Source organism: Mustelus asterias, unplaced genomic scaffold (genome assembly GCF_964213995.1).
Source record: "Mustelus asterias unplaced genomic scaffold, sMusAst1.hap1.1 HAP1_SCAFFOLD_840, whole genome shotgun sequence".
In the NCBI taxonomy this organism is placed as follows: domain Eukaryota; kingdom Metazoa; phylum Chordata; class Chondrichthyes; order Carcharhiniformes; family Triakidae; genus Mustelus; species Mustelus asterias.
In genome coordinates, this window is record NW_027590786.1 from 26,952 (window position 1) to 171,130 (window position 144,179).

The window sequence follows — 144,179 nt, forward strand, 5'->3', positions numbered from 1 at the left end:
GCGTCTCTACACCCTTTATGGTTCTTCCATTTATCGTGTAGCTCCTCCCTACATTATTCCCACCAAAATGCATCACTTCGCATTTATCAGGATTGAACTCCATCTGCCATTTCCTTGCCCAAATTTCCAGCCTATCTATATCCTTCTGTAGCCTCTGACAATGTTCCTCACTATCTGCAAGTCCTGCCAGTTTTGTGTCGTCCGCAAACTTACTGATCACCCCAGTTACTCCTTCTTCCAGATCATTTATATAAATCACAAACAGCAGAGGTCCCAATACAGAGCCCTGCGGTACACCACTAGTCACAGGCCTCCAGCCGGAAAAAGACCCTTCCACTACCACCCTCTGTCTTCTATGACCAAGCCAGTTCTCCACCCATCTAGCCACCTCCCCCTTTATCCCATGGCATCCAACCTTTTTCACTAGCCTACCATGAGGGACTTTGTCAAACGCTTTACTAAAGTCCATATAGACAACATCCACGGCCCTTCCTTCGTCAACCATTTTGGTCACTTCTTCAAAAAACACCACCAGGTTCGTGAGGCATGACCTCCCTCTCACAAAACCATGTTGACTATCGTTAATGAGTTTATTCCTTTCTAAATGCGCATACATCCTATCTTTAAGAATCTTCTCCAACAACTTCCCCACCACGGACGTCAAGCTCACCGGCCTATAATTACCCGGGTTATCCTTCCTACCCTTCTTAAATAACGGGACCACATTGGCTATCCTCCAATCCTCTGGGACCTCACCTGTGTCCAGTGACGAGACAAAGATTTGCGTCAGAGGCCCAACGATTTCACCTCTCGTCTCCCTGAGCAGCCTTGGATAGATTCCATCAGGCCCTGGGGATTTGTCAGTCTTTATATTCTCTAACAAACCTAACACTTCCTCCTTTGTAATGGAGATTTTCTCCAACGGTTCAACACTCCCCTCCGAGACACTCCCAGTCAACACATCCCTCTCCTTAGTGAATACCGACGCAAAGTATTCATTTAGGATCTCCCCTACCTCTTTGGGCTCCAAGCATAAGTCCCCACTTTTGTCCCTGAGAGGTCCGATTTTTTCCCTTACAACCCTTTTGTTCCTAACGTATGAATAAAATGCCTTGGGATTCTCCTTAATCCTGTCTGCCAAGAACATTTCGTGACCCCTTTTTGCTCTTCTAATTCCCCGTTTGAGTATTTTCCTACTTTCATTATACTCCTCCAGAGCTCCCTCCATGCTCACTGCTTCCTGTCCTGGACACAGAGAGCTGGAAATCTCCATGCAGGCTGCCAGACAGATATATGTCTATCTGACTGGACTAACAATGTGTGGAACATACCAACTGGATTCACTTCCTTTCCCTTCAGTTGCTGCAAGTCCCCAATTTCCCCCAGAATGAGAAAAGAAATGGAAAGGGGGAGAAAAGAAAAAGTGTTTTACTCACAGATGTTGGCCTTTTTTAAGGTCAAACCAAAGAAACAAACTCAAGTTAAATCAGGACAAAGTAAAAGGGGCAGCTCCCCAAAAGGAGGGGGAGCAGCCCGAACAAAAATCAAAGTACAAAGGAAACTTAAAAACATCAAATCATAATGTGATTATTAGGGTCGATAATGCACCCCAACCCCTGCGGTGCCCAACGGGGGCGGAAGGCGTCAAGCGCACCCATGGACATCGCATGTTCCCTCTCCAGGGACACCTGGCTGCGAACATAGCCGCGGTAGAGGGGCAGACAGTCCGGGTGGACAGCCCCCTCGATCGCCTGCTGCCTGGAGCGATAAATGGCGCGCTTTGCCAGGCCCAGGAGCAGGTTCACAAGGAGGTCGCCATCCCGACCCGCCCCTCTCTGCGTGGGTTTCCTCCGGGTGCTCCGGTTTCCTCCCACAGTCCAAAGATATGTGGGTTAGGTTGATTGCTATGCTAAATAAATTGCCCCTTAGTGTCCTGGGATGCGTAGATTAGAGGGATTAGCGGGTAAAATATGTAGGGATATGGGGGTAGGGCCTGGGTGGGATTGTGGTCGGTGTAGACTCGATGGGCCGAATGGCCTCTTTCTGTGCTGTAGGGTTTCTATGATTCAGAACAGAGACTTCCCCGGGAATTATAGACCGGTGAGTCTCACTTCTGTTGTCGGCAAGATGTTGGAAAAAATTATAAGGGATAGGATTTATAGTTATTTGGAGAGTAATGAATTGATAGGTGATAGTCAGCATGGTTTTGTGGCAGGTAGGTCGTGCCTTACTAACCTTATTGAGTTTTTTGAGAAAGTGACCAAGGAGGTGGATGGGGGCAAGGCAGTGGACGTGGTATATATGGATTTTAGTAAGGCGTTTGATAAGGTTCACCATGGTAGGCTTCTGCAGAAAATGCAGATGTATGGGATTGGGGGTGATCTAGGAAATTGGATCAGGAATTGGCTAGCGGATAGGAAACAGAGGGTGGTGGTTGATAGTAAATATTCATCATGGAGTGCGGTTACAAGTGGTGTACCTCAGGGATCTGTTTTGGGGCCACTGCTGTTTGTAATATTTATTAATGATCTGGATGAGGGTATAGTTGGGTGGATTAGCAAATTTGCTGATGACACCAAAGTCGGTGGTGTGGTAGACAGTGAGGAAGGGTGTCGTAGTTTGCAGGAAGACTTAGACAGGTTGCAAAGTTGGGCCGAGAGGTGGCGGATGGAGTTTAATGCGGAGAAGTGTGAGGTAATTCACTTTGGTAGGAATAACAGATGTGTTGAGTATAGGGCTAACGGGAGGACTTTGAATAGTGTGGAGGAGCAGAGGGATCTAGGTGTATGTGTGCATAGATCCCTGAAAGTTGGGAATCAAGTAGATAAGGTTGTTAAGAAGGCATATGGTGTCTTGGCGTTTATTGGTAGGGGGATTGAGTTTAGGAGTCGTAGCGTTATGTTGCAACTGTACACAACTCTGGTGCGGCCGCACTTGGAGTACTGTGTGCAGTTCTGGTCCCCACATTACAGGAAGGATGTGGAGGCTTTGGAGAGGGTGCAGAGGAGGTTTACCAGGATGTTGCCTGGTATGGAGGGGAGATCCTATGAGGAGAGGCTGAGGGATTTGGGATTGTTTTCGCTGGAAAGGCGGCGGCTAAGAGGGGATCTTATTGAAACATATAAGATGATTAGAGGTTTAGATAGGGTGGATAGTGATAGCCTTTTTCCTCTGATGGAGAAATCCAGCACGAGGGGGCATGGCTTTAAATTGAGGGGGGGTAGTTATAGAACCGATGTCAGGGGTAGGTTCTTTACCCAGAGGGTGGTGAGGGATTGAAATGCCCTGCCAGCATCAGTAGTAAATGCGCCTAGTTTGGGGGCGTTTAAGAGATCCGTAGATAGGTTCATGGACGAAAAGAAATTGGTTTAGGTTGGAGGGTCACAGTTTTTTTTTTTAACTGGTCGGTGCAACATCGTGGGCCGAAGGGCCTGTTCTGCGCTGTAATGTTCTATGTTCTATGTTCTATTGTCCCTCTGAAGATAGAGGTTCTGAACCAGCCCCTGAAATCACGCCCATTGTGACCCGCCACCGACAGCAGCGCATGCGCTCCGTCTCCGCTGAAACAAGATGGCGGCCGATAACCGGGGCCTGTTCCCGGGATAAAAGCCTGGGAGCTGTAAACCCGGGACCTGCAGGGTCTTATTCGGGCCGTGCAGCCTACAGCGGGTGTTTGTGAAGCCATAGCTCCCTCCCTACCCCTACTCCCGGCTCCATTTCTCCCGCAGCCCCACCGACTCACCCGTTGAAAAAAGCCGCTCCCGCATTCATAGGGCTCTGGGCAAAGTGACACTGCGCACGCTCCAGATATAGCACCGCGCCTGCGCAATAGGCTCCTGTGGAATGAATAGGACACGTTCACACCCGCAGGGGCACCTGGGAATTAACGGCGTCATTGTCAATCAAAGACAATAATAGAAAATTATCTTGTGCAATTAAGATCAATTAATTTTTAAAAATGCATTCCTCGGAATTTGTGCGCTGCCATTCTCTATTTCTGAAATTGATTTAAACCAGTGCTCTCCTGTGGGAATACCCCGAGTTTTTAAAACTTTTCCCACTGGTTTCCCTCTCTCTCTTCTCTCCTGAAGGTGCTCATACTGGCTGGGTAAATCCCACAGAGACAGGTTTCTTTCACTTTCTTTCTCCTGATGCTGAATATTCTGTTTTATGGAACGATACATCACAGATGGAAACCATTTGGCTCATCCTGCCCAGTCGGGCTGTCTTTAAGATCTGTCCAATTAATCCCACAGCCCTGCTGGCAGAGTGAGAACAACATCTATTTATACTGCAGCAATGCAGGAGGTGAATGGAAAATGTTTTCCAGTTGCATACCTCTCAGACACACTCACCTCTAGAAAGATAAATTGGCCTGTGTACTAAGAACAAAGAAAATTACAGCACAGGAACATGCCCTTCGGCCCTCCAAGGCTGCACCGACCATACTGCCCGACTTAACTAAAACCCACTACCCTTCCAGGGACCATATCCCTCTATTCCCATCTCATTCATGTACTTGTCAAGACGCCGCTTAAAAGTCAAGACCGTATCTGCTTCCACTACCTCCCCTGGCAATGAATACCAGGCACCCACCACTCTCTGTGTAAAACATCTGCCTCGTACATCTCTTTTAAACTTTACCCCTCGCACCTTAAACCTATTCCCCCCAGTAATTGACTCTTCCACCCTGGGAAAAAGCTTCTGACTATCCACTCTTTCCATGCCTCTCATAATCTTGTAGACTTCTATCAGGTCTCCCCTCAACCTCCGTCGCTCAAGTGAGAACAAACCAAGTTTCCCAACCTCTCCTCATAGCTAATGCCCTCCATACCAGGCAACATCCTGGTAAATCTTTTCTGGACTCTCTCCAAAGCCTCCACATCCTTCTGGTAGTGTGGCGACCAGAATTGAACACTATATTCCACGTGCGGCCTAACTAAGGTTCTATAAAGCTGCAACATGACTTGCCAATTTTTAAACTCAATGCCCCAGCTGATGAAGGCAAGCATGCCGTATACCTTCTTGACGACCTTCTCCACCTGCATTGCCACTTTCAGTAATCTGTGTACCTGTACACCCAGGTCCTTTGCCTATCAATATTGTTAAAGGTTCTGCCATTTACTGTATATTTCCTATCTGTATTAGACCTTCCAAAATGCATTACCTCACATTTGTCCGGATTAAACTCCATCTGCCATCTCTCCACCCAAATCTCCAACTGGTCTATATCCTGCTGTATCCTCTGATGGTCCTCATCGCTATCCGCAAATCTACCAACCTTTGTGTCGTCCGCAAACTTACCTATCAATCCAGTTACATTTCCTCCAAATCATTTATATATATTATATATATCCTGTTTGAATTCGCTGTTGTGTCCAAAGACTGGATGGCCCAGCAAAATCCTTCCCACACAAGGAGCAGGTGAACAATCTCTCCCCAGTGTGAACTCGCTGATGTGCATTGAGGTTGGATGAACATGAGAACCCCTTTCCACAGGCGGAGCAGCTGAATGGCCTCTCCTCAGTGTGAATTTGCTGGTGTAACAGCAGGTGGGATGAGATAGTGAATCCTTTCCCACACACAGAACAGATGAATGGACTCTCTCCAGTGTGACTGTGTCTATGGTTTTACAGCAAGTATGGATAATTGAATCCTTTATCACAATAATCACATTTCCATGGTTTCTCCATTTTCCCAGCCCCAATGTGACCGTGTCGATGGGTTTCCTACCGGGATGGATAATTGAATCCTTTACCACAATCCTCACATTTCCACGGTTTGTCCATGGTGCTGGTGTCCTTCTGTCTCTCTAGGTTGGATGATTAGTTGAAGCCTCATCCACATACAGACCATGGTGTGATGTTTTTCAGGCTATGTAACTGGCTAAAGCTCTATCCACAGTCAGTTCACTGGAGCACTCTCACTTGGGTGTATGTGTGTGTCTCAGTTCTTTTTCTGTCACATTGAATTTTGAAATTTTCTCCCACTGACAAAACAGGGAACGATTTATCCCTCCACTGTCAAAAGCAATCATATTTAGGTCATGATGAATCGAATGGCTCTGTCAGACTTTGATGTGAAGTTTAGTTTGAGTTTCCTGTCTGTGACTCTTCCTCTTCTAGTTCCCTGCACAAAGAGTTTTAAAAAACTGCTTCAGAACAGACAATTTCAGTTTCCACGAAACATTTCTCTGTCTCATTTATCTTGAGCTGTAATCCCCATCCCACACACTCTCTCTTGTCCCTGAGCTGAAATCAAAATCATTGCCCCATCTCCACTCTGAGCCCAGCTCCCTCTCCCTCCAGCTGGATTCAGTCCTGCAGGCCATGTGCAGATTGAGAGTACAATCAAGGAGTCAATTATTTTACTTCCAAGTCAGGGGACGTGCAACCCCACTGACTCTGTTGTTACCACAATGGGCACATGTGCTCTGCTCACCAATGAAACACCACAGTGACCATTAACATGGGCCTGTTCCTGGGAAAGGCTCCATTTTATTTGTGCCACAACAGCAGGGGAATTACCTCCTGCACAGGCACAAAGGTATCATCAGTCACAGAAAATAATTGCAGCTGGTGTCTCAAACCTCATTTTACCATTTGCTCCCAGACATTCTCAATTCAATTTTGAAATGCAAACTGAAATCTGGCATTATGGGGTAAATTAAAACACATTTTAATGGTCATTTTCAGAATGACTATTCCCAAGAATTAATTCCTAAATCAGTAAATTAAAATTCTCATCAGCAATGTAGGCAGCACAGTGGTTAGCACTGCTGCCTCACAGCTTCAGGGACCTGGGTTCGATTCCCAACTTGGGTCACTGTCTGTGTGGAGTCTGCCCGTTCTCCCCATGTCTGCGTGGGTTTACTCCAGACGCTCCGGTTTCCTCCCATCGTCCAAAGGTATGCCAGTTAGGTGCATTGGCTATGCTAAATTGCCCCTTAGTGTCCTGGGATGAGTAGGTTCGAGGGATTAGCAGGTTACATATGTGGGGTTATGGGAATAGGGCTTAGGTGGGATTGTTGTCGGTGCAGACTCGATGGGCCGAATAACCTCCTTCAGCACTGTAGGGATTCTATGAGATACTTTGGGAGAATTGCTATTTCAATGGGCATTTTCACAAATGCTATAAAATGATTTTACAAAACAAATTAATATTTTAATGATTAATAAATAAAAAGTATTTCATAAAACTACCACCCAGTGTGGGTTCAGGATTCTAACTCAGGGTTTCTGAGCTTCAGGAACCGCTAACTGAACCAGCCGGGAATTGTCTCCACAAAACTTCCCCAACTCCCTCCCGGGAAAAAGCTGCAAACCTGGGAGCTGCAGCTTTTTACTGGGGGTGTTGGGGCCTCCAGCGGGTGTTTGTGAATCCTCCCCGCCCACCTCCCAGGGTTTCCTTCCTTCCCAGAGATCAGAGTCCTCATTGATTTGAGGCCAAAGTGTAACCTCTTATTTATTGTCCCCCTCCCCCATCCTCTGATGTGAACCATCCTCCAGTGGCTGAGCCAGGATGGGGCCGTTAACCTGGGCCTGTTCCCGGGAGGGAGGGAGGGAGAAGCCCCGCAGCTGCAAACCAGGGAGCTGACAATGATTCTGAAGGGTTTGCGGATCCACAAAGTGTTTCCAAATCCTCCCAGCCACCGCCAAACGCTGACTCCGCTTCTCCGGGACAAACAAGCGCCAAGGCCAGCAATGACACTGCGCATGCTCCACATCACAATGGGAGATAATGTTCACTCTTTTATATTCGGGTCTGGGGGATAATGTTCACTGTTTTGTATTCGGGTCTGGGGGATAATGTTCACTGTTTTATATTCGGGTCTGGGGGGATAATGTTCACTGTTTTATATTCGGGTCTGGGGGGGGGATAATGTTCACTGTTTTATATTCGGGTCTGGGGGGATAATGTTCACTGTTTTATATTCAGGTCTGGGGGGGATAATGTTCACTGTTTTATATTTGGGTCTGGGGAGATAACGTTCACTGTTTTATATTCGGGTCTGAGGGATAATGTTCACTGTTTTATATTCAGGTCTGGGGGGGATAATGTTCACTGTTTTATATTCGGGTCTGGGGGGGGATAATGTTCACTGTCTGGGGTTTGTTAGCCAGCGTTGATTCTGCCGACGGTGCATTCTCGGTTGTCAGAGCTCTCATTAAAAGCCCTAATTTCCAGTCAGTGACTGAGTTGTCTCTGATGGGATGGGGAATCAGAGTGGGGGTAATGTGCTTCATGGACAGCGATGGGTGGGAATGAGTATAAAATAAACCCGGACTCCACCAGGTAATTGTGAGAACATTAAAACCATCACAAAAATCATAGCATCATGTTGGAAAACAGAATACTTCGGCTCAATCTTTGATCAATTTTGTTTGATTCAATATTTTGAGTGGCTTGTTGAATTGCTGGTTATTTTCCAACGGCAGCTCAGCATCATCATTTTGACCATCAACTCAGCCCCGGTGACTGCTGCATTTTTCCAGCACCTTCTGTTTTAATTTTAAGTGGAACCTTAATATCTGCTTAGTACACAGGCCAGTTTATCTTTCCAGGGGTGAGTGTGTCTGAGAGGTATGCAATTGGAAAACATTTTCTATTCATCTCCTATATTGCTGCAGTATAGATAGATTGTTCTCACTCTGCCAGCATGTTTGTGGATTAATTGGATAGATCTTAAGACAGCCCGACTGGGCAGGATGAGCCAAATGGTTTCCATCTGTGATGTATCATTCCATAAAACAGAATATTCAGCATCAGGAGAAAGAAAGTGAAAGAAACCTGTCTCTGTGGGATTTACCCAACCAGTGTGAGCACCTTCAGGAGGGCAAAGAGAGGGGAGGAAACCAGTGGGAAAAGTTTTTTAAAACTCGGGGTATTCCCACAGGAGAACACTGGTTTAAATCAATTTTAGAAATAGAGAATGGCAGCGCACAACTTCCGAGGAATGCATTTTTAAAAATTAATTGATCTTAATTGCACAAGATAATTTTCTATTATTGTCTTTGACAATGACGCCGTTAATTCCCAGGTGCCCCTGCGGGTATGAAAGTGTCCTATTCATTCCACAGGAGCCCATTGCGCAGGCGCAGTGCTATATCTGGAGCGTGCGCAGTGTCACTTTGCTCGGAGTCCTGCGAGTGCGGGAGTTGGCACATTTTTCTGCGGGTGAGTCGGTTGGGCTGTGGGAGAAATGAGCCGGGAGTCGGGGTAGGGAGGGAGCTCTGGCTTCACCAACACCCGCTGTAGGCTGCAAGGCCCGAATAGGACCCTGCAGGTCCCGGGTTTACAGCTCCCAGGCTTTTATCCCGGGAACAGGCCCCGGTTATCGGCCGCCATCTTGTTTCAGCGGAGACGGAGGGCGCATGCGCTGCTGTCGGTGACGGGTCACAATGGGCGTGGTTTCAGGGGCTGGTTCAGAACCTCTGTCTTCAGAGGGACAATAGGTAGCAGGGCGCATGCGCAGCTATCCAAGACCATCGGAATAAGAATTCGGAACAGGAGCCCGTCATTCGGCCCATCGAGCCTGCTGCATCATTCAATAAGATCATGTCTACTTTGCTCCCCCACCCCGTCCATACCCTTGACTTTCTTGTGGATCAAAACCTCAGCTTTGAATATATTCAATGACCTGCCTCCAATCCTCACTGGTGAAAACAGAGTTCCAAAGATCAACAACCCGCTGAGAGAAAAGATCTCTCTTCATCTTAACTTTGAGATCCTTTATTTTTACTTGATTCCCACACCCGAGGAAACGTCCTCTCAGCATCGACCTTGTCAAGCACCTTATATCATATGAATCATAGAATCCCTACAGTGCAGAAGGAGGCCATTCGGCCCATCGAGTCTGTACAGACCACAATCCCACCCAGGCCCCATCCCCACAACCCCATGCATTTACCCTGCTCATCCCCCTGACACTAGGGTCAATTTAGCATGGCCAATCCACCTAACCCGCACATCTTTGGACGGTGAGAGGAAACCAGAGCACCCGGAGGAAACCCATGCAGACATGGGGAGAATGTGCAAACTCCATCCAGACAGTGACCCAAGGCCAGAATTGAACCTGGGACCCTGGCGCTGTGAGGCAGCAGTGCTAACCACCGTGCCGCCCTTAAATTCCCAGATGTTTCATTAAGATTACTTCTCAGTCTTCAAAACTCCAAAGAGGAGAGGCCCAAGCTGCTCAACCTGAAAGATAAAGCACCTCATTTCAGGAATCAACCAACTGGATCTTCTCTGAACTGCCTCCACTGCAATTTTGTCCCAGCTAAAGTAATTCTGTGCCAGGTTAAAGGAGGAGTGAATGTTTTGAATTTCTGTCCTGGACAGATGCTGATGGATTTTGGAAACTCCTTTTACAGGGGGTTAGAAGGGAAAGATTTACTCACAGCAAACTCAGACCAAAAGAAATGTTTGTCTGTCCTGAATTTCTAACCTTGAATTACACCGATAACTTTCCTCATTTACAGGGACATGATCTGAAGATTGCAACATTTTTCCCGGACACCAATCTCTCTGAGATCTTTTCAGCTGCAGTAGATTTTAAAATGTGAAAACAGTGAAATTGTTTTGGGGTGAGTGTGAGTGAGCATTAATTTAAATTCAGAGCATGCTCTGATTCCATGGATCTCGGGCTATTATGACTCCTTTACCATGGATGGGCAGGCAATGGTGCAGTGATAGTGTCATTGGATTAGTAATACAGGGATCCAGGGCAATGCACTGTGAACCCTGGGTTCGAATCCCACAGTGGCAAATGTTGAAATTTGAATTCAGTAAAAATCTAGAATTAGAAGTCCATTGATGACAATTGTCGTAAAAATCCATCCGATTTAATAATGTCCTTTAAAGAAGGAAATTACCACATCCCCCGGCAATGCAAGCCACTCAGTTCAAGGGCAATGAGATATGGGCAATAGATGCTGACACAGCCAGCACATAGAGTCATAGAGCAATACAGCACGGAAACAGGCCCTTGAGCCCAACTGATCCATGCCAACCATGGTGCCCTCCCAGCTAGTTCCAATTGCCCATGTTTGGCTCATATCCCTCTAACCCTTTCCAATTCATGTACTTATCTAAATGCTTTTTAAATGTTTAAACCTGCTGTTTAAACCTGTCTCAACCACTTTCTCTGGCAGCTCATTCCATGTACACACCACCCTCTGCATGAAGACGTTGCCCCTCAGGTCCCTTTTAATCTTTCCCCTCTCATCTTAAACCTATGCCCTCCAGTTTTCAATTCCCCTACCCTGGCAAAAAGACAATGTGGGTTCATCCTATCTATGCCCCTCATGATTTAATACACCTCAATATAGTCACCCCACATTCTCCTACGTTTGAAGGAATACAACCCTCGCCTGTCCAACCTCTCGCGATCACTCAGGCCCATTAGTCCCGGCAACATCCTCATAAATCTTCTTTGCACTTTTTCCAGTTTATGAATGTCTTTCCTATTACAGGGTTACAAAAACTGTACACAATACTCCAAGTGCAGCCTCACCAACAACTCATACAACTATAACATAATGTCCCAACTCCTATACTCAGTGCCCTGACTGATGAAGGCCAGTGTGCTAAATGCCTTCTTCACCACTCTGTCTACCTGTGACGCCACTTTCAACAAACTATGTACTTGTACTCCTGGGTTCCTCTGTTCCTCAACACTCCCCAGGGCCTTACCATTCACTGTACAAGTCCTACCCTGGTTTGACTTTCCAAAATGCAACACTCACACTTAAGACCATAAGACATAGGAGCAGAATTAGGCCACTTGTCCCATCGAGTCTGCTCCGCCATTCAATCATGGCTGATATTTTCCTCATCCCCATTCTCCTGCCTTTTTCCCATGACCCCAGATCCCCTTATTAATCAAGAACCTATATATCTCTGTCTTAAAGACAGTCAATGACCCGGCCTCCACAGCCTTCTGCGGCAAAGAGTTCCACAAATTCACCACTCTCTGGCTGAAGAAATTCCTCCTTATCTCTGTTTTAAAGGATTGTCCCTTTAGCCTGAGGTTGTGCCTCTGTACTCTGTATTATCTGCACTGAAATCCATTTGCCAATCAGCGGCCCACTTCCCTAACCGATCAACTGATCAAGATCCCCCTGTAATTTTTGATAACCTTCTTCACTATCAGCGATACCTCCTAATTTAGCATCGTCTGCAAACTTGCTAACCATGCTTTGTATGAATTTTTAAACGGCCATCCATTTCTCTGTTTCACCTCTGCCCTCCCTGATCAGCTCTCTGCCATTGTCTACCTTCCTCTGCCTCTAATAATGGGTGTGTTTTAACTACTATTTCCGCAAGCTATGTCTTGATGAGGTTTTTACCACTTTACAACTCTCTTCACTGCTGATTTACCAGCTTAGTCTTACAATGTTCAGGAATTGTTTCTCTTCCACTGGAGATCATTTCCCTTCCACTTCTGAGCTTATATTGACCAACAAAATCTGATACATTTTTATTCCCTGTAATTCATTCTGCCCACCCTGAAATGTTAATCTTCTTTCTGTCTAAAAGGATGGTCTCTTTCCTCATGTTCACAATTAAAGGGCAGGCGATGGCTGACATTTAAGGGGACAGTAAATTAATCTCGGACAGAGATATGTCTAGTGTTATTATATGGTACCCAGATTAGATAAATTATTTATGTTCCTGTAATAAAATATATTTATTATTATTTCTTGCATTGTAATATAATACTGTAGCGATGTTATACATTTCCAGTCATGAAGTCATTACAGCACAGAAGGAATCCATTCGGTAACTCGAGTCCATGCTGACTCTCTGTATAACATTCCAGTCCCATCCCCACTCGATATCCCCATTCTCCTGAAAGTTTATTTCCTTCAAGTGCCCATCTTTCATTTTTAAATAGAATCCATAGATATGGATGGAGATTTACAACTTTTAGGGAATGAAATAGGAAAGAATGTTCCACAGAAACTAGAATTGTCTGCTCTGAATTTCTATCCTATACTGACTGTGATGACTTTTGCAAACTCATTTCACAGGATTTTGAACAAGGAATCACAGGCAAAAATCTCAACCGTTACGTCCAGACAGTCATATTCCTTGGGATCTGAATATCTTGTAATATGGAACTGTAGCTACGTTATATATTTCCAGACATCTCTTCCCTCAGAGGGTTGTTAGTCTTTTGGATTTCTCTTCCACAGGGACCAGTGGAGGCTGAGGATCATTGAATATATTCCAGTTAGACAGATCCTTGACTGACAAGGGTGTCAAGAGTTATGGGGAACAGACAAGAAGATGGAGCAAAAGCTAAGATGTGGGGGGATTTCTTCACTCAAGGATCTGGTGAAGATTTGGAATTCTCAACCCCTGAGGACAGTGAAACCTCAGTCATCAACTATTTTCAAGAGAGAGATTGATTGGTTTCTAGATATTGAAGCTATCAAGGGATATGGGTTTAGTGTGGGGAGAATGATGCTGAGGTAGATGAACGAATTATCTCATTGAATAGTTTAAAAGGCTCGATGGGCCAAGTGGCCGACTGCAGCTCCTATTTGTTATGGTCTCTGTGTCCAGGACAGGGAGCAGTGAGCATGGATCTGTCAATCAGCCTCAATCAGCACCTTCAGGCGAATTGGGAGGGTGAATATTAGATACAGCAGAGTGAGAATGGAGGGAGAGTGTGTGGGATGGAGACTTACAGCTTTTTGGGACTGATATAGGAAAGAATGTTCCATAGAAACTGGAATTGTCTGTTCTGAATTTCTATCCTATACTGACTGTGATGACTTTTGTAAACTCATTTTCCAGGATATTGAAAGAGGAATCACAGGCCGAAATCTCAAACATCACGTCTAGATCTGACAGAGTCATATTCCTTGGGAGCTGAATATCATCGGCCTTTGAATCTGGAAGGAGAAATTATTGTCCAGTTTGTCGATTTGAAAAGATTTGAAATGTCAGTGTGACTGGAAAAGCACCAACACACTGCCACACTCGAGTGAGAGTGTTCCAGTGCACGGACTAAAGAGCTTTAACCAGTTACACAGCCTGAATAAATATCACACCATTCACAGCAGGGAGAGACTGTACTCATGATGTGAGTGTGGACGAGGCTTGAACTGATTGTCCACCCAAGAGAGAGGCAAGGACACCTGCACCATGGAGAAACCATGGAAATGTGTGGACTGTGGGAAGAGATACAGATCCCCATCTCAGCTGGAAGCTCATCGGCGCAGCCACACTGGGGAGAGACCATTCACCTGCTCTCAGTGTGGGGAGGGATTCACTCAGTCATTCAGCCTGCAGTCACACCAGCGAGTTCACACTGGGCAGAGACCATTCATCTGCTCTCAGTGTGGGGAGGGATTCAGTCATTTATGCAGCCTGCTGACACACCAGCGAGTTCACACTGGGGAGAGGCTGTTCACCTGCTCTCAGTGTGGGAAGGGATTCACTTGTTCATCCCACCTGCGGAGGCACCAGCGAGTTCACACGGCAGAGAGACCATTTACATGTCCTCAGTGTGGGAAGGGATTCACTTGTTCATCCCACCTGCAGACACACCAGCGAGTTCACACTGGGGAGAGGCCATTCAGCTGCTCTCATTGTGGGAAGGGATTCACTCAGTTATCCAACCTGCGGAAACACCAGCGAGTTCACACTGGGGAGACGCCATTCAGCTGCCCTCAGTGTGGGGAGGGATTCACTTGTTCATCCAGCCTGCGGAGGCACCAGCGAGTTCACACCGGGGAGAGACCATTCACCTGCTCTGATTGTGGCAAGGGATTCAGTCAATCATCCAACCTGGTAAAGCACCAGCGAATTCACACTGGGGACAGGCCATTCACCTGCTCCGTGTGTGGGAAGGGATTCACTCAGTCACCTCACCTGCTGAAACACCATCATGTTCACGAGTGACTGCAAGGACTGAATTTTGCTGTTAATCACATCGAGGTCCCAACCATTTTCATTGGTGTCTGTTTCTGCTGATGTTAATAAACCCTGGCCCAGTTGTAAGATTTGTATTGTGGATTGTCTTGTCTGCGTCCTGAACTCTTAAATAAAAACAAGAAGTGCTGTAAAAATTCAGCAGGTCTGACAGCATCTCTGGAGAGAGAAACAGAGCTAATGTTTTGACACTGAAGAAGAGTCACATTCAACTGGAAACATTAATTGTTCCTGTCTTTACAGATACTGTCAGACTTACTGAGATTTTGCAGCAACTTCTGCTTTTAGAATGACGGTGAATGCTGGATACATGAATCAGAGACTGGTGTAAAACTGGGATCTGCTCCTAAATGAAAGTGAAACAGCAGGTTAAAGTTTCCAGTCTGAAAAGTACTATGGTTGTTATACTATATATACCATTTTAAGGCTGGTTTTAACTCATTTAAAATAAACCTATTTAAAATATATTTGTTAAAGTCAGTATTAAAATACGAGTTGGATGAGTTCACAGGAGCCTGTTAACCGCTGGGACAATTATTCAACAAACATTGGATCTCCAGATAGAGAAGAAGCTGCAGTTTGTTTGCAGGAATTCCCTGTTTTATTGATGTGTGTGTGTTAGACATCAGGATAACTAAAAATACACAAACCTGGACATCAATGGCGATCTGATTGACAGTTACTCTGGGAATCACTCCCACTGTGAAACTTCAGCACTGACACTGCTGAATGTTGTCGGCTCAGGGAGTGGGGCCTCCAGGAGTGGACTGTAAAAAAGCTGGGTTTCAGTATCCTGACTAATATATGGTGAGGAACCAGAAAAACCCTTACTGAGGAACTGCCTGGGGTTTTACCAGTGTAGGTTCAGGGGCGAATGATTCCTGACTCCCTGAAATGTCTGATATTGAACCCAGTTTGGAACAAGATTCATTCAGTTTCCAGGAGAATAGGGACAAATATCACCCACAACTGAGAGAGAGAAAAACAGCCACCTTGATCAATGACTTGGATGAAGCCAGATTTGATGATACAAAGATAGGTAGAAAAGCAAGTTGTGAGGTTATTACAAAAAATCTGTAAGGGACACAGATAAGTTACCTGAATGGACAGAAAAATGGCAGATGGAGTATAGTGCGGGAAAGTGGGAGCTTTTCCACTTTGGCAGGAAGAATAGAGAAGCAAAATATTGTTTAAATATACAGAAACTGAAGAATACTGCCGTAGAGAGGAACCTGGGTTACCTTGTACATGAATCGTGAAAAAATAGGATGAAGGTACAGCAAGTAAAGAAGAAGGCAAATGGAGTGTTGGACTTTACTGCAAGGGGGTGGAGTTTGAAAAAGGGAACTTGCTGCACCTACACAGGACATTGCTGAGAGAGCAGCTGGAATACTGTGTACGGTTCTGGTCTCCCTACTGATGGAATGACATGCTTTCATTGGAATGAGTTCAGAGAAGGTCCATTCCTCAGATGAAAGTGTTGTCTTTTGAGGAAAGATTGTAAGGTGTCGGTGAGAATTCTCCCATCCCGCCCACCACAGGTATCGTCGCGGGCAGAGGGGCGGGACCACAAAGGCCCATTGACCTCGGGCAGGATTGTCCAGTTTTGGGGTGAGCGCGGCCGGAGAATCCAACTCATTGTCTTTTGAGGAAAGGTTGCACCTCTAATCATTAGGTTTAGAAGAATGAGCAGTGAACTTTCTGAAACCTATAAGATTCTCATGGGGGGTTGACAGGCTAGAGGCCAAGAGAATGATTCATGAAGGAGTCTTGAACTTGGTGCCACAGATCAACAAGAGTCAAGGGTATTGTTTCAGCCCTTACAGACACCAATACTTTATCCTCAGTTTTAGTCAGGTTAGCTGGTGTTGTCCACCCAATGGGACAGGCTCTGTTTCATGTGAGAGTTTTTGATTTGATTTGATTTACTATTGTTCACATGTATTGGGATACAGTGAAAGGTATTGTTTCTTGTGCGCTATACAGACAAAACATACATTCTAAAGTACATCGGGGAAAAGGAAAAAAGAGGGTGTAGAATATAGTGTTACAGTCATAGCGAGGGTGTAGAATAAGATCAATTTAATATACGTTGGTCCATTCAAAAGTCGGATAGCAGGGAAGAAGCTGCTCTTGAGTCAGTTGGTACATCATGTGGGTGGGTGGGTGGGTGGGTGGGTGGGAGGATGGGTGCGTGTGTTAGTTTTTGTGCATGAGGATGTGGGTATCTGAGTGAAGCTGCTTCTCATCAGCTGCAACACAACCTTCCTCCGAGCAATGACAGGTCTCTGAGTTTCCAACTGAGTGATTTGAGTGATTCAGAGATTTTCCATCCAGACTGACTGAGTGCTGCGTAAAACCTGACATCTACACAACCTGACCCCATTTCTCCTGGAACAATATGAAGTGTCAGCTGCTTTCCTGATCCCTTCCTTTCCCCTCACCATTATCCTCAGATAGTTCACAAATTCCATTGTACCTCATCCTCCAATGGTCTCCATTTTAAATATTTCCATCAGTCTTGCCAACAGATAGCAATGGGATTGCTGCTATCACAGTGATAAACTCTGAAATACTGCCTCTCTGATCTAGATCTCCCCACCAAATCTTCACCTGAGTTCCACTTTTTAGTCTGAAGAAATTAATATAATTTAACTTTCAACAGCACCTTCCAACACTGCGACCTTTACCTTCCAATCCTACAAACTCTACCACCGAGAGACAAGGGCAGCAGACAATTGGCAACATGGACAACTGACGTTATCAAAGAACGAAGAACAGTACAGCAGAGGAACAGACCCTTTCCCAAAAAACAATGGCACCCAAGACATAAACAATCCTGACTTGGAATCATGTTGCTGTCCTTTCACTGTTGCTGATCAAAAATCCTGGAAATCCCTTTCTAACAGCATCTTCGACTGCGGCAAACTTATAAATATAGGAGAGTAGATCATTCAGCCCCTTGACCCATTTAATTAGATCACGGCTGATCTGACAGTAACTTCAAATCTGCAGTTCAAGAAGGCAACCCCAATCACCTTCTCAAGAATAATTTGGGGTGGGCAATTGATGCTGGTCGAGCCAGCAATGCCCACATTGTATAAACAAATATAAAACCCCATTAAAACTGATTCAGCGCGCCCCCTCCCCACAGAATGAAAAAGATTGGCTTTAAGATCAGTTAGAACCACAGAACATTACAGCACAGGAACAGGCCATTTGGCCCTTCTTGGCTGTTCTGAGCCATTTTTCTGTCTAGTCCCACTGACCTGCACCTGGACCATATCCCTCCACACCCCTCTCATCCATGTACCTGTCCAAGTTTTTCTTAAATGTTAAAAGTGAGCCCGCATTCATCACCTCATCTGGCAGCTCATTCCAAACTCCCATCACTCTCTGTGTGAAGAAGCCCCCCGCTAATATTCCCTTTAAACTTTTCCCCCCTCACCCTTAACCCATGTCCTCTAGTTATTTTCTCCCCTAGCCTCAGTGGAAAAAGCCTGCTTGCATTCATTCTATCTATACCCATCATAATTTTACACACCTCTATCAAATCTCCCCTCATTCTTCTACGCTCCAGGGAATAAAGTCCTAACCTTTCTCTATAACTCAGTTTCTCAAGTCCCGGCAACATCCTTGTAAACCTTCTCTGCACTCTTTCAACCTTATTAATATCCCTCCTGTAATTAGGTGACCAAAACTGCACAAAATACTCTAAATTCGGCCTCACCAATGTCTTATACAACCTCACCATAACATTCCAACTCCACACACAGCCCTTCTATTTGTGATTTTGCATGAACTATTAACATCATTTATTTTCACCCCCGCTCCACTATCTGCTCTGGCACTCTGGTTCCCATCCCCCTGCAAATCTAGTTTAAACCCTTCCCAATAACACTAGCAAACCTTCCTGCAAGTATATTGGTCCCCTTGTAGTTCAGGTGTAACGTCTCTCTTGTACCGGTCCCACCTGCCCCAGAAGAGGTTCCAATGATCTAGAAATCTGAAACCCTGCCCCCTACACCAGTTCCTCAGCCACGTGTTCATCCGCCTGAGCATCCTACTCTTACCCTCACTGGCACGTGGCACAGGTAGCAATCCTGAGATTACTACCCTCGGGGTCCTGCTTTTTAACTTCCCACCAAGTTGTTCCTTTGTAGTCACTGATATTTAACTGATATTCCTTTATAGTCACCTGATGAAGGAGCAGCGCTCCGAAAGCTAGTGGCGTTTGCTACCAAATAAACCTGTTGGACTTTAACCTGGTGGTGTGAGATTTCTTACTCTATTCTCTCTCCACAGATGCTCAGTCCTGCTGAGATTTTCCAACATTTACTGTCTTTATCTCAGTGACAAATGTTGATGTGTTTGCTCCGAACCCACAGGGCTCCATCTGTTTGCTCCGCACCCACAGGGCTCCATCTGTTTGCTCCGCACCCACAGGGCTCCATCTGTTTGCTCCGCACCCACAGGGCTCCATCTGTTTGCTCCGCACCCACAGGGCTCCATCTGTTTGAAGCCACAAACAGAAAGGTCCAGTTTTCTCCTGGAGTTTCTCTTCCCCGGATTGAGGCGCGAGATGGCGGACAACCAGACTGAGAGAGCTTACCAAAAGCAGCCCACCATCTTCCAGAACAAGAAGAGGGTACTTGTGGGCAAAGGCAGCAAGGAAAAGCTTCCCCGCTACTATCGTAACGTAGGCCTGGGTTTCAAGACTCCACGCGAGGCCATTGATGGGACCTCCATTGACAAGAAGTGTCCATTCACAGGCAATGTGTCAATCCGGGGCCGGATCCTGACAGGTGTTGTGACTAAGATGAAGATGCAGCGGACCATTGTTATTCGCAGAGACTACCTGCACTACATCAGGAAGTACAACCGCTTTGAGAAACGACACAAGAACATGTCTGTTCACCTATCGCCCTGCTTCAGGGATGTACAGAATGGGGACAGTGTGACTGTGGGGGAGTGCCGGCCCCTCAGTAAGACTGTGCGTTTCAATGTCCTCAAAGTCACTAAAGCTGCAGGAGCCAAGAAACAGTTCCAGAAATTTTGAATATGATGTAAAGAAAATCAGCCGCAAAAAATCCTTTGTGAACAGACAAAACAAAAACAGCTTTCACAATGATGCAGTTTCAGCCAATGAGGGAGACCCGGGCTCAGCCCCGCCCCCATTCACTCTGATTGGTTGGAGGACCAGCTGCTCCTGCTCGGTCCTCCAGCCCCGCCCCCTTTTCCTTGGTCCGGAACCGCTGTCAATCACTGTCCGGTCATTGTGATGTGGAGCATGCGCAGTGCCGCTGGGAGCTCAGGATTGCGGCGGTGGGAATTTTCAGCTGATCCGACACCGCCGGGTGGGGAATGAGGGGGGATGGAGCCGGGGGGTGGGTTCGAGGCTTCATAAACACCCCGTGTCGGCCCCAAGCACCGAATACAAAGCTCGGGTGCGGGTTGTGAAGCGGGGAAATCAGCTCCCGCTTTTCCCCGGAACAGGCCCAGAATCCCCGCCGCCGTCTTTATCGGGAGCCTCTCCGGCTCGGCGCATGCGCACTGAGGAAGCCTCGAGCGAGGCTCCTCCCCTCATTCACTCCGATTGGTTGGAGGACCAGCCGCTCCCGCTCGGTCCTCCAGCCTCGCCGCCTCTTCCTATTGGTCCGGACCTGCTGTCAATCACTGCTTGGGCATTGTGAGGTGGGCGGGGAGGATTCACAAACGCCCGCTGGAGGCCCCAACACCCCCAATAAGACCCATTGGTTTTATTGTCAGTCTGCAGACAGGAGCTGGAGAACTGTTCACAATAAGAAGTCTCAACACCAGGTTAAAGACCAACAGGTTTATTTGGTAGCAAATGCCATAAGCTTTCAGAGTGCTGCTCCTTCGTCAGATGGAGTCTGACGAAGGAGCAGTGTTCACCCCAGTCCAACGCCGGCATCTCCACATCAGAACTGAACACAGGCAGAGGAGAGGGAGGGAGAAAACTGGGGGTGGAGGATAGAAATGGTGGAGATGGGTTTGGATTTCAGCCCAGGGAGGAGGGAGAGTGTGTGGGATGGGGATTTACAGATTTGGGGGAACAAGAGAGGAAAAAATGTTCCAGAGAAACTAGAATTGTCTGTTCAGAATTTCTATCCTGGACTGACGGTGATGACTTTTGTAAACTCTTTTTACGGGATCTTAGAAACGATGATTGCAGATGGGAAACTCAAACCAAACTTAAGTTTGACAGTCAGTTGGTTCATCATGACCTGAATATCATCACCTTTGAGGCTGAAAGGATAATTGTTCGTTTGTTCTGTCTGAGGGAAAATATTTTAAACATCAGTGTTACTGGAAAAGCACCAAGAGACACACGCACAGCTGAGTGAGAATGTTCCAGTGAACTGATTGCAGAAAGAGCTTTAACCAGTTCCACAGCCTGATAAAACATCACACCATTCACAGTGTGGACGAGCCTTCAACTAATCATCCAACCTGGAGAGACACAAGGACACCGGCACCATGGAACTGTGAGGACTGTGGGAAAGAATTCAGTTATAGATCCCAGCTGGAATACCATAGACACAGTCACAGTGGGGCCGATGCCTTGGAGAAACCGTGGAAATGTGAGGATTGTGGGAAAGGATTCAATTACCCATCCCTATTGGACAACCACTGGCGCACTCACACTGGGGAGCGGCCATTCACCTGTTCTGTGTGTGGAAAGGGATTTACTCAGCCAACTGGCCTCATGTTACACCAGCGCATTCACACTGAGGAGAGGCTGTTCAGCTGCACTCACTGTGGAAGAAGGTTCAGGTCTTCATCAGACCTCAGTCAACATCATCGCGTTCACACTGGGGAGAGGCCATTCACCTGCTCCATGTGTGGGAAGGGATTCACAAAGTCCTCCAACCTGGTGACACACCAGCAAATTCACTCTGAGGAGAAGCTGTTCAGCTGCACTTTCTGTGGAAAGAGGTTCAGGTATTCACACAGCCTCGAAGAACACCAGCGAATTCACACTGGGGAGAAGCCTTTCACCTGTTCAGTCTGTGGACAGGGATTCACTCAGTCATCCAGTCTGGTGAATCATCAGCGAGTTCACACTGGGGAGAGGCCATTCAGCTGCACCTCCTGTGGGAAGAGTTTCAAGCAGGCATATGCCCTCATTGAACACCAGTGAGTTCACACTGGGGAGAGACCATTCACCTGCTCGGTGTGTGGGAAGGGATTCACTGTGTCATCCAGCCTCAAGGCATACCAGCAAATTCACGCTGAGGACAAGCCATTCAGCTGCTCTGACTGTGGGAAGAGTTTCAGGACTTCATCTGCTCTCTTTGTACACCAGCGAGTTCACACTGGGGAGAGACCATTTGCCTGCTCTGTGTGTGGGAAGGGATTCACTCGGTCCTGCAACCTCGTGACACATGAGTGAATCCATATGTGACTGAGAGATTGGATTCAGCTGTTTCTGCTAATGTTCATTACATCCAGGATTGATAGTTGGACAATTTTAAGTTTGTTCCTGGTGATATTAACAACCCTATAACTGGCTGAAGTTTAATATTCTGTAGATGTCACTGACCTTCGAGGCTACAGTGTCCCTTTTTAAAGGCACCATCTGTGATCTTTCAGCTGAATTCAAGAACTCTCAACGGAAATTTGGTTGCAATAAGACTGAACTTTTTACTTCAATCCTAAATTGATCTTTGATGCAAAATCTACAATTCATTGTCTCCCAAGAATGTGGGTTCTCATCAAGTGGAGGTGACTTTGCCAGCTTGGGTACATTCACAGGATAGAGGATGGTCACTCCAGCGGCTCAGCAACAAGAGCCAACATCGAAAACAACAACTCACAACCAGACCTGAGAACCACTTCATATGTGGCACTTGAAGCAGAACCACCTCTCACAGATTGGTCTCTGCAGCCAACAGTATCAGTGAACCAGGGAGTGGGTGGGCCTTGAGGGTGCCAGTGACCAGGAGAGAAAACAATCTTCTTGATTTTGCACAGAGGGGCAAGAGAACTGAAGCCAGACAGACTGGAGGGAGGGAGGAAACAGGGAGTGGAGGACAGAAATGGTGGAGATGGTGAGATGGGTTTGGATTTCGGCCCAGGGAGGAGGGAGTGTGTGTGAGACGGGGATTTACAGATTTGGGGGAACAAGAGAGTAAAGAATGTTCCAGAGAAATTAGAATTGTCTGATATGAATTTCTATCCTGGACTGACCCGTGATTAATTTTGTCAACTCTTTTTACAGATCTTACAAGGGAAAGATTTTTAGATGCAAAACTCAAAACGAACATTTTGGTTTAACTCAATTATTCATCAACCTTTCAATGTGGAAGGAGAAATGTTTATCTGTGGAAAATATTTTAAACATCAGTGCAACTGGAGAAACACCGAGACACACACACCCGGGTGAGAGTGTTCCAGTGAACTGATTGCGGAAAGAGCTTTAACCAGTTACACATCCTGAAAAAAACATCATACCATTCACAGTGGGGAGCAAACACGTGTTCTGTATGTGGACGAGGCTTCAACTGATCTCTAGGCTGGAGAGACAGGAAGAGACCCAGACCATGGAGAAACCTTGGAAATGTGGGGACTGTGGGAAGGGATTCAAGTCTTCTTTCCGGCTGGAAATCCATCGACGCAGTCACACCGGGGAGAAGCCATTCGTCTGTTGTGTGTGTGGGAAGGGATTTACCAAGACAACCTACCTGATGTTACACCAGAGAATTCACACTGAGGAGAGGCCCTTCAGCTGCACTTACTGTGGGAAGAAGTTCAACAGCACATCCAGCCTCGCTACACACCAGCGGATTCACACTGGGGTGAAGCCGTTCACCTGCTCTGTGTGCGGTGAGAGATTCACTCGGTCATCCGGCCTTTGGACACATCAGCGAATTCACACCGAGGAGAAACCGTTCAGCTGCACATCCTGTGGAAAGAGTTTTGGACAGTCATCCACCCTGACTGCTCACCAACGCACTCACACCGGGGAGAGACCGTTCAGCTGCTCCATATGTGGGAAGAAATTCTCCCAGTCATTCGATCTGGTGAGACACCAGCGACTTCACACCGGGGAGAGACCGTTCACCTGCTCGGTGTGTGGGAAGGGATTCGCTCAGTTATTCACACTCCAGTCCCACCACCGCACTCACACGCAGGAGAATCCATTCAGCTGCAGTACCTGTGGAAAGAGTTTCAACCAGTCATCCAACCTTCTGACTCACCAATGCACTCACTCTGGGGAGAGGCCTTTCACCTGCTCCTTGTGTGGAAAGGCATTCACAAGGTCCACCAGCCTGCTGAGACACCAGCAAATTCATAATAGACTGAAAGGATTGGATTCTGCTTTTAATCACAGCGAGGATTGATAGTCTGACAATATTAGTTCGATTTTCCTGATTAACATCCCTATAACTGGCTGGAGTTTAATATTCTGGAGATGTCATAGAAACATAGAAACCCTACAGTGCAGAAGGAGGCCATTCGGCCCATCGAGTCTGCACCGACCACAATCCCACCCAGGCCCTACCCCCACATATTTTACCCGCTAATCCCTCTAACCTACGCATCCCAGGACTCTAAGGGACAATTTTTAACCTGGCCAATCAACCTAACCCGCACATCTTTGGACTGTGGGAGGAAACCGGAGCACCCGGAGGAAACCCACGCAGACACGAGGAGAATGTGCAAACTCCACACAGACAGTGACCCGAGCCGGGAATCGAACCCGGGACCCTGGAGCTGTGAAGCAGCAGTGCTAACCACTGTGCTACCGATGTCACTGATTTTCAGGACTGCAATGTCCCTTTTTAAAAACACCTTGTGTGATCTTCCACCTTAATTCTAGAATCCTCAACAGAACCTGTTTAAACTAAAATTATGAACTTTACCTCAATCCTAAATTAATCTTTGATGCAAATCAGTGTGTGAATCATTCCTGATTAACATCCCCTATTGGAAAGTGCTGATTAATCCTTGCTGACAATTCTGAGTGACGTCTTCTCAATGACACCTCCATTATGAAGGAACCTAAACAAAATTCCATGAATTCCAATGAAAGGTTATACAGACACAGTAAACATTTACATAAAAACTTTAACAATCAGCATTGATATTGATGAAACTTGGAAGTTGCTGAGTTCAATCATTTCTGACACAGCAGCAGCAACATTTGGTAAAGGTGGAACCCACAACAAAGACCGGTTTGAGACCCACTCAGCAGAGATGACACCTGTCATTGAAGCAAAAAAAAGCCAACCTGATGGACAACATAAACCCAACAGCTGGAACATTGCATCAGTTGAAAGAAGTGTTGAAACAGGGAGATACGCGGCTAATAAACACCGGACAATCCGACACCAATAATTCCAAACTGCCTGTGATAATGAATATCTCTGTTGTGTTTGATGGGATCAAGAAAGTGGTGCTACCAGCACCAAACTTGGCCCCCTGAAATTGGCAGATGGTGATGTTTTCATCGACAGAAGTCCCGCTGGTTTGAAGTTTAAAGTTTTAAAATTTATTTATTGTCACAAATAGGCTTACGTTAACACTGCAACGAAGTTACTGTGAAAATACCCAAGGCGCCACATTCCGGCACCTGTTCGGGTGCACTGAGCGAGAATTTCAAATTGTGGGAGGAAACCGGAGCACCCAGAGGAAATCCATGCAGACATAGGGCGAACATGCAGACTCCGCACAGCCAGTGATCCAAGCCGGGAATCAAACCTCAGTCCCTGCGCTGTGAGGCAGCAGTGTTAACCACTGTGCCACCGGGCCTGTGAACTATACTGAGACACAGACATCACACAGTCTCTGTTTGATTCTCCTGCAGTTTCCTGTCATGGTTGAGTTCTGATGTGGAGATGCCGGCGTTGGACTGGGGTAAACACAGTAAGAGTTTTAACAACACCAGGTTAAAGTCCAACAGGTTTATTTGATAGCTAATGGCATTTGCTAACAAATAAACCTGTTGGACTTTAACCTGGTGTTGTTAAAACTCTTACATGGTTGAGTTCAACAAGGAACCCTCAACATTTGAGCTGGAAAAGGCCATTGATTGCTGAGCAAGTAGAAAGGCTCCCAGCAAGGATGGAATTCCAGCTGAACTGCTCAAACACAAAGTCCCATCCACTGCCACATCTTCACAACCTCCTCCTCTTTTGGGGTGTGAGACTGGTTCACAGGAGATATGTGACATGAAAATTTTCACAATATACAGAAACAGCAGTGATAGAGATTGCAACAACTACAGGGACATCTCACTCCTTAGCATCACTGGGAAGGCCTTCGCAAGGGTCATGTTTAAAAGACTCCAGCTACTTGCAGACTGAGTGTATCCAGAAGCACAGTGCGGTTTCTGTGCTGACAGATCTGCAGCGAACATGATCTTCTCCACACACCAGTGACAAGAGAAGTGAACAATTGGTATTGAATCTAAAATGCTGCCAGCTCCTGTGCTGAGAAAAGTGAAATGTTCTAATTACTGAGTGAAAGTGAACCTGAAAGTGAATCACAATTTACTTGTACAATTGGAAAAGGTGCGAAAATGTTTGATTCCCTGAAAATCAACTTCAGCTTTGAAGTTTTGTCTCGAAACTCACAAGCTGTGAGAGGGTCCACCCTCTTTAACTCTTTCGTCTAAGAAGGTTGAAGAGGTACCTTTTTTGGTTTATTTTTTCTTGAGTTATACCAGTTATTTGGAAAGACACTTGAAGAAAAACAAAAAAAACATTTGGGCAAAATAAGATCGAAATGGTGATAGGTTCATTTTTGACCTGAGAATCAAATTGACACAATTGTGCATACTTGTGAGCATTTGCTTCACCCTTTTACGATCAGGCAGCACGGTGACAATTTAATCCAAAGATTCTGTTTTTGAAGATTTTATTTCATCTGATTTGTTGTCATTTAAGACAGAATTCCTGGGAACGGGAGATTTGAGTGTTCCCCCCCCCCCCCAAACTGATACATCTGTCTCTGATCTCAATTACACCATTGTGTGAGAGTCTAACTGGACAGTAAAGTTTCCGCAGTCTCCTGAAACAGACAGAATGGGAAGCCCCATTTGGAATCAAAGATGGAAAAAATTCACACCAGCGATTGGGATTTGGAATAATTCACTCTGGGACTCGTTCAATGGAACAGACGAACTGGATATCCACGTACATTCTAGTGAAGTTAGGAAAGTGGAGATGAGACAAGTAATAGTTTTCCCTTGGAGATGTTTGTATTCTTGCTTGTGAACTTAAAATCAAAACTGAATCTGATAATCTGGCCACTACCTGAAGGAAGAAACTATTGGAACCAAAGAGAGAGATAAGCAAACATCTTCATAGAGAGACCACCTTAATATCACTTGAAAATTTGAGTGACTGTCTTAGACAGCACATGGACCCATTATTTTGGGATACCGGTGTGAGTGTGCAGATGTGATATGTTTCTCGGACCGGGGACACAGATTCAAGATAAGTGGCAGTAGGTGTAGAGGGGACATGAGAAAAAACTTTTTTATGCAGAGGGTGGTGGGTGACTGGAATTTGCTGCCTGAGGTGGTGGTGGAGGCAGAGACCCTAAACTCTTTTAAAATGTACCTGGATCTACACCTTAAGTGCTGCCAGCTACTGAGCTATTGGCCGGGTGCAGGAGGTGGGATTAGAAAGGGCAACGGGGTGTCCTCGGGCTGGCATGGACAAGATGGGCCAAATGACCTCCTTTTGTGCTATAACTTTTCTATGGTTCTATGTGGTGTAACTAACTCTGCCATTCGATCATGGCTGATATGCTCCTCATCCCCATTTTCCTGCCTTCTCCCCATAATCCTTCATCCCATAACCAATTAAAAATCTGTCTAACTCCTTAAATTTACTCACTATCCCAGCATCCACTACACTTCGGGGTAGCGAATTCCACAGATTCACAATCCTTCGGGAGAAGTAGTTTCTCCTCATCCTTATCCTGAGACTATGATTTCTCATCCTAGAATGCCCCACAAGAGGAAGCATCCACTCCATGTCAACTTTATCCATACCTTTTATCATCTTGTAAACCTCAATTTGATCTCGCCTCATTCTTCTAAATTCCAGAGAGTATAAGCCTAAACTGTTCAATCTCTCTTCATACAACAAACCCCTCATCTCTGGAATCAATCTGGTGAACCTCCTCTGAACTGCCTCCAATGCAACAACATCTTTCCTCAAATAAGGAGGCCAAAACTGTGCACAATACTCCAGGTGCGGCCTCACCAATGCCTTGTACAGTTGCAACAATACTTCCTTACATTTATAATCTATTCATTTAACTATAAATGCCAACATTCTAATTTGCTTTCTTTATTATCTGTTGTACCTGCATGCTAGTTTTCTGTGACTCATGAGGACACCCAGATCCCTCTGCACCGGAGCATCCCTGAGTCTCTCACCATTTAGATAATAAGTTGCAAGGGAGAAGATGGAATAGAATCTGGAGAAAGGTGAGAGTTCAGAGCTCAGAAAAAGAGTCTGGTCCGGCTGGTATAGTGGAAGGGAGGGAAGCAGCAGAGGCAGCTGATCAGGTTGTCTCAATCTTACAAAGAAGCTCCATGAGCTCCTCACACTTGTTAGAGGTGAGGATGGAGGAGACAGGGGAGAGGGAGAGATTTTTAAAAGGAGCTAACTCGTGTTAGAGATATTAAAAAGACTCGACACACTGCGTGTTTAACACAAAGCTGATTTATGTGACTTTTATCCAGAACATTATCCCCTGTAACTGGGCTGGCATTTATAAATACCAGCAGAAACAGACTCCAATGAGCATTGCTCAGTGCTGGATGTGATTATCTACACAATCCAATCACTGTAATTACTTGTGAACTCGCTGGTGTCTCAGCAGGTTGCCTGAGTGAATGAATCCCTTCCCACACTTGGAGCAGGTGAATGGTCTCTCCCCAGTGTGAACTCGCTGGTGTACAGTGAGTTGAGATGATCGTCTGAACCCAGTCCCACAGTAAGAGCACCTGAATGGCTTCTCGTTAGTGTGAACATGTTGGTGGGACACCAGTTCCCCAGAACTTTTAAAGCATTTCCCACAGCCTGGGCATTGAAAAGGTCTCTCATCCGTGTGAACTCTTTGATGCGACACTTGTTCCCGAGAACTCTTAAAGCACTTCCCACATTTTCTGCATTTAAAAGGTCTCTCATCAGTGTGAATCTGCTGGTGTTTCAGCAGGTGGGTTGACTGAATGAATCCTTTCCCACACTCGGAACAGGTGAAAGGCCTCTCCCCGGTGTGAACCCGCTGGTGCAGGAGCAGGCTGTATGACTGAGTGAAGCCTAGCCCACACTCGAGGCAGATGAACGGTCTTTCCCCAGTGTGACTGCGTCGATGCGTTGCCAGTTCAGACGGGTAATTAAACGCCTTCCCACAGTCCCCACATTTCCATGGTTTCTCCTTGCTGTGACTGCGAATGTGTTTCGCCAGGCCAGATGATCGACTGAAACCTCGTTCACACACACAACACGTGTACAGTTTCTCCCCACTGTAAATAGAGTTTTTTCCTTCCATCTTCAAAATCCAATAATATTCAGGTTATGATAAACTCCACAACTCTGTCAGATTTTGATGTGATGCTTGGGTGGAATTTCCCAACTGCAAATACTCCTCTTCTAATTGCCTGTGAAATTGATTTAAAACGGAAAAAAGAGAGTGAGAAAGAGCCCACAAAAACACAAAGGCAGATTGTGAAATTGAGCTGAATGAATCTGGTAATTTGTGGGGCCGGCACAAGGAAAAAGTGACCATGAAAATTGCTGAATTGTCATAAAAACCAACTGGTTTACGCATGGCCGTACCTGGGGTTAGAGAAAATGGGCAGGGTTTTTGCTCGCTCTCTGCGCTGTGTTTTGTGGAGATGGGAGGCCGCAGGCCGCCTGCTGGTGACAGGATCTTATGATCTCACCGTTGTCAATGGGGCTTCCTGTTGAACACACCCCTCACTCTGGGAGACCCGCAGCAGGGGTGCACTGTCGGCGGAACCGTAAGATCCTGCCGGTGAGAACAGCAGCAAGATTTCGACGAATGTTTCATGATGTACATAATGATTTCCAGGAGTAAAAACAGTGCAGAATTTGATGGTCAATGTAAGATTAGAAGTGGAAGAGAAATGGACAAGAACACAGAAATAAACCATTCCTGACTGAAAAATACTGTGGGTTAGGTTGATCGGCCATGGTAAATTGTCCCGTAGTGTCAGGGGATTAGCAGGGTAAATACATCGGATTACAGGGATAGGGCTTGGTTGGGATTGTTGTCGATGCAAGCTCAACAGGCCAAATGGCCTCCTGCACTGTAGAGATTCTATGATTCTAAGATAAAGCTACTAAACCAGCAGCATAACTAAAATACAACCATTATTAGAGGCAGAGGAAGTTAGACAATGACAGAGAGGTGATCAGGGAGGGCAGAGGTGAAACAGAGCAATGAATGGACATGGAATCAGATCCACAGTAGTCAGAACAGCCCCAGAGAGGTGGAACCAGAGTACAGATAACAGAGCACATCATTTAAAACTCTAAATTGTGGGTGAATGGTCACAAACACTCACCTCTGAAACAATTTAACTGATTTCAATATTAAAATCTCCTGCTAGAGCCTGCAGCTGGAAAGATATCAGAAGCATTGGCATCAGAGAAAAATCTCCCATTTGAAGAAATCCCCGGGGAGCGGGGGTGATGTCACTGTGCAATTGTAAGTGTGTGATGAGATCACAGACAGGAACACAGAATACCTGGGTCTGTGCAAACCAGTGATCACCACACATTATGGAGGATGTGAGGCTCCTTGACAGGGTGCAGAGGAGATTTATCAAAATGGTTCCAGAGATGAGGAATTATAGTTACAATGTTAGGCTGGATAACTTGGGGTTGTTCTCCTTGGAGCAAAGTAGATTGATAGAGGTGTACAAGGGTACATGGAGGTGTCAAAGTTTACATGCTCTGTTTACACGTGTACAAGCTCTGACTATGGGTCATCCAGTCTCAAAACATTGGTTCTATTCTCTCTCCACAGATGCTGTCAGATCTGCTGAGATTTTCCAGCATTTATTGTTTTTACTTTCCCTTTCTTTTTCCTTCTGTGTCACCGCTCTGCCTCATCAATAAGACATTGGGACTCAGAGGGTTGATGCAGTTTAATGGACATGTTCGCTTCTCGGCCTTTTGGCTAAGATCAAGTGTAGTATTGACATGCTGTGCTTGGTTGAAGTCATGAGGTTACATTTTAGCTGCATTTGAAGCAATTTTTAAAAGCGGCATCTCGGCCTTTTGGCTAAGATGCAAATGAGATCAAGCCTTGGAGGAGGAGCTATGCCTACTCCAATCAGCTTGGATCAGGTAGATCAAGCCCAATAAGAAGTTTAACAACACCAAGTTAAAGTCCAACAGGTTTATTTGGTAGCAAATGCCACGAGCTTTCGGAGTGCTGCCCCCTCGTCAGGTGGAGTGGAGATCTGCTTACAAACAGGGCATGATGTGGACATGCCGGTGTTGGACTGGGGTAAGCACAGTAAGAAGTCTCACAACACCAGGTTAAAGTCCAACAGGTTTATAAACCAGTTGGACTTTAACCTGGTGTTGTGAGACTTCTTACAAACAGGGCATACAGAGACATAAACTCAATTTACAGAATAATGATTGGAATGCGAATCCTTACAGGTAATCAAGTCTTAAAGGTACAAACAACGTGAGTGGAGAGAGCGTTATCACAGGTTAAACAGACGTGAATTGTCTCCAGACAGGACAGCCAGTGAGATTCTGCAAGTCCAGGCAAGCTGTGGGTTTAGAACATAGAACATAGAACATAGAACATAGAAAGCCACAGCACAAACAGGCCCTTCGGCCCACAAGTTGCGCCGATCACATCCCCACCTCTAGGCCTATCTATAGCCCTCAATCCCATTAAATCCCATGTACTCATCCAGAAGTCTCTTAAAAGACCCCAACGAGTTTGCCTCCACCACCACCGACGTCAGCCGATTCCACTCACCCACCACCCTCTGAGTGAAAAACTTACCCCTGACATCCCCCCTGTACCTACCCCCCAGCACCTTAAACCTGTGTCCTTTCGTAGCAACCATTTCAGCCCTTGGAAATAGCCTCTGAGAGTCCACCCTATCCAGACCCCTCAACATCTTGTAAACCTCTATCAGGTCACCTCTCATCCTTCGTCTCTCCAGGGAGAAGAGACCAAGCTCCCTCAACCTATCCTCATAAGGCATGCCCCCCAATCCAGGCAACATCCTTGTAAATCTCCTCTGCACCCTTTCAATGGCTTCAACATCTTTCCTGTAATGAGGTGACCAGAACTGCGCGCAGTACTCCAAGTGGGGTCTAACCAGGGTCCTATAAAGCTGCAGCATTATCTCCCGACTCCTAAACTCAATCCCTCGATTAATGAAGGCTAGTACGCCATACGCCTTCTTGACCGCATCCTCCACCTGCGAGGCCGATTTAAGAGTCCTATGGACCCGGACCCCAAGGTCCTTCTGATCCTCTACACTGCTAAGAATGGTACCCTTCATTTTATACTGCTGCTCCATCCCATTGGATCTGCCAAAATGGATCACTACACACTTATCCGGGTTGAAGTCCATCTGCCACTTCTCCGCCCAGTCTTGCATTCTATCTATGTCTCGCTGCAACTTCTGACATCCCTCCAAACTATCCACAACACCACCTACCTTGGTGTCGTCAGCAAACTTACCAACCCATCCCTCCACTTCCTCATCCAGGTCATTTATGAAAATGACAAACAGCAAGGGTCCCAGAACAGATCCCTGGGGCACTCCACTGGTCACTGACCTCCATGCAGAGAAAGACCCCTCCACAGCCACCCTCTGCCTTCTGCAGGCAAGCCAGTTCTGGATCCACAAGGCAACAGCCCCTTGGATCCCATGCCCTCTCACTTTCTCAAGAAGTCTTGCATGGGGGACCTTATCGAACGCTTTGCTGAAGTCCATATAGACCACATCCACCGCTCTTCCTTCGTCAATGTGCTTGGTCACATTTTCAAAGAACTCAACCAGGCTCGTAAGGCACGACCTGCCCCTGACAAAGCCGTGCTGACTACTTTTGATCATACTAAACTTCTCTAGATGATCATAAATCCTGTCTCTCAGGATCCTCTCCATCAACTTACCAACCACTGAGGTTAGACTCACCGGTCGGTAATTTCCCGGGCTGTCCCTGTTCCCTTTCTTGAATATAGGGACCACATCCGCAATCCTCCGGAACCTCTCCCGTCTCCATCGACGATGCAAAGATCATCGCCAAAGGCTCCGCAATCTCCTCCCTCGCCTCCCACAGTAACCTGGGGTACATCCCATCCGGTCCCGGCGACTTACCAACCTTGATGCCATTCAATAGTTCCAACACATCCTCTTTCTTTATGTCCACATGCTCGATCCTTTCTGTCCTCCGCAATCCAGCAGTACAACCACCCAGATCCCTTTCCACCGTGAATACCGAGGTAAAGTATTCATTAAGCAGCTCCGCCATTTCTAACGGTTCCGCACAAACTTTTCCCCCTTCACCTTTTAAGGGTCCTATGCCTTCACATCTCATCCTTTTACTCTTGACATATTTGTAGAAAGCAGACAGATCAAGCCCAAGACAGGAGGTGAGAGCCCTGTCTTGTCAGCTTGGATCGGGAATGTCTCAACTTGTTGAGACTCTGAATTGGACTTAATTTGATTGAATTGGAATAGAAACAAAAAAAATGGACAAGCTGTCTCCATTCTGAACTGGGGGAACAAGCTCCTCCCACTGATTGACAACATTGCCCTCGACAAACATGGCGGCCGCACGTGCGCACTGCTGCATATTGCCCCCAATAAAGATGGCGAACGTTAACCCGGGACGAACATGAGGAGCTGCAGCCCTGCTCGGTACAAACTGGGTCCGGGAAGCTCTCTTCCGCGGTTTGCGGCTTACACAACATATTTACGTAGCGTTTCCACCCACCTGGACGATCCATTGCTCTCTCCGTACCTCCAATCACCTCGAACAGATTTCCGAGCCCAAAACAAAAGCAGCTGTCCATCGCCATTACTCTGTGCGCATGCGCCGATCAAAGCTGGCCCCGCCCCTCATTCGCTCCTATTGGTTGGAGGACCGGCCGCTCCAGATCGGTCCTCCAGCACTGCCCCCTCTTCCCATTGGTCCGCGCTGCCGTCAATCAGCTGGGCATTGTGACGGTAACTTGCTGCTTGTCCAATAACAAGTGACAGAGTCTCAGTGTAACAATGACACACACAGACTCCAATACAATCAGAGTGGGGATGGAGCACAGAGACAACACAGCAAAGCACTGACTTACTCTGTGTAACAATGACACACACAGGCTCCAATACAATCAGAGTGGGGATGGAGCACAGAGACAACACAGCAAAGCACTGACTTACTCTGAATGTAACAAATACAATGTTTGTTCAAATAATAAGTCACGTTGCAGTATGTTAGTGAACACAGCATTTGATCCAATGTAATGGTAATACAGTCAGTATCTAGTGCACCATAACCAAAGTTTAGGCTTTATTTGATGGTGTGAGTGAGTCATGGTCTATTGATATAATGTATTTAGATTCCAGTGTGTGTTACTCTGCCACTGTCAGTATCAGACAATAACCTGTCTGTTATTCCAATTCTGCTGTATTTTACAACTGCAGCTCCTGGGGCTGATTGGAGTCTGGTATAATAATCACAAAGGTCGGTTTCAGTGTCTCTGAGGTCATTTAACTGCAGGTAATCTGACATTAAGGGAGACAAGAGGCCCAACAAACATTTGATTACAATAGGAGAACAAGGTGTAAGGGAGCAATGATATTTTAAGGTGTCTGTGTTATGGTGAGTGATAAAATAGAAGTGGAAACATCATGACAGATACATGTGACTGACTCGGCCTGACTGAGAGCTGTTATACTCGAGGCGAGACTAATGAGGACATGGGGAACTCCAGGGATTTCTGATATCTGAGGTGTGTCTGTTAGAGGAACTAAAAATAATCAGTTCCTTCTCATGGTTATCTGCAGTTCTCAAGTTACACAGACACACAGGAAACAGGTCTGATAGCTCATCAAACCCAACGTTTTAATATTCAGTTTGAGACACATTGTGACTGAAAAGATCAAATATTAAAACCTTAGGGGCGAAACATTCAGAATGTCACAAAGATGAGTGAACTGTCCAATTAATCCCATTCACCATAACTCTGCCAATTTACCTTCTGCAAGTATTTATCCAATTCCCTTTGAAAGTTAATATTAAACCTGCTTCTAGCACCTGTCAGTTTGTGCATTCCAGATCATATCAAGTTATTGTGTAAAAAATTCTCCTTATCACCCCTTCCAGTTCCGTTGTTAATTATATTAAATCTCTGTGTCCTCTGCTTACAGACCCTCCTGCACCTGGGAAATAGATTCTCTCCATCGACAGACTTCCTGCTCCTGGGAAATAGTGTCAATGGAGAGAAACTATCATAAATCATTTGTCATTTTAAACATCTCTATTAAATCACCCCATCACATTCCCTAATCTAAGATGGAAAGCCCATGTTTTTCCTGCCCTCAAGAATTATATGGACTCAAAATGTTAACTGTTTCTCTCTGAACAGATGCCGCCGGACCTGCCGGGTTTTTCTGCTTTTCTCCCTGCTTTTCCTTCGAAAATCAATCAGAAACTCTTCATGATTTTGAACATCTTGATTAAATAGGAACACACAGAGCCTGAGAAAGATACAGAGGGGGAGAGAGAGACGGAAAGACTGAGAGAAAAATTGAGGAAGAATTTAAAAAGCAGAAAGATGAGGTGGTCAAAAATAAAAGTTGAGAAACAGAAGAAACAAGCAATACAGAGAGAACAATCTAGAATAAAAGGGAGCAGGCTATCAGTTCCCAGCTGTGGGGAGCAGAGGGAACTCAGTAACTGATCCACAGACACAGCTGGTTATATCTGCGAATGGAAACTCTGAACAGAAATAACAGGCTCATTTGTAAATGTCACCACAATGTGATCTGTGTGACTCTGCCCTGACTCTGTGGACAGATATAGGTCACATTGACAGATGTTCTCACCAGATTGTGGTCCCTGGATTTATTTTCTGCTCAGAAGTGAGATGTGAGGTTTGGAACCGGCAGCAGAGAAACAGGAAGTTGTGTTACCTGAGAATGAAACAGCCGGTGTCAGTTTGATGTTATCACCGTGAACAGTCTTCCTTCCTGTGAGGCTGAACTCACTCTGACAGCATCAAGAACAACCACACAGATTGCTGCCAGTCTCAGCATTACATTCACCTCCATTCCCATTTTAAACAATAAAGAAAGGAGATTATTTGGACTTTTAACACATTCACTGAATTGGGAGATGGACTGAGGGTCATCACTGGGAGAAGTGAGGAGGAATTAGAGAACAAATGAGTTTTCCCAAAGAGGGTTATTAGAAAAGAGGAGATTTAAAGTGAGTCAGGGCCTGTCAGAGGAAGTGGGAGAGAGAAACAGAGAGGATTGAATCTCCATCAATTAAATGTTTTCTCAGACAGCGAAGAGAGATGAAGTTTGTTTGTGCTTTTTCAGAGAGAGGTAATGAGAGAGAGAAAAGAATGAATAAGTTTGAGCAGATCTGAAATAGGAAGGTTAAATGAGTGAGTGTTTGAAAGAAAGATAGAGAGACATTAAGTGATGAACACAGTATCTGAGAGGAGAGAGGTTAAGTAAATGTGAGAGAGGAACGAGGTTAGAATGTAAGAGAGATGGAAGGTGAGGTGTGAGTGAATGCCTGGAGAGAGAGAGAGAGAGAGAGAGACGTTCAGTGAGTGTGAGAGAGATGTTGAGCGATTGAGTTTCTGAGAGAGAGGAGATGTTAAGTGAATGATTGTCTAAAAGAGAGGAGAGGAGGTTCACACCCAGGGGTCACTGAGAATGATCAAAATAAGGAGATCACCCAGAAAACTACCAACAGGAAACTTCAGCTGAACACATCACTCATTCTTAAATGATCAGTCAGGGCTCTGATGCTGCTCAGCTTCTCTCTGTTCTGTTTATACTGGTTAAAGGCTGATAGGAGTGAGGTTTATTTAAAAGGATAGTGTATGGGAAGCACACATCAACAAAACTGAGAATTCTTGGACACACACTGCAGCTCCTTCTCTATCTGGGAATCAAATTGTTGTCTCATTGTCCCAGCAGTTAACAGGCTCCTTTGAACGTCTCCAGCTCCTCCTTTAATGCAGACTTCAACCAATTTATTTGAAGCCAGTTTCTGTTCAATAAACCAGGACTGACACACACACATTAAAATGTTTTAGACTTTTTTTCATTTTTAGTCTGGAAACCTAAACCTGCCGTTTCACTCTCAGTCAGGAATAGATCCCAGTTTTACACCAATCTTTGACAGCACGTTTCCAGCATTCACCGTTGTTCTTCCTGACTCTAAACACAGTTGTAAAGGAGCTTCTGTTCCGGGTCTAGGAGCTCTGAACCATGGAAAAGAACGACTGGGACACATTTCTTACACACCTCAGGATTCACCCACACGGGGACTTTGCTGTCAGTGAAAAGTGACGAAAAAGACCAAAGTGCTGTTTGTCCCTCTCAGTGAGCCCCTGAAGGACTGGGTCAAGAATGAAGTTCTGTTCCTACTGTATGATCCTCCCTCAGATTGCCCTTTCTGAGCTCCAGCCTCGTGACGTTAAACACTCAAATGGAAAAGACAAAAATCTACAACAATGATTCAATCAAATGTCTATTTCACATTTATTCAGAATATCAAACCTCAACAGAGGAAAAAAGTCAGAGAGAACATGATTCAGACCTGGATATGATTAACAGCATCGATAAGTGTAGAATCCAAACCTTGCAGTCGTTTGTGAACTTGCTGGTGTGTTAGCAGGTTAGAAATCATAGAAATCATAGAAACCCTACAATGCAGAAGGAGGCCATTCAGCCCATCGAGTCTGCACCGACCACAATCCCAACCAGGCCCTACCCCCACATATTTACCCGCTAATCCCACTAACCTACGCATCTCAGGGGCAATTTTTTTAACCTGGCCAATCAACCTAACCCGCACATCTTTGGACTGTGAGAGGAAACCGGAGCACCCGGAGGAAACCCACGCAGACACAGGGAGAACGTGCAAACTCCACACAGACAGTGACCCGAGCCGGGAATCGAACCCGGGACCCTGGAGCTGTGAAGCAGCAGTGCTAACCACTGTGCTACCGTGCTACCGTTAGATGACTGAATAAATCCCTTTCCACAGATGTTACATGTGAACGGCCTCTCCCCAGTGTGAACTCACTGGTGGTTCAATAGGTTGGGTGAAAGAGTGAATCCCTTCCCACATACGGAGCAAGTGAATGGCCCTTCCTCACTGTGAACCTGCTGGTGTGTCAGAAGGTTGTATGAACGGGTGAATCCCTTCCCACATTCAGAGCAGGTGAACGGTCGATCCCCTGTATGGAGCTGCTGGTGTATCAGAAGGTTGGATGAATTAATGAATCCCTTCCCAGGGATTCTGAGCAGGTGAAGGGCCTCTCCCCAGTGTGAATTCTCTGGTGGTTCAGTTGGGCAGATGGGCGGCTGAATCCCTTCCCCCACACACAGCAGGTGAATGGCCTCTCCCCAGTGTGAGTATATTGGTGCATTAACAGATCCTTTTTGTTTTTAAAGCCCTTCTCACAGTCAGAACAATTAAAAAGTTTGTTATCAGAGTGAACAAGTTGATGTGTCTGCAGGTGGGATGACTGAATGAATCCTTTCCCACACACAGAGCAGGTGAACGGTCTCTCCCCAGTGTGAATGCGTTGGTGTGTCAGCAGATCTTTTTTGCATTTAAAACTCTTCTCAGTCAGAACATGGAAACAGTCTCTCATCAGTGTGAACAAGTTGGTGTGTCACAATGTGGGATGAGCGAGTGAATCCCTTCCCACACACAGGGCAGGTGAACAGCCTCTCCCCAGTGTGAACCCGTTGGTGAGTCAGAAGGTTGTATGAATGGGTGAATCCCTTCCCACAAACGGAGGAGGTGAACGGTCTCTCCCCAGTGTGACTACAGCAATGAACTTCCAGTTGTGATGGGAAACCGAATCCTTTCCCGCACTCCACACATTTCCACGGTTTCTCCATGGTGCTGGTGCCCTTGTGTTTCTCCAGGTTGGATGATCAGTTGAAACCTCGTCCACACACACAACATACATGTAGTTTCACCCTGCTGTGAATTGTGTGATGTTCTTTCAGACTGTTAAAGATCTTTCCTCAGTCAGTTCACTGGAACACTCTCAATCGGGTGTGTGTTTGTTTCACTGCTTTTACGGTCACACTGATGTTTAAAATCTTTGCCGACAGACAGAAGAGTCAAACATTTCTCCTCCCATATTCAAAGACCAATGATATTCAGCTCCGAATGAACAAAATGACTTTGCGAGTCATGATGTTCGGTTTGAGTTTTCTGTCTGCCAATCCTCCACTTCCAATATCCTGTAAAAAAAATTTGGAAAAGTCATCAGCGTCAGTCCGGGATAGAAATTCTGAACAGACAATTCTAGTTTCTCTGGGACATTTTTTCCTCTCTTGTTCCCCCAAATCTGTAAATCCCTGTCCCACACACTCTCCCTCCTCCCTGGGCTGAAATCCAAACCCATCTCAATGGGTGAGGGTGTGACGTCACAATGGAATGGGTGAGGGTTCCAGATGAGCTGAGACAGGGCTGGAGTCGGGCGATGGCACTGACATGTGGCCCGGTGGCACAGTGGTTAGTGCAGCTGCCTAACAGCGCCAGGGACCCGGGTTCAATTCCAGCCTCGGGTTGCTGTGAGGAATTTGCACATTCTCCCTGTGTCTGTGTGGGTTTTCTCCAGGTGCTCCGGTTTCCTCCCACAGTCCAAAGATCTGCAGGTTAGACGGATTGGCCATGATAAATTAAATTAACCCTTGGCATCAGCAGGATTGTATTCTGTAACTTGATTTTAGAACATAGAGAACATAGAAAAACAATGGAATACATAGACATAGAACAGTACAGCACAGAACAGGCCCTTCGGCCCACGATGTTGTGCCGAGCTTTATCTGAAACCAAGATCAAGCTATCCCACTCCCTATCATCCTGGTGTGCTCCATGTGTCTATCCAATAACCGCTTAAATGTTCCTAAAGTGTCTGACTCCACTATCACTGCAGGCAGTCCATTCCACACCACAACCACTCTCTGCATAAAGAACCTACCTCTGATATCCTTCCTATATCTCCCACCACGAACCCTATAGTTATGCCCCCTTGTAATAGCTCCATCCACCCGAGGAAATAGTCTTTGAACGTTCACTCTATCTATCCCCTTCATCATTTTATAAACCTCTATTAAGTCCCCCCTCAGCCTCCTCCGCTCCAGAGAGAACAGCCCCACCTCCCTCAACCTTTCCTCATAAGACCTACCCTCCAAACCAGGCAGCATCCTGGTAAATCTCCTCTGCACTCTTTCCAGCGCTTCCACATCCTTCTTATAGTGAGCTGACCAGAACTGCACACAATATTCCAAATGTGGTCTCACCAAGGTTCTGTACAGTTGCAGCATAACCCTACGGCTCTTAAACTCCAACCCCCTGTTAATAAAAGCTAACACACTATCGGCCTTCTTCACAGCTCTATCCACTTGAGTGGCAACCTTTAGAGATCTGTGGATATGGACCCCAAGATCTCTCTGTTCCTCCACAGTCTTCAGAACCCTACCTTTGACCCTGTAATCCACATTTAAATTAGTCCTACCAAAATGAATCACCTCACAATTATCATGGAATGGGTGAGGGTGTGACGTCACAATGGAATGGGTGAGGGTGTGACGTCACAATGGAATGGGTGAGGGTGTGACATCACAATGGAATGGGTGAGGGTGTGACGTCACAATGGAATGGGTGAGGGTGTGACGTCACAATGGAATGGGTGTGGGTGTGACGTCAGAATGGAATGGGTGAGGGTTCCAGATGAGCTGAGACTGGGCTGGAGTCGGGCGATGGCACTGACATGTGGCCCGGTGGCACAGTGGTTAGTGCAGCTGCTTAACAGCACCAGGGACCCGGGTTCAATTCCAGCCTCGGGTCGCTGTCTGTGCAGAGTTTCTACATTCTCCCCGTGTCTGTGTGGGTTTCCTCCGGGTGTTCCGGTTTCCTTCCACAGTCCAAAGATGTGCTGGTTAGACGGATTGGCCATCATAAATTGCCACTTGGTATCAGGGGGATTAACAGGTAAATATGTGGATAAGGCCTGGATGGGATTGTTGTCGGTGCAGGCTCGATGGGCTGAATGGCCTCCTTCTACACTGTATTTTATTATTCATTCTTATAAATTAATTACTTCTTTGAATGAAGGTGGTCTTGATGATGATGTGGACGTGGCTGGAAGCTCATCTTGGGATGAACTATTTCACCCTGGTTGTGAACAGCCTGGTTCAGCCTCAGACAGTTGCCAGGAGGAGAGATAAAGTTGTTGGCGAGGGAGTGGAGTTTGTAGTGGGGACTGAACACAATGGGTTCAGTCTTCCCAGTATTTATATGAAATAAATTTCTGTTCTTTCAGTCCTGGATGTCAGACAAGTCCGGATGGTGTGTGGGTTGGAGAGGAACTTGGAGCTGATGCTGTTCACAGGGTTTGGAAATTCTGTCAAAGTTCCTGTTGAGTTGTAGATGTATAAAATCTCTCTCCTCACTTCCGGCCTCCTACTTCCCTCTGTTTCCACTCAGAGTGTGGAGATGCCGGCGTTGAACTGGGGTAAGCACAGAAAGAAGTCTCACAACACCAGGTTAAAGTCCAACAGGTTTATTTGGTAGCACAAGCCTTTCGGAGCGCTGCTCCTTCATCAGGTGAGTGGGAGTTCTGTTCACAAACAGGGCACAAAGACACAAACTCAATTTACAAGATAATGGTTGGAATGCGAGTCTTTACAGGAAATCAAATCTTAAAGGTACAGACAATGTGAGTGGAGAGAGGGTTAAGCACAGGTTAAATAGATGTGTATTGTCTCCAGCCTGGACAGTTAGTGAGATTTTGCAAGCCCAGGCAAGTCGTGGGGGTTACAGATCGTGTGACATGAACCCAAGATCCCAGTTGAGGCCGTCCTCATGTGTGATTGACAGATCCATGCTCACTGCTTCCTGCCCTGGACGCAGAGTGCTGAAACTTTCCATGCAGGCGGCCAGACAGATAAATGTCTACATTACTGGAGTAAAAATGTGTGGAATATACAGACCGAATTCACTTCATTCCCTTCAGTTGCTGCAAGTCCCCAATTTCCCCCAGAATGAGAAAAGAAATGGAAAGGGGGAAACATTGATTTCCTCCCAGATGTTGTCCAGAGGAGGAAGTTTCACGCTGAAGCTCATTGGACCACATCCACATTGTGACGTCACAATAGAGCCCTGCCTGAATCAGCCAATAGGAGTCACTCTGCTCCGCGGTGATGTCTCCGGGTTCCAGTGCGCAGGCCCGGGCGCGCGGACCCGGGAGCCCCGCCCCCACCCATTGTTCCCCCTCCCCTTACAACTCCTTGAGTCAAGGTTTCCAGGCAACCGGCTGATGGCTCCGGCCAGAACGAGAAGCTGCTCGGTGATCTCCCCCTCCCCCTGGCCCGGGACTGCGCATGTGCGGGGGAGAGGGAAAGCTGCGCATGTGCGGGGGAGAACCCACCCTCTGATCGTCATGCTGAGGTGTTGACCAATGGGAAGAGTTGGAGGACCGGAAGGATTCTGGTCTTCCGGCCAATCTGAGCGCAGGCTTTGTGTGAATGAAGATTGATCTTCAGACTGACTGAAACTTCCTCCTGTCGCTAATATCTGTGAGTAACACACTTTCTTTTCTCCCCCTTTCCATTTCTTTTCTCATTCTGGGGGAAATTGGGGACTTGCAGCATCTGAAGGGAAAGGAAGTGAATCCAGGGAGGGTGCAGACTCTGGAAAGGTTGGCCCAGGTCTCTCTCTCTCTCTCTTAAACCAGAAAATGATCCATTTCTGCCCACTGTTTGCTGTTTGCCAATCTTCTATCCACGCCAATATGTCATCCCCGCAGCATGAATTTTTATTTGCTGCAATAACCTTTGATGTGGCACCTCATCAAATGTCTTCTGGAAATCTAAGTACAGCGCATCCACTGGTTTCCCTTTATCCAATTCCCGATGGGGAATTTTAGAAAATTGACCGACACATCAACTATCTCACTCTGTTAAGACCCGAGAATGAAGCCCAGCAGGACCCGAGGACTCATCAGCCCACAGCTCCAACAGTTTGCTGAGGACCACTTCCCTGGGAATTGTGCTTTTTCAGAGTTCATCCCACACTTCTGTTTTCTGATTTCCAGTTGTTTCTGAGTTTTAACTGTATCCTCTATTGTGAACACCGAGGCAAAATACTTGTTCAATTCATCTCCCAGCTCCTTATTTTTCATTATCAATTCCTGGACTCACTTTCTATTAAACAGTTAAGAAATGAGGTAGAGCAAGTGACTGAAGTGTCAGTCAGGGAGCACTATTGGGAGCACCAATAGTTTCAAAATCGTTCTGGAAAAAGATAAGACAGGTCCACAGATCAAGGCCCTAAACTGGAGCAGGGCCACTTTTGTGGGCATTAGGCAGGATCTAGCAGATGTCGATTAGGTGAGTTTGTTTGAAGGGAAAGGAATGACTGGCAAATGGGAGGTTTTAAAAGTGTGATAAAGAGTCCAGGGGCAGTATATTCCTGTCAGGATGAAGGGAAAGAATGGTAAATTTAGGGATCCCTGGCTGACAAGGGACATTGAGGCTCTGGTCAGGTAAAAGAAGGAAGCAGACATTGGGTTTAGACAATCGGGGACAAGTGAATCACTCGATGTCTCTTAAAAGTGTAAGAGAATACTTAAGAGGGTATGATATGGATCTGGCAGGTAAAGTTAAAGAAAATTTAACTTTAACACAGTCCAAAGATGTGTGGGTTAGGTTGATTGGCCATGCTAAAATTGCCCCTTAGTGTCCTGAGATGCGTAGGTTAGAGGAATTAGCGGGTAAATATGTCGGGATATGGGGGTAGGGCCTGGGTGGGATTGTGGTCGGTGCAGATTCGATGGGCCAAATGGCCTCTTTCTGCACTGTATGGATTCTATGAAAATCCCAAGAGGTTCTATCGCGATATTAAGAGTAAAAGGGTGGCTAGAGAGAGAGAGAATAGGTCCCCTTAAAAATCAGCATGGCTATCTGAGGATGGAGTCACAGGAGATGGGTGCGATTTTTAATGAATATTTCTCCTTGGTGTTTCCTGAGGAGAACATGATGGATGCTGAAGAAATAAGAGAAAGAAGCTGTGATGTCTTGGACCACATGCATATTACTCGGGAGGAGGTATCTGCAGCCTTAAAGTGCATTAAGGTGGATAAATCCCCTGGGTCTGATCAATTATATCTTCAGATCTTGTGGGAGGCTCAGGAAGGAATTACAGAGCCCCTTGCAGAGATATTTGTTTCATCTCTTTCTCCTGGTGAAGTTCTGGAAGAATAGAACATGTTAATGTTGTTCTGTTGTTTAAGAAGCGTAGCAAAGAGAAGCCTGAGGATTATAGGCCGGTAGTCTGACATCAGTGGTGGGTAAGTTACTGGAGGGGATTGTGAAGGACAGAATCTACCAACATTTGGATTCTGACGGTGTGATTAGGGATAGTCAGCACCGCTTTGTGCACGGGAAGTCATGTCTGACAAATCTTTTATTGTTTTCCGAAGAGGTAATCCAGAGGATGGATGAGCAGGGCCACTTTTGTGGGCATTAGGCAGGATCGAGCAGATGTTGATTAGGTGAGTTTGTTTGAAGGGAAAGGAATGACTGGCAAATGGAAGGTTTTAAAAGTGTGATATCAAGAATCCAGGGCAGTATATTCCTGTTAAGATGCAGGGAAAGAATGGTAAATTTAGGGATCTCTGGCAGGCAAGGGACATTGAGGCTCTGGTCAGGTAAAAGAAGGAAGCATACATTGGGTTTAAAGATTAAAGAAAATTCCAAGAGGTTCTATAGCTATATTAAGAGTAAAAGGGTGGCTAGAGAGAGAATAGATCCCCTTAAAAATCAGTATGGCCATCTGTGTGTGGAGCCACAGGAGATGGGTGAGATTTTTAATGAATACTTCTCCTCTGTGTTTACTGCGGAGAGCACCATGGGTGCGAAAGAAATAAGGGAAACAAGTGGTGATGTCTTGGGCACACGCACGTTACTTGGGAGGAGGTATCTGCAGCCTTATAAAAGCAAATTACTGCGGATGCTGGAATCTGAAACCAAGAGAGAAAATGCTGGAAAATCTCAGCAGGTCTGGCAGCATCTGTAAGGAGAGAAAAGAGCTGATGTTTCTTGTCTCGATGACCCTTTGTCAAAGCTCTGAAACATCAGTTCTTTTCTCTCCATACAGATGCTGCCAGACCTGCTGAGAATGGGGAGAGAGTGTGTGGGATGGAGATTGACAGCTTTTGGGGAATGAGAGAGGAAAGAATGTTCCATAGAAATTGTCTGTTCTGAATTTCTATCCTGTACTGACACTGATGACTTTTGTAAACTCATTTTACAGGATATTGAAAGAGGAATCACAGGCTGAAATCTCAAACGTCACGTCTAGATCTGACAGTCATATTCCTTGGGAGCTGAATATCATCGGACTTTGAATCTAGAAGGAGAAATGATTGTCCGGTCTGTTGATTTGAAAAGATTTCAAACATCAGTGTGACTGGAAAAGCAGCAACACACTGCCACACTCGAGTGAGAGTGTTCCAGTGCACTGACTAAAGAGCTTTAACCAGTTACACAGTCTGAATAAACATCACAACATTCACAGCGGGGAGAGACTGTACTCGTGTTCTGTGTGTGGACAAAGTTTCAACTAATTGTCCACCCAAGAGAGCGGCAAGGACACCTGCACCATGGAGAAACCATGGAAGTGTGCGGACTGTGGGAAAAGATACGGATACCCATCTGAGCTCGAAGCGCATTGGCGCAGCCATACGGGGGAGAGGCCGTTCACCTGCTCTCAGTGTGGGGAGGGATTCAGTGATTCATCCGGCCAGCAAAGACACCAGCGAGTTCACACTGGGGAGAGACCGTTCACCTGCTCTCAGTGTGGGCAGGGATTCACTCAGTCATCCAACCTGCGGACTCACCAGCGAGTTCACACTGGGGACAGACCATTCACTTGTTCTCAGTGTGGGAAGGGATTCAGTAATTCATCAGGCCTGCGAAGACACCAGCGAGTTCACACTGGGGAGAGACCATTTACCTGCTCTCAGTGTGGGAATGGATTCACTCAGTTATCCAGTCTGCGGACACACGAGCGAGTTCACACTGGGGAGAAACCATTTATGTGCTCTCAGTGTGGGAAGGGATTCACTGACCTCTCAAACCTCTGCACACACCAGCGAGTTCACACTGGGGAGAGGCCATTCACCTGCTCTGTGTGTGGGAAGAGATTCAGAGTTTCATCCCACCTGCTGAGACACCAACAAGTTCACGAGTGATTCCAGAGGTTGGATTCTGCTGTTACTGTTTCTGCTCTCAATTACACCCAGGACTGCATTTTGTTCATTCTCACAGTTGGTCAATGGGGAGGGTCGGAGGGTTTCTTTCTGTTGGACTGGTCGGTCTCACAACTTTGCCTCCAGTGGGCTGATGCTCCTTGAGTCTTGTTGCGAATACCTGGTTTCAAATTTCACACAGATCACAGAGTGACAGGGTGTGAGGAAGTTCAGAGATATTTAGAACATAGAACATAGAACATTACAGCGCAGAACAGGCCCTTCGGCCCACGATGTTGCACCGACCAGTTAAAAAAAAAAACTGTGACCCTCCAACCTAAACCAATTTCTTTTCGTCCATGAACCTATCTACGGATCTCTTAAACGCCCCCAAACTAGGCGCATTTACTACTGATGCTGGCAGGGCATTCCAATCCCTCACCACCCTCTGGGTAAAGAACCTACCCCTGACATCGGTTCTATAACTACCCCCCCTCAATTTAAAGCCATGCCCCCTCGTGCTGGATTTCTCCATCAGAGGAAAAAGGCTATCACTATCCACCCTATCTAAACCTCTAATCATCTTATATGTTTCAATAAGATCCCCTCTTAGCCGCCGCCTTTCCAGCGAAAACAATCCCAAATCCCTCAGCCTCTCCTCATAGGATCTCCCCTCCATACCAGGCAACATCCTGGTAAACCTCCTCTGCACCCTCTCCAAAGCCTCCACATCCTTCCTGTAATGTGGGGACCAGAACTGCACACAGTACTCCAAGTGCGGCCGCACCAGAGTTGTGTACAGTTGCAACATAACGCTACGACTCCTAAATTCAATCCCCCTACCAATAAACGCCAAGACACCATATGCCTTCTTAACAACCTTATCTACTTGATTCCCAACTTTCAGGGATCTATGCACACATACACCTAGATCCCTCTGCTCCTCCACACTATTCAAAGTCCTCCCGTTAGCCCTATACTCAACACATCTGTTATTCCTACCAAAGTGAATTACCTCACACTTCTCCGCATTAAACTCCATCCGCCACCTCTCGGCCCAACTTTGCAACCTGTCTAAGTCTTCCTGCAAACTACGACACCCTTCCTCACTGTCTACCACACCACCGACTTTGGTGTCATCAGCAAATTTGCTAATCCACCCAACTATACCCTCATCCAGATCATTAATAAATATTACAAACAGCAGTGGCCCCAAAACAGATCCCTGAGGTACACCACTTGTAACCGCACTCCATGATGAATATTTACTATCAACCACCACCCTCTGTTTCCTATCCGCTAGCCAATTCCTGATCCAATTTCCTAGATCACCCCCAATCCCATACATCTGCATTTTCTGCAGAAGCCTACCATGGTGAACCTTATCAAACGCCTTACTAAAATCCATATATACCACGTCCACTGCCTTGCCCCCATCCACCTCCTTGGTCACTTTCTCAAAAAACTCAATAAGGTTAGTAAGGCACGACCTACCTGCCACAAAACCATGCTGACTATCACCTATCAATTCATTACTCTCCAAATAACTATAAATCCTATCCCTTATAATTTTTTCCAACATCTTGCCGACAACAGAAGTGAGACTCACCGGTCTATAATTCCCGGGGAAGTCTCTGTTCCCCTTCTTAAACAATGGGACAACATTCGCTAACCTCCAATCTTCTGGTACTATACCAGAGGCCAACGACGACCTGAAGATCAGAGCCAGAGGCTCTGCAATCACTTCTCTTGCCTCCCAGAGAATCCTTGGATAAATCCCATCCGGACCAGGGGATTTATCTATTTTCAGACCCTCCAGAATATCCTGCACATCCTCCTTATCAACTGTAATACTGTCTATTCTACTCCCTTGCAACCCAGTGTCCTCCTCAGCTATATTCATGTCCCCTTGCGTGAACACCGAAGAGAAATATTGGTTCAATGCTTCACCAATCTCCTCCGGTTCCACACATAACTTCCCTCTGCCATCTATAACTGGCCCTAAACTTGCCCTAACCAACCTTCTGTTCTTGACATACCTATAGAACGCCTTAGGATTCTCTTTAACCCTATCCGCCAAAGTCTTCTCATGTCCCCTTTTAGCCCTTCTAAGCTCGCTCTTCAACTCCCTCTTAGCCAATCTAAAGCTTTCTAGTGCACTACCCGAGTGCTCACGTCTCATCCGAACATAAGCCTCCTTTTTCTTTTTAACCAACAAAGAAACTTTTTTGGTGCACCACGGTTCCCTAGCCCTACCAATTCCTCCTTGCCTGACAGGGACATACCTATCACAGACTCGCAGTAGCTGCTCCTTGAAAAAACTCCACATGTCGGACGTTCCCAGTCCCTGTAATCTCCTAGTCCAACCTATGTTTCCTAATTCTCTCCTAATAGCCTCATAATTACCCTTCCCCCAGCTAAAACCACTGGCCCGAGGTTCATGCCTATCCCTTTCCATCACTAAGGTGAACGTAACCGAATTGTGGTCACTATCACCAAAATGCACACCAACTTCCAAGTCTAGCACCTGGTCTGGCTCATTTCCCAGCACCAGATCCAATATAGCCTCACCTCTAGTTGGCCTGTCTACATACTGAGTCAAAAAACCTTCCTGCACGCTTTGAACAAAAACTGACCCCTCTAACGAGCTAGAGCTATAACAATTCCAGTCAATATTAGTCAAGTTAAAATCCCCCATAACAATTGCCCTATTACTTTCACTCCTAAGCAGGATTGACTCCGCAATCCTTTCCTCAACCTCTCTAGAACTTTTAGGAGGTCTATAAAAGACTCCCAACAGGGTGACCTCTCCTCTCCTATTTCTAATCTCCGCCCATACTACCTCAACAGATAAGTCCTCATCAAACCTCCTCTCTGACACTGTGATACAATCTCTGACCAATAATGCTACCCCTCCCCCTCTTCTACCTCCTTCCCTACTTCGACTAAAACATTTGAACCCCGGGACCTGCAGCATCCATTCCTGCCCCTGCTCTATCCATGTCTCTGAAATAGCCACAACATCGAAGTCCCAGGTACTGATCCACGCTGCAAGTTCACCCACTTTATTGCGAATACTCCTGGCATTGAAGTATACACATTTCAAACCCTGCTCCACCCCACCTCTGCAATGCCGTGCATTGCAGTCCCCATCCATGCATCCCTCACTTTCAGCCCCACTACTCAGGATCCCTCCCCCCCCCCGAATCAGTTTAAACCTCCCTGCATGGCCTTAGCAAATTTACCCCCCAGGATATTGGTCCCCTTCTGATTAAGGTGTAGACCATCCTTCTCATAGAGGTCACACCTTCCCCAGTACGAGCCTTTAGGCAGCATTTCTGTTTGAAACCCCCCAAACGCCCATCCAATTTCCTTTGTAATTGTTTATTGTCTCCACTTCCTCCACCCTCGTAGGCAGCGAGTTCCAGGTCATTACCATTCGCTGCATCAAAATATTCTTCCTCACATCACCCCCCCCCCTCAACTGCATCTCTGATCCAAAACCTTAAATCTGTCTCCCCCTCATCCTTGTCCCATCAGCTAATGGGAACAGCTTTTCTTTGTCCACCTTATCTAAACCTGTCAGAATCTTGTCACCTCTATCAAATCTCCCCTCAACCTCCTTTGCTCCAAGGGGAACAACCCCAGCCTGACATTGACAATAAAGAACAAACTAACAGAATATGTTACTACCTGAAATCAAATGGGAATGTTTAATTTCTGTTTTAAAGATATTGTGAATATATTGTCCTGGACAATAAAGAAATTGGAATAACTCATCTTGGGTGTGGTTGAATGGAATATATCAATCTGGTATCCATCTACATTCTCCCTCTCTAACAGCACTGTGGGTGTACTTACACCTCAGGCATTGAAGCAGTTCAGGAAGGCAGTGTTGGGGTTGACCACGGCCGAGGCAGCTACATACAGCCACATATTCTGTTATAATTGAAGGACAGCAGATTGAATGTGAGGCATAATGGGACTGGACTATCTTGACCACATTCCTGTAACTTCTCAGTTTCTGCAATCATGGACCATTAAAGCTGCTTAGCAGGGTCCCAACAGAGGACCTGGTGAGAATATTGACTCAGAATGAGTTCAAATTAAACTTATTCCAGGACCGGCTGGTGTTCAGCGGCTGAGAGACCTGAATCTGTAAAAAAGGGGTCCGACCAATCAACAAACAGTGGTAGGTAGTTGGTTAAGAAGTTAAAAAGCGTTCTGAGGCATTGCTTAACCTATCGTCAATTTGTGATAAGAACTGTGAGGGACTTGTGACCCGATATTTGGTGAAGTGATGGTATTCTCCAAGTAGCACTGGTCTGAAAAGCAGATCTCTGAGAGTAGATTCTAACAGTTATAATCCTATCCACGCATGGCCAGTGAAAAACCAGAGCTCGAGTGGGGACCGGACAGGTCTCTTACCTGCCATTTGGAAACTAAGAACAAGAAGCTTATCGATAAAATGATTAGAGAATAGAAACAACGTTTCGATTCTGGATGACACTTTGTAAGAAGCTCATCCAGACTCAAAACATTGGCTCTATTCTCTCTCCAAAGATGCTGTCAGACCTGCTGAGATCTTCCAGCATTTTCTGTTTTCGTTTCAGATTCCAGCATCCGCAGTATTTTACTTTTATGATAATTTGATTAGTTCTGATTGGAATCCCCACGACCCTCCCGCAAAACAGAGGGAGTGGTGGCAAAGGGAGAAAAAATAAGGATGATAAAGTCTGGGTTCTGATTCTCGAGCCCATGTAGAATTAACAAAATGAGTGAACCAGTTTATAAAGAACAGAAGTTAATCATCCCTCACAATAACTGATCAAATTAAAATAATTAGGTTGATGAATAGAACAAAAAAATTAATGGATGCAGTTTAACATCAAGTTTGTTTTGTTCTTAGGGAAGTTTTTTAAACTTGTAAGAAGGGACTCGCATACTGTTAAAGGTTTAGACGGGGTAGAGTTTGTAAAATGTGTTCAGGAGAATTTTCTGCATCAGTATATAGAGGTGCCAACTGGAGAGGATGCGATATTGGATCTCCTATTGGGAAATGAGTTAGGGCAGGTGATGGATGTGAGTGTGAGGGAACACTTTGGATCCAGTGATCATAATGCCATGAGTTTCAACCTGATCGTGGATAAGGATAGATCTGGTCCTCGGGTTGAAGCTCTGAACTGGAAAAAGGCCAAATTTGATAAATGAGAAGGGATCTGGGAAGTGTGGATTGGCACAGGCTGTTCTCTGGTAAGGATGTAAATGGAAAGTGGGAGGCCTTCAAAGGAGAAATTTTGAGAGTGCAGAGTTTGTATGTTCCTGTCAGGATTAAAGGCAAAGTAAATAGGAATAAGGAACCTTGGTTCTCGAGGGAGATTGTAACACTGATTAAGAGGAAGAGAGAGTTGTATGAAATGTACAGGCAGCAAGGAACACATCAGATGCTCGAGGAGTATAAAAAGTGCAAGAAGCTACTTAAGAGGGAAATCAGGAGGGCTAAAAGAAGACATGAGGTTGCTTTGGCAGACAGAGTGAAGGAAATCCAAAGAGCTTCTATAGGTATGTTAGGAGCAAAAGGATAGGGATAAAATTGGTCCTCTTGAAGACCAGAGTGGTAGACTGTGTATGGAACCAAAAGAGATGGGGGAGATACTAAATGGTTTTTTTGCATCCGTATTTACTGAGGAAACGGACATGGAGTCTACGGAAATAGGGCAAACTGGTAGGGAGGTCATGGAACCTTTACAGATTAAAGGGGAGGAAGTGCTTGCTGTCTTGAGGCAAATCAGAGTGGATAAATCCCCAGGACCGGTCAGGGTATTCCCACGGACCTTGAGGGAAGCTAGTGTTGAACTTGCAGGGGCCCTGGCAGACATATTTAAAATGTCAGTATTCACGGGGGAGGTGCCGGATGATTGGAGGGTGGCTCATGTTGTTCCGTTGTTTAAAAAAGGTTCCAAAAGAAATCCGGGAAATTATAGGCCAGTAAGTTTGATGTCGGTGGGCAAATTATTGGAAGGTGTGATAAGGGATAGGATCTACAAATATTTGGATAGACAGGGACTTATTAGGGAGAGTCAACATGGCTTTGTGCGTGGAAGGTCATGTTTGACCAATCTATTAGAGTTTTTCGAGGAGGTTACCAGGAAAGTGGATGAAGGGAAGGCGGTGGATGTTGTCGACCTGGATTTCAGCAAGGCCTTTGACAAGGTCCCTCATGGGAGGTTAGTTAGGAAGGTTCAGTCGCGTGGTATACATGGGGAGGTAGTAAATTGGATTAGACACTGGCTCAATGGAAGAACGTGATGTGGAGATGCCGGCTCAATGGAAGAAGCCAGAGAGTGGTTGTGGAGAATTGCTTCTCTGAGTGGAGGCCTGTGACTAGTGGTGTGCCGCAGGGATCGGTGTTGGGTCCATTGTTGTTTGTCATCTATATCAATGATCTGGATGATAATGTGGTAAATTGGATCAGCAAGTTTGCTGATGATACAAAGATTGGAGGTGTAGTGGACAGTGAGGAAGGTTTTCAAAGCTTGCAGAGGGATTTGGACCAACTAGAAAAATGGGCTGAAAAATGGCAAATGGAATTTAACGCAGAGGAATAACAGATGTGTTGAGTATAGGGCTAACGGGAGGACTTTGAATAGTGTGGAGGAGCAGAGGGATCTAGGTGTATGTGTGCATAGATCCCTGAAAGTTGGGAATCAAGTAGATAAGGTTGTTAAGAAGGCATATGGTGTCTTGGCGTTTATTGGTAGGGGGATTGAATTTAGGAGTCGTAGCGTTATGTTGCAACTGTACACAACTCTGGTGCGGCCGCACTTGGAGTACTGTGTGCAGTTCTGGTCCCCACATTACAGGAAGGATGTGGAGGCTTTGGAGAGGGTGCAGAGGAGGTTTACCAGGATGTTGCCTGGTATGGAGGGGAGATCCTATGAGGAGAGGCTGAGGGATTTGGGATTGTTTTCGCTGGAAAGGCGGCGGCTAAGAGGGGATCTTATTGAAACATATAAGATGATTAGAGGTTTAGATAGGGTGGATAGTGATAGCCTTTTTCCTCTGATGGAGAAATCCAGCACGAGGGGGCATGGCTTTAAATTGAGGGGGGGTAGTTATAGAACCGATGTCAGGGGTAGGTTCTTTACCCAGAGGGTGGTGAGGGATTGGAATGCCCTGCCAGCATCAGTAGTAAATGCGCCTAGTTTGGGGGCGTTTAAGAGATCCGTAGATAGGTTCATGGACGAAAAGAAATTGGTTTAGGTTGGAGGGTCACAGTTTTTTTTTAACTGGTCGGTGCAACATCGTGGGCCGAAGGGCCTGTTCTGCGCTGTAATGTTCTATGTTCTATGTTCTAAGTGTGAGATATTGCACATTGGAAGGACAAACCAAAGTAGAACGTACAGGGTAAGTGGTAGGACTCTGAAGAGTGCAGTTGAACAGAGGGATCTGGGAATACAGGTACAGAATTCCCTAAAAGTGACGTCAAGGGTGGATAGGTTCGTAAAGAGTGCCTTTGGTACATTGGCCTTTATAAATCGGAGTATCGAGTATAAAAGTTGGAGTGTTATGGTAAGGTTATACAAGGCATTGGTGCGGCCGAATTTGGAGTATTGTGTACAGTTTTGGTCACCTAGTTACAGGAAGGATGTAAATAAGGTTGAAAGAGTGCAGAGAAGGTTCACAAGGATGTTGCCGGGACTTGAGAAGCTGAGTTACAGAAAGAGATTGAATGGGTTGGGACTTTATTCCCTGGAGCGTAGAAGATTGAGGGGAGATTTGATAGAGGTGTATAAGATTTTGACGGGTATAGATAGAGTGAATGCAAGCAGGCTTTTTCCGCTGAGGCTCGGGGAGAAAAAAACCAGAGGGCATGGGTTAAGGGTGAAAGAAAAGTTTAAAGGGAATATTAGGGGGGGGCTTCTTCCCGCAGAGAGTGGTGGCAGTGTGGAATGAGCTGCCGGATAAAGTGGTAAATTTAACATTTAACTTTTAACATTCAAGAAAAACTTGGATGGGCTCATGGATGAGAGGGGTGTGGAGGGATATGGTCCAAGTGCAGGTCAGTGGGACTAGGCAAAAAATGGTTCGGCACAGACAAGAAGGGCCAAAAGGCCTGTTTCTGAGCTGTAATTTTCTATGGTTCTATGGTTGTGTAAAGTGATGTAATTGTGTGCCAAGTTTTTGCTGCTCACTCTCCACCCCTTTAGGTTCTGTAGAAAAGTTAACCCTTTCAGCAGACAGTTCATTTGTTTTTAAATCACCCGAAAACTCGTGTCTATTTTAGTTCATAATTGAAGATTTATGGGAATTGGCTAAGATGGGCTTTCAGCATTTTTAAAGTATAAAAAAGTGGTCTTGAGAAGCCAACTTGGTAGAGAGAGGTGGAGGGAGATATGTTTACAGAGAGGTGTGGAGAGCTGTTGGTTTTACAAGTTATCCACGTTTTCGGAGCCGTCACGTCATGTCCTGGTCTGAGAGGGATGGAGAGAAGTCTGTTCAATTGTTAAAGTTAAACTTTCTCTATTAACTGTTAATCGACACTTTGCTTTTTATCTTTCTGTCTTGTTACATTTTTAATGGTTAACAAACTTTCTGATTTCACCTTTTAAAGCTTTCTTTCTTGCCATATGGTTAAGTCACTGGAACCTGGTGTGATTTACGATTAGGGAGGTTATTGTAAACAAGAGAACCCTCATAAATCTTCATTCACATAAATCAAAGTTCTTACAAATGGAATGTTATCCTTTATTATGAAAGAAATTGAACATAGAAGTAAAGATGTTCTGCTTCAGTTATACAGGGCATTGCTGAGACTGCATCTTGAACACTGGGTGCGGCTTTGTCTCCTATTTAAGAAATGATACAAATGCATTGAAAGTGGTTCAGAGGAGGTTTAATAGATTGCTTCCCAATTCTTGACCCTCACGGGATGAATTTTGTCTGATTTTCTTTGTTTTCACCTCTGACAAAGGGTCATCCTGACTCCAAATGTTGCCTCCATTCTCTCTTTACAGATGCTGTCAGACTTGCTGAGATTGTCCAGCATTTCCTGTGTCTGTTTCAGATTCCAGCAACAGCAGAATTTTGCCTTCATACCAATTCTTTTGGATAAGGACATCAAAAGTATTGGGTGTAGAACGAGAATGTGGAACTCAACACAAAAAGATCAGCCATGATCTAAATAAATGCTGGAGCAGACACAAAGGGCCAAATGGCTACTTCTGCTCTGATGTTGAATGTTGGTCACAAATTCCTGAGGATTGTGTAACAAGGCTGGAAGATTCGCCTTGCTTGTGTTAGTGGGAAAATGTCCAGGAGAACCATCACTGTGAAGGACAGTTCTGGGATTAAAGGTTGTCAGACTGGAAAAGGAAATAAACACTCGGGGAGTGAAGAATCACTTTGGACTGGTTTTTGGAAAATTTTGGAGACAGAGTAAAATATAACCGTTGAGTGGGATATTTGATTGTGTTAAGAGTAAAAGGGCAAAGTTCAATTTTACAGTTTAAGGGCAATGTTCCCTACAAAGAACAGTATTTAGTCATTGTTGCTTCCAGTTTGTTGGAATAAATGTCAAAAAACTTGAAGTTTTGTCATGTGATTCTTTAATTTATTCACTGGGTTTAAATTCACTTTTTAAATTATTGAATGTCACAGAAATTCTAACAGTTCATTTAAAGCCACAAGTTTCGATTCCCATTTGAGCCTGGGGTACCTTCCTGTCTCTCTATTGCTCGTGTTAATGACAGCCAGGCGACGGAGCTGAGGGCTGAATTTAGCTGAGAATAATGGGGCCTACGCCCCAGTTGGGAAACTGCCATGGGTGTCGCACTAATAGAGAGACAGGAAGGTGCTGGAGGATTGAGTGGGAAATGGGCCTCCAACCAATTGTTATATCGGTCACTCAGAGCTAAAGAGAAACCCGTCTCTTTAAATACATAAACAGGGAAGAGGCTGCAATGAAATCTGCCCTTCTAACCTGCACAGAAGCAGGAGGCTGAGATTGACAGGCTGCAGGAGGAGTCCATTCAGCCCATTGTGCCTCTGCTATCTCTTTGAAAGGACTCTGATTCATCCAACTGCTCTGTTCTTTCCCCACAGCCTGCAAATTCTTCCCTTTCAAGTCTTTAACGTTTGGAAAGATTCTATTGAATCTGCTTTCAGGCAGATCAGAACACCTCGCTGTGTCAAAAATATAAAATATAATCTCATCTCCCCCTCTGGCTCCTTTGCCAATTACCTTAGAGGGACTCACTTTCTGTTAAAGAGCCTGCCAACCCCTCTCACCCACTTTCCCTAAAGTGCATTAATATAATCAGAAAAAAATCCAGAAAAATCAAATATTTTTACTGATAAAAGTTTATTAATGAAACAGAACATGGTTAAACAAACAGAAAATGACTTGAGGATCAAAGACGACCAGAGTAAAAGGAGTTCACAATGCTCTGGACACAAATGGTTTCTCTTTAATTCATCTGTAGCCTGTTCCCTGCCCTCTTTGTGGAACACCTCCGCTCAGTCCACAAGCATGACCCTGACCTTCCGCTTGCTTGCCATTAGAATTCACCACCTTGCTCTCACGCTCACATTTCTGTCCTCGGCCTGCTGCAATGTTCCGGAGAAGCCCAACACAAGCTGGACGAACAGCCCCTCATCTTCCGATGAGGCACTTTACAGCCTTCTGGACTCAACATCGAATTCAACAACTTCACACCCTGAATTCTCTCCTCCATTTTGATGGGTTTTTTTGCTGAGTCAGCCTGCATCTTGTTTTCATGTTTTTTTGCTTCCAGACAGAGCTGTCATTTATTCTGCCATTAACACTTACTCTGGACCAATGATTTGTTTCTTTACCAAAAACATTACCTCTCCCTTTGCCTTTTGTTACAGCATATTTTTGTCATTTAATCTCACCCACCCTCTAACCAATCCCTGACTTTCCCTTTTGTTCTACCTGCCCCTCCCCCCTTTCTCAGCAGCATCAAACCCATCACATTTCTCCCTCGCTTTCGTTCTCAAGTAGAGTTACATTGGACATAAAAGGTTATCTCTGTTTCTCTCTCCAGAGATGCTACCAGACTGGCTGTGATTTTCTCGTTTTTTCTGTATTTATTTTAGATCGACCAGTAGTCGTAGGAAAAAACACTATTTATGATCAAGGATAAAATAAATGTCCTTCATTAGTTTTGTGGATCATTTCAGTGGAAATGTGCTCTCCCAGGTTCAAAGAGCATCAGCCCACTGGAGGCAAAGTTGTGAGACTGGCCAGTCCAGCAGCAAGAAACCCTCCGACCCTCCCACTTCACCAACTGTCCGAATGAACATGGTTCAGTCCTGGATGTGACTAACAGCAGCAATAACAGCAGAATCCAACCCCTGTCATCACTTGTGAACTCGCTGGTGTCTCTGTAGGTGGGATAACTGAGTGAATGCATTCCCACACACACAGCAGGTGAATGGCCTCTCCCCGGTGTGAACTCGCTGGTGTACCCGCAGTGTGAACGATGTTTTAAATCTCTTTGAGCAGTGAGAGCAGCTGAACGGTCTCTCCTCAGTGTGAATGCGCTGGTGGGACATCAGTTCTCCAGAGCTTTCGAAGCCACTTCCACAGTCAGAACATTTAAAGGATCTATCCTGCGTGTGAGTGACATTGTGTCTCAGCAGGCTGGATAACTGAATGTATCCCTTCCCACACCCGGAGCAGGTGAATGGCCTCTCCCCGGTGTGAACTGCCTGGTGTTTCCGCAGGTTGTATGACATTCTAAATCTCTTTGTGCAGACAGAGCAGCTGAACGGTCTCTCCTCAGTGTGAATGCGCTGGTGGATTATCAGTTCCCGAGAGCTTTTGAAGCCACTCCCACAGTCAGAACATTTAAAGGGTCTCACATTGGTGTGAGTGAACTTGTGTCTCAGCAGGTGGGATGAATGAATGAATCCCTTCCCACACACAGAGCAGGTGAACGGTTTCTCCCCGGTGTGAACTCGCTGGTGCGTTAGCAGGTCGGATGAATTTCTAAACCTCTTTGTGCAGTGAGAGCAGCTGAACGGTCTCTCCTCAGTGTGACTGCGCTGGTGGGACTTCAGATCTCCAGCGAGTTTGAAGCTGTTCCCACAGTTGGAGCATTTAAAGGGTCTCTCATTGCTGTGAGTGACTTTGTGTGCGCGCAGACTGGATAAATGAGTGAATTCCTTCTCACACACAGAGCAGGTAAATGGTCTCTCCCCAGTGTGAATTCGTTGGTGTATCCGCAGTTTGGATGACATTTTAAACCTCTTTGTGCAGTGAGAGCAGCTGAACGGTCTCTCCTCAGTGTGAATGCGCTGGTGGGATACCAGTTCACCAGAGCTTTTGAATCTGCTCCCACAGTCAGAGCATTTAAAGGGTCTCTCCTGGGTGTGAGTGGCTTTGTGTGCACATAGGCTGGATAAATGAGCGAATCCCTTCCCACAGTCAGAGCACCTGAATGGCCTCTCCCCTGTGTGAACTCGTTGGTGTCTCTGCAGATTAGGTAAGTGAGTGAATCGCTTCCCACACACAAAGCAGGTGAATGGCCTCTCCCCAGTGTGACTGCGTTGATGAATTTCCAGCTGAGATGGGGATATGAATCCCTTCCCACAGTCTCCACATTTCCACGGTTTCTCCATGGTGCTGATGTCCTTGTAACTCTCCAGGTTCAACAATCAGTTGAATCTCACACAGAACACATGTTCAGTCTCTCCCCGCTGTGAATGCTGCAATGTATTTTCAGGCTGTGTAACTGGTTAAAGCTCTTTCCACAGTCATTACACTGGAATGCGCTCACTTGGGTGTGGGCATGTTTCAGTGCTTTTCCACTCTCACTCATGCTTAAAATCTTTTGAAGATGACAGAACAGAGATTCAAAGGTAGATGATATTCAGGTTCTATCAAATTGAGTGACTTTGTCAGTTCTTGACATGACGTTTGGCTTGAGATTTTTGACTGTAAATCCTCACCTCTTGATAGCCTGTAATATAAATTTACAACAGACATCACAGTTAGTATAAGATAGAAATTCAGAACACATCATTTTAGTTTCTATAACGCATTCTTTCCTCGCTTATTCCCCAAAAGCTGTAAATCTCCATCCCACACACTCTCCCTCCATTCTCACTCTGCTGTATCTAATATTCACCCTCCCAATTCTCCTGAAGGTGCTGATTGAGGCTGATTGACAGATCCATGCTCACTGCTTCCTGTCCTGGACACAGAGAGCTGAAAATCTCCATGCAGGCTGCCAGACAGATATATGTCGAAACGACTGAACTAAAAATGTATAGAATATACAGACTGGATTCACTTCCTTTCCCTTCAGTTGCTGCAAGTCAGCAATTTCCCCCAGAATGAGAAAAGAAATGGAAAGGGAGAAACACAGAGGAGGAAGTTTCACTCTGAAGCTCATTGGCCAACTTCCGCATTGTGACATCACAATGGAGCCCTGCCTGAATCAGCCAATAGGAATCACTCTGCTCCGCGGTGACGTCTCTGGGTTCCAGTGCGCAGGCCCGGGCGCGCATCCCGGGAGCCCCGCCCCCACCCATTGTTCCCCTCCCCCTGCACCACATCGAGCCAACGTTTCCAGACAACCGGCTGGCGGCTCCGGCCAGAGCGAGAAGCCGCTCGGTGATCTCCCCCTCCCCCCTCTCTCTCCAGCGGCTGCTGCTCCAAAAAGAGATCGAGAGCGACCGCTGGCGGCAGCCGCACTGCGCCTGCTCCGGACAGCTCGGCTCAGCAGCACTCTCTGCGCCTGCTCCGGACAGCTCAGCTCAGCAGCGCTCTCTGCGCCTGCTCCGGACAGCTCGGCTCAGCAGCGCTCTCTGCGCCTGCTCCGGACAGCTCGGCTCAGCAGCGCTCTCTGCGCCTGCGTGCTGGGCTGCCAGCTGAGGGAGTGGGGGAGGGGACTTTGCAAAATCTTCCCATCATTTTCTTCCAAGTCCCGCAGTTTGATTTGAAACAGAACAGCTTCTGTTTGTAGCTTCACCACAGACTCAAACTTCACCACAGACTCAAACTTCACCACAGACTCAAACTTCACACACAGACTCAAACTTCACCACAGACTCAAACTTCACACACAGACTCAAACTTCACACACACACTCAAACTTCACACACAGACTCCAACTTCACACACAGACTCCAACTTCATCCTCTGGACAACATCTGTGAGGAAAACACTTTCTTTCTCCCCCCCCCCCCCCCCCCCCCTGGGAAATACAGAGACAGAGAAATTCTCTGGAACTGGAATTAGAGCCAAATATACTGAGGGGGAAATGTTTGTGATTTTGTGGAACCTGTTTTTATTGTCTGAGCTTTTTAAAGTGTAATTTATCTTGTCTATTCAAATACCGTTTCTCTCTTTGCATGATTTAGTGATGCTGATTTTAGATAAATTTCTGAAGTAAAAGTTTTTAAAATGTGAAACGGTGTCCTTCAATATTCCATTGGACTTTTCTGGAAATATGTTTACTTTTTAGGTTAATAACGACAGACATATGTCTTGTGTTGATAGAAGGTACATCTTGGTATATTTTTGTTTCAGTAATAAGATTCATGTATTGTTAGTTTTATTCTTGTTATATAATATAAAATCACAGAATCCCTACAGTACAGAAGGATGCCATTCAGCCCATTGAGCCTGCACTGACAACAATCCCACCCAAGCCCTATCCCCGTCACCCCAAATATTTACCCTGCAAATGCCCCTGAAACTAGGGTCAATTTAGCATGGCCAATCAACCTAACCCGTACATCTTTGGAGTGTGGGGGTAAACCGGAGCACACGGAGGAAACCCACGCAGACACGTGGAGAATGTGCAAACTCCACACAGACAGTGACCCAAACCAGGAATCAAACCCGGGTCCCTGGAGCTGTGAGGCCACAGTGCTAACCACTGTGCTACCGTGCTGCCCTGCATATGTAGCTTTGTTATACATTTCCAGTCAAAGTGACATCCAGTTCAGAAGGAATCAATTTGAAATCTTGAATCCATGTCAACTGTTTTTTGGAGAAATTCACTCAGTCCCATTCACCCTCTCTATCCCCTTAACCCTGCATGTTAACTTCCTCATTGTCCATTTGATCTTATTTTGAACGCATTCGCCTTCACTTCCACCATCCTTACCGACCTCTTGCTGTCTAAATAAAGGTTTCTCAAATCCCCCTCCCACCATCTGTCTCACTAAGAAATGCTATACTGTCTACCACACATTTTTAGTCCAGTTATATGACCACAGAAATGAGACTTGTCCATCCTGAATTTCTATCCTGTACTGACAGTGATGATTTTTGTAAACCTCTTTGCAGAATAACAGAGGAGGAGGATTTAGAACATAGAACAGTACAGCACAGAACAGGCCCTTCGGCCCACGATGTTGTGCCGAGCTTTATCTGAAACCAAGATCAAGCTATCCCACTCCCTATCATCCTGGTGTGCTCCATGTGCCTATCCAATAACCGCTTAAATGTTTCTAAAGTGTCTGACTCCACTATCACTGCAGGCAGTCCATTCCACACCCCAACCACTCTCTGCGTAAAGAACCTACCTCTGATATCCGTCCTGTATCTCCCACCACGAACCCTATAGCTATGCCCCCTTGTAATAGCTCCATCCACCCGAGGAAATAGTCTTTGAACGTTCACTCTATCTATCCCCTTCATCATTTTATACACCTCTATTAAGTCTCCCCTCAGCCTCCTCCGCTCCAGAGAGAACAGCCCTAGCTCCCTCAACCTTTCCTCATATGACCTACCCTCCAAACCAGGCAGCATCCTGGTAAATCTCCTCTGCACTCTTTCCAGCGCTTCCACATCCTTCTTACAGTGAGGTGACCAGAACTGCACACAATATTCCAAATGTGGTCTCACCAAGGTCCTGTACAGTTGCAGCATAACCCCACGGCTCTTAAACTCCAACCCCCTGTTAATAAAAGCTAACACACTATAGGCCTTCTTCACAGCTCTATCCACTTGACTGGCAACCTTTAGAGATCTGTGGATATGGACCCCAAGATCTCTCTGTTCCTCCACAGTCTTCAGAACCCTACCTTTGACCCTGTAATCCACATTTAAATTTGTCCTACCAAAATGAATCACCTCACATTTATCAGGGTTAAACTCCATTTGCCATTTTTCAGCCCAGCTTTGCATCCTATCTATGTCTCTTTGCAGCCTACAACAGCCCTCCACCTCATCCACTACTCCACCAATCTTGGTGTCATCAGCAAATTTACTGATCCACCCTTCAGCCCCCTCCTCTAAGTCATTGATAAAAATCACAAAGAGCAGAGGACCAAGCACTGATCCCTGCGGCACACCGCTAGCAACCTGCCTCCAAACCGAAAATTTTCCATCGACCACCACCCTCTGTCTTCGGTCAGACAGCCAGTTACCTATCCAATCGGCCAACTTTCCCTCTATCCCACACCTCCTCACTTTCATCATAAGCCGACCATGGGGGACCTTATCAAACGCCTTACTAAAATCCATGTATATGACATCAACTGCCCTACCTTCATCAACACACTTAGTTACCTCCTCAAAAAATTCTATCAAATTTGTGAGGCACGACTTGCCCTTCACGAATCCGTGCTGACTATCTCGGATTAATCCGCATCTTTCTAAATGGTCGTAAATCCCATCCCTAAGGACCCTTTCCATCAATTTACCAACCACCGAAGTAAGACTAACCGGTCTATAATTACCAGGGTCATTTCTATTCCCTTTCTTAAACAGAGGAACAACATTCGCCATTCTCCAGTCCTCTGGCACCATCCCCGTGGACAACGAGGACCCAAAGATCAACGCCAAAGGCTCTGCAATCTCATCCCTTGCCTCCCACAGAATCCTAGGATACATTTCATCAGGCCCAGGGGACTTATCGACCTTCAGTTTATTCAAAACTGCCAAGACATCCTCCCTCCGAACATCTATTTCCTCCAGCCTATTAGCCTGTAACACCTTCTCTTCCTCAAAACATGGCCCCTCTCCTTGGTGAACACTGAAGAAAAGTATTCATTCATCACCTCGCCTATCTCTACTGACTCCATACACAAGTTCCCACTACTGTCCTTGACCGGCCCTAACCTCACCCTGGTCATTCTTTTATTCCTCACATAAGAGTAAAAAGCCTTGGGGTTTTCCTTGATCCGACCCGCCAAGGACTTCTCATGTCCCCTCCTAGCTCTCCTAAGCCCCTTTTTCAGCTCATTCCTTGCTAACTTGTAACCCTCAATCGAGCCATCTGAACCTTGTTTCCTCATGCCTACATAAGCTTCCCTCTTCCTTTTCACAAGACATTCCACCTCTTTCGTGAACCATGGTTCCCTCACTCGGCCATTTCCTCCCTGCCTGACAGGAACATACCTATCAAGGACATCCAGTATTTGTTCCTTGAAAAAGTTCCACTTTTCATTAGTTCCTTTCTCTGACAGTTTCTGTTCCCAACTTATGCCCCCTAATTCTTGCCTAATCGCATCATAATTACCCCTCCCCCAATTGTAAACCTTGCCCTGCCGTACGGCCCTATCCCTCTCCATTGCAATAACAAAAGACACCGAATTGTGGTCACTATCTCCAAATTGCTCTCCCACAACCAAATCTAACACTTGGCCCGGTTCATTTCCCAGTACCAAATCCAATGTGGCCTCACCTCTAGTCGGCCCATCCACATATTGTGTCAGGAAACCCTCCCGCACACACTGCACAAAAACTGCCCCATCCAAACTATTTGACCTACAAAGGTTCCAATCAATATTTGGAAAGTTAAAGTCCCCCATGACAACTACCCTGTGACCCCCACACATATCCATAATCTGCTTAGCAATTTCTTCCTCCACATCTCTATTACTATTTGGGGGCCTATAGTAAACTCCTAGCAACGTGACCGCTCCTTTCCTATTTCTAACTTCAGCCCATATTACCTCAGTGTGCAGATCCCCCACAAAGTGCCTTTCCGCAGCCGTTAAACTATCCTTGATTAACAATGCCACTCCTCCACCTCTTTTACCAGCTTCCCTACACTTAGTGAAACATCTATACCCCGGAACGTCCAACAACCATTCCTGTCCTTGTTCTACCCACGTCTCCGTAATGGCCACAACATCGTAGTCCCAAGTACCAATCCACGCCCCAAGTTCATCTACCTTGTTCCGGATGCTCCTTGCATTGAAGTAGACACACTTCAACCCACCTTCCTGTCTACCAGTACCCACCCTTGACCCTGATACCTTCCCCAATACCTCACCACCCTCACTGACTTCTGGACTACAACTCCCTTTCCCACTCCCCTGACAAATTAGTTTAAACCCCCCTGAAGAGCCGTAACAAATTTCCCTCCGAGGATATTGGTGCCCCTCTGGTTCAGGTGCACCCCGTCCTGTTTGTACAGGTCCCACCTTCCCCAGAACGTGTTCCAATTATCCACGTATCTGAAACCCTCCCTCCTACACCATCCCTGCAACCACATATTTAACTGCACTCTCTCCCTGTTCCTCAACTCGCTATCACGTGGTACCAGCAACGTACCAGAGATGACCACATGTTTCGTCTTGGCTCTCAGCTTCCAGCCCAGCTCCAGAAATTCCTGCTTTAAATCCCCGTCCCTTCTCTTACCTATGTCATTGGTACCAACTTGTGACTGTTTCCCCTCCCCCTTCAGAATCTGGAAAACACGGTCTGAGACATCACGGACCTTGGCATCCGGTAGGCAACATACCATCCGTGAGTCTCTTTTGCTGCCACAGAACCTCCTATCTATCCCTCTAACTAACGAGTCCCCAATAACTATCGCCCTCCCGCTCTCCCCCTTTCCCTCCCGAGCCACAGAGACGGACACAGTGCTGGAGATCCTCTCACTGCGGCTCCCCACTGGTATGTCATCCCCCTCAACCGTATCCAAAGCGGAATACTTGTTGCTAAGGGGAACGACCACCGGGGATCCCTGCACGGACTGCTTCCTCCCAGCCCCTCTCACCGTCACCCATCTGTTTTCAATCCTCGGAGTAACTGTATTCCTAAAGCTTGTGTCTATGGCCATCTCTGCGTCCCTGATGATCCTAAGTTCATCCAACTCCAGCTCCAGTTCCCTAACACGGTTTTGGAGGAGCTGCAGATGGGTGCACTTCCCACAGGTGTAATCAGTAGGGACACTGTCGTCGTCCCTCACCTCAAACATAGTGCAAGAGGAACATTGCACTGCCTGCACACCCATCCCCTCTAGATACCTTGCCAGTACCAGGTAGAAAGTGCAAAAATGAATTCAACTCACCCCTGCTCGCCCTTTCAGCCTAAGCCCTGTGAGCCAAAGTCTTATAGCTCACACTCTGCTTCCCACACACTCCACTGCCCGCTCCCGACGCTGCCCGCTGTATACTGCAGCCTACCTTTTATACTTCACGCGCTTAAAAAACCCTTCCCAGACTCCTTTGCTGCCCACTTCTAGTTTTCACTTTAAACTTGAAAAACTGCTGTTAAAGTAAAGGCCAAAAAAATACACACACTAGCTGACTAATTAAATAAATAAACAATTCAATTAATCTCTCACCAGCACTGCTGCCTTCAATCACCCCTCTCAGCTTGCTCCAGTGGATCAATGATTTACAGATTGAAATCTCAAAGCAAATATCAAGAATAATTGTTTGATTATTGGGACCAGAATATCATCGGCATTTGAGTCCAGGAGAAATGTTTCTCTCTTCTATCTGCTTCATAAGATTTTGAACATTGGTGTGACTGGAAAAGCAATGAGACACATGCAGCTAGACATTATACAGCCTGAAAGAACATCACCGTTTACAAAGGAGAGACCGTACACAAAGTCTGTGTGTGGACAACTCAGGAACCTAGAGAGACACAAGGACACTCGCACCATGGAAAAACTGTGGAGACTGTGGAAAGGGATTCAGATTCCCGTCGGAGCTGGAAATTCACACTGGGGAGACACTGTTCACTTCCACTAAGTGTGCAAAGGGATTTACTAATTCATCCGACTTAATGACACACCAGTGAGTTCACACAGGGGAGAGGCCGTTCACCTGCTTAGAGTGTGGGAAGGAGTTCTCTTGGTCCTCCAATCTCCGGATACACCAGCGAATTCACAGTGGGGAGAGGCCATTTACCTGCTCTGAGTGTGAAATGAGTTTCAGTCGGTTATCTCAGTTGCAGACGCACCAGCGAGTTCACACTGGGAAGAGGCCATTCACCTGCTCTGAGTGTGGAAAGGGATTCTCTCTCTCTTACAACCTACAGATACACGAGGGAGAGACTGTTCATCTGCTCTGAGTGGGAAAGCATTCGCTACTTCATCTGACCTGCTGAGACACAAGCGAGTTCACACAGGGGAGAGGCCATTCAGCTGTCTAGAGTGTGAGATGAGATTTAATCGATTATCTCACTTGCAGACACACCAGCGAGTTCACAACAGGGAGAGGCTGTTCAACTGAGTGAGAAAGCATTCATTGATTCAGCCAACCTTCTGACACACCCGTGTCTTCATGCTGGGGAGAGGCCATTCACTGGATCTGTGCAGGATGGCATTCACTCAGTTATCCAATCTGTTCAGATACCAGTGAGTTCACAAATGATTACAGGGACTGGATTCTGCTGTTATTGCTGCTGTTATTCACACCCAGAACTGACCCATGTTCACTCTGACAGTTTTATTTTTATTCAGTGTGGGACATGGGTGTCGCTGGTCAGCATTTATTGCCCACCTCTCGTTGCCCAGACAGGCAGTTGAGTGTCAGTCACATTGCTGTGGCTCTGGAGTCATCGTCGGCCAGATCAGGTAAGGATGGCAGATTTCCTTCCCTAAAGGACATTAGTGAACCAGATGGGTTTTTTTTCTGACAATCGACAATAGTTTCATGGTCATCAGTAGATTCTTAATTCTAGATATTTTTTATTGAAGTCAAATTCCACCATCTGTCATGGTGGGACTTGAACCTGGGTGCCCAGAACATTAGCTGAGTTTCTGGATTAATAGTCTAGCGATAGTTCCACCAGGCCATCGCCTCCCCAAAGTGGGGCCATCGGAGGGTTTCTTTCTGCTGGACTGATCGGTCTCATGACTTTGCTTCCAGTGGGCTGATGCTCTTTGAGCTGCTCCGCCATTCAATATGATCATGGCTGTTATTAATATGTACAGCAAATTGTAATATTCTAAATAGGATATTCAGATGGTGATACATTTTCATTTCTTCCTGAGGAAGAGGTTTGTGTCTATCTAATCATTCATGTTTTAGAAATAAATTTTTAGTTTGAGAATTAGTATTTTTTAACGAAAGATAAATGAAAAACCTGGGTTGAGAATCTGACAAAAACACCTGAGGGAATTCGCAGTCTCAAGGCGTGGCCCATGTTTGTTTAAAAAGTCAAAACTGGAAGGGTAAGAACTGTAAAAGGGCAGCTGGACTGTTCCTCTCTGAGTCACAGTGAGACATTTCTAATTAAATACACAGAGGGAATTCCCTAAGTTTTGACATGTTCATTCAAAAAGATTGCAAATAATTTGATTCAGAAAAAACAACCATGGGTTATTTGATTATTGTGGATACTGAAAATCAAATTTCTGGATTGTGAAAAGCAGCTGGAAGTAGCACAATTAATGCAAGATTTGGGACATTTAGATCTTCACTGACCAGAATGTAGCAACTAATGCTGTAAAAAGGGGGCTGGGCTCAGCCTCTTCAGCTGGAGATCTGGAGACATTGGATCTAACACTTAATGTCCTGTCTTTATTAGTGAGGTGACTTCTTCGAGCAGACTCAGGGTTACATGTTTTGTTTTGAAACTACAAGTTAATTAATTTAAACATCTATTGGATATGCTAACTGGTCTCCGTTACCATGGAGATAAGTGATTCAGAGTGGAACCTTGGTTGGAATTCTGGGTGGTTCTCACAGAAACCAGGCAGTCTGCAGTGAGCTTGCAAACCGTCAGCTGTGGGACCAGAAGCTGTGAACTAGCTGTGGGAGCGGGAGCTGTGAGCCGCGAGCCAGCTGTGGGAGCGGGAGCTGTGAACCAGCTGTGGGAGCAGGAGCTGTGGGAGCAGGAGCTGTGGGAGCGGGAGCTGTGAACCAGCTGTGGGAGCAGGAGCTGTGAAACCGCTGTGGGAGCAGGAGCTGTGAACCAGCTGTGGGAGCAGGAGCTGTGAACCAGCTGTCGGAACGGGAGCTGTGAACCAGCTGTCGGAGCGGGAGCTGTGAACCAGCTGTGGGAGCAGGAGCTGTGAACCAGCTGTGTGGGAGCAGGAGCTGTGAACCAGCTGTGGGAGTGGGAGCTGTGAGCCGCGAGCCAGCTGTGGGACCGGGAGCTGTGAACCAGCTGTGGGAGCAGGAGCTGTGAAACCGCTGTGGGAGCAGGAGCTGTGAACCAGCTGTGGGAGCGGGAGCTGTGAACCAGCTGTGGGAGCGGGAGCAGTGAACCAGCTGTGGGAACAGGAGCTGTGGGAGCAGGAGCTGTAACCAGCTGTGGGAGCTGTGAACCAGCTGTGGGAGTGGGAGCTGTGAACCAGTTGTGGGAGTGGGAGCTGTGAACCAGCTGTGGGACCGGGAGCTGTGAACCAGCTGTGGGAGCCGGAGCCGAGAAGGTCATAAGGAACCAGGGATGTTCTCAATGTTTAAAGCCCTCAGCAAGAAGGCAGTAAAGTCCATGCTTGGATTGAGGAGTCCATGTTTTGAGTCAATTCTGAAATCTCAAAGGAAAGTTGGAGAGTTATTTGGCCGAAAGCTAATAGAAGGATCCTCATGAAATCTTGGAGTCTGGAGAATAGCTGGAATATGGAAAGTTTGATTTTGTTTAAAAGCCTGGAATCTTGTGATGGGTGTTTGGATTTCTCATTGAACGTTAATATTCTCAACCCGAATTATAACAACACACACAATATTTCAAAACTATTTGAAAAATATGGTCTTTATTTTGTACAAAGTATTACATTATAAGGCACTCCTCTTCTAGGATCTACAGTAATTTCTTAGCTCGAGCACTACTGAAACAATCAGACAATAAATGAATAAAAATTGTACTAATTGTCATCCCTTCTGAATCAGGAGGGCTATCCCCAGCACAGAGGGTCATTTGGAATTTTTCCCACAGACCAATTAACAGGGATTATACTCTCCAACCATCTGAAGTGAATTCTTTACACGAATCGTCCAGGCCGGTGCAGGTATCAACTTGCAGTTTGGCTGATCAGCTCAGATTTTCTGCAGCATTTCATCGATCACCGAGTGATTCCTTTCACAGAGTCCATCTTTCAGCTGCTGTGTTCCTGACCAGAATGTTCATGTGTTCACACACGTCTCAAAACTCATCATTCAGAAACTGAGCTGGTGCCACAAAGTCTGACCATGTTTCATAGGCACCCATCGGATCATCTTTCTTGTAAATCACATCAATGAAACCTAATAAAAGATCCAAACCTTGATCAGTAGCCCACTGATGGACATCCAGCTCAAAAAATACTTTGCTTCTGATTTTCCTTGTGTTAGGAAGTGACAATGCCAAGGCCAGATCTTGTTTCCTCCTTGATCGGGATGTAACCCGTGTCCACATCGCCACTTCATTCTTCCACTGGTTGTATGGTTCAGACTCCGAGAGCATCAGCAGGTAATCAGACCCTGACAATTCCCACTGCCTTTCAGTCATTTCTCACAAAAGCTGCTGGGATTGTCAGCTTCTGTCTGAAATATACTTTCCTTTATTTTCCAAACTTCACCATTAGACAAACATTCCCTGTTACCATGTTATAATCCCGACAGTCTTATAGTGAAGGAAGAAATTGGAGCTAATCTTTACTTGGAATATAATTAACTCCTAACTCTTTATACATACTTTCTTCATACACACTCCTATAATTATCCAATCAATGCCCTCTATCTACATATTTAAACAGAATTGATACAATTAACGCCCATAGTCAGGGCAGGGACCCGGGTTCAATTCTGGCCTCGGGTCACTGTCTGTGTGGAGTTTGCACATTGTCCCCATGTTTGCGTGGGTTTATTCCGGGTGCTCTGGTTTCCTCCCACATTCCAAAGATGTGCGGGTTAGGTTGATTGGCCATGCTAAATTGCCCCTTTGTGTCAGGAGATTAGCAGGGTAAATATGTAGGGTTATGGGAGTGGAGCCTGGGTGGCATTGTGGTCGGTGCAAACTCGATGGGCCAAGTGACCTCCTTCTGCAATGTAGGGATTCTATGATTAAAAAAAGGTCTCTAATCGGTGTGAACTTGCTGGTGTGTCAGCAAGTTGGATGACTGATTTAAACTTTCCCTGAACTCAAAGCAGGGGAATGGCCTCTCCTCAATGTGGACTTGCTGGTGTCACAGCAGATTGGATGAATCAATGAATCTCTTCTCACACACAAAACACATTAATGGTCTCTCTCCAGTATGAATACATTGGTGCATCAGCAAGTTGGATAACTGAGCGGATTCCTTCCCACACTCAGAGCAGGTCAGTGGCCTCTCACCAGTGTGACCACATTGGTATTTCAGCTGACTGGATGACTCAGTGAATCTTTCCCAAGGAGCAGGTGAATGGCATCTCCCTGTTGTGAACTCACTGGTGTGTCAGCAGGTTGGATGACTGAGTGAATCCCTTCCCACACACGGATCAGGTGAATGGCCCCTCCCCAGTGTGAACTCGCTGATGTGTCAGCAAATGAGATGACCGTGTGAATCTCTTCCCACACTCAGCGCAGGTGAACAGCCTCTTCCTGGTGTGACTGCGGTGACTCACCTGAAGAAGGGGCTTGGAGCTCCGAAAGCTTGTGTGGCTTTTGCTACCAAATAAACCTGTTGGACTTTAACCTGGTGTTGTTAAACTTCTTACTGTGTTTACCCCAGTCCAACACCGGCATCTCCACATCATGAGAACCTTCTGAAGCAGACAGAACACCATTTCTTTATCCACGCTTTCTTCATACACACTCATATAATGGTCCAATCCATGCCCTCCATCTGTACATACTTCAATTCAATTCTAGACTGAATGACCAATGACATTCAGGTCCCTTTGAATTGAGTGAATGTGTCAGGTCTTGATGTGATGTTTGGTTTTGAGATTTCTGTCTGCAAATCTTCTCCTTCTCAAAACCTGTAGAAGGAATTTACAAAAGTCATCCCTGTCAGTATGGGAACAAAATTCAGAATTCACAATTTCATTTTTAGTTGCACATTCTTTCTGGACTTGTTCACCAAAAGCTGTGAATCTCAATCTCATACATTATCTCTACCCTCAAACTGCTGTACCTCATATATACCCTCCCAATTCTTGTGAAGATGCTGATTGTTCCTGACTGACAGACCCATGCTCACTGCTTCCTGACCTGGAGAACTAAAAACTTTGATGCAGACTGCGAGACTAAATGCAAACACAGAGGTACAGATTCTGGAGGAAAACATGTGTTTAATAAACACTGCTGCATTACTTGACCAGAGATTGTCAGAGAGGACTTGATCAGAGAGGTCGGGAATGTAGCCCAATCCATCACGCAACCCAGTCTCCCATCCATTAACTCTGTCTACACTTCCCGCCACCTCAACAAAGCAGCCACCGTAATTAAAGACCCCACGCATCCCGGACATTCTCTCTTCCACTACTTCCGTCGGGAAAAAGTTACAAAAGTGTGAGGTCACGTACCAACTGACTCAAGAACAGCTTCTTCCCTGCTGTCATTAGACTTTTGAATGGACCTACCTTGCATTAAGTTGACCTTTCTCTCAACCCTAGCTATGACTGTAACACTACACTCTCTCATTTCCTTCTCTATAAATGGTATGTTTTGTCTGTATAGCGCGCAAGAAACAATACTTCTCACTGTATACTGAGACATGTGACAATAATAAACAAAATCAAATCAAAAAATATTTACGACCATTTCATTAATAACTTTATTAAGGTACGGAGTGTTCACAAACACAAACTCGCTGCTTATGAGAATGGTGGAATTAGAGATGATCCAAGATTTCAACTGAACTGGCTGGACAATTGGAGGAAATAATCTTGTGAGATACAGGGGTACAGAGGGAGAATGGGACTGACTGGATTGCTCTACAGAGAGTCAGCACGGACTCGAATGGACATATTCTGTGCTGTAATGGATCAATGACTGGAAAGGTATGTCACGACAGTGTTATATTACAAACTTGAAATAACAATAAATGAAATTTATCACAGAACCATAAATAATATATCTAATAGGTACCTAAAAGCAAAACTGGACATAACTCTGTGCTACATAAAATTAGTGTCCCACAAAAAATCATAAATTTACACCAGATTACACCAAAAATACACATACCTGTCATACCTTATTACATTGTCCCCTTCAATGTCAGCCATTTCCTGGGGAAACCAGCCCTTTAATCATGAACATTAGGAAACAGACCATCCTTTTAACCAGACAAATAAATGTGTCAAGCTGAGGGAGCAAAGGATGTCAATGTCTTTAAGAGAGAGAGAGAGACCTGGGCCAACCTTTCCAGAGTTTGCAGCCTCCCTGGATTCACTTCCTTTCCCTTCAGTTGCTGCAAGTCCCCAATTTCCCCCAGAATGAGAAAAGAAATGGAAAGGGGGATAAAAGAAAGTGTTTTACTCACAGATGTGGCTGAGAGACTGTGAGTGCGCGAGAGAGAGAGAGACTGTGACTGGCTGCACTCAGTAAAACCATTGTCCTACAGAATGCAGGCTCCGTCTAACTCATCCCATCAAACTCTGCTGTATCTTGTCGTTAGCTGAAGTTTCACAAAATGTATTCTAAAAGCAAACTGCATCCATGTTATAATTCAAAATACATGTTTTAAATGAGGAATACTTGTTATTCAGTTAGAGCTGTCTTTTATAATGACAGCTCTCGTCAGGGCTTTAAGATCATTCACTCTTAAGTCAGTATTGTGTTAAAGTTCTCAAACATTGTTTTCTATTAGCCTAATTTAGCCCCACTACTCACAGTCTCCACATTTCCGTGGTTTCTCCCCAATGTAACTTTTTTTATTCATTCATGGGATCTGGGGGTCGTTGGCTGGCCAGCATTTATCGCCTATCCCTAGTAGCCCGAGGGCAGTTGAGAGTCAACCACATTGCTGCGGACCTGGAGTCACATGTAGGCCAGAACAGGACATTACGGAAGGAAATCTGCCCAACAACTTTTTCAACAATCAGCAATGGTTTCAAGGCCATCAGTAGATTCATAGTTCCAGATTTTTCTTATTGAATTCAAATTCCACCATCTGCCTTGGATTTGAACCCAGGTCCCCAGAACATTAGGTGAGTTTCTGGATTAATAGTCCAGCGATAATACCACGAGGCCATCGCCTCCCCCTCGATTGTGATTGTGAACAGTGGTGTCCTTTCATGTTCAAAATTCTCTGCTTTTCTGGTTATGATAAATTGTGCGACTCCATCCAATCCTAATCTGATGTTTTGTGTGAGTTTCCTGACCCCTAATCCACCTCTTCTAAGACCAATTATGTTAACACCTATTAACAGAGCTGGAGCTATTTTTCAATTCAGCAGAAAAAGATCCAAATGAACATGGTTCAGTCTGAATATGGATGACAGCAAAATCCAATCACAATAGTTACTTGTGAATTCGCTGGTGTCTCAGCAGCCTGGATGAGGTAATGAATCCCTTCCCACACTGGGAACAAGTGAACGGCCTTTCCCCAGTATGAACCTGTTCATGATTTATCAGCGTGGATGACTGCTTGAATCCTTTCCCACACACAGAGCAGGTGAACGGCCTCTCCCCAGTGTGAATCCGCTGGTGTTTCCGAAGGTGAGATGAGTGAGTAAATCCCTTCCCACACTGGGAGCAGGTGAATGGTCTCTCCCCAGTGTGAACTCGCTGGTGTTTCAGCAGATTGGCTGAGTGAGTGAATCCCTTCCCACACTGAGAGCAGGTGAACGGCTTCTCCCCAGTGTGAATTCGCTCGTGTAATGCTAGTTTGGATGATTGATTGAATCCCTTCCCACACACAGAGCAGGTGAATGGCCTCTCCTCAGTGTGAATTCGCTGGTGTACTGCTAGGTTGGATGACTGATTGAATCCCTTCCCACACACAGAGCAGGTGAACGGTCTCTCTCCAGTGTGAATTCGTTGGTGTTTCAGCAGCTGGGATGAGGTAGCGAATCCCTTCCCACACCGGGAGCAGGTGAATGGCTTCTCCCCAGTGTGGCTGCGTCGATGAGTTTCCAGCTGTGATGGAAAATCGAATCCCTTCCCACAGTCCCCACATTTCCATGCCATCATCCGTTTGTGACTGCAATAACAGTCCAAAAGGCCCGATGAGTGATTGAAGTCTTGTCGACACACAGAACATGCGTACAGTGTCTCTCAACTGTGAACAGTGCAATTTTCTTCCATGTTCAAAATACTACAACATTCAGGTTCTCATAAATTGGTGCTGGCTCCATCAGATTCTGATGTGATATTCGGTTTCAGTTTCCCAGCTGCAAATCCTCCTCTTCTGAAAACCTGTGAACTTGATTTAAAACAGGAAAAAGGGAATGAGAGAGAACCCACAAAAAAACAAGTCCATCAGTGTGAGTGCAGGATAGAAATCCCCCCCATTCTCTCCTCCTGCTCCAGGGTCAGTAAAGTGAGTTAAAGATGATTCTCATTAACAAACCCATTGCTGCATTTCCTTCCTGAAGCCACATTTGTCCACTGGGGCCTAGCCCCGGGAGAAAGCGCTGCAGCTGCCGTTGTGTTGGGCGTTGAGGCGGTGCCGCTAGTTCCTTATTGGGGGTGTTGAAGCCTCCACTGGGTGTGTGGAGCCTCCCCTCCCACCCACTGCCCCTAACGCTGCCTCCGCTTATCCGCCTCCTTCCCGCCTGAAGATCAGACAAACAAGCGCCTGTCCCTGGACATGAGCCGCACTGCGCATGCCCAACGTCACAATGCCCGGGGACTGATTGACGGCAGCTCTGGGCCAATAGACAAAGGGGGCGGGCCGGGAGGACCGAGCTGGAGCGAATGGTCCTCCAACCAATCGGAGTGAATGAGGGGCGGGATGTTAAGCATGCGCAGTAGCGCTGTAATGGCGACAGACAGACGGTTTTTATTCGAATCCACAAACGGTACAAGGAAAATTGCGGAACGCGGGGACGGTGGATCTGGCGGGTGGGTGAAGAGTGTTTGTAAACATGTTGTTCAGGCCCAACTTCCAAAAAAGGACTTTCTGTTTCGCGCCGAGCGGGGCCGCAAAGTCCAATGTTCGGCTCGGGTTAACGGCTGCCATCTTTATTGGGGGCAATGAGCAGCAGGGCTCATGCGTTCCGCCATCTTTGTAAGGGGCAAAGGTGTCAATGAGTGGGAGGAGCTTGTTCCCCATTGTTCAGAATGGAGACAACTTGTCCATCAACCCTCTGCCCCGGGTCATCTGACCCTGTTTTACACAGAGCCAGATGTTTAATTGATCAGGCAAAGTGGCAGCATAACAAGGAAAGGAAGCAAATTCTGCTCTCCGGATCCCACTAACTATTTTAAATTTTAATGCTTATCCATTAGTCACAAGCAAGGCTTATATTAACACTGCAATGAAGGTACTGTGAAATTCCCCTCGTCGCCACACTCTGACACCTGTTCAGGTTAATGCACCCTAACCAGCACATCTTTCAGAATGTGGGAGGAAACTGGAGCACCCAGGGGAAACCTACGGAGATGCGGGGAGAATGTGCAATCTCCACACAGACATTGACCCAAGCTGGGAATTGAACCCGGGTCCCTGGCGCTGTAAAGCAGCAGTGCTAACCACTGTGCTACTGTGCTATTCAGAGGTCCTGCCCCATATGTCCAAAGATCTGCGGTTCATTTCAGTCTCATGAAGACCCGTGGCAGAAACTCTCGACGCTGAGTAGACATCATCCTCAAATTGAGGAACAGATAACAGCAACTGGCAATGCGCAACAGGGCATGATTTTGATTTAATTGGATTTATTATTGTCACATGTACTGGGATACAGTGGAAACTATTTTTTCTTGTGCTATATGAGCAAAACATACCGTTTATAGAGTACATAGGGAGAAGGAAAGGAGAGGGTGCAGAACGTAGTGTTACAGTTGTCGCAACGGTGTAGAGAAAGATCAACTTAATATCCCATTCAAAATCTGATGGCAGCAGGGAAAAAGCTGGTCTTGAGGCAGTTGGTACATGATCTGACTTTTTGTATCTTTTTCCTGACAGAAGAAGGTGGAAGAGAGTATGTCCAGGTATTTGGGGGCCTTGATTATGCTGGCTGCTTTTCTGAGGCAGTGGGAAATGTAGATGGAGTCAATAGAACAAAATCTGACAGAGTCACTGTATTCATCAAAACCTAAATGAACGTATGTCTGTGGAAAAGATTCAAACATGTGTGTGACTGGAAATGGGGAAAAGCAATGTCATGGAGGGATTTGAAAAGAAAGATGAGAATTTTGAACTGAGTTGCTGCTGAAACGGGAGCCTGTGTAAGTCAGTGAGTCACTGAGATTCAGTGCAGAGATTTGGATAAACTCAAGTTTATCACAGGTTGAATGGAGGCTGGTCAGGATGTGAAAAATCGTCAAGTCTAGAGGTTATAAATGAATGAACGAGAGTTTCAGGAACATGTATTTGGACCAAGTCGAGTGATGGGAATTAGATTTAGGGCGGCACGGTGGCACAGTGGTTAGCACTGTTGCCTCACAGCTCTAGGGACCTGGGTTCAGTTCCCGACTTGGGTGACTGTCTGTGTGAAATTTGCACATTCTCCCTGTGTCTGCATGGGTTTCCTCCGGGTGCTCCAGTTTCCTCCCACAGTCCAGAGGTGTGGATTAGGTTGATTTTCCATGCTAAATTACCCTTTAGTTTCCTGGGGTGCGAGGGTTCGAGGGATTAGTGGGGTAAATATGTGGGGTTACGGGGATGGGCTGAGGTGGGATTGCTGTCAGTGCAGACTTGATGGGCTGAATGGCCTCCTTCGGCGCTGTAGGGTTTCTATGAGATAGAAACTCATTCTTGGAGGTGGCAGAGATAAATGGTCAGAAACTCAGCTGGCAGGTCTGAAGAAGAGTTATAGGGACTCAGAACATTAACTCTGTTTCTTTCTCCACAGATGCTGCCAGACCTGCTGAGTTTATGCAGCATTTTCTGTTTTTATTTCAGTTTTTGCTTTTATTTTAGTGAAATAATTTTCGATTGTTGCAAACAGTCTGGTTCAGCCTCAGACTGTTGTCAGGGAGAGGGATGGAGTCAGTGGGTATGGAGTAGAGTTTGTAGTCGGGTCTTCATCGTCCCAATATTTAAATAGAGGAAATTTTTGTTAATCCAGTGCTGGATGTCAGACAAGTCAGGATGGTGTGTGACCTGAATGGGAACTTGGAGTTGCTGCTGTCCACATACACTTGCTATCCTGATTCTTTGAGGTGCCAGAGGCTGAGAGTCGGGGAAATTCTCTCAAAGTTCTGGCAGAGGTTTAGATATATACAATCCATCACCTTCACTCATTCTGCTCCCAGCTCTCTGTCTCTCTTCTCTTGAGATCCGGACTATGTGAAAAGTTCACTTCCCTGAAGGATATTAGTGAATCAGTTGGTTTTTTATAACAATTTAGCAGCTTTCATGGTCACATTTTCCTCGTGCCGGCCCCACAAATTACCAGATTCATTCAGCTCAATTTCACAACCTGCCTTTGTGTTTTTGTGGGTTCTCTCTCACTCCCTTTTTTCTGTTTTGAATCAGTTTCACAGAGTATTGGAAAGGTTCGCAGGCAGGAAAGTCAAACCAATCACCACATCAAAATCTGACAGAGTCACTCGATTCATCAGGACTTGAATATCATCGGCCTTTGAAAATGGAAGCAAAAAGAACCGTTCACGCCAGGGAGAAACCGTGGAAATGTGGGGAATGTGGGAGGGGATTCAGATCCCCATCTGAGCTTCAGATCCCCTTCTGACCCTGTGGATTACAGGGTCAAAGGTAGGGTTCTGAAGACTGTGGAGGAACAGAGAGATCTTGGGGTCCATATCCACAGATCTCTAAAGGTTGCCACTCAAGTGGATAGAGCTGTGAAGAAGGCCCATAGTGTGTTAGCTTTTATTAACAGGGGGTTGGAGTATAAGAGCCGTGGGGTTATGCTGCAACTGTACAGGACCTTGGTGAGACCACATTTGGAATATTGTGTGCAGTTCTGGTCACCTCACTATAAGAAGGATGTGGAAGCGCTGGAAAGAGTGCAGAGGAGATTTACCAGGATGCTGCCTGGTTTGGAGGGTAGGTCTTATGAGGAAAAGTTGAAGGAGCTCGGGCTGTTCTCTCTGGAGCGGAGGAGGCTGAGGGGAGACTTAATAGAGGTTTATAAAATGATGAAGGGGATAGATAGAGTGAATGTTCAAAGACTATTTCCTCGGGTGGATGGAGCTGTTACAAGGGGGCATAACTATAGGGTTCATGGTGGGAAATATAGGAAGGATATCAGAGGTCGGTTCTTTACGCAGAGAGTGGTTGGGGTGTGGAATGGACTGCCTGCAGTGATAGTGGAGTCAGACACTTTAGAAACATTTAAGCGGTTATTGGATAGGCACATGGAGCACACCAGGATGATAGGGAGTGGGATAGCTTGATCTTGGTTTCAGATAAAGCTCGGCACAACATCGTGGGCCGAAGGGCCTGTTCTGTGCTGTACTGTTCTATTTTCTATGTTATGTGAGCTGGAAATTCATTGGCGCAGACACACCGGGGAGAGACCATTCATCTGCTCCAATTGTGGGAAGCAATTCATTCAATTAATTTGCCTTCAGAGACACCAGCGACTTCACACCGGGGAGAGGCCGTTCACCTGCTGAAACACCGGCAGGTTCACGAAGACAAGAGAGAGTTTAAATGCTCCGACTGTGAGAAGAGCTTTAAAAACCCACACGCACTGAGGGAGCACCAGCTCATTCACACTGGGGACGCACCGTTCAGCTGCTCACTGTGTGGGAAGAGGTTCAGGACATCTCCCCACCTTCAGACACACCAACGAGTTCACACTGACAAGAGACCTTTCAAATGTCCAGAGTGTGAGAAGTATTTCAAAGGTTCTGGGGATCTGCAGTACCATCAATGTGTTCACACTGAGGATAAACCATTCAGGTGCTCTCACTGCAGTACTGGGTTCAAGCAAGCATCTCACCTCACTGTACACCAGCGCACTCACACTGGGGAGAAGCCGTTCATCTGCTGCAAATGTGGGAAGGGATTCGCTCAGTCCTCCAACCTGCTGACGCACCAACAAATTCACACTGAGGTGAGGCCGTTCACCTGTTCTGAGTGTGAAAAGGGATTTGCACGATCATCCCATCTGCTGACACACCAGCGAGTTCACACTGGGGAGAGGCCGTTCACCTGCTCCATGTGTAGGAAGGGATTTAATCGATCATCCAACTTGGTGAAACACCAGAGAGTTCACAATTGACTGCACTGCTCTGATTCTGCTGTTGTTAATCAGATTCAGGACTGAACCTTGTTCATCATGACACTGGGGAAGTGTTGATGATGTTACTGCTAAGTACAGTAACTGGGCTGGAGCTGACAGAACTTGAATTCATATAGCACCTTTCACAACCTCAGGACATCTCTGTGTACAGTCAGCCTCCACAAACAGCAATGTGACAATGAGCAGTGATCTGTTTGCAGTGAGATTGGGAGAGGGGTAATATTGGTCTCACCAGGGTGAGCTCCCTGCCCTCCTTCCAAATAGAAGCCATGTGATCTTTCATCTCTGCCTGACAGAGCAGATGGGGCCCTTGGTTTAACATCCTCATATTAGTGAAGTGAAGAGCCTTAATTCTGAGACAATTGAAGAATAAGCAATTAAACAATAGTTGTACTTGTCAGGCTGGTGATATAACCTGTAACACAAAGGTTGTAATTGTTTATTATTATAAACAATATGATTTTAAGTACACTGGTCATAAATCATGAGAACTGTCAAATTATGTTTTCCAGTCAATCTAGAAAGATAAGGTAGCGCTCACAAAACATTTATGGCTTTGACAAGTTATATTAAGTTGGGGAATGAATGGGACCTGACTCAAGTTGTCTCATTTATTGTACTAAGACATCAGGAGATAACAAAGAACAGTACAGCACAGGAAACAGGCCCTTCGGCCCTCCAAGCCTGTGCCGCTCATTGGTCCGATTAGACCAATCGTTTGTATCCCTCCATTCCCAGGCTGCTCATGTGACTATCCAGGTAAGTCTTAAACGATGCCAGCGTGTCTGCCTCCACCACCCTACTTGGCAGCGCATTCCAGGCCCCCACCACTCTCTGTGTAAAAAACGTCCCTCTGATATCTGAATTATACCTCGCCCCTCTCACCTTGAGCCCGTGACCCCTCGTGATCGTCACCTCAAACCAGGGAAAAATCTTCCCACTTTTCACCCTATCTATGCCCTTCATAATTTTGTACACCTCTATTAGGTCTCCCCTCATTCTCCGTCTTTCCAGGGAGAACAAGCCCAGTTTACCCAATTTCTCCTCATAGCTAAGACCCTCCATACCAGGCAACATCCTGGTAAACCTTCTCTGCACTCTCTCTAAAGCCTCCACGTCCCTCTGGTAGTGCGGCGACCAGAACCGGACACAGTACTCCAAATGTGGCCTAACCAGCGTTCTATACAGCTGCAACATCATACTCCAGCTTTTATACTCTACACCCCATCCTATAAAGGCAAGCATACCATATGCCTTCTTCACCGCCTTCTCCACCTGTGCTGCCACCTTCAAGGGTTTGTGGACTTGCACACCCAGGTCCCTCTGTGTTTCTATACTCTTGATGGCTCTGCCATTTATTGTATAAATGGATGCTAGTAGGTGTCAGGGGCCAATCAGACAGTTAAGTTAATCAAATATAGTTCAACACTGAAGCTAATTTGAGCAAACGAGAGTTGAGGGGGTAAAAATAAAGGTTTTGAGTAGCCACTCTGTTAACATGTTATCCACCTTGTCTGATTATCATTTCACGTCTTTGGCCTGATCAACCGAGGAAAGTTTTGAGAAGTCTGCTTCATTGTTAAAGATAAGCTTTCTCCTTTCTGCCAATTACTATTAATTCGAACTTTGTTTTTTATCTTTCTAACTTTTTAACCTTTTAATGGTTAATAAATCTTCTGATTTTACCAATTAAAATGTTCATTCTGGCTAGATAGATAAATCTTTATTGAAAATTGGGGATTTATTGCAAACAACCTCTACCCGATAAATCAACTTCAAAGTGCAAATACTCCCTGGATTTGGTGTCTCGGTGTAAGTGGTCCCTGGATTTTGTGTTTCTGTGTAAATGGTCCTTAGACTTGGTATCTCAGTACAAGTGGGCCCCGCACTGCTTTCAGTCCAACTGTCTATATTCCATCTTTCATTGATTTCAATGTAATGGAAACTGGGAGTTGGAACCTGTCAGCATTTGAAAGATATTCACAAATAATTGGAGGATTTCTTACATTTGGGATCTTTCTCTGTTCTGTCCTCTCGAGGTGTTAGATAACAGACTTCACCCTGTGAATATCCAGCTGGAGTATTGGGCCCCTGGTGTGTTTCCTTGTTTATATTGTTGACTCTAAATATTGAATCTTGTGGTTTCAGACATCAAATAATCAAACTCCCAACAGCAGATTGTCTTTTACTGACTTTATTAACAGCACTGCAATAATAGACAGAATATAGTTACTTGTTCGGAGAACAGAGATAATATCATAAGTTCAGAGCTCTCTATCCTGAGAAGGCATTCAGTTGTGACAAATTGCTACAGAAAAGTCAATGATAAAACTACACAGATCACCCCACATTGACCGAGGTTCCAGAAATGACAACAGCACACTGTTCCCAAGACAATCCTGCAAAGATTTCCTGGCTCACAGCTGGGGGCTTGTGCCAAATTTAGCAGAGATTTTCTGTAAGACCTGGATTCACCTCAACTTAAATATAAGACTTAACGTCAATTACAATTGTTGGACTCAGTTGGAAGAGGTGATCGAAAAGGGACTTTCATTTCTAACTAGCTACAGGACCAAACTTAGTACAAATATTGTTCCAAGCTTTGCAGAATTTACTAAGTTAATAACATAAGTACAAAATGCAAAACTTAACAAAGGCAGTGGAAGCAGTCAGTTCACTTTGTAACGCTGGCTCACAACTTCCAGCCGACTGCAGCACTGTCTCTTGTCCTGTTGATTGTTGTCTACCTTCTTCCTGCTCAGCTTCTCTGAGCTGTGAACTGGGCAGCTGAAAGCTGATGGTTATTAACCATTTCTAGACACAGCCCCTGTGCACGATCAATGGTGTTCCTGAACTCTGGTTCACCATGATCAGTCCCTGATTGATTTAGGTGGTGTGTAATCATTGATTGGTTTCTCAGTGGTGATGGTCATCTACTGACCATTTCCTGCAATCTCCCGACTGGCCCTCTAATGTGTCAGTTACTTCCGGAGTCTGCCCCACATGATAGCCTTTCCTGTCATTTCACTAAATTTTATGGCTTTGTACTGAGATAATAGGGGCATAAAGATATCTTCTTTGTCCACTTATTTGAAATATGCTAGTTTATGGTGTCAAATCCCAATGGTTAACATTTGGGCTCAAATGTCTAATTGATGTGTAGAAATCCTGTACAGTTCTCATTGGGGCAGGTGACTATCAGTATATCTTGGTTAAAGAAACTGCTTGCTGGTTTTTGTAGTGGCTGCCAGTTAATTAAAAGGACACAAAGTGACACACAGACTTAAACTAATACAGAAATTACAAAGTGACTTCAGATCTGAAATCCAAAGAAAGGGGGCATCAAATCAGTGTGTAAAAGGTGAGATAGCAAGATACACATATAAATACAACATAATACATTCAATTGATAAACGTTCAAAAGTAATGAGTCAGAATAACTACTGTGTTATGAAAACTACACTGAAACCTTTAATTTTTCAACCCAAAGATGGTTATAAAGTGTGAAGGAAAGTGACTGCTTCTTTTAAGATATTACAAGTTGTTGTGCCTGCAGCACAGTCTGTTCTAAAACTCATACGATGGACAATGAATAGACTTCTTGTTAGTACAACCAATATTTATTTAGAACACACAATCAATAATCACCCACCCAACAATAAGTTATCTTACAGAAAATACGAAAGTTCAAGCCCAATACAAGACCTTGACTTAACTTTGCGTGACTGGCAAGGACCCAAGCAGATATTGGCCTTTATCTGTGCGCTGGTCTCGGTTGTCCTCTGCATAGTCTGGTCCTTTGGTCTGGTCTGGCACTCTGGCTCTGGTCTTCCTTCCTTCTCGGGTGTGGTGGCTCTCTTCATGCTGGTCGTCGTTGGCAACGGTCACTGTTGTTGTAGCTCGTTCGTGGGGTCAGAGTGAGCTTCTGTTGTGCAGAAGCTTTTATCCCTCCCTGGTTTCATGTCCTTTTAGGGCGGTCTCCTGATTCTTGTCAATCAATCGATCAGGGCTTGATCACCCTGATCGATAAGAGTCCAATCAGGTGCTGCCACACCGATCTCTGGGTGTGTACCCAACGGCCATGCCTGTAGGTGCTGGAGGCACGTAGGTCACATACTTCCGTCCCAAATAAGGGGTTAAGGTAAACAAGTATGTTTGACCAGAAAGGGTCCATTGTCTTTGGGATGGCCTATTTCCTGTGTATTCAGTTGTCTGGGTTGCAGCCTGTTTATCTCTGTCTTTTAGGCTGCAGCCTGTCATTTTAGTTCTTGCCCAATTGTCCCAGAGTGCTTTACAAATCGTCATTTTAGATGGCCCGTTTGGCCACAAAGTTAAAAGGTTAAACTAATGACACAATGCCATAAACTAATGACAGTAAGAAGTCTCACAACACCAGGTTAAAGTCCAACAGGTTTATTTGGTAGCAAATACCATAAGCTTTCGGAGCACTGCTCCTTCATCAGATGGAGTGGATATCTGTTCTCCAACAGTGCACAGACACAGAAATCAAGTTACAGAATACTAATTAGAATGCAAATCTCTACAGCCAGCCAGGTCTTAAAGGTACAGACAATGTGGGTGGAGGGTCTTGACAGGTTGATGTGGAAAGGATGTTTCCTCTTGTTTGAGAGTCTAGAGCGAGAGGTCCTTGTTTAAAAATAAGGGTTCGCCCATTTAAAACGGAGATGAGGTGAAATATTTTCTTTCAGAGGGTCATGAACCTCTGGTACACTCTTCTGAAAAGGCGGTGGAAGCAGAATCTTTGAATATTTTTAAGACAGATGTAGATAGATTCTTGGCAAGCAAGTGGGTGATAGATTATTGGGGGTTGGCAGGATGCAGATTTAAGGTTACTATCAGATCAGCCCTGATCTGATTAAATGGTGGAGCAGACTCAAGGGGCCAAATAGCCGAATCCTGCTCCTTGTTCCTGTGAGACTAATGACTAATAAACTAATAAACATAAACTAATGACACAGTACTGAAGGCTTGAAACTTCACAGCTGGTTTCTTCACACAATATGGCCTCTAACTCAATATAACTGTTATTGTCAATGCTGAGGGGTAACAGTTCCAGACCTCAGCTCATCCAGAGTTGATGGGATCCACAGGACTCTGTAATTAAAGTATAAAAGTGTAGCTTTACACCGGTCTAGGGTCATGTGATGTATTTCACTTGTCAAATAAGGATGCAGTTACAGAGAAAGCCAGTTACATGATACTAACGTATTACAATTAAGCAGAATATCACAGCAGATTAATTGATTAATACACTTCAATTACTTGATCATTACACATAACTAAGCTACAAACTATTAAACATGACCGTTCCTACAGTCAAACAGTCCAGTCAAGCAACAGGCTGACACAGTCATACTTTGAATCATATCTTACTGCCAATGTCTCACAGGAACAAGGAGCAGGATTCGGCTATTTGGCCCCTTGAGTCTGCTCCACCATTTAATCAGATCAGGACTGATCTGATAGTAACTTTAAATGTGCATCCTGCCTACCCCCAATAATCTATCACCCACTTGCTTGGCAAGAATCTATCTACATCTGTCTTCAAAATTTTCAAAGATTCTGCTTCCACCGCCTTTTCAGAAGAGCGTTCCAGAGGTTCACGACCCTCTGAAAGAAAATATTTCACCTCATCTCTGTTTTAAATGTGTGAACCCTTATTTTTAAACAGGGACCTCTCGCTCTAGATTCTCACACAAGAGGAAACATCCTCTCCACATCAACCTGTCAAGACCCTTCAGGATCTTCCATGTTTCGATCAAATTTATCTTACTCTTCTAAACTCCAGCAGACACAAACCTCGCCTGTCCAAGCTTTACCCATAATCCACACATTTCTAGCATTAGTCTGGTCAGTCGACTGCTTCCAATGTATTTACATCCTTGCTTAAACAAGATGACCAATACTGTACACCGTACTCCAAATGTGGGCTCACTGGTGCTCTGGATAACTGAAGCATAACCTCCATATTTATGTAATCAATTCCCCTCACAAATGAGAGCTTTCCTAATTACTTGCTTTACCTGTTTACTAGCTTTTTGTGATTCATGCAAAAAACAAAGAACAAGAACAGGCCCTTCGGCCTACGCTGATCACATTGTCCTATCGAGACCAACCGCTTATATCCCTCGATTCCCGTCTGTTCATTTGTTTATCAAGATAAATCTTAAATGTCGCTAATGTATCTGCCTCAACCACCTCACTTGGCAGTGCATTCCAGGCCCCCACCACCCTCTGTAAAAAACCTTCCCCCGCACATCTCCACTGAACCTTTCCCCCTTATCTTGAACTTGTGCTGCCTTGTAATTGTCATTTCTGCCCTGGGAAAAAGCTCCCAACTGTTCATCCTATCCATACGCCTCATAATTTTATAAACATCTATTACGTCACGCCTCAGCCTCTGTCTTTCCAGGGAGAACAATCCCAGTTTATTCAATCTCCAGAACACTCAGATCCCTCTGCATCTCAGAGCTCTACAATCTCTCACCATTTAGATAATCTGCTTCCCTTTTATTCTTCCTGCCAGAATATCCTGTCCTACCAGCAGTTAAGACCTGAGTAGAGGGAGCAGCACAGAGGTGTACAGTGCAAGTGAGTCATCCTGGGAGTCCTCAACTTGAAATTCTTTTTATTCATTCATGGGAAATGGGCATTGCTGGATGGCCAGCATTTATGGCCCAGTCCTTGTTGCCTTTGAACTGAGTGACTTGCGAGGCCATTTCAGAGGGAGTCACATGTAGGCCAGACCGGGTAAGGAGAACAGATTTCCTTCCCTAAAAGGCATTAGTGAACCAGATGGGTTTTTTACGATAATCAGCTATGATTTATGGTCATCAGTAAATTCTTAATTCCAAATGTTTTTTATTGAATTCAAATTCCACCAACTGATGTGGCAGGATTCAAAACCCGGTCGCCAAATCATTAGCTGAGTTTCTGGATTAACAGTTCAGCAATAATACCACCAGTCATCACCTCCCCTAGTTCAACATGGAGTGGAGGAGAACAAGTCAGGAGCAGCACTGGGCACCCTAAAACTGAGATTCCAATCTGGTGACTCTATAATACAGGACTGTAAACACACTAAACAGCAGAAGCAGCATGTTCCAGGCAGGGCCAAGCGATCCCACAAACAACGGATCAGATCAAAGCTGCAGTCCCCCCACATCCAGTCGTGAATGGTGGGGGACAATTAAACAAATCACCGAGAGAGAAAGCTCCACAAACATCACCATCCTGAATGACTGGGGAAAGAAGTGGATCAGTGAAAACAACTGTGATTTGTGTTTGGTGATCACGGATGTGTTACTGATGCCTTTCATAGATTCCAAGGCCAGGAAAGACACTCTGGAAGGTATGGGGAGCTGGGACTTGTCCAGGAGAGTAACAAGGTATGAAAACTGAAATAATCTAGAACTAGAAAGGAGAAAAGGTCACAAAAATGCAGCAATTAGTAACAAGACATTGATTAATCTTTTCTTGTCCTGGAGAAATGAAGGTCTCAGCTTTGTGTCTTTAAACAATATTAGTTAATTTGACATTTATCCAGAGTAATAAACTCCAGCCCAGTTATAGCAATCACTAACATCAGCAAAAACACACCCCAACTGTCAGAATGAACATGGTTCAGTCCTGGATGTGATTAACAGCAGCAATAACAGCAGAATCCAATTCCTCCAGACACTTGCCAATTTGTTGGTGTGTTAGAAGATGGGTTGACTGAGTGAATCCCATCTCACACTCAGAGAAGGTGAACGGTCTCTCTCCATTGTGAGTGTGTTGGTGTCTCAGCAGGTGGGATGAGTGAGAAAATCCCTTCCCACACTCAGAGCAAGTGAATGGTTTCTCCCCGGTGTGAATGTGCTGGTGTGTTCGCAGGTTGGATGAGCGAGTGAATCCCTTTCCACAGTCAGAGCAGGTGAACGGTCTCTCCCCAGTGTGAACTTGTTGGTGTCTCAGCAGAACACTTGAGGTCTTAAAGCTCTTCTCACATTCAGAACATCTGAAAGGTTTCTTATCCGAGTGAACAAGTTGGTGTGATCTGAGGCTGGTTAAATAAATGAATCCTTTTCCACACAAGGAGCAGGTGAACGACCTCTCCCCAGTGTGAACTCGCTGGTGTTTCTGGAGGCTGGATAACAGAGTGAATCCCTTCCCACACACTGTACATCTGAATGGCCTCTCCTCATTGTGAACTCGCTGGTGTATCAGCAGATCACTTGTGGTTTTATAACTCTTCTCACATTCGGAACATTTGAAAGGTCTGTTATCAGTGTGAACCAGTCGGTGTGTAGCGAGGTGGGATCATCGTGTGAATCCCTTCCCACACACAGAGCAGGTGAACGGCCTTTCCCCAGTGTGAGTGCGTTTGTGTTCAATGAGATTCTGTGATCGCTTAAATAACTTCCCACAGTAAGAGCAGCAGAACTGTTTCTCGGTGTGAATAGATTGGTGCGTGACCAGGTCCTCAGGGCTTTTAGAGCTGTGATCACCGTCAGCATGGTTAAAAAGCCTCTCTTCAATGTGAACTTGCTGGTGGGTCAGCAGGTGGGATGACTGAATGAATCCCTTCCCACACATGGAGCAGGTGAATGGTCTCTCCCCAATGTGACTGCGCCGATGCATTTCCAGCAGAGATGGGTAACTGAATCCCTTCCCACAGTCCCCACATTTCCATGGTTTCTCCATGGTGCAGGTGTTCTTGTCTGTTCAAGCCTTGTCCACACACAACATGTGTATTGCTTCTAAGTAAGGCTATTAAGGGTTATGGGACAAGGCAGAAAATTGGATTGTCATATCAGATCAGCCGTGATCTCATTGAATGGAGGAGCAGACCCGATGAGTCCAATGGCCTAATTCTGATCCTAATTCTTATGGTCTTATGGTTCTCTGCTGTGAATGGTGTGATGTTTCTTTCAGGCTGTGTAACTGGTTAAAGCTCTTTCCAGTCAGTTCACTCTCACTCAGGTCTGTGTCTCGGTGCTTTTCCAGTCACACTGATGTTTGAAATTGTTCCCCACCGCCAGAACAGACAAACATTTCTCCTTCCACATTTAAAGGTAGATGATATTCAGGTTCTGATGAATTGAGTGACTCTGTCAGATCTTGATGTGATGTTTGGTTTCAGTTTCCCATCTGCAATTCATCGCCCTTGTGGACCTTGTAAAAGACATTGACAGAGTCAGTATCACTGTCAGTACAGGATAGAAATTCAGAACAAACAATTCTAGTTTCCATGGAATATTATTTCAAATCTTGTTTCTCCAATCTTGTGGTCCAATCGAACTTCCATCTGAACTAAACCAGAACTTTGTTTCCGGTGTTTGTGAGACACTCTGGACCCTGAGTTGTGGAAGATATCGAGTGTTTCAGTCGACACTGTCTGCTCCCTCTCCAGGACCACACGAGCACGGACAAGAAAGTTAACGTTTATTTTTATTAGTCACAAGTAAGGCTGACAGTAACACTGTAATGAAGTTACTGTGAAACCACAGAAGAACCACAGCCAAGTTACCCTCTGCTGAACTACAAATTACTGTTTTAACCAGCCCCAAGAACAGGTCCAGGAAAAGATCCTCTGACCTCCCCAGTCTCCTCCACACTGGGCAGTCAACGAACAGGAGCGTGGGGCAGGACAGAATTGTAACTAAAAGTGGAGAAGCAGCTCCTTCAGGGGTTGCAATCTCTCACACTGAATACGTACATGGCTCATGGATTTCTCGAGGCTGCAAATTAATTTAAAAGAGGAGAAAAAAACAGTGATAAACACAAAGGCAGGTTGTGAAATTGAGCTGAATGAATCTGGTAATTTGTGGAGCCGGCACAAGGAAGAAGTGACTCCGGAAGCTGCTGGATTGTGATTAAAAACCCAAATGGTTTGTTAATGTCCTTCAATGCAGGAAACCTGTCACCCATCCAGATCTACACAAGAATTCAGCCTCAATGAGAGGAGAAAGATAGAGATGAAACAGGGAGGGAATGAACGGTAAGGATTTTATACATCTACAACTGGACAAGAACTGACAGAACCTGCCAAACCACAACCTTCACCAACTCAAAGGACGCAGGAAAACTATCACCTCCAAATGTCGCTTTCAATCTCAAAACAACTTGTAATCCTGTGGTAACCTGTAACCTCCTGCATTTAAGGGGCAATTTAGCATAGCTAATCCACCTAACCTGTACACCTTTGGGGTGTGGGAGGAAACCGGAGCACCTGAAGGAAACTCATGCAGTCACAGAGAGAATGTGCAAACTCCACACAGACAGTCACCCAAAGCTGGAATCGAACCCCGGGTCCCTGGTGCTGTGAGACAACAGTGCTGACCACTGTGTCACCCTGAGCCACTGTACTGTGTTGCTCGGAAATAAGTTTTAGGATTTTGGCCGAATGATTGTGAAGGCAGAGCAGTATACTACCAAGTCAGAATAGTGCGTGATTCTGAAGAGTAAATGCAGGTTATGGGGTCTCCATGCACAAACTGCCCTTATCCATGTTGGAGGAGAGGTTTGTAGTTTTGGAAGGTGCGGCCAAAGGAGGTTTAGCCAATTGCTGGTAATTCTAGTAATGTACATGTTCCAGTTGTGAACTCGCTGGTGCATCAGCAGTGTGGATGAATGACTGAATCCCTTCCCACACACTGAAAAATTTGAAATTTTTCTAAATGTAAATTTAATGAAAATCCCTGACAGAACGACTTTTTCCTTACTTGAAACACAGCTTTAAATGGTCCATTTGTTTCTAGACTCGGTTCCATGAGCAACGCCTTCAACTAAACAAAATCAAAACACTGCAGCTGCTGGAAATCTGAAATGAAAAGAGAAAATGTTGGAAATACTCATCAGGTTAGACAGCATCTATGGAGACAGAAACAGAGTTAATGTTTGCAGTCACTGACGCTTCTCTAATAAAACACATACCAATAGCTGCTGTTTAATGGGGCCGTGGATCCCACAATCCCCTGTGCCCCAGAAACCGCTCTATCCATCACACACATTTCCCATTATGACACTTCTATGTCAAGAAGGCGAGCTGTTTAAAAGTCATCAAGTTCCATTTTTGCGTGTTGATGTTCATTAAAGATACGGCAGTGGGCTGACGAATGGCAGATGGAATTTAGACAAATGTGAGGTGATGCATTTTGGTAGATTGAACCAGGGCAGGACTTACTCAGTTAACGGTAGGGCGTTGGGGAGAGTTACAGAGCAAAGATATCTAGGGGTACATGTTCATAGCTCCTTGAAAGTGGAGTCACAGGTGGACAGAGTGGTGAAGAAGGCATTCGGCATGCTTGGTTTCATTGGTCAGAACATTGAATACAGGAGTTGGAATGTCTTGTTGAAGTTGTACAAGACATTGGTAAGGCCACACTTGGAATACTGTGTGCAATTCTGGTCACCCTATTATAGAAAGGATATGATTAAACTAGAAAGAGTGCAGAAAAGATTTACTGCAATGCTACCGGGACCTGATGGTTTGAGTTACAAGGAGAGGCTGGATAGACTGGGACTTTTTTGTCTGGAGCGTAGGAGGCTGAGGGGTGATCTTATAGAGGTCTGTAAAATGATGAGGGGCACAGATCAGCTAGATAGTCAATATCTTTTCCCAAAGGTAGGGGAGTCTAAAACTAGAGGGCATAGGTTTAAGGTGAGAAGGGAGAAATACAAAAGTTTCAGAGGGGCAATTTTTTCACACAGAGGGTGGTAGGTGTCTGGAACAAGCTGCCAGAGATAGTAGTAGAGGCGGGTACAATTTTGTCTTTTAAAAAGCATGTAGATAGTTACATGGGTATGATGGGTATAGAGGGATATGGGCCAAATGCGGGCAATTGGGATTAGCTTAGGGGTTTTTTAAAAAATGGGCGGCATGGACAAGTTGGGCCGAAGGGCCTGTTTCCATGCTGTAAACCTCTATGACTTCCCCCTTATTATCAATTTCAGATATTTCGGTCGAGAATTTCCATTCCCTTACTTTTTGGTGGATAAGGAATGCCTTGAGTACTTAGATTACAGTATAATTTGATTCCTAATGACTGCATCACTGTCCCTAATTTTCACATCGCAGCAGAAAAAGCTCACTGTTCACAAATGAGGCGTCTCCATGACGTGCGCCTTACCCACCATTCGTCGCGGTGGTGAATGTCCCCTATCCACAGCATGGGAGAGAGCTGCGCATCCGCAGTCAGGCAGTGTGTGGCGCATGCGCAGCGTGAATGATGGCAATGGGGAGAGACATTCCTTTGTCTCATCAGCAACCGGTAAGGATGCGGATACATGGAGGGAGGATTGGAACCGGCAGATGGACGGAGAGGGTTTCTAAATATCTGGTGAAGGTCTCAAACCTCTAATAGTAATCCGCAGGTCCCGTGCTTGCAGCTTTGGGTCTTTTTCCCGGGACGAGGCTCAGGTTAACAGCCGCCATCTTGATTCAGCAGGGAGCGGAGCGCATGCGCTGGTGTCTTGATGACGCAACAATGAGTGGGTGTGGGCTTCAGCGTTTTATGCTCCCAACCGGGTCCTAGTGACCGGATCGCACAGCAGACTGATCAACAGGTTTTAAACAGCTTCACCCACTCCCAGGGAACATTGGAGTATGGAAGTAAGCTGGCAGGGAACATAAAAACTGACTGTAAAAGTTTCTATAGATATGTAAAGAGAAGAAGATTGACAAAAACGAATGTTAGAAATGGGAGAATTCATAATGGGGAATAAAGAAATGGTTGAGGGATTAAATTTTACTTTGCTTCAGTTTTCACAAAGGAAGATGTGAATAATGTACCAGAAGTGCTGAAAGAAACATGTTTTAGTCAGGGGCTGAAGGAAATCAGCATCTGTTGAGAAATGGTTTTGGGGAAATTGATGGAATTGAAGGTGGATAAATCTCCAGGTCCAGATAATCTTCATCCCAGAGTACTTAAGGAAGTGGTCCTGGAAATAGTGGTTATTTTTCAAAATTCTTTGGAATCGGTAATAGTTCCTACAGATTGGAGGGTAGCTAATGTAAACCCACTGTTCAAAAAGGGTGGGATAGAGAAAACAGGGAACTATAGACCAGTGAGCCTAACATTGGTACTGGGGAAGTTGCAGGTGTCTATTATCAAGGATTTCACAACTCGGCATTTGGAAGGCAGTGGTATAATCAGACAAAGACAGCATGGATTTACAAAAGGGAATCATGTTTGACGAATCTATTGGCATTTTGTAAGGATGTAAGTAGTAGAGTTGGCCGAGAAGAACCAGTGGATGTGGTTTATTTAGACTTTCAGAAGGCTTTCGACAAGGTCTCACATAACAGGCTGCTATGTAAAGTTAAAGGACATGGTATTGCAGGGAATGTCTTGAGATGGATAGAAAGCTGGTTCGCAGATAAGAAGCGAAGCGTTGGCATAAATGAGTCTTTTTCTGATTGGCAGTCAGTGACTAGTGGGGTTTGGCAGGGATCTGTGTGAGGACTCCAACTCTTCACATTATATATTAATGATTTGGAAGAGGGAACTGAATGTATTATCTCCAAATTTGCAGATAATACAAAGTTGGGTGGGAGGGTGAGCTGTGAGGAGGCTGCAGAGATGCTTTAGTGTGATTTGGACAGACTGAGTGTGTGGGCATCAGCATTGCAGTTGTAGTATAGTGATGATAAATGTGAGTTTATTCACTTTGGTAGCAATAATAGGAAGACAGATTATTACTTGAATAGGTGTAAATTGAGGGAGGTGTATACTCAACAAGATGTTGGATTCCTCGTGCATCACTCACTGAAAGTAAGTGCACAGGTACAGCAGGCAGTAAAGAAGGCAAATGGTATGTTGGCCTTCATAGCAAGAGGATTTGAGTATAGGGATAGGGATGTTTTGCTGCAGTTGTATAGGGTGTTGGTGAGGCCACACCTGGAGTATTGTATACAGTTTTGGTGTCCTTATCTAAGGAAGGATGTCCTTGCGAGAGAAGGGATACAGCAAAGGTTTACCAGGCTGATTCCTGGGATGGCAAGTCTACCAAATGAGGAGAAACGAAATTGGTTAAGATTATATTCACTGGAGTTTAGAAGAGTGGGGTCTCATAGAAACTTAAAAATTCTAACAGGGTTAGATCGGGTAGCTACAGAAAGAATGTTCCCAATGGTGGGGGGAGTCCAGAACTCGGGGTCATAGTTTGAGGATAAGGGGTAAACCTTTTAGAACTGAGGTGAGGAGAAATTTCTTCACCCAGAGGGTGATGAATGTGTGGAATTCACTGCCACAGAATATGGATCAAGGGATATGGGGGCACAGGAGGGGGTGGGGGTGGGGGGGGATTAGGATATTGAATTTGATGATCAACCATGACTATAATGAATGGCGGAGCAAGCTCGAAGGGCTGAATGACCTACTCCCACTTCTAGATTCTATGTTTCAGTGAGAGAAGTTGCCTGAAGCGGTGGCAAAATATTTGGTTACACTTCAGCCCCAGGCTCCTCATGTTTACATAGAAACATACGAGAAAGTAGAAGTGGGGAGGAGGCCACTCGGCCCTTCGAGCCTGCTCCGCCGTTCATTCTGGTCACGGCTGATCATCAAATTCAATATTGTAATCCCGCCTCCCCCCCATCCCCCGTATCCCTTGATCCCCAAGAAATGTATCTAATTCCTTATTGAAATCAGACTCTACTTCTACTTTTGAGGAAGGGACTTCCAAAGATTCAAGACTCTCTGAGTGAAAAAAATCTTCTCATCTCTGTCTTCAATGGGCAGCACTGTTTGTTAAACAGTGACCCCCAGATTCTCCCATAAGAGCAAACATCCTCTCCACATCCAAGACCTTTCAGAATCTTGAAGGTTTAAATTAAGTTGCCTCTTACTCTTTTAAAGTCGAGCAGAAGCTAAACTTGAGCAGAGACAGTCTCTGGTGTTGTTGTATGGGACAGATTTACTTCTGGTCCTGTAATAAATGCATTTATTATTTCCAGTCTTGTAATATAGTCCTGTAGCTACGTTATATATTTCCAGTCATAGAGTCATTCCAGCACAGAAGGAGTCCATTGGATAACTCGAGTCCATACCGACTCTCACAGTAACTTCATAGTTTTTCATGATTTTCACAGTGACTTCATTGCAGTGTTAATGTCAGCATCCTTGTGACACTAATTAATAAATTATCAAAAATAAACTATAAACTGTCTGTCGAGCAATTCTGTCCGTCTGGAGTGGGTCCCATTCTGTAACCCTGCAGCACCCATCCAATCTCATTTAGAAATTATTGATCATCTCTGCTTGACTACCCCCACAGGCAACAAGTTCAAGATCATCATCAATCGCAACCCCCTGTAACTTCACCAACTGGAGCCATCCGATCCATTAAATATATTTTTAGTTCAATCATAGCTGAGGTATTTGTATCATCGATAGTCACAGGTGAGGTGCCTGAAGACTGGAGGGTGGCAAATGTTGTGCCTTTGTTTAAAAAGGGCTGCAGGGAAAAGCCTGGGAACTACAGGCCAGTGAGCCTCACAGCTGTGGTGGGCAAGTTGTTGGAAGGTATTTTGAGAGACAGGATCTACAGGCATTTAGAGACGCAAGTACTGATTAGGGACAGTCAGCATGGTTTTGTGAGTGGAAAATCATGTCTCACAAATTTGATTGAGTTTTTTGAAGGGCTAACCAAGAAGGTAGATGAGGGCAGTGCAGTCGATGTTGTCTACATGGACTTTAGCAAGGCCTTTGACAAGGTACTGCCTGGTAGGTTGTTGCATAAGGTTAATTCTTACGGGACCCAGGGTGAGGTAGCTAAATGGATACAAAATTGGCTTCTTGACAGAAGCCAGAGGGTGGTTGTAGAGGGTTGACCAGCGGTGTGCCTCAGGAATCCGTGCTGGGTCCACTGTTATTTGTCATTTATATTAATGATTTGGATGAGAATATAGGAGGCATGGTTAGTAAGTTTGCAGATGACTCAAAGATTGGTGGCATAGTGGACAGTGAAGAAGGTTATCTCAGATTGCAATGGGATCTTGATTTATTGGGCCAGTGGGCTGACGAATGGCAGATGGAGTTTAATATAGATAAAGGCAAGGTGATGCATTTTGGTAGATTGAACCAGGGCAGGACTTACTCAGTTAATGGTAGGGCGTTAGGGAGAGTTACAGAACAAAGAGATCTCGGGGTACAGGTTCATAGCTCCTTGAAAGTGGAGTCACAGGTGGACAGAGTGGTGAAGAAGGCATTCGGCATGCTTGGTTTCATTGGTCAGGACAATGAATACGGGAGTTGGGATGTCTTGTTGAAGTTGCACAAGATATTGGTAAAGCCACACTTGGAATACTGTGTACAGTTCTGGTCACCCTATTATAGAAAGGATATTATTAAACTTGAAAGAGTGTAGAAAATACTTACTAGGATGCTACCCAGACTTGGTGGTTTGAATTATAAGGAGAGGCTGGATAGACTGAAACTTTTTTCTCTGGAGCGTAGGAGGCTGACGGGTGATCTTATAAAGGTCTATAAAACAATGAGGGACATAGATCAGCTAGCTTGTAAATATCTTTTCCCAAAGGTAGGGGAGTCTAAAACTAGAGGGCATAGGTTTAAGGGGAGGAAGGAGAGATACAAAAGGGTCCAGAGGGGCAACTTTTTCACACAGGATGGTGAGTGTCTGGAACAAGCTGCCAGAGGTAGTAGTAGAGGCGGGTACAATTTTGTCTTTTAAAAAGCATTTCGACAGTGACATGGGTAAGATGGGTACAGAGGGATATGGGCCAAATGCGGGCAATTGGGATTAGCTTAGGGGTTTAAAAAAAAAGGTGGCATGGACAAGTTCGGCCAAAGAGCCTGTTTCCTCTATGACTCTACAAAGACATATATCTGTCTGGCCGCCTGCATGGAGATTTTCAGCTCTCTGTGTCCAGGACAGGAAGCAGTGAGCATGGATCTGTCAATCAGCCTCAATCAGCCCCTTCAGGAGAATTGGGAGGGTGAATATTAGATACAGCAGAGTGAGAATGGAGGGAGAGTGTGTGGGATGGAGAGTCACAGCTTTTGGGGAATGAGAGAGGAAAGAATGTTCCATAGAAACTAGATTTGTCTGTTCTGAATTTCTATCCTGTATTGACTGTGATGACTTTTGTAAACTCCTTTTACAGGATATCTAGAAGGTGAGGATTTACAGACAAAAATCTCAGACCAAATGTCACATCAACATCTGACAGAGTCACTCAATTCATCGGGACCTGAATATCATCCGCCTTTGAATCTCGAAGGAGAGATGTTTCTCTGTTCTGTCTGCTTCATATTTTAAACATCAGTGTGACTGGAAAGCACCGAATCTCACACACACCAGAGTGAGAGTGTTCCAGTGCATTGCATGTGGAAAACGCTTCAGTTGCACAGCCTAAAAGAAATCGCAGCATTCACAGCGGGGAGAGACTGTACCCGTGTTCTGTGTGTGGATGAGGTTTCAACTATTTGTCCGACCTGGAGAGTCACAAGGACACCTGCACCATGGAGAAACGATGGAAATGTGGGGACTGTGGGAAGGGATTTAGATACCCTTCTCACCTGGAAACTCATCGACGCAGCCACACTGGGGAGAGACCGTTCACCTGTTCTCAGTGTGGGAATGGATTCAGTCGATTATCCACCCTGCAGACACACCAGAGAGTTCACAATGAGGAAAGGCCATTCATCTGCTTTCATGTGGGAAGAGATTCACTCAGTCATGCAGCCTGCAGACACACCAGCGAGTTCACAATGAGGAGAGACCATTCATCTGCTCTCAGTGTGGGAAGGGATTCAGTCAGTCATCCAGCCTGCGGACACACCAGCGAGTTCACACTAGGGAGAGGCCGTTTACCTGCTCTCTGTGTGGGAATGGGTTCACTCAGTTATCCCATCTGAAGACACACCAACGGTTTCACACTGGGGAGAGGCCGTTCACCTGCCCTCAGTGCGAGAAGGGATTTGCTCAGTTATCCACTCTTCAGACACACCAGCGAGTTCACACCAAGGAGAGACCGTTCACCTGCTCTCAGTGTGGGAAAGGATTCACTCAGTTATCCAATCTGCGGAGACACCAGCGAGTTCACATGTGATTCCAGGGGTTGGATTCTGCTGTTATTGTTTCTGCTCTCAGTTACATCCAGGACTGCATTTTGTTCATTCTCACAGTTGGTCAATGGGGAGGGTCGGAGGGTTTCTTTCTGCTGGACTGGCCGGTCTCACCACTTTGCCTCCAGTGGGCTGATAATCTTTTAACCTTGTTTCGAATATCTGGCTTTGCATTTCTCAAGGATCACAGAGTGAAAGGGTGTTTGGAAGTTTAAAGATATTTTGTTCGCAATTATGTTTGGAAGGCTCGCAAAGCACGCAGAGGGAGTAGTGAGCATGAGGAACTGAAAGAGATTAGTATTCGTGAAAAAGTAGCACTGGAGAAATTAATGGGGTTGGAAGTGAATAAATCCCCAAAAAGCTGCTGATCTACATCCCAGAGTGTTGGAAGAGGTGGCTGTGGAGATAGTGGATACATTGGTGGTCATCTTTCCAAATTCTATAGATTGTGGAATTTTTGCTGCAGTTTGGAAGGTGGTAAATGAAACCCCACTGTTTAAGGAGGGAGAGAGAAAACGGGGAACCACAGACCCATCAGCCTGACATCAGCCGGAGGGAAAATGCTCCAATCTATTGTACAGGATGTGATAACAGATGAATGTGCATATTCAGAACAGGGGTACGTCCCTCGAGCCTACTTCACCATTCAATATGTGCACAGCTGATCTGATTGTAACCTCAACTTCACATTCCCGCCGACCCCCCGATAACCTTTCAGCCCCTTGCTTATTAAGAATCTGTCCAGCTCTGCCTTCAAAAGATTCAGAGACTCTGCGTCCACTGCCCTTTGAGGAAGAGAGTTCCAGATATTCAGACCCTCTGAGAGGAAGAAGTTCTCCTGTTATTTGTTTTAATCGAGCCGCCTCTTACTCTTCTAAACTCCAGTGGATACAAGCCCAGCCTGTCCAATCAATCCTCATTAGACAAACCAGCCATTTCAGGTATTAGTCCAGTAAACCTTCTCTGAGCTGTTTCCAATGTGTTTACATCTTTCCTAAATGAGAGCCATATTGTACACAGTACTCCAGATGGTTTCACCAATATCCTGTATAATCTCCCTACTTTTTTATTCAATTCCCTTCGCAATAAACAACAACATTCTATTAGCTTTCCCAATTCCCTGCTGTACCTGTATACCGGCCTTTTGTGATTCAAGCACTGGGACACCCAGATCCCTCTGTAATCTCAGCTCTGCAATCTCACACCATTTAAATGATAAGCTTCTCTTTTATTCTTCCTGCCAAAATGGATGATTTGACTTTTTGCCACATTATATTACATTTGGCGGATCTTTGCCCCTGTTTTAACCGATCTATATATTTTTGTAACCAAAAACAGAAGATGCTGGAAAATCTCAGCAGGTCTGGCAGCATCTGTAAGGAGAGAAAAGAGCTGATGTTTCGAGTCCAGATGACCCTTTGTCAAAGCTAAAAGGCAGAGAAAGTGGGAGATATTTATACTGCCGGGTGAGGGAATTAAAGATGAGTCATAGCCACAGAAACCAGGGGAAAAGACTGCTCATAGCTGTCCACAGAGAGAATAAAGGGTGTGAATGGCCAAAAGAGAGAGGGAGGGGCGGGGGAGGGGAGAGAGTAATGAATGGGACGAGGTAAGATTTAGCAAAGGGGGAGAAAAGGTCAGAGAAGGGGAATAAAGAAGGGGGAAAGAGTGGGAGGGAGGAAGAAAAATGAAGAAACAATAAAGAAATTAAAGGAATAAAAATATATATTTTTGTCGTCTCCTTATGTCATCTTCACAACTTTCCTACCTATCTTTATGCCATTAGCAAATTTAGCAACCATCCCCTCAGTCCTTTCACCCAAGTCTGAGGGCGAAAAGGGGTCACGAGAAAGCATTGGGCAGCAGGATTAAGGAAAATCCCAAGGCTTTTTATACATATATAAAGAGCAACAGGGAGAGGGTTGGTCCACTCAAGGACAGGGGAGGGAATCTATGTCTGGAGCCAGAGGAAATGGCGATGTATTAAATGAGTACTTTGCATCCGTATTCATCAAAGAGAAGGACTTGGTGGATGATGAGTCTGGGAAAGGATGTGTGGATAGTTTGAGTCATGTTGAGATCAAAAAGGAGGAGGTATTGGGATTCTTGAGAAACATTAAAGTAGACAAGTCCCCAAGGCCTAAAGGGATATACCTCAGAATACCCGCATTGAGAGCACATGAATGTCATCTCCCCAGAATGAACTCGCTGGTGTATCTGCAGGCTGGATGCCTGAATGAATCCCTTCCCACACTGAGAGCAGGTGAACGGCCTCTCCCCAATGTGAACTCGCTGGTGTGTCTGCAGGTCAGATGACCGAGTGAATCTCTTCCCACACTGAGAGCAGGCGAATGGCCTCTCTCCAGTGTGAGTTCGCTGGTGTCTCTGCAAGGTGGATGACACAGTGAATCCCTTCCCACACTGAGAGCAGGTGAACGGTCTCTCCCCAGTGTGAACTCGCTGGTGTGACTGCAGGTGGGAAAAACAAATGAATCCCTCCCCACACTGAGAGCAGATGAATGGCCTCTCCCCAGTGTGGCTGCTTCGATGAGCATCCAGCAGAGATGGGGCACTGTATCTCTTTCCACAGTCTACACATTTCCATGGTTTCTCCATGGTGCAGGTGTCCTTGCCTCTCTCTTGGGTGGCCAATCAATTGAAGCCTCGTCCACACACACAACACGAGTGCAGTCTCTCCCCGCTGTGAATGATGTGATATTTATTCAGGCTGTGTAATTGGTTAAAGCTCTTTAGCCAGTGCACTGGAACACTCTTACTCAAGTGTGGCAGTGTGTTGATGCTTTTCCAGTTACACTGATGTTTGAAATGTTTTCAAATCAACAGACTGGACAACAATTTCTCCTTCTCGATTCAATGGCCGATGATATTCAGCTCCCAAGGAATATGACTCTGTCACGTCTCGACGTGACGTTTGAGATTTCAGCCTGTGATTTCTCTTTCAATATCCTGTAAAACAAGTTGACACAAGTCATCAGTGTCAGTACAGGATAGAAATTCAGAACAGACAATTCTAGTTTCTATGGAACATTCTTTCCTCTCTCATTCCCCAAAAGCTGTGAATCTCCATCCCACACACTCTCCCTCCATTCTCACTCTGCTGTATCTAATATTCACCCTCCCAATTCTCCTGAAGGTGCTGATTGAGGCTGATTGACAGATCCATGCTCACTGCTTCCTGTCCTGGCCACAGCTGAAAATCTCCAAGCAGGCTGCCAGACAGATATATGCCCATATGTCTGCACCCTGGGCCCGGCACTGCGCATGTCCAATGGAGAGGGGAAGATGCGCATGTGCGGGGGGAGCCAACCTGTTGACCTGCTGCTTGAGGTGTTGGCCAATGGAAAGCTGGAGGACCGGACGTTCTCTGGTCCTCAAGCCAATCAGAGCTCCCCCATTGTCTGAATGCGGAAGTTGGACAATGAGCTTGTTCAGCTGCTCATTCCTGCCCAGCAAAGCTGCTGCTGCTCTGTCTCTGAATGAAGATTGAGTACAGACAGACTCAAACGTCTTCTGTCTCCAACATCTGTGAGTAAAATACTTTCTTTTTTCCCCCTTTCCATTTCTTTTCTCATTCTGGGGGAAACTGGGGACTTGCAGCAACTGAAAGGAAAGGAAGTGAATCCAGGGAGGCTGCAGACTCTGGAAAGGTTGGCCCGGGTCTCTTTCTCTGAAAGACATTGACATCCTTTGCTCCCTCAGCTTGACACATTGATTTGTCTGGCTCAAAGGTCCCTTTCCTAATGTTCACAATTAAAGGGCTGGTTTCCCTCGGAGATGGCTGACATTTAAAAGAACAACAAATTAATATAGGGCAGAGATATGCCTCGTGTTGTTATATTATAGATTTGGTATATTATTTATGGTTCTGTAACAAAGTACATTTATTATTATTTCTTGTCTTGTAATGTAGCAATGAAGCTATGTTATATATTTCCACTCATTGAGTCATTACAGCGCAGAAGGAGTCCATTCAATAACTCGATTCCCTGCCGACTCTCTGTCGAACAATCCAATCAGTCCCATTCCCTTTCTATATTCCCTTTCCCCTGCAACTTTATTTCCTTCGTGTGCCCATCTAATTTCTGAAATATATTAAAGGGGACAGTAAACTAATATAGGACAGAGATGTGTCTGATGTTTTTTTTATTCATCCTTGGGATATGGGTGTTGCTGGGCCAGCATTTATTGCCCATCCCTAACTGCCCTTGAACTGAGTGGCTCGCTGGGCCATTTCAGAAGCTGTTTGAGAGTCAACCACATTGCTGTGGCTCTGGAGTCACATGTAGGCCAGACTGGGTAAGGACAGCAGATTTCCTTCCCTAAAGCACATTAATGAACCAGATGGGTTTTTCTGGTCAATCGACAATGGTTTCATGGTCATCAGTAGATTCTTAATTCCAGATTTTGTTTTTAAATTCAAATTCCACCATCTGCCGTGGCAGGATTCGAACCTGGGTCCCCAGAGCATTAGCTAAGTTTCTGGATTAATAGTCTAGTGATAATACCACGAGGTTATCAGCTCCCCTGTTGTTATATGGTACAGATTCGATATATTATTTATAGCTCTGTAATAAAATACACTTATTATATCTGGCTGTGTAATTTTGGACTGCAGCTATATTATATATTTCCAACAATCTCTTCCCTCAGAGAATTGTTAGTATCTAGATTTCTCTTCCATAGGGACCAGTGGAGGGATTGAATATATTCAAGGATGAGTTAGACAGTTTTTGAATGACAAGGGAGTCAATAATTATTGGGAACAGGCTGCAAAATGGAGAGAAAGCTCAGATGAGGAAGGATTTCTTCACTCAAGGACGTGGTGATGTTTTGGATTCTCTACCCCAGAAGACTACAGAGCCTCAGTCATCAAGAATTTTCAAGAGAGGGATAGATAGGTTTCTAGATATTGAAGATATCGATGGATATGGGGGATAGTGTGGGGAAAATAATGCAGAGGTAGATCAACCAATAATCTCAATGAATGGTTGAGCAGACTCGATGGGCCGAATGCTGACTGCAGCTCCTATTTGTTATGATTTCTGTGCTGGACAGGAAGCAGTGAGCATGGATCTGTCAATCAGCCTCAATCAGCACCTTCAGGAGAATTGGGAGGGTGAATATTAGATACAGCAGAGTGAGAATGGAGGGGGAGTGTGTGAGATGGAGATTCGCAGCTTTTGCGGAATGAGAGAGGAAAGAACGTTCATTAGAATCATAGAATTGCTGCATCTTATCAACCGTCCCTGAGCTTTCACAATGAATCCCACTTCTGAGGACGCCCTGATCTCTGACTTGTCCGTACTGCTGGCAGTCTCACAAAGCAGCTGCCTGTGTGCTGATACGGGAGGCCCTGCTCGGCAAGTTTAATGCTCCATGACTGTGTCTTTAATGAACGCTCCATTAACTAGAAATGTAGATTTGAATTTCGATCATATTCTGAATTGCGATGTTTTTTTCTAAATTGACTTACAGGATATTAGACAAGGAGAAATCAGACAGAAATCTCCAACATCACATCGAGATCTGACAGAGTGACTCAATTTCTTGGGACCTGAATATCATTGGCCTTTGAACCTAGCAGGAGAAATGTTTGTTTGGCCTCTTGGCTTCAAAAGATTGTAAACATCGCTGTGACTAGAAATGCACTGAGATACACACACCCGAGTGAGAGTGTTCCAGTGCACTGAGTGTGGAAAGAGCTTTAACCAGTTACACAGCCTGAAAATACATCGCAGCATTCACAGGGGAGAGACTGTACCTGTGTTCTGTGTCAGATTTAACTGATTGTTTAACCTGGAGAGTCACAAGGACACTCGCACCATGGAGAAAGCGTGGAAATGTGGGGACTGTGGGAAGAGATTCATATCCTCATCTCGGCTGGAAATTCATCAACGCAGTCACACTGGGGAGAGGCCGTTCACCTGCTCTGTGTGTGGGAAGGGACTCAGTCAGTTATCCAGCCTGCAGACACACAATCTCACACACACCAATGAGAGACCATTTACATGCTCTGACTGTGGGAGTGGTTTTAAAAGCTCTGGAGATCTGATGTCCCACCAGCGCATTCACACCGAGGACAGACCATTCAGCTGCTCTCACTGCTCAAAGAGATTTAGAACTTTAGCCATCCTGCAGATACACCAGCGAGTTTACACTGGGGAGAGACCGTTCACCTGCTCTGTGTGTGGGAAGGGGTTCATTCATTCATCCCACCTGCTGAGACACCGAGTCACTCACACCAATGAGAGACCGTTTAAATGCTCTGACTGTGGGAGTGGATTCAAAAGCTCTCAGGTACTGATGATCCACCAGCGCATTCACACTGAGGAGAGACCGTTCAGCTGCTCTCGCTGCTCAAAGAGGTTTAGAACATCATACAACCTGCGGAAACACCAGCGAGTTCACACCGGGGAGAGACCATTCACCTGCTCTATGTGTGGGAAGGGATTCACTCATTCATCGAACCTGCGCAGGCACAATCTCACTCACACCAAAGAGAGACCGTTTTAAATGTTCTAACTGTGGGAGTGGATTCAAAAGCTCTGGAGAACTGGTGTCCCACCAGCGAGTTCACACTGGGGAGAGACCGTTCACCTGCTCTGTGTGTGGGAAAGGATTCACTCAGTCATCCAGCCTGCAGAAACACAAAACCACTCACTCCAAGGAGAGACCCTTTAAATGCTCTGCCTGAGAGGCCGGCTTCAGAAGCTCTCAGGAACTGACGATCCCCGAGCACATTCACACCGGGGAGAGGCCGTTCAGCTGCTCTCACTGTTCAAGGAGGTTTAGAATATCATCAACACTGCTGAAACACCAGTGAGTTCACACCGGGGAGAAACAATTCACCTGCTTAGTGTGTGCGAAAGGATTTACTCGGTTATCCAGCCTGCCCAGACACAACATCATCACACCCAGGAGAGACCCTTTAAATGTGGGCGTGGCTTCAAAAGCTCTCGGGAACTAATGTCCCACCAGTGAGTTCACACCAGGCAGAGGCTGGTCACCTGCTCTGACTGGGAAGGGATTCACTCAGTCAGCAAACTTGGTGAAACACCAGTGAGTTCACAAGTGATGACAGTTCTGGGATTATTCTTGTGAATCTTTCTTGCCCCTTCTCCAGTGCCTCTGTTTCCTTTTTCTAAATGGAGATCACAAATAGAACGTAGAACAGTACAGCACAGGAACAGACCCTTCAGCCCACCATGTTGTGTCGAACATGATGCCAAATTAAACTATTCCTTTCTGCCTGCCCTTGGTCCATATTCCTCTATTCCTTGCATATTCATGTGCTTATTTAAAACCCCCTTAAACGCCCCTATCGTATCTGCCTCCAGCACCATCCCTGGCAGCGTGTTCCAGACACCTACCACTCTCGCTGTAAAAACACTTACCTCTCACATCTCCTTTGAACTTTCCCCGTCTCACCTTAAGTGCATGCTCCCTGGTATTAGACATATCGACTCTGGGGGAAAAGATTCCATGTCTCTTATTTTATAGACTGCTATCAGGTCTCCCCTCACCCTCCGCCGCTATCGAGAAAACAACCCTCGTTTGTCAGTCGCTCACACCCTCCAATCCAGGCAGCATCCTGGGAAACCTCTTCTGCACCCTCATCAAAGCCTCTGCATCCTTTCTGTAATGTGGCGACCAGAATTGAACGCAATATTCTAAGTGCGGCCCAAACAAACTTTTAGAAAGCTGCAACATGGCACGCTGACTCTTGTACTCAATAAAGGCAAGCATGCCATATGCCTTTACCGACTAAACATTTGTGTGGCTAATTTCAGGAAGCTATGGACTTGAACCACAAGATCCCTCTGTACATTAACTGTCTACTTATCCTTAATATTTGATCTTCCAAAGTGCAGCACCTCTCACTTGTCTGGATTAAAATCCATCTGCCATTTCTCCGCTCATATCTGCAGCTGATCTACATCCCACTGTAACCTTTCACAACCTTCTACATTATCTACAACTCCATCTAGTTTTGTGACATCTGCCAGCTTACTAACCCACCCATCCACGTTTTCATCCAAGTCATTTATATATGTCACAAATAGCGCAGGTCCCAGTACGGATCCCTGCAGAACACCACTAGTCATGGACTTCCAGCCAGAAAAACACCCTCACCACTACTCTCTGACTTCTATGGGCAAGTCAATTCTGAATCCAAGCGGCCAAGTCACCGTGAATCCCATGCATCTTAATCTTCTGGATGAGCCGACCATGAGGGACCTTGTCGAAAGCCTTACTAAAATCCATGTTCACAACATCCACTGCTCTACCTTCATCGATCACCTTCGTCACCTCCTCGATAAAATCAATCCAGTCAGTAAGATGTTGATGGTGCTCCCACTGCAGTCCTGTGATGAAAATATAGACTGGTTGGTGAAATGTAGATAACAGGTAGAATTGATATCGAATGAGGACTTTATACTTTAGAATTGAATACAGGGCTCATTGTTACTAACGGGGAAAGAAGGGTTAAAACCCTGACCCAGAACCCTTTTCACACACACGTGGACATCTCTGAATCTGACACACACCAAATGGAACGTTACACAAGGGGCTGGAATTCACTGGAATTTCTCAACAACCTTTCAATAGAAATGTCCTGGTACCGACTGTGACAAAGGACACAACAGACAGCAAGAACCAGGAGAAACCTTTAACACAGAGAATGTTAATAACCTTGTTCAGGACACCGGTGCCAGGAACAGGAGGATCCCAGGAAAAACGGACCGTTTAATTTCTGTCTGTTTCACAATTCTAAATGACTGATTCTTTAACATAGGAATGTTTAAAAACAGCATTGTGATATTCCAAGGTCAACTGTGTCTGGGAAAGGGGCACACTGATGTGTTTTTATTTTAAACAGGAGGATCCATTGAAAAGCAGCTCTGGATGATACGAGCACCTCCTGACCTACTTTCAATTCATTTCAAATCACCCATCACTTTCCGTGGAATATTCTTTATTCTTTCCTGGGATGTGGACACTGCTGGCAAAGCCCCAGCACACGTTGCTCAGCTCCTAATTGCCCCTGAATGGAGTGACTTGCTCGGCCATTTCAGAGGGACAGTTAAGATTCACCCACATCGCTGTGTGGGTCTGGATTCACATGTAGGCCAGACCGGGTAAGGATGGCAGATTTCCTTCCCTAATAGGGAGCATTAATAGGGTGAACCGGACAGGTTTTTACAACAATCGATGATAGTTTCATGGTCACCGTTACTGAGACTAACTTTATATAATTCCAGATTGATTCACTGAATTCAAATCCCACCAGCTGCCTGTCCCCGGATCCTTTGCTGGGTTTCTGCATTACTCGGCCAATGACACTCCCACTGTGAACCAGCTGTGGGAGCGGGAGCTGTGAACCAGCTGTGGGAGTGGGAGCTGTGAATCAGCTGTGGGAGGGGAGCTGTGAACCAGCTGTGGGAGTAGAAGCCTCGAGGATCATGAGGGACCAGGGCTGTTTCTCATGTTTAAATCCCTCAGCAAGAAGGCAGTGAAGCTCAGGCTTGGACTGAGGAGTTCCACAGTTTTGAGGCCCTGAAGGAAAGTTGGAGGGTTGTTCAGTCAAAAGTTAATGAAAAGACCCCCATGAAATCTTGGAAAATAGCTGGAATACTGAGGAGAATTAAAGTGAATTCTGGGGAGCTTTGATGTACCTTCCATATGTTCACAGGAACAGAACTGAATGAACCTTCAAGATATCGTTTAGAAGGGAAATCTTGGGGGTAGAAGTTAAAAAGTAGAACTGAGTTTATAATGTAAGTCTTTCTAAACTACAGTGTTCTGTTTGTCGTATTGGTTTTTAATTTTCTTTTGTTTTTCATATCCAATAAAGTTTGTTTTTGTTTACATGCATAGAATTTTGTGGCGTAATTCTTTGTTACTCACTGGGTTCAAATTTCTCTGTCAACAGTCCCAACCAGGATCATAACAATACGCAATAACAATAATTCAAAACAAATCAAAGATCAAACAATCAAATGTCCCTTATTTTGTGTGGCTTAACCAGCTCTGCCTTCAGACCCTTTATTTAGACCATTTAGAAAGATGCGGATTAATCCGGGATAGTCAGCACGGATTTGTGAAGGGCAAGTCGTGCCTCACACATTTGATAGAATTTTTTGAGGAGGTAACTAAGTGTGTTGATGAAGGTCGAGCAGTTGATGTCATATACATGGATTTTAGTAAGGCGTTTGATAAGATCCCCCACAGTCGGCTTATGATGAAAGTGAGGAGGTGTGAGAAAGAGGGAAAGTTGGCCGATTGGATAGGTAACTGGCTGTCTAATCGAAGACAGAGGGTGGTGGTGGATGGAAAATTTTCGGATTGGAGGCAGGTTGCTAGCGGAGTGCCACAGGGATCAGTGCTTGGTCCTCTGCTCTTTGTGATTTTTATTCATGACTTAGAGGAGGAGGCTGAAGGGTGGATCAGTAAATTTGCTGATGACACCAAGATTGGTGGAGTAGTGGATGAGGTGGAGGGCTGTTGTCGGCTGCAAAGAGACATAGATAGGATGCAAAGCTGGGCTGAAAAATGGCAAATGGAGTTTAACCCTGATAAATGTGAGGTGATTCATTTTGGTAGGACTAATTTAAATGTGGATTACAGGGTCAAAGGTAGGGTTCTGAAGACTGTGGAGGAACAGAGAGATCTTGGGGTCCATATCCACAGATCTCTAAAGGTTGCCACTCAAGTGGATAGAGCTGTGAAGAAGGCCTATAGTGTGTTAGCTTTTATTAACAGGGGGTTGGAGTTTAAGAGCCGTGGGGTTATGCTGCAACTGTACAGGACCTTGGTGAGACCACATTTGGAATATTGTGTGCAGTTCTGGTCACCTCACTATAAGAAGAATGTGGAAGCGCTGGAAAGAGTGCAGAGGAGATTTACCAGGATGCTGCCTGGTTTGGAGGGTAGGTCTTATGAGGAAAGGTTGAGGGAGCTCGGGCTGTTCTCTCTGGAGCGGAGGAGGCTGAGGGGAGACTTAATAGAGGTTTATAAAATGATGAAGGGGATAGATGGAGTGAATGTTCAAAGACTATTTCCTCGGGTGAATGGAGCTATTACAAGGGGGCATAACTATAGGGTTCGAGGTGGGAGATATAGGAAGGATATCAGAGGTAGGTTCTTTATGCAGAGAGTGGTTGGGGTGTGGAATGGACTGCCTGCAGTGATAGTGGAGTCAGACACTTTAGGAACATTTAAGCGATTATTGGATAGGCACATGGAGCACACCAGGATGATAGGGAGTGGGATAGCTTGATCTTGGTTTCAGATAAAGCTCGGCACAACATCGTGGGCCGAAGGGCCTGTTCTGTGCTGTACTGTTCTATGTTCTATGCTGAATATTCTGTTTTGTGGAACGATACATCACAGATGGAAACCATTTGGCACATCCTGCCCAGTTGGGCTGTCTTTAAGATCTGAATAATTAATCCCACAGCCCTGCTGGCAGAGTGAGAACAATATCTATATACTGCAGCAACGCAGGAGGTGAATGGAAAATGTTTTCCAGTTGCATACCTCTGAGACACTCACCCCTTGAAAGATAAATTGGCTTTATGTCACACTATCAGTAACCCCCACAGCTTGCCTCCTGGACTTGCAGAATCTCACTGGTTGTCCTGTCTGGAGATAATACACATCTCTTTAACCTGTGCTTAATGCTCCCTCCACTCACATTGTCTGTATCTTTAAGACCTGGTTGGCTGTAGAGATTCACATTCTAATCAGTATTCTGTAAATTGATTTTGTGTCTCTGTGCCCTGTTTGGGAGCAGATTTCCACTCCAACTGATGAAGGAGCAGCGCTCTGAAAGCTAATGGCATTTGCTACCAAATAAACCTGTTGGACTTTAACCTGGTGTTGTTAAAACTCTCACTGTCCTTCAATTATAACAGAATATGTGGCTGTATGCAGCTGCCTCGGCCATGGTCAACCCCAACACTGCCTTCTTAAACTGCTACAATGCCTGAGGTGTAAGGAAGCCCACAGGGAGGGATTTCCAGCTACACATTCCAGATTTTCACTCACTGTAGGTGGATACAAGATTGATATATTCCATTCAACCACACACCCCCCAAGGTGAGTTATTCCAATTCCTTTATTGTCCAGGACAATATATTCATAATATCTTTAAAACAGAAATTAAACATTCTCATTTGATTTCAGGTATTAACACATTCTGTTAGTTTGTTCTTTATTGTCAATGTCAGACTGGGGTTGTTCCCCTTGGAGCAAAGGAGGTTGAGGGAAGATTTGATAGAGGTGGACAAGATTCTGACAGGTTTAGATAAGGTGGACAAAGAAAAGCTGTTCCCATTCGCTGGTGGGACAAGGACGAGGGGGACACAGATTTATGGTTTTGGGTCAGAGATGCAAGGCGGGGGAGATGTGAGGAAGAAAATTTTGATGCAGCAAATGGTAATGACCTGGAACTCGCTGCCTACGAGGGTGGAGGAAGTGGAGACAATGAACAATTACAAAGGAAATTGGATAGGCATTTGAGGGGGTTTCAAACAGAAATAGTGACTCTTAACTTCCTAACACCCTGTCACTCTGTGATCCGTGTGAAATTTGAAACCAGGTATTCGCAACAAGACTCAAAGAGCATCAGCCCACTGGAGGCAAAGGCGTGAGACCGGCCAGTCCAGCTGAAAGAAACCCTCCGAGTCTCCCCATTGACCAACTGTGAGAATGAACAAAATGCAGTCCTGGGTGTAATTGAGAGCAGAAACAATAACAGCAGAATCCAACCCCTCGAATCACTTGTGAACTCGCTGGTGTCTCCGCAGGTGGGATGAAAGACTGAATCTCTTCTCACACACAGAGCAGGTGAACGGCCTCTCCCCAGTGTGAACTCGCTGGTGTATCCGCAGACTGGATGAATCACAGAATCCCTTCCCACACTGAGGGCAGGTGAACGGCCTCTCCCCAGTGTGAACACGATGGTGTTTGTGCAGGTGGGATGACTGAGTGAATCCCTTCCCACACTGAGAGCAGGTGAATGGCCTCTCCCCAGTGTGAACTCGCTGGTGTTTCTGCAGGTCATGTGACCGAGTGAACCCCTTCCCACACTGAGAGCAGGTGAATGGCCTCTCCCCAGAATGAATGTGCTCATGTGTCCGCAGGTCGGAAAGCCGAGTGAATCCCTTCCCACACTGAGAGCAGGTGAACGGCCTCTCCCCAGTGTGAACCCACTTGTGTGCCCGCAGGTTGGATGAACAAGCGAATCCCTTCCCACACTGAGGGCAGGTGAATGGTCTCTCCCCAGTGTGAACTCGCTGATGTGTGCGCAGGCTGGATAAATAACTGAATCCCTCCCCACACTGAGAACACGTGAACGGTCTCTCCCCAGTGTGGCTGCGCCGATGAGCTTCCAGCTCTGATGGGGCTCTGGATCTCTTCCCACAGTCCCCACATTTCCATGGTTTCTCCATGGTGCAGGTGTCCTTGCCTCTCTCTTGGGTGGACAATCAGTTGAAGCCTCGTCCACACACAGAACACGGGTACAGTCTCTCCCTGCTGTGAATGGTGTGATATTTATTCAGGCTGTGTAACTGGTTAAAGCTCTTTAGTCAGTGCATTGGAACACTCTCACTCGACTGTGGCAGTGTGTTGGTGCTTTTCCAGTCACACTGACATTTGAAATCTTTTCAAATCAACAGACCGGACAATCATTTCTCGTTCCAGATTCAAAGGCCAATGATATTCAGCTCCCAAGGAATATGACTCTGTCAGATCTAGACGCGACGTTTGAGATTTCGGTCTGCGATTCCTCTTTCAATATCCTGTAAAACAAGTTTATAAAAGTCATCAGTGTCAGTACAGGATAGAAATTCAGAACAGACAATTCTAGTTTCTATGGAACATTCTTTCCTATTTCAGTCCCAAAAAGCTGTGAATCTCCATCCCACACACTCTCCCTCCATTCTCTCTCTGCTGTATCTAATATTCACCCTCCCAATTCTCCTGAAGGTGCTGATTGAGGCTGATTGACAGATCCATGCTCACTGCTTCCTGTCCTGGACACAGAGACCATAACAAATAGGAGCTGCAGTCGGCCATTTGGCCCATCGAGCCTTTTAAATTATTCAATGAGATAATTCGTTTATCTACCTCAGCATCATTCTCCCCACACTAAACCCATATCCCTTGATATCCTCAATATCTGGAAACCAATCAATCTCTCTCTTGAAAATAGTTGACTGAGGCTTCACTGTCCTCAGGGGTTGAGATTCCAAAGCTTTACGACATCCTTGAGTGAAGAAATCCCCCCACATCTTAGCTTTTGCTCCATCTTCTTGTCTGTTCCCCATAACCCTCAACACCCTTGTCAGTCAAAAATCTGTCTAACTGGAATATATTCAATGATCCTCAGCCTCCACTGGTCCCTCTGGAAGAGAAATCCAAAAGACTCACAACCCTCTGAGGGAAGAGATGTCTGGAAATATATAACGTAGCTACAGTTCCATATTACAAGATATTCAGATCCCAAGGAATATGACTCTGTCCAGACGTGACGATTGAGATTTTTGCCTGTGATTCCTCCTTCAAAATCCGATGAAATGAGTTTGTAAAAGTCATCACAGTCAGTATAGGATAGAAATTCAGAGCAGACAATTCCAGTTTATATGGAACATTCTTTCCTATTTCATTCCCAAAAAGTTGTAACTCTCCATCCATATCTATGGATTCTATTTAAAAATGAAAGTGGATGGGCACTTGAAGGAAATAAACTTTCAAGAGAATGGGATATAGAGTGAGAATGGGACTGGAATGTTATACAGAGAGTCAGACTGGACTCGAGTTACCAAATGGATTCCTTCTGTGCTGTAATGACTTTATGACTGGAAATGTATAACATCGCTGCAGCCTTATATTACAATGCAAGAAATAATAATAAATGTATTTTATTACAGCAACATAAATATCTAATCTGGGTACCATATACACTAGACATATAGAAACATAGAAAAACTACAGCACAAACAGGCCCTTCGGCCCACAAGTTGTGCCGAACACATTCCTACCTTCTAGACCGACCAACAACCCTCCATCCTATTAGGACCCATGTACTCATCCAGGAGTCTCTTAAAAGACCCGATTGAGTTCGCCTCCACAACCACTGACGGCAGCCGATTTCACTCGCCCACCACCCTCTGTGTGAAAAACCTACCCCTAACATCTCCCCTGTACCTACCCCCCAGACCCTAAACCTGTGTCCTCTCGTAGCAGACATTTCCACCCTGGGAAAAAGCCTCTGAGAGTCCACCCGATCTATGCCTCTCAACATCTTATACACCTCTATTAGGTCTCCTCTCATCCTTCGTCTCTCCAAGGAGAAAAGACCGAGCTCCCTCAGCCTATCCTCATAAGGCATGCCACTCAATCCAGGCAACATCCTTGTAAATCTCCTCTGCACCCTTTCAATCTTTTCCACATCCTTCCTATAGTGAGGCAACCAGAACTGAGCACAGTACTCCAAGTGGGGTCTGACGAGGGTCTTATATAGCTGCATCATTATCCCCAGACTCCTAAACTCAAACCCTTGATTGATAAATGCCAGCACACCATATGCCTTCTTAACCACCTCCTCCACCTGCGGGGCCGATTTTAGAGTCCTATGGACCCGGACCCCAAGGTCCTTCTGATCCTCTACAGTACTAAGAGTCTTTCCCTTTATATTGTACTCCTTCATCCCATTTGACCTACCAAAATGGACCACGACGCATTTATCTGGGTTGAAGTCCATCTGCCACTTGTCCGCCCAGTCTTGCATCCTATCAATGTCCCTCTGTAACTTCTGACATCCCTCCAGACTATCCACAACCCCACCAACCTTCGTGTCATCGGCAAACTTACCAACCCATCCCTCTGCTTCCTCATCCACGTCATTTATGAAAATGACAAACAGCAAGAATCCCAGAACAGCTCCCTGGGACACACCACTGGTGACCGACCTCCTTTGAGAAAAATACCCATCTATACCCACTCTCTGCCTCCTTTGGGCAAGCCAGTTCTGGATCCACCGGGCAGAAGCCCCTTGGATCCCATGCCCTCTTACTTTTTCTGGAAGCCTTGCATAGGGGACCTTATCGAACGCCTTGCTAAAATACATATAAACCACATCTACCGCCTTCCCTTCGTCAATGTGTTTAGTCACATTTTCGAAGAACTCCACCAGGCTCATAAGGCACGACCTGCCCTTGACAAAGCCATGCTGAGTACTCTTGAGCATACTAAACCTCTCTAAATGCTCATATATCCTGTCCCTCAGGATCTTCTCCATCAGTTTACCAACGACTGAGGTTAGACTCACCGGTCGGTAATTACCTGGGCTATCCCTATTCCCCTTCTTGAAAATAGGAACCACATCTGCAATCCTCCGGCACCTCTCCCGTCTCCATCGACGACGCAAAGATCATCGCCAGAGGCTCTGCAATCTCTTCGCTCGCCTCCCACAGTAACCTGGGGTACATCCCATCCGGACCCGGCGACTTATCTATCTTGATGCCATTCAAAGATTCCAGCACAACCTCTTTCTTAAAGTCCACATACTCAATCCTTTCAGTCCACCGCACGCCCGCAGTGTCCTACATCTGTCCTATATTAATTTACTGTCCCCTTAAATGTCATGATGTGGAGATACTGCGTTGGACTGGTGTAAAAACAGTAAGAAGTCTCACAACACCAGGTTAAGGTCGAACAGGTTTATTTGGTAGCAAACACCACTAGCTTTCGGAGCGCTGCCCCTTCGTCAGGTGAGTGGGAGTTCTGATTACAAACAGGGCATAAAAAGACACAAACTCAATTTACAGAATAATGATTGGAATGCGAGTCTTTACAGGTAATCAAGTCTTGAAGGTACAGACAATGCGAGTGGAGGGAGCGTTAAGCACAGGTTAGAGATGTGTATTGTCTCCAGACAGGACAGTTTGTGAGATTTTGCAAGTCCAGGCAAGTCGTGGGGGTTACAGATAATGTGACATGAACCCAAGATCCCGGTTGAGGCCGTCCTCATGTGTGCGAAACTTGGCTATCAGTTTCTGCTCAGCAACTCTGGGTCTTGCCAGAACTGAGGTCAGGCTGTGTGAGGCTGGCGTCTCCCAGAATTGTGGGAACATACAAACAGTGAGGGATGGGGTTGTGGTCGGTGCAGGCTCACTGGGCCGAATGGCCTCCTTCTGCACTGTCGGGATTGTATAACTTATTGTCCCCCTCCCCCATCCCCTGATGTGAACCATCCTCCAGTGGCTGAGCCAGGATGGGGCCGTTAACCTGGGCCTGTTCCCGGGAGGGAGGGAGAAGCCCCGCAGCTGCAAACCAGGGAGCTGACAATGATTCTGAAGGGTTTGTTCCAGCTCACAATGTGGAGATGCCGGCGTTGGACTGGGGTAAACACAGTAAGAAGTTTAACAACACCAGGTTAAAGTCCAACAGGTTTATTTGGTAGCAAAAGCCACACAAGCTTTCGAGGCTCTGAGCCCCTTCTTCAGGTGAAGAAGGGGCTCAGAGCCTCGAAAGCTTGTGTGGCTTTTGCTACCAGCTCACAATGCCAGGGGGCTGATTGACGGCGGCTCCGGACCAATAGGAAGAGGGGCCGGGCTGGAGGACCGAGCGGCAGTGGCTGGTCCTCCGACCAATCAGACTGAATAAGGGGCGGGGCTGGGCCTGGAGCTCCCTCTGTCTGCGCGTGCGCTCGGCTACACACTGTGAAGATGGCGGTCGTTCACCCGGGCCTGAATCGGGGAAAAAGCCCGAGCAGCTGTCAACGGTTCAAATATCGAATCCGAGCTTCCTATTGGGAACTTGCGGCCTACACGGGATTTTTATGAAGCCTCCAAGCCCGCCCACCCACCGGCTCCATCACTCATTCCTGATTTACCCGTTTTATCGCGCGGACTGAATATTTCCACAACCGTCTCAATCCTCAGTGATCGGCACTGCGCATGCTCCAGATCACCACAGTGCAACCCACCCTCAGCCCCGCCCCCTCATTCACTCCGATTGGTTGGAGGACTCGCTGCTCTCGCTCGGTCCTCCAGCCCCGCCCCTCATTTACTCCGATTGGTTGGAGGACTCGCTGCTCGCGCTCGGTCCTCCAGCCCCGCCCCCTCATTCACTCCTATTGGTTGGAGGACCCGCCGCTCTCATTGGTGTTCCAGCCCCGCCCCCTCATTCACACTGAATGTTTTGTCATGTCCCAAAACCCAAGGCCATCTTTCCCAGAACTCCATATTTGAATTCTTCAATCAGGTTTCTGCCTTGCCACATTACTGAAACAGCTCTTATCAAAGTCCGCACTGACATCCTATGTGACTGCGACAAAGATAAACTCTCCCTTCTCATCCTCGACCTATTTGCAGCCTTTGACAAGGTCGCCCACATCATCCTGCTCCATCCCTCTCCACTGTTGTGCAGCTGGGTGGGGCTGCTCTCTCCTGGATCTATATGGGTGGTATGGTGGCTAGCACTGCTGCCACAAGCACCAGAGACCCGGGTATGATTCTCGGCTTGGGTCACTGTCTGTGCAGAGTCTGCACATTCTCCCCTTGTCTGCGTGAGTTTCCTCCGGATGTTCTGGTTGCCTCCCACAGTCCAAAAGATGTGCTGGTTAGGGTGCATTGACCATGTTAAATTCTCCTCAGTGTACCTGAACAGGTGCAGGAATGTGGCGACCAGGGGATTTTCATAGTAACTTCATTGCAGTGTTAATGTACGTCTACTTGTGACACTAATAAATAAGTAAACTTTAAAACTATTCTCTCTTCAATCAGAGTCAGAGAATCACTGATAATATCTTCACTTCCCATTCCCACACTTACCTCTGGTGTCTCCAGAGGCTTGGCCTCTTATTTCTCATGAACATATTCCCATCAATTACATCATCTGAAAACAGTGTCAGTTCTCACATTTACTCTGTTAAAGAGACAATAAAAATGTAGAGTGCTGTTATTGTCTGATCAAGAATATCACACAAACATTTTAAATGTTCATTCCACATTTCTATTTATTTTCAGAGTCTCAGTCTGGAACAGATCCCAATTTAACACCAATCTCTGACTTGACATCACATTTCCAATATTCACCGTTGTTCTTCCTGACTCTAAACCCAGTTGTAAAGGAGTTTCTGTTCTGCCTCCAGGACCACTGAATCATGGAAGAGCGTGGCTGGGACACATTTCTTACACACCTCAGCTTACACAGCCACATGTTCAGTCCTGGATGTCTCTAAAAGCAACAATGACAAACTCCAAATTCTACAATCATTTGTGAACTCGCTGGTGTCTCAGAAGGTCGGATAACTGAATGAATCCCTTCCCACACTCAGAGCAGGTGAATGGCCTCTCTCCAGTATGAACTCGTTGGTGTCTCTGAAGAGTAGATGACTGAGCAAAGCTGTTCCGACACACAGAACAGGTGAATGGCCTCTCCCCAGTGTGAACCCGTTGGTGTACCAGAAGGTCGGACAACTGACTGAATCCTTTCCCACACTCAGAGCAGGTAAATGGCCTCTCCCCAGTGTGAACTCGCTGATGTCTCAGAAGTTGGGATGACTGAATGAATCCTTTACCACACACAGAGCAGAGGAATGGTCTCTCCCCAGTGTGAACTTGCTGATGTGTCAGAAGGTGGGATGACCGATTGAATCTCTTCCCACACACAGAGCAGAGGAACGGCCTCTCCCCAGTATGAACAAGCTGATGTGCTACCAGATGCTTCTTGCTTTTAAACCTCTTCTCACAATCAGAACATTTAAAAGGTCTCTGATCACTGTGTACAAGTTGATGGTCAGTGAGATGGGATGACTGAGTGAATCGCTTCCCACAGACAGAGCAGGTGAATGGTGTCTCCCCAGTGTGACAATGGTAATGTGTTTTCAGCGTTGGGTAATTGAAGCCCTTCCCACAGTCCCCAGATTTCCACAGTTTCTCCATGGTGCCAGTGTCCTTGTGACTCTCCAAGTTGGACAATCAGTTGAAACCTGTATGGTTTCTCCGTGCTGTGAATGCTGTGATGTTCTATCAGGCTGTATAACTGGTTAAAGCTCTTTCCACAGTCAGTTCACTGGAACACTCTCACTCGGTGCTTTTCCAGTCAATTGTTTCAAAACTTTCAGTTTGAAATCCTCAGACAGAAACAGAGAAACATTTCTCATTCCACATTCAAAGGTCCACAATATTCAAGCGCTGATGAATCAAGTGAGTAGATGTTGGATGTCATGTTTGTTTTGATGTTGTTGTTTGGAATTCCTCCCTTTCTCAGAGCCTGTAAAAGGAGTTTATAAAATTAATCCTCGTAAGTACAGGACAGAAATTCTGAATAGACAATTCTGATTCTGTGGAACATCTTTTCTTCGCTTGTTCCCTTATGGGCTGAAGGATCTCTTTCTGTGCTGTGTGACTCTATGACAGCAAGTCCAGTTAGCCCCAAGATCTCAGTGCCTGCTCACCCACATTGATTCCCAGTCACAACAAAAGCAAAAAATGCTGGAAACTCTCAGCAGGTCTAACAGCATCTGTGGACAGAGAATAGAGCCAACTTTTCGAGTCAGGATGACCCTTCATCAGATTTCAGCATCTGCAGTACTTTGTCATGATTTCCAGTCAAGCAGAGTCCTGGTTTTGAAATTATCAGTCTTATATCCAAATACCAGACACATTGATAGCTGAAATAATTTCCCACAGACAGAACAGCTTCTTTACACATTCAAAGGTCAATGATCTTGATGAATCGACTGAATCTAGATGCAATGTTTTGAATTGTGAATTCTCTCTTTTGCGTATCCTGTAAATGCATTACTGTCAGCCAAGGGTAGCAATCCACCATTTTCGGTTTTTATTTCAGATTTCTAGCACCCTCAGTATTTTGCTTTTAACATAGAAATGCATAAAGTTCTCTCCTGCTACTGGTATTGCCCCCTATAAAGATGGCAGCGTCCTTACCGGAACATTGCCCCTTATAAAGATGGCGATCGGTGAGCCAGGCCCCACACCGAGAGAACTACCGAACAATCCTCTCGGTCCAAATGGGGGACCGTTAGATTTTTACTCGAACTTTGCGAGCTGAGTCCGGTGTTAATGAAATCTCTCCACCCACCGGCTCCGTTCCCCATCCACACTCGGTGTTTTATTTCACCCGTTGCAAAAGCCACACGAGCTCCTCACGCTTCCGTCAAGCTGCAGCACCTGCATTGCGCATGCTCCAGTCACAGCCTGACAGTGCGCATGCGCAGCAGCTCCCGCAGTGAATGCTGGGCAATGGCTCTGCCATTGGATTGTCCCTTTGTGGACACAGATTGGAACAACAGGGACAAGACCATTCATCAGCAATTCACACACTGGTCATGTCTGCCATGTCCTTGGTTATTGGTCGCATGTGGTCAGCACTGCTGCCTCACAGCGCCAGGGACCTGGGTTCAATTCCAGCCTCAGTTTACTGTGTGGAGTTTGCACAATCTCCCTGTGTCTGCGTGGGTTTCTTCCCACAGTTGAGAGATGTGCAGGTTAGGTGGATTGGCCATGGTAAATTGCCCCTTTTGTGTCAGGGCATGAGGTTATTGGGATAGGGCCTGGGTGGGATTGTTGTCGGTGCAGGCTTGATGGGCTGAATGGCCTCCTTCTGCACTGTAGGGATTTTATGATTCTGTGTGTCAAATTTAGTGCTCTGAACATTGTATAATTAAAAAGTAAGCATGCAACCTATTTTGCCAACAGAAATCGAATACAATGTTGGTAAATGTGAGGTCATCCATTTTGGTAGGAATAACAGCAAAATGGACTATTATTGAAATGGTAAAGAATTGCAGCATTCTGCTGTGCAGAGGAACCTGGATGTCCTTGTGCATGAATCACAAAAAGTTGCATTGTCAGAGCCACAGGATGATAGTCATTAAGGCACGCTGCCTAGCTTTTCTTTGGCTACATTCACAACCTTTTGTAGTTCCTTGCGGTCTTGGGCAGAGCAGGAGTCATACCAAGCCGTGATACAACCAGAAAGAATGCTTTCTATGGTGCATCTGTAAAAGTTGGTGAGAGTCGTAGCTGACATGCCAAATTTCTTTAGTCTTCTGAGAAAGTAGAGGCATTGGTGGGCTTTCTTAACTATAATGTCAGCATGGGGGGACCAGGACAGGTTGTTGGTGATCTGGACACCTAAAAGCTTGAAGCTCTTGACCCTTTCTATTTCGTCCCCATTGATGTAGACAGGGGCATGTTCTCCTTTACGCTTCCTGAAGTCAATGACAACCTCCTTTTGTTGACATTGAGGTAGAGATTATTGTTGCCACACCAGTTCACCAGATGGAGCGGCAGCTTGTAGTGTTAGACCCGGGCTGACTGCCGCCATTGAGGCTGCATGTGGGAGGCCGGCAGGGATTGTGATCGGAGAGTGAAGCCCTGACGTCACAATGGAATGGGTGAGGGTGTGACGTCATAATGGAATGGTTGAGGGTGTGACGTCACAATGGAATGGGTGAGCGTGTGACGTCACAATGGAATGGGTGAGAGTGTGACATCACAATGGAATGGGTGAGGGTTCCAGATGAGCTGAGACTGGGCTGGAGTCGGGCGATGGCACTGACATGTGGCCCGGTGGCACAGTGGTTAGTGCAGCTGCCTAACAGCGCCAGGGACCCGGGTTCAATTCCAGCCTCGGGTCACTGTCTGTGCAGAGTTTCTACATTCTCCCCGTGTCTGTGTGGGTTTCCTCCGGGTGTTCCGATTCCCTTCCACAGTCCAAAGATGTGCTGGTTCGACGGATTGGCCATGATAAATTGCCACTTGGTATCAGGGGGATTAACGGGTAAATATGTGGATAGGGCCTGGATGGGATTGTTGTCGGTGCAGGCTCGATGGGCTGAATGGCCTCCTCCTACACTGTATTTTATTATTCATTATTATTAATTAATGACTATTCTGATTTCCAGCTGTTTCTGAGTTTTAACTGTATCCTCTATTGTGAACACCGAGGCAAAATACTTGTTCAATTCATCTCCCAGCTCCTTATTTTTCATTATCAATTCCTGGACTCACTTTCTATTAGACAGTTAAGAAATGAGGTGGAGCAAGTGACTGAAGTGTCAGTCAGGGAGCACTGTTGGGAGCACCAATAGTTTCAAAATAGTTCTGGAAAAAGATAGGACAGGTCCACAGGTCAAGGCCCTAAACTGGAGCCGGGCCACTTTTGTGGGCATTAGGCAGGATCGAGCAGATGTCGATTAGGTGAATTTCTTTGAAGGGAAAGGAATGACTGGCAAATGGGAGGTTTTAAAAGTGTGATATCAAGAGTCCAGGGGCAGTATATTCCTGTTAAGATGAATGGAACGAATGGTAAATTTAGGGATCTCTGGCAGACAAGGGATATTGAGGCTCTGGTCAGGTAAAAGAAGGAAGCAGACATTGGGTTTAGGCAATCGGGGACAAGTGAATCACTCTGATTATAAGAAGTGTAAGAAAATACTGAAGAGGGAAATCAGGAGGACAAAAAGAGGGTATGATATGGATCTGGCAGGTAAGATTAAAGAAAATTCCAAGAGGTTCTATAGCTATATTACGAGTAAAAGGGTGGCTAGAGAGAGAATAGATCCCCTTAAAAATCAGTATGGCCATCTGTGTGTGGAGCCACAGGAGATGGGTGAGATTTTTAATGAATACTTCTCCTCTGTGTTTACTGCGGAGAGCACCATGGTGCTAAAGAAATAAGGGAAACAAGTGGTGATGTCTTGGGCACATGCATGTTACTTGGGAGGAGCCTTAGGAAAGCAAATTACTGCGGATGCTGGAATCTGAAACCAAGAGAGAAAATGCTGGAAAATGTCAGCAGGTCTGGCAGCATCTGTAAGGAGAGAAAAGAGCTGATGTTTCTTGTCTCGATGACCCTTTGTCAAAAGCTCTGAAACATCAGTTCTTTTCTCTCCATACAGATGCTGCCAGACCTGCTGAGAATGGGGAGAGAGCTTTTGGGGAATGAGAGAGGAAAGAATGTTCCATAGAAATTGTCTGTTCTGAATTTCTATCCTGTACTGACACTGATGACTTTTGTAAACTCATTTTCCAGGATTTTGAAAGAGGAATCACAGGCCGAAATCTCAAACATCACGTCTAGATCTGACAGAGTCGTATTCCTTGGGACCTCAATATCACCGGACTTTGAATCCAGAAGGAGAAATGATTGTCCAGTCTGTCGATTTGAAGAGATTTGGAATGTCAGTGTGAGTGAAAAAGCATCAACACACTGCCACACTTGAGTGAGAGTGTTCCAATGCACTGACTAAAGAGCTTTAACCAGTTACACAGTCTGAATAAGTATCACAACATTCACAGCGGGTAGAGACTGTAATCTTGTTCTGTGTGTGGACGAAGTTTCAACTAGTTGTCCACCCAAGAGAGAGGCAAGGACGCCTGCACCATGGAGAAACCATGGAAATGTGTGGACTGTGGGAAGGGATGCAGAACCCCATCTCAGCTGGAAGCTCATCGGCGCAACCACACTGGGGAGAGGCCGTTCATCTGCTCTCAGTGTGGGAAGGGATTCACTCAGTCATCCCACCTGCAATCACACCAGCTACGTCACACAGGAGAGAAGCCGTTCACCTGCTCTCAGTGTGGGGAGGGATTCACTCGGTCAACCAACCTGCAGTCACACCAGCGAGTTCACACTGGGGAGAGACCATTCACCTGCTCTCACTGTGGGCAGGGATTCATTCAGTTCTGCAGCCTGCAGACACACCAACGCATTCACACTGGGGAGAAGCCGTTCACCTGCTCTCAGTGTGGGAAGGGATTCACTCAGTCATCCAACCTGCGGACACACGAACGAGTTCACACTGGGGAGAAACCATTCACCTGCTCTCAGTGTGGGCAAGAATTCACTCAGTTATGCACCCTGCAGACACACCAGCTAGTTCACACTGGGGAGAGGCCATTCACCTGCTCTCAGTGTGGGAAGGGATTCACTCGGTTATCCACCCTGCGGACGCACCAGCAAGTTCACACTGGGGAGAGGCCGTTCACCTGCTCTCAGTGTGGGAAGGGTTTCAGCGTTTCATCCCAGCTGCTGAGACATCAACAGGTTCACGAGTGATGACAGTGGTTGGATTCTGCTGTTATTGTTTCTGCTCTCAATTACATCCAGGATTGCATTTTGTTCATTCTCACAGTTGGTCAATAGGAAGGGTCAGAGGGTTTCTTTGTGCTGGACTGGCCAGTCTCAGCCTCCAGTGGGCTGATGCTCTTTGAGTCTTTTTGTGAATACCTGGTTTCAAATGTCACAAGGATCACAGAGTGACAGTGTGTTAGGAAGTTGAGAGATATTTAGTCAGAAGAAAACAGAGGTTGGCAGTGCAAAGGTACATTTCTGAAAAATTATAAGGGATAGGATTTATAGTTATTTGGAGAGTAATGAATTGATAGGTGATAGTCAGCATGGTTTTGTGGCAGGTAGGTCGTGCCTTACTAACCTTATTGAGTTTTTTGAGAAAGTGACCAAGGAGGTGGATGGGGGCAAGGCAGTGGACGTGGTATATATGGATTTTAGTAAGGCGTTTGATAAGGTTCACCATGGTAGGCTTCTGCAGAAAATGCAGATGTATGGGATTGGGGGTGATCTAGGAAATTGGATCAGGAATTGGCTAGCGGATAGGAAACAGAGGGTGGTGGTTGATAGTAAATATTCATCATGGAGTGCGGTTACAAGTGGTGTACCTCAGGGATCTGTTTTGGGGCCACTGCTGTTTGTAATATTTATTAATGATCTGGATGAGGGTATAGTTGGGTGGATTAGCAAATTTGCTGATGACACCAAAGTCGGTGGTGTGGTAGACAGTGAGGAAGGGTGTCGTAGTCTGCAGGAAGACTTAGACAGGTTGCAAAGTTGGGCCGAGAGGTGGCGGATGGAGTTTAATGCGGAGAAGTGTGAGGTAATTCACTTTGGTAGGAATAACAGATGTGTTGAGTATAGGGCTAACGGGAGGACTTTGAATAGTGTGGAGGAGCAGAGGGATCTAGGTGTATGTGTGCATAGATCCCTGAAAGTTGGGAATCAAGTAGATAAGGTTGTTAAGAAGGCATATGGTGTCTTGGCGTTTATTGGTAGGGGGATTGAATTTAGGAGTCGTAGCGTTATGTTGCAACTGTACACAACTCTGGTGCGGCCGCACTTGGAGTACTGTGTGCAGTTCTGGTCCCCACATTACAGGAAGGATGTGGAGGCTTTGGAGAGGGTGCAGAGGAGGTTTACCAGGATGTTGCCTGGTATGGAGGGGAGATCCTATGAGGAGAGGCTGAGGGATTTGGGATTGTTTTCGCTGGAAAGGCGGCGGCTAAGAGGGGATCTTATTGAAACATATAAGATGATTAGAGGTTTAGATAGGGTGGATAGTGATAGCCTTTTTCCTCTGATGGAGAAATCCAGCACGAGGGGGCATGGCTTTAAATTGAGGGGGGGTAGTTATAGAACCGATGTCAGGGGTAGGTTCTTTACCCAGAGGGTGGTGAGGGATTGGAATGCCCTGCCAGCATCAGTAGTAAATGCGCCTAGTTTGGGGGCGTTTAAGAGATCCGTAGATAGGTTCATGGACGAAAAGAAATTGGTTTAGGTTGGAGGGTCACAGTTTTTTTTGTTTTTTTTTTTTTGTTTTTTTTAACTGGTCGGTGCAACATCGTGGGCCGAAGGGCCTGTTCTGCGCTGTAATGTTCTATGTTCTATGTTCTATGTTCTATGAATGGAGGGCTGTGACAAGTGACGTTCCTCAGGGATCAGTGCTGGGACTTTTGCTGTTTGTAATATATATAAATGATTTGGAGGAAAATGTAACTGGTTTGATTGGTAAGTTTGTGGACGACACAAAGGTTGGTGGATTTGCGGATAGCGATGAGGACCGGCAGAGGATACAGCAGGATATGGATCAGTTGGAGACTTGGGCGGAGAGATGGCAGATGAAGTTTAATCCGGACAAATGTGAGGTAATGCATTTTGGAAGGTCTAATACAGATGGGAAATATACAGTAAATGGCAGAACCCTGAAGAGTATTCATAGGCAGAGGCATCTGGGTGTACAGGTACTCAGGTCATTGAAAGTGGCAATGCAGGTGGAGAAGATAATCAAGAAGGCATACGGCATGCTTGCCTTCATCGGCCGGGGCATTGAGTTTAAAAATTGGCAAGTCTTGTTGCAGCTTTATAGAACCTTAGTTAGACCGCACTTGGAATCTAGTGTTCAATTCTGGTCACCACACTACCAGAAGGACGTGGAGGCTTTGGAGAGGGTACGGAAAAATATTTATCAGGATGTTGCCTGGTGTGGAGGGCATTAGTTATCAGGACTGAACATGTGGCTGTGTAACCTGAGGTGTGTAAGAAATATGTCCCAGCCACGCTCTTCCATGATTCAGTGGTCCTGGAGGCAGAACAGAAACTCCTTTACAACTGGGTTTAGAGTCAGGAAGAACAACGGTGAATATTGGAAATGTGATGTCAAGTCAGAGATTGGTGTTAAATTGGGATCTGTTCCAGACTGAGACTCTGAGAATAAATAGAAATGTGGAATGAACATTTGAAATGTTTGTGTGATATTCTTGATCAGACAATAACAACACTCTACATTTTTATTGTCTCTTTAACAGAGTAAATGTGAGAACTGACACTGTTTTCAGATGATGTCATTGATGGGAATATGTTGATGAGAAATAAGAGGCCAAGCCTCTGGAGACACCAGAGGTAAGTGTGGGAATGGGAAGGGAAGATATTAGAAGTGATTCTCTGACTCTGATTGAAGAGAGAAGAACAGTTTTAAAGTTTACTTATTTATTAGTGTCACAAGTAGGCTTACATTAACACTGCAATGAAGTTCCTGTGAAAATCCCCTGGTCGCCACATTCCTGCACCTGTTCGGGTACACTGAGGGAGAATTTAACATGGTCAATGCACCCTAACCAGCACATCTTTTGGACTGTGGGAGGCAACCAGAACATCCGGAGGAAACTCACGCAGACAAGGGGAGAATGTGCAGACTCTGCACAGACAGTGACTCAAGCCAAGAATCATACCCGGGTTTCTGGTGCTTGTGGCAGCAGTGCTAACCACCATACCACCCATATAGATCCAGGAGAGAGTAGCCCGACCCAGCTGCACAACAGTGGAGAGGGATGGAGCAGGATAATGTGGGCGACCTTGTCAAAGGCTGCAAATCGGTCGAGGATGAGAAGGGAGAGTTTATCTTTGTCGCAGTCACATAGGATGACAGTGCGGACTTTGACAAGAGATGTTTCAGTAATGTGGCAAGGCAGAAACCTGATTGAAGAATTCAAATATGGAGTTCTGGGGAAGATGGCCTTGCCTTTTGGGACATGACAAAACATTGTGTGAATGAGGGGGCGGGGCTGGAGGACCAGTGAGAGCGGCTGGTCCTCCAACTAATAGGAGTGAATGAGGGGGCGGGGCTGAGGGTGGGTTGCATTGTGGGGATCTGGAGCATGCGCAGTGCCGATCACTGAGGATTGAGGCGGTTGTGGAAATATTCAGTCCACGCGATAAAACGGGTAAATCAGGAATGAGCGATGGGGCCGGTGGGTGGGCGGGCTTGGAGGCTTCATAAAAATCCCGTGTAGGCCGCAAGTTCCCAATAGGAAGCTCGGATTCGATATTTGAACCGTTGACAACTGCTCGGGCTTTTCCCCCGATTCAGGCCCGGGTGAACGACCGCCATCTTCACAGTGTGCGGCTGAGCGCACGCGCAAACAGAGGGCGCTCCAGGCCCAGCCCCGCCCCTCATTCAGTCTGATTGGTCGGAGGACCAGCCACTCCTGCTCGGTCCTCCAGCCCAGCCCCTCTTCCTATTGGACCGGAGCCGCCGTCAATCAGTCCCCGGGCATTGTGAGCTGGAACGAACCCTTCAGAATCATTGTCAGCTCCCTGGTTTGCAGCTGCGGGGCTTCTCCCTCCCTCCCGGGAACAGGCCCAGGTTAACGGCCCCATCCTGGCTCAGCCACTGGAGGATGGTTCACATCAGGGGATGGGGGAGGGGGACAATAAGTTATACAATCCCGACAGTGCAGAAGGAGGCCATTCGGCCCAGTGAGTCTGCACCGACCACAACCCCATCCCTCACTGTTTGTATGTTCCCACAATTCTGGGAGACGCCAGCCTCAACAGCCTGACCTCAGTTCTGGCAAGACCCAGAGTCGCTGAGCAGAAACTGATAGCCAAGTTTCGCACACATGAGGACGGCCTCAACCGGGATCTTGGGTTCATGTCACACTATCTGTAACCCCCACGACTTGCCTGGGCTTGCAAAATCTCACAAATTGTCCTGTCTGGAGACAATACACATCTCTTTAACCTGTGCTTAACCCTCTCTCCACTCGCATTGTCTGTACCTTTAAGACTTGATTACCTGTAAAGACTCGCATTCCAATCATTATTCTGTAAATTGAGTTTGTGTCTTTTTATGCCCTGTTTGTAATCAGAACTCCCACTCACCTGACGAAGGGGCAGCGCTCCGAAAGCTAGTGGCGTTTGCTACCAAATAAACCTGTTCGACCTTAACCTGGTGTTGTGAGACTTCTTACTGTTTTTACACCAGTCCAACGCCAGTATCTCCACATCATGACATTTAAGGGGACAGTAAATTAATATAGGACAGATATAGGACACTGCGGGCGTGCGGTGGACTGAAAGGATTGAGTATGTGGACTTTAAGAAAGAGGTTGTGCTGGAATCTTTGAATGGCATCAAGATAGATAAGTCGCCGGGTCCGGATGGGATGTACCCCAGGTTACTGTGGGAGGCGAGCGAAGAGATTGCAGAGCCTCTGGCGATGATCTTTGCGTCGTCGATGGAGACGGGAGAGGTGCCGGAGGATTGGAGGATTGCGGATGTGGTTCCTATTTTCAAGAAGGGGAATAGGGATAGCCCAGGTAATTACCGACCGGTGAGTCTAACCTCAGTCGTTGGTAAACTGATGGAGAAGATCCTGAGGGACAGGATATATGAGCATTTAGAGAGGTTTAGTATGCTCAAGAATACTCAGCATGGCTTTGTCAAGGGCAGATCGTGCCTTACGAGCTGGTGGAGTTCTTCGAAAATGTGACTAAACACATTGACGAAGGGAAGGCGGTAGAAGGCGGTGACAAGTGGTGTCCCGCAGGGTTCAGTGTTGGGGCCACAGCTGTTTCTCTTTATATATTAACGATCTAGATGACGGGACTGGGAGCATTCTGGCCAAGTTTGCCGATGATACAAAGATAGGTGGAGGGGCAGGTAGTATTGAGGAGGTGGGGAGGCTGCAGAAAGATTTAGACAGTTTAGGAGAGTGGTCCAAGAAGTGGCTGATGAAATTCAACGTGGGCAAGTGCGAGGTCGTACACTTTGGAAAAAAGAATAGAGGCATGGACTATTTTCTAAACGGTGACAAAATTCATAATGCTAAAGTGCAAAGGGACTTGGGAGTCCTAGTCCAGGATTCTCTAAAGGTAAACTTGCAGGTTGAGTCCGTAATTAAGAAAGCAAATGTAATGCTGTCATTTATCTCAAGAGGCTTGGAATACAAAAGCAGGGATGTACTTCTGAGGCTTTATAAAGCACTGGTTAGGCCCCATTTGGAGTACTGTGAGCAATTTTGGGCCCCACACCTCAGGAAGGACATACTGGCACTGGAGCGGGTCCAGCGGAGATTCACACGGATGATCCCAGGAATGGTAGGCCTGACATACGATGAACGTCTGAGGATCGTGGGATTATATTCATTGGAGTTTAGGAGGTTGAGGGGAGATCTGATAGAAACTTACAAGATAATGAACGGCTTAGATAGGATGGACGTAGGGAAGTTGTTTCCATTAACAGGGGAGACTAGGACGCGGGGGCACAGCCTTAGAATAAAAGGGAGTCACTTTAGAACAGAGATGAGGAGAAATTTCTTCAGCCAGAGAGTGGTGGGTCTGTGGAATTCATTGCCACAGAGGGCTGTGGAGGCCGAGACGTTGAGCGTCTTCAAGACAGAAATTGATAAATTCTTGATTTCTCGAGGAATTAAGGGCTATGGGGAGAGAGCGGGTAAATGGAGTTGAAATCAACCATGATTGAATGGTGGAGTGGACTCGATGGGCCGAATGGCCTTACTTCCGCTCCTATGTCTTATGGTCTTATGTGGTTTATATAGATATTAGCAAGGCGTTCGATAAGGTCCCCCATGCAAGGCTTCTAGAAAAAGTGAGAGGGCATGGGATCCAAGGGGCAGCTGCCCAGTGGATCCAGAAATTGCTTGCCCAAAGGAGGCAGAGAGTGGGTATAGATGGGTCTTTTTCTAAATGGAGGTCGGTCACCAGTGGTGTGCCCCAGGGATCTGTTCTGGGACCCTTGCTGTTTGTCATTTTCATAAATGACCTGGATGAGGAAGCGGAGGGATGGGTTGGTAAGTTTGCCGACAACACGAAGGTTGGTGGGGTTGTGGATAGTCTGGAGGGATGTCAGAAGTTACAGAGGGACATAGATAGGATGCAAGACTGGGCGGACAAGTGGCAGATGGACTTCAACCCAGATAAATGCGTAGTGGTCCATTTTGGCAGGTCAAATGGGATGCAGGAGTACAATATAAAGGGAAAGACTCTTAGTACTGTAGAGGATCAGAAGGACCTTGGGGTCCGGGTCCATGGGACTCTGAAAGCGGCCCCGCAGGTGGAGGAGGTAGTTAAGAAGGCGTATGGTGTGCTGGCCTTTATCAATCGAGGGATTGAGTTTAGGAGTCCGGGGATAATGCTGCAGCTGTATTAGACCCTCGTCAGACCCCACATGGAGTACTATGCTCAGTTCTGGTCGCCTCACTATAGGATGGATGTGGAAAAGATTGAAAGGGTGCAGAGGAGATTTACAAGGATGTTGCCTGGATTGAGTGGCATGCCTTATGAGGATAGGCTGAGGGAGCTTGGTCTTTTCTCTTTGGAGAGACGAAGGATGAGAGGAGACCTATAGAGGTGTATAAGATGTTGAGAGGCATAGATCGGGTGGACTCTCAGAGGCTTTTTCCCAGGGTGGAAATGTCTGCTACAAGAGGACACCAGTTTAGGGTGCTGGGGGGTAGGTACAGGGGAGATGTTAGGGGTAAGTGTTTGACACACTTCTGTTAAAATCCTGGTTGATTTGTACAAATAGAAAATCACTCTCTTTCTCTTCTTCTGCTTCCAATCCTCTCTCCCTCTTCTCCCCTCATAGAGGTCATAATCTTGTGTAGGCTCAGATGGGGGTCAGCTTCCCTTCCCTGAAGGTTATTAATGAGCCAGTTGGGTTTTTAACAATCCAGCAGTTTCCATGCTCACTTTTTCCTTGTGCCAGCCCCAAAAATTGCCATATTTATTCAGCTCAATTTCACAACCTGCCTTTGTGTTTTGTGGATTCTCTCACTTTTTTTTCTGTTTTAAATTCACTTGACAGGGTCTTAGAAGGGGTGGTTTTGCAACAGGGAAACCGGAAACCAAACATCATATCGGGATCTGACAAAGTTGCCCAAATTATTGGAACTGAATATCATCAAATTTTGAACATGGAAAGAAAAAAATCCCTGTTCATACTGGTGGGAAATCGTACATGTGTTCTGTGTGTGGACGAGGCTTCAGCCAATCTTCTGGCCTGTCGAGACACAAGCGTATTCACACTGGTGAGAAACTGTGGAAATGTGGGGACTGTGAGGAGGCATTTGGTTACCCGTCTGAGCTGGAAACTCAGTGACGCATTCAGCTGCTTTATATGTGGGAAGGGATTCACTCGGTCATCAAACTTGCTGACGCACCAGCGAGTTCACACTGGAGAGAAGCTGTTCACCTGCTCCGTGTGTGATTCATCCAACTGGCTGAAACACCAGCGAGTTCATACTGGGGAGAGACCATTCACCTGTTCTGAATGTGGGAGAGGATTCACCCATTTATCCACCTTGCTGAGACACCAGCGAGTTCACATTGACGAGAGACCTTATAAATACCCGGAATGTGGGAAGTGCTATAAAGGTTCCTGGGAACTTACGTCCCCTCAAAGTGTTCACACTGAAGAGAGACTGTTCAGGTGCTCTCACTATGGGACTAGGTTCAGGCAATCATCTCAACTCACTGGACACCAGTGTATTGACACTGGGGAGAGGCCATTCACTTGCTCTGAGTGTGGGAAGGACTTTATGCAGTCATCCACCCATCTGAGACATCAGCGGGTTCACACTAAAGACAGACTTTTCAAAGGTCCAGACTGTGGGAAGTGCTATAAAGGTTCTGAGGAACTGATGTCCCACCAACATCTTCACAATGATGAGAGACCATTCAGGTGCTCTCACTGCGGGACTGGGTTCAGACAATCATCACCCCTCACTGTCCACCAGCGCACTCACATGGGGAGAAACCATTCACCTGCTCCAAGTGTGGGAAGGGATTCATTCAGAAATCTCACTTGCTGAAACACCAACGAGTTCACAAGTAACTACATTGATTGGATTTTCCTGTTAATCTCATCCACGACAACCATCTTCAGTGGAGTCTGTTTCTGTTCATGTGAATAAACTCCAGGCCTGTTACAGTTAATATTGTTGATCAAAGGAAAATAAATCAGTTTTGTCTGAAGCACACAGTGCAGTAAATCTTTTTAATTTCTCATTCATGTTAATTTCTTTGGAAGGGCTCTCCCTCTCTCCTGTCTCCTTCCATCCTCACCTCCAGTAACAAGTGTGAGGAGCTCATGGAGCTTCTTTGTCACTCAGATTGAGACAAATTGATCAACTACCTCTGCTGCTTCCCTTCCTTCCATTAGCTCATTGAGCCAGACTTTATAGAAAGTTCCTCATCCAAGTCCTAACCCCAGGTTTCTCCAGTTTCTATCCTATATCTCACTTATGCCCTCTCAGAGCACATACTGTCTTCTGTTGTATTGACCCTATTCCCACTAAACCACCGAGCACCCACCTTTCCCGTGTTAGCTGATACTGTTTGCAGCTCTCAATCTCTTTTAATCTCTTTTAATTCTGTCCCTCCTCCCTTCAAATTCACCACCATCACCCATCCTAAAAAATCAATCTGTGACCACACCGTTCTCGCCAACAACCGCTCCATCTCATATCACTTTTCTCTCCCAAGTCCCTGAACTCGGAGTCCCTCTGGGATCTATCCATGGCCCCTCCTATCTCTCATCTACATGCTGCCACTATGTTATATCATTCAAAAGCACCATGTTTGTTTTCACATGCACACTGGCAATGCCCAGTTCTATCATAGAGTCCCTGCAGTGCAGAAGGAGGCCATTTGGCCCATCGAGTCTGCACCAACTCTGAGAGAGCATTTTATCAAAATTCATTGATTGTGACAAGGCAAGTTGACAAAGCTGTTTTTTTAAAAAAGCTAATGGGGTCCTCAGTTTATGAATGGAGGTATGGAGTGCAAAGCAGGGAGTTATCCTGAATCTTTATAAATTACTGATTACCCAGCAGTGAGGAAAATTGATCAGGTACACCCTGCATACAAAAAGCAGGACAAATGCTACCCGGCCAATTATTGGTGCATTCAACCTCCCTTGATCATCAGTAAAGTGATGAAAGGGGATATCTGCTGTTAAGTGGCACTTGCTTCAGAAGAAACTACTCACTGATGGTCAGTTTGGGTTCTGCAAGGGTCACTGAGTTCCTGACCTCATTACAGCCTTGGTTCAAACATGGAGAAAAGAGCTGAACTGCCTCATAGAGGTGAAAGTACCTTATTGTATCAGCTGATGTTACTACTGGCAATGTCAGATTCCAGGATGGAAGATGGCTTGATAGATCCTCACTATTATTTTGTTTAGATAGCTGGATGAGCAGACAGAGATTTTTGGTAAACTTTTATTAAACAAGAAAACATTAAGTAGAATTAACTCTCCTTCACCCCAGCAATACCTTGACAGATATAAACAGATTTCTACCATTACACAAGTTACAAACTTTATCTTACACTCAAATATTCTCAGTAAGTTCACAGTCCATGCAAACCAATCGGTGAAATGTGGCCAGACACCCCACACTCTGAAACCAAGTGACAGATGTCACCGAATACAACTTCTCTGGATTTCTCATCATTTCCCCAGATGGTTGTCAAACTGTGAGCCAACTGATCTCACTGAAATTCTGTCTTCCACATGAGCATTTCCAATCCCACACTCTCGAAGATGACACTTTGGAATCTTCTCCTATACAATTCTTTCTATTGGATGCCTTCACCAAGGATCCACCGCCAGGATTTCAACTTCTTTCTGTATTCGTCTGGCCTCGATCTCCATGTGCATTCAAGCTTCCAAACAATCTCTCAGGTACCCAACCACGCTAACAGAACACACTTGTTTCACAGGCTAGATTCAGGTGTCAGCAACTTTTTGATCACCTCGGATCCCAAAAGGCCAGTATACAGGAACAGCAAGTAATTAGGAAAGCTCATAGAATGTTATTGTTCATAGTGAGGGGAAGTGATTACAAAAGTAGGGAGGTTATGCTCCAGTTGTACACACAATTGGTGAGACCACATCTGGAGTGTTGTGCACAGTATTGGTCTCCCTACTTAAGGAAAGATGTAAATGTATTGGAAGCAGTTTTGAGAAGGTTTTCTAGACTAATACCAGGAATAGACAGGTTGTCTGATGAGGAAATGTTGGACAGGGTCAGCTTGTATCCACTAGAGTTTAGAAGAGTAAGAGGTGATTAGATCAAAACCTGAGGGTCTTGACAGGGTGGATGTGGAGAGAATGTTTTCTTTTAATGGAGAATCTAGACCTGGCAGGGGTGGAGCATATGTTTACAAATAAGAGTTTGCTCATCTATGACCAAGATTACTAATGTTTTCTCTAAGAGGGCTGTGAGTCTCTGGAACTCTTCCTCAAAAGACAGTGGAAGCATTGTCTTTGAATAAGTTAAAAGCACAGTCAAATAGAATCTTGATTTATGAGGGACTGAAAAGTTATTAGGAGTAGCCAGGACTGTGGGGTTGAGGCTAAAATCAGATCAGCCATGATCTTATTGAATTGCGGAGCAGGTTGGAGGGACTGAGTAGCCTACTCCGAGTTCATTTGTTCATATATTCTTATGTCTCTTTCCCTGGAAATCTCTCTCTCTCTCTTGGGAATGTGCATCACACAACTTTTCCATTCGCACTGATGATTGAAATCTTTTTGAACAGGGCATCAGTGTTCCTCTGACATTTGATCGCTGATGATAGTCGTGTCCAAATGAACCAAGATATTTCTGACTGAAAATCCTTCCATTCTAATCCCTTGTAAATAAAAACATCTGTCAAAGCAATGAATGTAAGCACAGGATAGAAATTTGAAACTGATATTCTGGTTGTCACATAACCTTCTCCTCCCTTTCTGGAAAGCATTCTTTCTGGTTGTATCACAACTTGATATTGCTCCTGCTCTGTCCAAGACCACAAGAAACTACAAAGGGTCATGAAAGACCAAATCCATCCTGCAAACCAGCCTCCTATCCATTGACTATGTCTACATTTCCCACTGTCTTAGAAAAGCAGCCAGCATAATCAAGGACCCCACGCACCCTGGACATTCTTTCTTCCACCTTCTTCCATCGGGAAAAAGATATAAAGGTCTGAGAACATGTATAACCAAATCGAGAACAGCTTCTTCCCTGAGGCCATCAAACTTTTGAATGGAACTACCTCACATTAAATTGATCTTTCTCTATATCCTAGCTATGACTGTAATACTACATTCTGCACCCTCCTCTTTCCTTCTCTTTGTCAGTAAAACGTACAAGAAACAAACGTCTCACTGTCTACTAATACATGTGACAATAATAAATCAAATCTAATCAAATTTCAAACTTTAAACATCTGCCTCCTCCCTATCAATTGTAAGCCTAATTCTTTTGACCATCCTCCTTATTTTTCCCCAGTTCTCCCCCAAGGACGCTGCTGACTCTGGGGTTCAGTTTCACATTGAGCTATTCCACTCCCCAATATGTCACCCAGGTGTCTAAATTTTTACACCTGAATTTTGCTAAGGCGGCTTCGCTATCAATTCCAGTGACTACCCAGATGTACATCATATCTGGATGGGGTCACTTCGCCTCCTCCCCATCCCATCCATCGCAGTCCCAGGTGTTTGGAGACTGGGCTCCGGCCGAGTAATGGCGGCCGCGGCTCCCACAATCCCCCGCGCTGAGGAAATCGCTCTATTCGCCGGGTGGGACTGCGCATGATGAACCCAGAGAAGTGCTGCGCATGTGCGGAGGATAGCGTTTCCCATTGGCCAACAACTGAGAGCGACCGGGGTCAAAGTGTCTCCCACTCACTTCCGCTGCACCACTGTCTTCATGAGGGGTATTGACCAATGGGACGAATTGGAGGACCGGAAGGACACTGGTCCTCCAGCCAATCAGAGTGCGGGCTTTGTGACAATGCAGATTGGATTTCAGACAGACTGAAACCTCTTCCTACATGTCAGTAAAACACTTTGTTTTCTTCTCTCCTTTTTCTCATTCTGGGGTTAAATTGGGGACTTGCAGCAACTGAAGGGAAAGGAAGTGAATTCAGGGAGGCTGCAGACTCTGGAAAGGTTGGCCCAGGTATCTCTCTCCTTCTTAAAGACATTGCCATCCTTTGCTTCCTCAACTTGTCACATTTATTTGTCTGGTTAAGAGGATGGTCTCTTTCCTAATGTTCACAATTTAAAGGAGTGATTTCCCGAGGAAATAGCTGAAAATTAAGGGGCAGTAAATTAATATAGGACAGCGATGTGTGCAGTCTTGTAATATGGTACAAATTAGATATATTATGCATGGTCCAGTAATAAAGTTCATTTTTTATTATTTTTAGTTTTGTTAATACTGTAACTAAGTAGTTTATTTTCAGTAATCGGGTTATTGTATCACACAAGGAGTCCATTCAGCAACTCAAGTCCATGCTAACTCTCTGTAGAGCCAACCAGTCAGTCCCATTCCCCCTTAAGTTCATAAGATAGAGGAGCATAATTAGGCTATTTGGCCCATTGAGTCCGCTCCGCCATTCAATCATGGCTGATATGCTCCGCATCCCGTCTGTATCCCTGTTCCCCTGCCAGTCTATTTTGACTGCCCATCTAATTTCATTTTGAAATATTGAATGTATCAAAATGCACCATCCTCATAGCCAAACAATTGATATTCAAGAATGTTCACTGTTGAAATAATGTTCTATCTCATAGCCTTGCTGTACTTCTATTTATTAAACTGGTCCCCTATGTTACATACATTTTACTTCACTAAGTATATTTAGGTATTTAGACGAGCAACCTGCATGAAGATATCTCAGTGCTGGAGAAGAAGCAGTGAGTATGGATTTGTTGATCAGCATGAATCAACACCTTCAGGAGAATTGGAAGGGTGTATTATACATACAGCAGAGTGAGGATACAGGGATAGGGTGTGGGATGGAGATGTACAGATTCAGAGGAACGAGAAAGGAAGAAATGTTCCACAGAAACTAGAATTGTCTATTCTGAATTTCTGTTTGATACTGACAGTGATGACTTTTGTAAACTCATTTTACAGGAAGTTATAAGGGGAAGATTTGCTGCCAGCGATCTCAAAACATGTTAAGGCTTAATAGAGTCACTCAAATTATCAGAACCTGAATATCATCAGACCTTGAATCTAGAAGAAGAAATATTTATCTGTTTTTTCTGTCACATCAGTGTGACTGGAAAGGCACCAAGAAACACAGAGCTGAGTGAGAGTGTCCAGTACACTGACTGTCAAAAGACCACTGACACAGACTGCAAAAATATTACATCATTTACAGCGGGGACAGACAGTGCACATGCTCTCTGTGTGGATGAGGATTTAACTGATTGTTAAACCTGGAAAGACACAAGGACATCCACACCATGGAGAAACCGGGGAAAGATGAGGATTGTGGTAAGGAATTCCATATCCTGTCTGTACTGCAAACTCATCAACATATTCACACTGGGGAGAGTCTGTTCCCCTGCTCCAAGTGTGGGGAAGGAGACTGCTCCCCATCTGCCCTGAAGATTCATCAATGCAGCCACACTGGGGAGAGGCCCTTCATCTGCTCTGAGTGTGGGAAGGGTTTTCTCCAGGCAGCCGACCTGTGGAATCACCAAGCAGTTCACAGTAGGGAGAGGCCGTACACCTGCTCTGAGTGTGGGAAGGGATTCACTCAGTTATCCCACCTGCTGACACACCAGCAAGTTCACACTGGGGAAAAACCGTTCAACTGCTCTGAGTGTGGGAAGCAATTCAATCATTCATCTGAACTTTTGAATCACCAACAAATCCACACTGGAGAGCGACCATTCACCTGCTCCGACTGTGGAAAGGGTTTCACTCAGTCATCTCACCTGCAGATACACCAGCGAGCCCACACTAAGGAGAGGCCTTTCAACTGCTCTGAGTGCGGGAAGTGTTTTATTCAATTATCACACCTAGTGACTCACCAGGAAGTCCACAGGAGGGAGAGGCCGTTCCCCTGCTCCGAGTGTGGGAAGCGTTTTATTCAGTTATCACATCTAGTGACACACAAAGGAACACACACAAGGGAGAGGCCATTCAGCTGCCCCGAATGTGGGAAACGTTTTATCCAATCGTCACACCTAATGTCACACCAGGGAGTTCACAGCAGGGAGAGGCCATTCGTCTGCTCCGAGTGTGGGAGGCGTTTTATTCAATCATCCCACCTAGTGTCACATCAGGAGGTTCACACCAGGGAGAGGCCATTTACCTGTTCCGAGTGTGGCAGGGGATTCATTCAGTTATCCGACCTGCAGAATCACCAGCAAGTTCACACCGGGGAGAGGCCATTCACCTGCTCTGAGTGTGGGAAGGGATTCACTCGTTCAGCTCACCTGCAGGCACACCGACGTGTTCACACCAGGGAGAGACCATTCACCTGCTCTGAGTGTGGGAAAGGATTCGCTCTTTCGTCTTATCTGCAGAGTCACCAGCAAGTTCACACTGGAGAGAGGCCGTTTATCTGCTCTGAGTGTGGAAAGGGATTCATTCAGTCATCCCACCTGCAGACACACCAACGAGTTCACAAGGATTCACAAAGGGATTCACTCAGTCATCCCTCCTGCTGAGACACCAGTAAGCTCACAAGTGATGACAGAGGTTGGATTCTGCTGTTATTGCTGCTGTTAATCACATCCAGGACTTAACTATGTTCATTTTGACAGTCGGTGAAGTGGGAGGGTCGGAGGGTTTCTTTCTGCTGGTCTGGCCGGTCTCACAACTTTGATTCCAGTGGGCTGATGCTCTTTGAGCCTGGGAGAGCACATTTCCACTGAAATGGTCCATAAAAACTGATGAAGGACATTTATTTACGCCAGGAGAGTAAATAGTGTTTTCCCCCTACTACATGCAGCTCTAAAATAAACGCAGAAAGAACTGGAAAAATGCAGCAGGTCTGGCAGCATCTGTGGAGAAAAACATTGTAGAACAGAAGCAAAAGGCGAGGTGATGGTTGTTGTAAAGAAGTAAGTGTTCAGGACAGAATAATGAACATCTCTGTCTGAAATAAAAAAACATGAAAACAAGTTCAGGGGGAGATATGGGGCTGTTTGTCCAGCTTGTGTTGGGCTTCTCCGGCTTCTCCGGAACATTGCAGCAGGCCGAGGACAGAAATGTGAGTGTGAGAGCAAGGTGGTGAATTCTAATGGCAAGCAAGCGGAAGGTCAGGGTCATGCTTGTGGACTGAGCGGAGGTGTTCCACAAAGAGGGCAGGGAACAGGCTGCAGGTGAATTAAAGAGAAACCATTTGTGTCCAGAACATTGTGAAGATCCTTTTACTCTGGTTGTCTTTGATCCTCAAGTCATTTTCTGTTTGTTTTAACCATGTTCTGTTTCATTGATAAACTTTTATCAGTAAAAATATTTGATTGTTCTGGACTTTTCCTGATGAGATTGATGCACTTTAGGGAAAGTGGGTGAGAGGGGTTGGCAGGCTCTTTAACAGAAAGTGATCCCTCTAAGGTAATTGGCAAAGGGGCCAGAGGGGGAGATGAGATTTTATTTTATTTTTTTGACACAGCGAGTTGTTCTGATCTGCCTGAAAGCAGATTCAATAGTATCTTTCCAAAGGTAAAGACTTGAAAGGGAAGAATTTGCAGGGCTGTGGGGAAAGAACAGAGCAGTTGGATGAATCAGAGAGTCCTTTCAAAGAGATAGCAGGGCACAATGGGCTGAATGGACTCCTCCTGCAGCCTGTCAATCTCAGCCTCCTGCTTCTGTGCAGGTTAAAAGGGACAGATTTCAGTGCAGCCTCTTCCCTGTATCTGTATTTAAAGAGACAGGTTTCTCTTTAGCTCTGAGTGACCGATATAACAATTGGTTGGAGGCCCATTTCCCACTCAGTCCTCCAGCACCTTCCTGTCTCTCTATTAGTGCGACGCCCAGGGCAGTTTCCCAACTGGAGCGCAGGCCCCGTTATTCTCAGCTAAATTCAGCCCTCAGCTCCGTCACCTGGCTGTCATTGACACGAGCAATAGAGAGACAGAAAGGTGTCCCAGGCTCAAATGGGAAGTCGAAACGTGTGGCTTTAAATGAACTGTTAGAATCTCTTATGATCAACAATTAAAAAAAGAATTCTAAACCCAGTGAGTAAATTAAAGAATCACATGACAAAACTTCAAGTTTTCTGATGTTTACTCCAACAAACTGGAGGCAACAATGATTAAACACTTTTTTATCGGGAACATCGCCCTTAAACTGTACAATTAAACTTTGCCCTTTTACTCTTAACACCATTAAATATCCACTCAATGGATATATTTTACTTTGCCTTGGAATGTTGACACTCTTTCTCCAAAAACCAGCCCAAAGTGATTCTTTACTCCTCAAGGGTTTATTTCCATTGTTTTCCTTTTCCAGTTTGGCAACCTTTAATCCCAGAACTGTCCTTCACAGTGATGGTTCTCCTGGACATTTTCCCACTAACACAAGCAAGGTGAATCTTCCAGCCTTGTTTCACAATCCTCAGGAATTTGTGACCAACATTCAACATCGGAGCAGAAGTCGGCCATTTGGCCCTTTGAGTCGGCTCCACCATTTATTTAGATCATGGCTGATCTGTCTGTGTTGCGTTCTCGTGCTATACCCGATACTTTTGATGCCCTTATCCAACAAGAATTAGTATAAAGGCAAAATTCTGCTGTTGTTGGAATCTGAAACAAAAACAGAAAATGCTGGACAATCTCAGCAAGTCTGACAGCATCTGGAGAGAGAGAATAGAGACAACATTTTGAGACAGGATTACTCTTTGTCAGAGATGAAGACAAGAAAAATCGGACAAAATTTATCCTGTGAGGGTCAAGAATTGGGAAGCAATCTATTAAACCTCCTCTGAACCACTTTCAATGCATTTGTATCATTTCTTAAATAGCAGACAAAGCTGCACCGAGTATTCAAGATGCAGTCTCAGTAACACCCTGTATAACTGAAGCAGAACATCTTTACTTCCATGTTCAATTTCTCTCGTAATAGAACAAAGAAAATTACAGCACAGGAACAGGCCCTTCGGCCCTCCAAGCCTGCACCAACCATGCTGCCCGACTTAACTAAAAACCCCTACCCTTCCGGAGACCATATCACTCTATTCCCATCCTATTCATGTCCTTGTCAAGACGCCCCTTAAAAGTCACTACCATATCCGCTTCCACTACCTCCCCCGACAACGAGTTCCAGGCACCCACTACTCTCTCTGTAAAAAATCTGCTTTGTACATCTCCTTTAAACCTTGCACCTTAAACCTATGCCCCCAAGTAATTGACTCTTCCACCCTGGGAAAAAGCTTCTAACTATCCGCTCTGTCCATGCCCTCATAATCTTGTAGACTTCTATCAGGTCTCCCCTCAACCTCCGTCGCTCCAATGATAACAAACCAAGTTGCTCCAACCTCTCCTCATAGCTAATGCCCTCCATACTAGGCAACATCCTGGTAAATCCTTTCTGTACCCTCTCCAAAGCCTCCATATTCTTCTGGTGGTATGGCGACCAGAATTCAACACTATATTCCAAGTGCGGCCTAACTAAGGTCTATAAAGCTGCAGCATGACTTGCCAATTTTTAAACTCAATACCCCGGCCGATGAAGGCAAGCATGCCGTATGCCTTCTTGACTACCTTCTCCACCTGCATTGCCACTTTCAATGAACTGCGTACCTGTACACCCAGATCCCTTTGCCTATCAATACTCTAAAGTGTTCTGCCATTTACTGTATATTTCCTATCTGTATTAGACCTTCCAAAATGCATTACCTCACATTTGTCTGGAATAATAAAGGATAACATTCCATTTGTCAGAACTTTGATTTATTTGAACTAAGATTTATGGGTGTTCTCTTGTTTACAATAACCTCCCCAATCGTAAATCACACCAGGTTCCAGTGTCTTGACCATGTGGCAAGAAAGAACACTTTAAATCGTGAATTCAGAAAGTTTATTAATCATTAAAAATTTAACAAGTCAGAAAGATAAAAAAACAGATTGTTGATTAACAGTTAATAGAGAAAGTTTAACATTAACAATTGAACAGACTTTTCTCCATCCCTCTCAGACCAGGACATGAAGTGACTGCTCCAAAAACATGGATAACTTGTAAAACCAACAGCTCTCCACACCTCTCTGTAAACATCTCTCCCTCCACCTCTCTCTACCAAATTGCCTTCTCAAGACAACTTTTTTATACTTTAAAAATGTCAAAAGCCCATCTTAGCCAATTCCCATAAATCTTCAATTATAAACTAAGATAGACACGAGTTTCCGGGCGATTTAAAAACAAATGAACTGTCTTGCTGAAAGGGTTAACTTTTCTGCAGAGCCTAAAGGGGTGGGGAGTGAGCAGAAAAAACTTGACACAGAGTTATGTCACTTCACACAAGTTTGAAAAACTTCCTGAACAAAAAACAAACTTGATTTTAAACTTCATCCATTAATTTTTTTTGTTATATTCATCAACCTAATTATTTTAATTTGATCAGTTATTGTTAGGGATGGGTAACTTCTATTCTTTATAAACTGGTTCACTCATTTTGTTAATTCTACATGGGCTCAGAGAATCAGAACCCAGCCTTTATCATCCTTATCCTTTTTCTCCCTTTTCCACCACTCCCTCTGTTTTGCGGGAGGCTCGTGGGGATTCCAATCAGAACTAATCATTTTATCATAAAAGTAAAATACTGCGGATGCTGGAATCTGAAACAAAAACAGAAAATGCTGGAAAATCTCAGCAGGTCTGACAGTATCTGTGGAGAGAGAATAGAGCCAATGTTTTGAGTCTGGATGACCCTTCATAAGAGCTCTTATGAAGTGTCATCCAGACTCGAAAGATTGGCTCTATTCTCTAATCATTTTAATCGATAAGTTTCTTGTTCTTAGTTTCCAAATGGCAGGTAAGAGACCTGTCCAGTCCCCACTTGAGCTCTGATTTTTCACTGACCATGCTTGGGTAGGATTATAACCATTAGAATCTACTCTCAGAGGTCTGCTTTTCAGTCCAGTGCTACTTGGAGTATACCGTCACTTCACCGACTATCAGGTCACAAGTCCCTCACAGTTCTTATCACAAATTTATGATAAAATAATTTAAACATGCCTGAGAACGCTTCTTAACTTCTTAGTCAGCTTCCTACCCCCGTTTGTTGATTAGTCAGACCCCATTTTTACAGATTCCAGGATCTCAGCTGCTGAACACCAGCCGGTCCTGCAATAATCTCATAGAATCTCGACAGTGCAGAAGGAGGCCATTCGGCCCATCAAGTCTGCACCAACCACAATCCCACCGACCCTATCCCCATTACCCCATGCATTTACCCCAGCTAGTCCCCCTGACACGAAGGGGCAATTTAGCATAGCCAATCCACCTAACCCGCACTTCTTTGGACTGTGGGAGGAAACTGGAGCACCCAGAGGAAACCTACACAGACATGGGGAGAATGTGCAAACTCCACACAGACAGTGGCCCAAGCTGGGAATTGAACTCGGGTCCCTGGCACTGTGAGGCAGCAGTGCTAACCACTATGCCACATGCCGCCCCAGTTTAATTCTAAGTCATTCTGAGTAAATATTCTCACCAGCTCCTCTGTTGGGGCCCTGCTAAGCAGCTTTAATGGTCTGTGATTGCAGAAACTGAGCAGTCACAGAAATGTGGTCAAGATAGTCCAGTCCCAGAATGCCTCACATTCAATCTGCTGTCCTTCAATTATAACAGAATATGTGGCTGTATGTAGCTGCCTCGGCCGTGGAAAACCCCAACACTGCTTTCCTGAACTGCTACAATGCCTGAGGTGTAAGTACACCCACAGTGCTGTTAGGGAGGGATTTCCAGCTACACATTCCAGACTTTCACTGGACTGTAGGTGGATACCAGATTGATATATTCCATTCAACCACACCCAAGGTGAGTTGTTCCAATTCCTTTATTGTCCAGGACAATATATTCACAGTATCTTTCAAACAGAAATTAAACATTCCCATTTGATTTCAGGTATTAACATATTCTGTTAGTTTGTTCTTTATTGTCAATGTCAGGCTGGGGTTGTTCCCCTTGGAGCAAAGGAGGTTGAGGGGAGATTTGATAGAGGTGGACAAGATTCTGACAGGTTTAGATAAGGTGGACAAAGAAAAGCTGTTCCCATTAGCTGATGGGACATGGACGAGGGGGACACAGATTTCAAGTTTCAGGTCAAAGATGTTGGGGGGGATGTGAGGAAGAATATTGTGATGCAGCGAATGGTAATGACCTGGAACTCGCTGCCTACAAGGGTGGAGGAAGTGGAGACAATAAACAATTACAAAGGAAATTGGATGGGCATCTGGGGGAGTTTCAAACAGAAATGCTGACTAAATATCTCTGAACTTCCTCACACCCTGTCACTCTGTGATCCTTGTGAAATTTAAAACAAGGTATTCGTAACAAGACTCAAAGAGCATCAGCCCACTGGAGGAAAAGTCATGAGACCAGCCAGTCCAGCAGAAAGAAACCCTCCGACCCTCCCCATTGACTAACTGTGAGAATGAACAAAATGCAGTCCTGGATGTAACTGAGAGCAGAAACAATAACAGCAGAATCCAACCCCTGTGAACTTGTTGGTGCCTCAGCAGCTGTGATGAAAT

At 45.6% G+C, this 144,179-nt stretch overlaps 6 protein-coding genes, 1 non-coding gene and 2 pseudogenes across 7 annotated transcripts in view; 6 read left to right on the top strand and 3 right to left on the bottom strand.

Moving 5' to 3' along the window:
• LOC144487517 (uncharacterized) overlaps nucleotides 1–3,794 on the bottom strand; it is a 7,245-nt gene extending 3,451 nt beyond the window's left edge. The window contains exon 1 of the mRNA XM_078205602.1: nucleotides 3,743–3,794. The gene's annotated coding sequence lies outside the window, so the exon portion shown is untranslated. The remainder of the gene's footprint in view (nucleotides 1–3,742) is intronic.
• Nucleotides 3,795–9,140: 5,346 nt separating this feature from the next.
• LOC144487518 (uncharacterized) lies at nucleotides 9,141–15,031 on the top strand. The gene is made up of 3 exons (XM_078205603.1): nucleotides 9,141–9,177; nucleotides 10,482–10,586; nucleotides 13,807–15,031. The coding sequence occupies exon 3, from the start codon at nucleotides 14,158–14,160 to the stop codon at nucleotides 14,914–14,916; it is 759 nt and encodes a 252-aa protein (XP_078061729.1). The 5' UTR covers nucleotides 9,141–9,177; nucleotides 10,482–10,586; nucleotides 13,807–14,157; the 3' UTR covers nucleotides 14,917–15,031.
• A 4,478-nt stretch (nucleotides 15,032–19,509) lies between these two features.
• On the top strand, nucleotides 19,510–20,005 carry LOC144487519 (small ribosomal subunit protein uS17 pseudogene; annotated as a pseudogene).
• Nucleotides 20,006–20,492: 487 nt separating this feature from the next.
• On the top strand, nucleotides 20,493–22,363 carry LOC144487512 (uncharacterized; annotated as a pseudogene).
• A 1,093-nt stretch (nucleotides 22,364–23,456) lies between these two features.
• Nucleotides 23,457–24,314, top strand: LOC144487513 (uncharacterized). Its single transcript, XM_078205598.1, has one exon. The coding sequence runs from the start codon at nucleotides 23,457–23,459 to the stop codon at nucleotides 24,312–24,314; it is 858 nt and encodes a 285-aa protein (XP_078061724.1).
• A 4,352-nt stretch (nucleotides 24,315–28,666) lies between these two features.
• Nucleotides 28,667–75,260, bottom strand: LOC144487514 (uncharacterized). The gene is made up of 4 exons (XM_078205599.1): nucleotides 74,081–75,260; nucleotides 59,446–59,456; nucleotides 58,408–58,741; nucleotides 28,667–29,511 (listed from the first exon to the last, which is right to left on the bottom strand). Exons 1-4 carry the CDS (start codon nucleotides 74,741–74,743, stop codon nucleotides 28,786–28,788), a joined length of 1,734 nt encoding a protein of 577 aa, XP_078061725.1. The 5' UTR covers nucleotides 74,744–75,260; the 3' UTR covers nucleotides 28,667–28,785.
• LOC144487520 (U2 spliceosomal RNA) lies at nucleotides 31,124–31,322 on the top strand. Its single transcript, XR_013496422.1, has one exon. It is a non-coding gene; the product is annotated as a U2 spliceosomal RNA (small nuclear RNA).
• Nucleotides 75,261–87,517: 12,257 nt separating the features above from the next.
• Nucleotides 87,518–116,934, bottom strand: LOC144487515 (uncharacterized). The gene is given in 5 exon segments (XM_078205600.1): nucleotides 87,518–88,305; nucleotides 88,471–88,633; nucleotides 100,219–100,548; nucleotides 110,907–111,464; nucleotides 116,891–116,934. Coding segments are annotated over 5 exon segments (1,827 nt in total). The 3' UTR covers nucleotides 87,518–87,573.
• A 20,000-nt stretch (nucleotides 116,935–136,934) lies between these two features.
• Nucleotides 136,935–138,149, top strand: LOC144487516 (uncharacterized). Its single transcript, XM_078205601.1, has one exon. It carries the CDS (start codon nucleotides 136,935–136,937, stop codon nucleotides 138,147–138,149), a length of 1,215 nt encoding a protein of 404 aa, XP_078061727.1.
• Nucleotides 138,150–144,179: the final 6,030 nt, after the last annotated feature.

Coding starts and splice junctions, on each gene's coding strand:
- LOC144487516 (XM_078205601.1), top strand. CDS start 136,935: ATGGAGAAACCGGGGAAAGATGAGGATTGTGGTAAGGAATTCCATATC.
- LOC144487514 (XM_078205599.1), bottom strand. CDS start 74,743: ATGATGGCATGGAAATGTGGGGACTGTGGGAAGGGATTCGATTTTCCA. Junction 29,512..58,407: donor CCTGCTCTGTGTGTGGGAAG/GGATTCATTCAT, acceptor AGTTTATCATAA/CCTGAATATTATTGGATTTT.
- LOC144487513 (XM_078205598.1), top strand. CDS start 23,457: ATGTGGACGAGGCTTCAACTGATCTCTAGGCTGGAGAGACAGGAAGAG.
- LOC144487518 (XM_078205603.1), top strand. CDS start 14,158: ATGGAGAAACCATGGAAATGTGTGGACTGTGGGAAGAGATACAGATCC.